Consider the following 142,097-nt stretch of genomic DNA (forward strand, 5'->3'; position numbering starts at 1 on the left):
TATTTATTTTGCGTTTTTGTTTTCGAGGCTTTTTTGGTTAATTTGTTTTGGTGACTGTGGAAATGGATAAAAGCCCCCCATCCAAACAATGACTATTATCAGTGCAGGTAAGAAAAAATAATAATTTTAATTTTTATCATCTGCAATACTGTCTTATTTATTTTACAGTACAGTGCATTGATTATTGCTTTCATTTTATAGATCAATGGTCTCGTTAGATAGTAAAATCCATGTTAAATTGCTGTTTTAGGGGTTTTTTTTTTAAAGTCTGGAATGGATTAATCCATTTTGAATTACTTTCTATGGGAAAGCGCACCTTGGTTTTGGAATGCTTTGGTTTTGGAACAGACTTCCGGAAAGGATTAAGTTTGAGAACCAAGGTACCACTGTACAAATATTCACAAGAAATATCCAGTATGGTGTTTTCTGGATGAAGTTGAGTCCTTTGCTACCTAGGTCCTCCGTTCAGGCTAATTCCTGTTAATGTCATGCATGGTTAGTTGACGTCCATTTGATCTGTCTTTCAGAGATTTATTTTACCAATAAAGGTGTTATTATGCCTTTGATGATAGTTAGTATCATTTATATGAATTGTCTATTGACGGACACATTTAACAAAGGGTGTTTATGTGCTGAACAATCACATATTTTATTTATCCAATAACCACATAATCGATTTTTTTAAAAAAAAGAATATCAAGCTGAAGGACTTCTGTGAGGTGTAAAGACTTAGCAATTTCTGTTTGTGTCCAAAACATACAATTTGTGTCAGATCTGTATTATATTGTGTTACTACTGTTCTTGCAGTGGTCAAATATTGACACTGAGATAATAAAACAAAAAGGGAAAAGGAAAAACAAATATGCTGGTTTCATGTGATTGCTTATGTGTCCTTCTGAATTAGGGCCTCTAAATTAATACCTCATATGTGGCTGGACTGTTTTTGCAGAGTGCTATGTGTCCTGGTAAGGTTTAACTGTTGAAAGTAGAGAGAATGAGTAATAGCCAACTTCTCAATATTCACAATGATGCAAGAGTTTAGGGTTAGGGTTGTATGCCAAGGTTCTTAGAGTGACAAAGTATGACTTCTTGGGTAGCAAATGCCCTCTGATGAGATAATTTCTAATTAATAGCTTTCTTATTGTTGTGAGGCAGCCAGAAAAATGGCCACAACAGCAGGTCGGACGGAAGGCAGGGCAATCCCTCATACATCACCCCGAGTCCAGAAAACAAGGCTGACAGGTGGATTTGCTAGTGTCCGCTATGGTGCACACCCTCTGCTGTGCTCACTTTGCGCAGTTCCTTGCAGAGTAAAGCTCAATGAGTTAAGGGAGGGGTTCAGAAAGCCAACAAGGCTGAGCACCTCAGAACATAGCTGTCAAGCGTCCCTTATTTGGCGGGACAGTCCCTTATCCCAGCGCCATGTCCCGCTGCTGTCCCTTATTGATGATGTCCCTTAAATAAGCTACTGAAGGTAATGGGGCCCTTTCTATGTCCAGCTGTCCTTTGTCAACAGCAAATTGTTGCTATTTTTTGTGTGTTGAATATATGCTATATGGTAATTTATGGACCTAATAGGTATCTAAAGCCATTTGCACACAACAAAATATGTATTTTATCAAAGTAATTGTTGATCCCTTATTTTGGCTCCCGATCTCTTATTTTCGAGGCTGCTGGTCCCTTATTTTCAAATCTGTAAGTTGACAGCTATGCCTCAGAAACACCTCTGCTCACTTTGCAGACCCGGGCTGAGGAGGGCATTCTTTCGCAGAGAGAACAGTTTCAGATAATGTTTCCACACACACCCTCTCCTTCGGGTGCTATACTCGCCAGTCAAAATGGTGTGTAAATATCTCTAATTTCTGCGGCCTGTAAATATCTCTAAATCTAAGGGTGCCGTTTTACATATCAGCATCCTCGACAAATGCTGGAATATTGTACATAAAAATAGCGACAGATCTCCTTCAGGTGCCAGTTGTCCTGAATGATCCCTCACTGCTCTTTTCTGCTACCACTGCTATAAATTTATCTGCTTCCTTTTCAGCTCTGAAGGATTTAAACCTGCCCTGAATCTGATGCAGAGTTTGCTGGAGCAGATTCTTCCCCCATGCCATCTGGTGTGCCTCATTAAATTCCCCACACTGATTTATTACGACTTTTGCATAATCTTGGGAGGTTGTGCTGAAAGGCCTGTTTGAGGCTCCAGTTTAGCAGCCCCGGTTCCTGAGAGTTTCTCTCATTGTGAAGCTGATTAAACGGATAACGGGCACTCTTCCAGGTCTCGGTCCTGGACCCAGGAAGCTTCTTGGGACTCGTGAGCATTCATTTGACTTCCGAGTAGAGGCAGCTGAGCCATCAACTCAGCTCAGAAATAACCCAATCAATTTCCCAAACAAATGGGGACAAGGCTTTGTTGTTGTTTAGTCGTTTAGTCATGTCCGAATCTTCGTGACCCCATGGACCAGAGCACACCAGGCACTCCTGTCTTCCACTGCCTCCCGCAGTTTGGTCAAACTCATGCTGGTAGCTTCAAGAACACTGTCCAACCATCTCGTCCTCTGTCGTCCCCTTCTCCTTCCCAACATCAGGGTCTTTTCCAGGGAGTCTTCTCTTCTCATGAGGTAGCCAAAGTACTGGGGCCTCAGCTTCAGGATCTGTCCTTCCAGTGAGCACTCAGGGCTGATTTCCTTCAGAATGGAAGGAAGGCTTGATCTTCTTGCAGTCCATGGGACTCTCAAGAGTCTCCTCCAGCACCAGAATTCAAAAGCATCAATTCTTTGGCGATCAGGCTTCTTTATGGTCCAGCTCTCACTTCCATACATCACTACTGGGAAAACCATAGCTTTAACTATACGGACCTCTTAGGTAGGGCAACAATTTTTAACCTTGCTTTTTTCATCTCAATAGGACTTGAACAGCACTTATTTAGGAAAGTGTGCCATTGCACATGTGCAGAGTGCCATTGTTTCCTCACTGAAACACAACAGTCACCCTCTGCATGTAAGAGGGCCCAAGAATGATTTTCAGACAAGATTTAATGCCACAACTCTCATCTAAAAAAGTAAGCCATCCCACATGCCATAAGTTTTTGAATTCATGTATTGACACATCCATTGTCAAAGAAACCTATACACACAAAAATGTTTAAAATGTGAGGATAACTCACGTCCCATTTCATGCAGTCCCCACTTGTGCCCTCCATCTTTCCTAACATCAGGGTCTTTTCCAGGGAGTCTTCCTCTTCTCATGAGGTGGCCAAAGTATTGGAGCCTCAGCTTCACGATCTGACCTTCCAGGGAGCACTCAGGGCTGATTTCCTTAAGAATGGATAGGTTTGATCTTCTTGCAGTCCATGGGACTCTCAGGAGTCTCCTCCAGCACCAGAATTTAAAAGCATCAGTTCTTTGGCGATCAGCCTTCTTTATGGTCCAATCAATCAATCAATCAATCAATCAATGTTAGAAAGAGGCAGGATTAGAGATGGACACACAAAGCATTTTTTTAAAAAATTAACACACCTTGCACCCCACTGCCCCATTCTTCTGGCCCAGGGCAGTCCTGCCCTCTGCTTGTCCCCCAGTGCCGGTGTCACATGCAGGACTGATCCTCAATGGTAGCAGCGTCCCCTCCTCCTTGCCCGCTCTCCAGCAGCTGCTGTGAGTGCCCAAGGGAAGAGGCTGGCAGTGGCAGCCATGGATAAACAGGATGTCAGGAGCTCGACCTACACTCAAGTAGGACCCCGGCAGAGACACATGCCCAACTGGCATGTTCTCTCCCTCCTGGTAGATCGTTTGGGAGCTTCAAAAGCTTTCTTCAGCCCAGACATCACAGTGACCGATGCCAACCGACACCGGCACACATAGGGATCCGCAGAGTTTGCGCAGTTCGCGTAACAGACCTCAGCAACTCAGCATTTTGGCTAATCTACTTTATTTACATATTAACACACACGGAGCACTGCAACACGGCTCCCTCTCTCTCTCTAGCATCAGACAGCAAAGAGAAAAAGAACAAAGGACGATAGTCCCACTTCACGGAACACAGTAACACAAACATCCTGTCTCCGTCACTTCCTATTCTGTGGAGTCAAAACATATACCATCATGTCATAGACAACAATCCCATGACTGCAATCATGGAGCAGGAATTCTAACACAGGATGCTCCTTGCAACTGTCACCGCCACCACTGCCATTGCTTAGGACAAGTGCCAGCTCATCCTCTTCCCTGAGCTCATCAGTGGGAGGAAATAGGGACATTCCAAGATCACATCAGAAGCCAAGACGGCTTTTATAATTCTGGGACTGTCCCTGGAAAAACAGGACACTTGGAGGGTATGCCATAGCCGATAGGAACTTAATGGACCACATAAATTAGGAAGATGGCAGACAGGAAGTAGTGAAGGTACCTGGTTTGAGAAACATAAAGATCATGGGGGAATTTGGGAAGAGGCAAGAGCTGGGATGGCAGGCAGAGTTTAAAACTCTGGCCTTAAATGGACACAACCTGTTTGGGAACAGTGTATGCAATCGAGATAAAGATTTGTGGTGAATAAGGGCAGGCAGGGGAAGTAAAGATTTATGGTTTGACAATAGGAGATCTGGTTTGGGAACATTTGCTAATGCCATAATAGTTATGCCAGTTTTATGTTAGTAAAAGTCACTGTTAATAATTTCTAAAATGTTTTGAGGAACATAAAATCTGCAGAAACTTACTTGGCCTAAGAGTTACCTTACACTCAGAGATAAAGGCATTCAAAAGGGCTGGCTGCGATCCTTAGCAGGTTTTCCTGCAAGTAAGTCACAGATGAATTTAATGGATCCTACTTTTCTGAGTGGGACGCGGGTGGCGCTGTGGGTTAAACCACAGAACCTAGGACTTGCCGATCAGAAGGTTGGCGGTTCGAATTCCCGCAATGGGGTGAGCTCCCGTTGCTCGGTCACTGCTCCTGCCAACCTAGCAGTTCGAAAGCATGCCAGTGCAAGTAGATAAATAGGTACCATCCAGCGGGAAGGTAAACGGCATTTCCATGCGCTGCTCTGGTTGCCAGAAGCGACTTAGTCATGCTGGCCACATGACCTGGAAGCTGTACGCCGGCTCCCTCGGCCAATAAAGCGAGATGAGTGCTGCAACCCCAGAGTCGGTCACGACTGGACCTAATGGCCAGGGGTCCCTTTACCTTTACCGAGAAAACGTGCTTTGAACTGCTCTGTTGGGGCGAAGAAGAGGGTCAAAGCTGGGTCTCTCACATTCAAAACAAAAACACAATGCACTGTTATGACTACGCCACACAAATGTCCTCGAGGAAAGCTTTGTTTATTAATATTATTTGGCAAGTTGCATCGGTGGCACATTTTGGGGGCAAGAGTTTATAATCAATTTTAAAGTAATCACTGACAGCAACTTCCAGCAATGGTACACTGAGTTCAGTTGGTTTCTGTTTTTCCACTCCTTGCCATCAAAATGAAAATTGGGGCTGTGAAAGAGAAAACTGAGTGGTCGAGGGGAGAAACTGGTGTTAGATAAAAACTGGTGGCTTCTAGTTTGCATTAGTTGTGGCCAGGACGCATTCCCATGTTCTTTGGCACCATCTTGTGGACTATATCTAAAAGGGCGAAAGCGAAGGAACTTGCAGCTACTAACTAGAATGTGAGCTTCTTTGCAGGGTTAAACCTGAGAATAAAGTGGAGGAAAACTTGTATCCTAGTGCAGCTTAGCAAAAGAGAACTGCCTCACCTTTTGAGCTAGAAAGAGAGGGCTGGAGGTCAAGTCACAAAGATGGCAGCGTCCTGACCCTTTGCAGGATCGCTTCACAAGCCTTGGATATTCCAAAAGACTGACAGAAATATCAGTGCTCGAAGATGGCATTACAAATGTGAGAAAATTGCAGCATAGTCATTTAAGGAATGAAGCATGTTGTGAGCTTAGTTTTCCCAGTAACCCTCCAAAGAACTACATGACACACTAATCTATTATTCCACCTAATCGTACAGTTATACAAAAATAGCCAGACTTGGATTTGTATCAATTCATCTATGTTTAGGATGAGCAGGGGTACAAAACAGAGATGCCCCCTTTCTCCTTCCCATTTGCACTGACTAATTTGATTTGTTGTAACCCAAAAAATTAATGGGACACGTATAGCTCAGCAATCTCACCTGGTGATTTTTTATTTTGCAAATGCCATTGATTACAAATCCGTGTACAGAAATACCAGGTTTACTTACTGTCAGTGGCGTAGCGTGGGGGGTGCCAGGGGTGCCGGCCGCACCGGGCGCAACATCTGGGGGGGGCGCGAGTCCAGAGGGCCCAGCCCCGTCGTGCCCTCGGCCCGCCCCTATTGTCACAGCGGCCGGCCAGCCTCCGCCTGCTCCTACCTTGCCCACACGAGGACTGCGGCAGCGCCCGCCCCCGTGGCCACCTACCCCCGCCTCGCCCATTGGCTTGCCTCCCTCGGCCCCGCCTCTCTCCGATGGCCGCGGGGGTGTCCTGCTCGGCGCCGGCGCCTTTTTTCAGGAGGTAGGGAGGCTGAACGGGGAGGTGGGGTCAGAAGCGGGCAGAGAAGGAGGGGAGTTCGTAGCCAAAAGGGCTGCGCAGGCCGGCTAAGGGCCGGGGAAAGTTTGGAGAGGAGAAACGCACCGTCATGATTTCCCGGTGGAAGCGGCAGGATTAGGGATGGCGAAGCGTAATTACGCATGAATTTCGCTGGGTGAGAGCTTCTGGGATCGATCGGCGGAAATGGGAATCAATTTGAATATGAGAAAGAGAGAGAGAGAGGGACCATCATTCATAGGCATAGATTTGTAGGGTTAGGGGGCGCAAATCCACGGGTTAGGGGGCGCAAATTACTTGCCTTGCCCCGGGTGCTGACAACCCACGCTACGCCGCTGCTTACTGTTATACATAAGCATGGCAAAGTATCAGGCTTTTCAAATTAACTTTCAAAAATTCTGAACTTTTTTGTTTAAACACAACAGCTAACAAAAAATTATAACGCCTCCAAATTAAAACTTGGGGGGACGGACACTTAAATACAAAGGAGGCATTGTTTAAAAGAACCTGGACCATTTGGAAAAGCTAAATATTAAGCCTCTCATAAACATATAAAATGGAAATTAATGAAATGGAAATTATATCCTTTTTCCTTCTCGGGACTCCTTGCAGCCATAAAAATGGTGATCCTATCTAAGCCTATTTGCTTTTGCTTTGCTTTTCTAATTTTACCTCTCATTATTTCCAAAATTCCTTTCTTTTATTTCTTTCCTTTTCTAATTCTACCTCTCATTATTTCCAAAACAGAAATTACAAGCCTGGCAAAAACGTATTCATAATTTTATTCATGGGGGGGGGGGAACCTAGATTATCAAAGCAAGTGTTGTACAATTCCACCAAGACTGGAATCCCAAATATTTAGTTCTGTCATTATGCCCCCTATATTAGGAATATTTCCCCCGTTGTACAATGGCATCGGAACCATGAACTTCCATATCTTATAAATCTGTCTAAATGAAGGGTGGAGGGTGGGAATCCAGACATCTCTTTTTTAAAAATGATTTACTAATTTGGATGAATTGGTCCAAGACTCTATACCTCCGCTGACACCACTGATCCCCATTTTGAGTCATATTTTATTACTTGCAGTGGACCTATATCATTTAAAATATATATTTTTCTATATACATTTTAAGCAAGATAGGAAGTGCAGTGTAAGCGATGGAAGTCAATCAATGAAATTTTATTAATATTTATTAATATTTTCATATTGAGATATTTGTAGAATAATTCTGGAAGAAATTTTTCCAACTTTTCTTATTTTCTCTCTCTATTTTTTCTTTTCTTCTTTTTGCCTCTTTTGTTCTTTTTTATATGTGTGTGCTTATCTGAAATATATATGCTTGTATGTATGTATTTGCAATATTTTGCTTATATTTTGTAATAATTATGTTAAATAAATTAATGAATAATAAAATATATTTTTCTCTCCTAGGGCCACAGCCAAAATCAAATTTCGAAATTAAAGTCTGCTAAAAGAACGCAAACGTTCCTGGTTACAAATATTTCAGGTGCTGCATTTTACCTCAATTCTAGAAATAATTAGTCAGTTCACTAGACTTCCCAGTGCTTTGAAAAGCCTCATTAGACCCTCCAGGGACAATCCCAGATTTACAGAAGCCATCCCAGTTTCTGATTTGATCCCAGAATGTCCCACTTTTCTTTAGGACATCGCTATTTTTGGAGACATGTTGGAGAGTATGAAATTATGTGACCCTCGAGCCAAGCAAATAAGTAACTATACAACCTTTGTAAGACCTACGAAGGCAGCCCTGGATAGGGAAGTTTTAAAAAGATGTTTAATGTTTTATTATGTTTTTATATATGTTGGAAGCCACCCAGAGTGGCTGGGGTATAAATAATAAAATTGTTGTTGTTGTTGTGGAATAGGGCATTCTTATTTTCATCTGAGAAATATTGACTGGATATTAAGCGAAAGGGATGCTATTGGAAATATGCAAAATCCTGGTTAACTCTACATCCCAAACAATTGAAACCTTGTAGGTCACAATATCTGACCAAATAGTCGGACCAAACTGGGGGAGGCAGTGGAAGACAGGAGTACCTGGCGTGCTCTGGTCCATGGGGTCACGAAGAGTCGGACACGACTAAACAACAAAGGTCACAACATTATGATGGAAGATTGGGAAAAATTATGGAAAACTGACTTAAAATTTACAGGTTGTTCCCTATTGAAGGAGAATTACATGAAGATGGTGTACAGATGGTACACAACACCAGTGCAGTTAGGGAAAATGTACAAAACTAGTTCAAATATATGTTGGAAGTGTAAGGAAAAGGAGGGGACATTTTATCATATATGGTGGGATTGTAAGGTAATTTTAAAAATTTGGGAAATGATATACAACGAATTGAAGAAAATGTTCCATTTAACATTTGTTAAAAAACCTGAAGCATTTTTGTTGGGGATTGTAGGGAAAGAACTGCCAAAAAAACTGAAAAACATCTTCATGTATGCGACAACGGCCGCGAGAGTTTTAATAGCACAAGGATGGAAGACTGAAGAAACCCCAACTAAAGAATCAAGGCAAGAAAAATTGATAGACTATGCAGAACTGGCAAAACTGACATACAAGCTACGGGACAAGGATAACTGTGACTTTAAGGATGAATGGGAACCTTTCACAAAGTATTTGAAGACACAACAAAGCGAACTGGACTCCTTGGCTGGTTTTGAATAAGCATTCACAAACGTTTCTATTGATGACAATCAGCTAAATAGTTTGAGGATCTATACAACTGTGTAACATGCAGAAAACAGCTTTTTTAGAGAAATCAAAGACTGGAACTGAGGGAAGTTGGGGGGTGGGGGTGGGTGGGTTCTGTAGGGGGAGGGAGGAAAAATGGGGGGGAAATAAGGATGATACGTTTCTGGATAATATGTTTTGTTTTAATTTTGAATAAAAGTTTTTTTAAAAAAGAAAGAAACCTTAAAGGCACTTTGGGAAAGTGACTTGCAAGCCACACCAGGACCTGAGAATTGGAAGGACGTTTGGAATAAACCCTAACCGGTTTGGGCCCATATAAAATAAATTTATTTGAAATTAACTTCATTTCTGTTCATGACACTGTAAAATTAAGTAGAAGTAACACTAATCTCTTGCCCGGGTGCTGGAGAAATTGTGGCTGAAAGGGGACAGGCACATGAACTAGATGTTGTTGTTGTTTAGTCGTTTAGCCGTGTCCGACTCTTCGTGACCCCATGGACCAGAGCACGCCAGGCACCTCTGTCCTCCACTACCTCCCGCAGTTTGGTCAAACTCATGCTGGTAACCTCGAAAACACTATCCAACCATCTCGTCCTCTGTCGACCCCTTCTCCTTGTGCCCTCCATCTTTCCCAGCATCAGTGTCTTCTCCAGGGAGTCTTCTCTTCTCATGAGGTGGCCAAAGTACTGGAGCCTCAGCTTCACGATCTGTCCTTCCAGTGAGCACTCAGGGCTGATTTCCTTAAGAATGGATGCGTTTGATCTTCTTGCAGTCCATGGGACTCTCAAGAGTCTTCTCCAGCACCATAATTCAAAAGCATCAATTCTTCGGCGATCAGCCTTCTTTATGGTCCAGCTCTCACTTCCATACATCACTACTGGGAAAACCATGGCTTTAACTATACGGAACTAGATATTTGCACATAATGTTAGCCTGCCAGCAACACACACAACACATGTATAAATGTGAGGACACCAGTCAGAAGACAGCACTGGCTCCCCTGACCAGCTGCCTCTGCATACCAGGATGTGGGCAGCTGCGAAGTCAGCATGGTGCTTATGCGCTGGCAAGAGCGTTGGGTTGGCTAGCTAAACACCAGCACATGTACAAATGGCACTGTGGTCTAAGCCACTGATCCTCTTGGGCTTGCCAATCAGAAGGTCGGCGGTTCGAATCCCCACGATGGGGTGAGCTCCCGTTGCTCTGTCCCAGCTCCTGCCAACCTAGCAGTTCGAAAGCACGCCAGTGCAAGTAGATAAACAGGTACCACTGTGGCAGGAAGGTAAGTGGCGTTTCCGTGTGCTGTGGTTTCCATCACGGTGTCCCATTGAGGCAGAAGCGGTATAGTCCTGCTGGCGACATGACCCGGAAAGCTGTATGTGGGCAAACGCCGGCTCCCTTGGCCTGAAAGCTAGATGAGCGCCGCAACCCCATAGTCACCTTTGACTGGACTTAACCGTCCAGGGGTCCTTTACCTTTTTACCTGCTAGTGCTGCATGTGAGTGGGTCAGCAAGCAAGGAAAGTGCATTTAAATGCTGCTATGTGTGTCTGGGTAGAAGGCTTACAGAAGGAAAGCGTTCTTCACCCTACAGAAGAGCAAGCGGCAGGACTGCCCATGTCCTTCAGTGGCAACAGGCAAACCCGCTGCCTCCTCCTTCTCTGCTCTCTTAGCCTATTCTCAGCAGCTTTCTGGCCAAGACAACATGACTCGGCCTTGGCTTTGACTCCACTTCTCGAGCGATATTGCCAAAGGAGCGTCTCCACCCCCATCGTCCAGCCTCGGTTCAGTATACGGCCTCGGTCCAGTATATCTGAAGAACTGTCTCCACCCCCATCGTTCTACACGGACACTGAGGTCCAGCACTGAGGGCCTTCTAGCGGTTCCCTCACTGCGAGAAGTGAGGTTACAGGGAACCAGGCAGAGGGCCTTCTCGGGAGTGGCACCTGCCCCATGGAACACCCTCCCAGCAGATGTCAAGCCAATAAGCAACTATGTTACTTTTAAAAGACAACTTTTTAGGGAAGTTTTTAATGTTTGATGCTGTATTGTTTTTAATATTCGGTTGGAAGCCGCCCAGAGTGGCAAGGGAAACCCAGCCAGATGGGTGGGTATAAATATGAAATTATTATAAATGCCCCTTGCATGGAGGTCCTGCTATTAAGGAGGGAATCAGCGCGCAACCTGAATGTCGCCTTCTTCTCTGCACAATGCAACAACGATGTCTGAGTCCACAACAAAGCAGGTAATCCAGCAAACTCAGTTGCATGGAACTTGCTGGTCACACTAGGAGATGCCACCATGCCGCCCAAATTATTGCTCCACTCAACAATACATCTGTGTAACAAGACATGCGGCAAACAGAGGAACCCGGTTCTGATGCAATTTTGAGAATGGAGTTGCAGACAACCCCAAAATGAGATCTCCGCCAGAAACCGCAGGAAGCAGGGCTGTGTTTTAAGTGGAACGTAACTGCCATCTAGCGGTGACCTGTACGCAACACATAGAATCGTAGATCTGTAGTGCTGGAAGGCTCAATTTAGGCCAACCCCTGCAGTGCAGGATTCACAGCAAAAGAATTCCTGGCCATCCAGCTTCTTTTTTATTTTATTTTCATAATAATCCCACTCTTCCTGGAGACAAGGGAGCAAAGTATTGAGGTCCTCTTCAGATTTATTGCACGGCAGAAGTGTTTCATGCAGGCAGAGACAAGACTAAGAACTTTCCCCCCCCCCTTTAGGTGGCAGGGTAGAAAATATTGGTGTAGGGAGGGGGAATTAAAAGGAATTAAAATAGGGGCGTTAGAGTTTTGGGTTCATAATCCACCTCTGCCTTTTATTCAGGTTTATGCAAAACACTACTAAACCTTGGGTTACATAAATACAATCCTGGTAACAACACACACAACGTAACAGGCTGTTTTTGACTATGTAACTTCTGTTTCAAACACAATTCAACATACAGTATCTCACAAAGTGTTAATTCCATAGACCAGCACATCATGCAAACAGAACATAACAAGAGAAATTAAAGTCCAATGGATGGTCGGGAGATAAAAGTCCATTTGGTTCCTAAATCGGCATATTGGCAATAACCACAATATGGTATGCTTATCTTATGATGTCCCACGTATCGCTGCTTTGAGGATTCTAATATTCCTTGTATGTAGATATCGGATCAGATGAAAAACTTGAAGATACGGCCCGACAAGGATTCCAGGATAATACCTTGTTTCGCCCAACCGGGCTTCATCAGCCGTGCACACTCATATTCTTGTATGATCTACGGAATCACACTTTGTGAGATATTGTATGTTGAATTGTGTTTGAAATAGAAGTTACATAGCCAAAAACAGCCTGTTAGGCTGTGTGTTTTATTCAGGTTTGCCACCTCCATTTAGTAAAGCTCTCCTTTTTAAACAGCGATCAGCTAAACGTTTCCAAGACAGCATTCACAGCCTAACAACGCCCGAGAACATGGTGTTACATTTATTTACGAGGTTTTTGCAGCAGGATCTTTTCACAGGGAAGAGCTCAGGATCAGCACATTTAGGGGGTAGAGAACGGAAGAAAAAAGCCGGATGGGGTGAGCGGGGCCAGCTATCCTTCCCAACATGTTCGAAACACCTGCGTACAGTCACTGATCAAAAAAACCTTGGTCCATAACTGTGTATGATGTCTTTGTTGCATTAAACATTTATTGCTCTCGGAAACATCAGCATCCACCTGGCCTTTAATTTGAATTCAGCCTGATATTTTATTTCCCTTCTCTTCCCTCCCTCTCCCCTTTTATGAAGATTACCTGCTCTGAGACCCCACAGCTGATTCTCCCCCTGGCCTCCTTGCTGGCCCAAGTAGGACCAATTCAGCCAGCTAGCCCTGGGGATTATCTAATGCTTATTACCCCTAAATTGATTTTTGAATTTTATTATTATTCGTGTTTTTATACTGTATTTTATGCTGCTTTTATAATTAAGTGTTTTAAATTTGTTGTTAGCCGCCCTGAGCCCGGTTTGAACCAGGAAGGGCGGGGTATAAATAAAATGTTGTTGTTGTTGTTGTTGTTACATCTTAGTAACCCTCTTCTCGAGACAAGTGTGGTGCTGTGGGTTAAACCACAGAGCCTAGGACTTCCCGATCAGAAGGTCGGCGGTTCGAATCCCCGTGACAGGGTGAGCTCCCGTTGCTCGGTCCCTGCTCCTGCCAACCTAGCAGTTCAAAAGCACGTCAAAGTGCAAGTAGATAAATAGGTACCACTCCGGTGGAAAGGTAAACGGCGTTTCCGTGCGCTGCTCTGGTTCGCCAGAAGCGGCTTAGTCATGCTGGCCACATGACCCAGAAGCTGTACGCTGGCTCCCTCGGCCAATAAAGCGAGATGAGCGGCGCAACCCCAGAGTTGGCCACGACTGGACCTAATGGTCAGGGGTCCCTTTACCTTTAACCCTCCTCTCATTGTTGGGAAGTTTTGACTGCTACACGCGAGTCAAAGAACAGAGCTTCAAGCAACTTCCAATTCACAAAAGTGGGTTGTAAATAGAATACAAAAAATGTTACATAAATTCTATTTTTTTAAAAAAAAAAGAGTTCAGACAAAAGTGCAAAGCAAAATGTCATTTATTTAATTCAAGGACCAGCTTCCTTCTAATATTGCTGAAAATATTACCTCCTGGGGAACATCATTCCAAATTCCCTTCCTAGAAGTTCGTCAAGTGCTTTTTGTCATACATTCCTCTTAACCGCAGAAAGACCAAGGCAGTGGGCAACGACTGGCAATCCAATCCAGCATTGCTTCAGGCTACAAAACCATTTCAATCGGAAAAAGGTAACCGGAAGGTTTTGAGAGAAAGAATCATAGAAGGTGCTATGTGCCAACATTTTCTATGCATGAATGTTCTTATGCCTTCTCGTGCCCTCTGTGTTCCCATGGGAAAAAATGGCACATGGATGGGAAGGTAAACCTGTATTCTCTTAACACCCGGCTGCTAAGATCTCCATGACTGGGCAGCTCTAAGAAAGACTACTTTGGCAATCAGGAATAACCTGGTATGTGTAAACTTCTGGCTCACATGCGGATTATTCCATGCAAAGACAGGCAAGCACAAGTCAAATGGACATTCAGTGGCGACACTGGTGTGTGAACCAACTGTAACTCATACAGAAAGTCGTTTCTACATGAAGTTCAAAGCAACCGACCAAACAAGCAGTTGCAGGTTTTGGATCAATCATGTAAGCCATTTGATTATGTTACTGACTTGCAAGTTAGACTCCTTAGCGAGAGACATTAAATCCTCAACAGGAATCACTACATCCAGGTTACAGCACGGAATGCCGTTCCAAGAATTACTGAGCTGGGGGGGGGGGGGGGAGAGAAACACGAGACATTGGGAGTTGTCCAGATCCAAAGATCTACCACCTCCTAAAGATCTACCATCCGGAGCTAAATGCCCTTATTATCCCCACTTGAAACATTTCCTACACGTTGACAGCATGTACAAGCAGAAACTCACAGACATAGCAATGTTATCTGCTAACATTTCTGCCGGCAAAATAAAAATCCCCTCTTTTGGCGGGCGTCTGTCTCAGTTGTTTTCAATCTGCTCTAGATCTAGACCTTCACAGTCCAGAGGAAAAATGCCTTCTTCGACGCTCTCACAGTCACTGGTCTCCTCTTCACTTTCACACATAGCAGCCTCTTCCTTTTTGCTGAAGCCGGCTTGCTGTGAGCCACGGTGCTTGGTGTCATCCTCCTCTTCCCGGCTGAAATCGGGAGTATTTATGTTCATAAGGTCATTCGAGTCGCATGGAGATGAGACAATGGTCTTCGCTTGTGCCTCGTCATTTTCATCATCCTCATAATCAAGCGAGCAGAGACTTTTTGAATTTCTGAGAGTCTGTAATTAAAAAGCACGCAATTAAAAATCACAGGGGAACCAAGAGGACAAAAACTTTAAAAAAGAATGGGAAAACATTATAATTTATTTAGGAGACCGCCGTAAGCAGATGAAAACATTAGCAGGATTCTAATCTCACTTGTAACGTAAAAAATACTATGGGTGGATATAAAATATAGATTATGAAATAGTATGTAGTTGAAAATGTTGAAAATAGCCACGCTAGCCACGTGACTCGGAAGTGTCTCCGGACAGCGCTGGCCCTCGGCCTCTTGAGTGAGATGGGCGCACAACCCCAGAGTCTGTCAAGACTGGCCCGTACCGGCAGGGGTACCTTTACCTTTTACACTAGGGCAACACTGCCAATCAGCAACACCTAGATCTAGCACAAACTCCCAATTATTATTATTATTTTAAACCACTAGCTACCACTAGCAGTAGTTATTCCTCTGTTTTGAACTGGTGGAAGCTAAGCAGGACCAGCTACAGTTTTAGGGATACCAAGCAGTGCACCCTTATTCCCCCTCCCCATCGCACATGCACACCGACAATGCTTACTGGGTAGCAAGATGGTCCTGCAGCAGCAGTAAAATGGGAAGCAGCAGCCCCAAGGCCTGACATAGCAACCCTCCAGAGGGAAGAGCATTGTCAGAGAGTTAGCATGGCTGCTTTCTGCAGCTGACCAGCAAGCAGTCCTCTCAAAACCAGGCTGCAAAAAGGGAAAAGGTTAGAGCCCCTCACTTCGGCCCACTGCAGTCAGTGGACAGCAGCAGGGGACCCTGCTATGGCCTCAGCAGTTGCCCCCCTGGGTGCTGATCTTGACCCTGCCTTCAAGGCCAATGGAAAACTTTACTCATGAAGGGCTGCAGCTACTGGGATTTACATTTTTGCTGGAGGACACCTTGGAGATTGTATCTGAACCCTGTTAAATGATTAGATACAATGGTTTTTTATGAAAGTTGTTACGCATATGTTTGCATAAACCAACTGGCTTAAGTATGTAATGATGATGATGATGATGATGATAATAATAATAACAACAACAACTCCTCTATTGTTTGTGCCCTGCCTAATAATAATAATAATAATAATCTCTATTATTGGATGCAGTTGGAGGATGGATGGCAGCTAACAGATTGAGGTTGAATCCTGACAAGACAGAAGTACTGTTTTTGGGGGACAGGGGGCGGGCTGGTGTGGAGGACTCCCTGGTCCTGAATGGGGTAACTGTGACCCTGAAGGACCAGGTGCACAGCCTGGGAGTCATTTTGGACTCACAGCTGTCCATGGAGGCACAGGTCCAATCTGTGTCCAGGGCAGCTGTTTACCAGCTCGACCTGGTACGCAGGCTGAGACTCTATCTGCCCGCAAACTGTCTCGCCAGAGTGGTGCATGCTCTGGTTATCTCCCGCTTGGACTACTGCAATGCGCTCTACGTGGGGCTACCTTTGAAGGTGACCCGGAAACTACAACTAATCCAGAATGCGGCAGCTAGACTGGTGACTGGGGGCGGCCGCCGAGACCATATAACACCGGTCTTGAAAGACCTACATTGGCTCCCAGTACGTTTCCGAGCACAATTCAAAGTGTTGGTGCTGACCTTTAAAGCCCTAAACGGCCTCGGTCCAGTATACCTGAAGGAGCGTCTCCTCCCCCATCGTTCTGCCCGGACACTGAGGTCCAGTTCCGAGGGCCTTCTGGGGGTTCCCTCACTGCGAGAAGCCAAGTTACAGGGAACCAGGCAGAGGGCCTTCTCGGTAGTGGCGCCCGCCCTGTGGAACGTCCTCCCATCAGATGTCAAAGCGATAAACAACTACCTGACATTCAGAAGACATCTGAAGGCAGCCCTGTTCAGGGAAGTTTTTAATACGTGACATTTTTGTGTATTTTTCATCTTTGTTGGAAGCCGCCCAGAGTGGCTGGGGAAACCCAGCCAGATGGGCGGGGTACAAATAATAAATTATTATTATTATTATTATTATTATTATTATTATTATTATTTGTGCCCTGCCCATCTGGCTGTGTTTCCCCAGCCACTCTGGGTGGCTTCCAGCAAAATATATATAAAAAAAGTGTCAGACATTAAAAACCTCCCAGAACGGGACTGCCTTCAGATGTCTTCTAAAAGCTGTGTAATTCTTTATCTCCCTGACATCTGATGGGAGGCCGTTCCATGGGGAGGGCGCCACTGCCGAGAGGGCCCTCTGCCCGGTATTGCTTTCAAGTCTCACTTGAAAAATTAAGATTACTACAACAACAGTTTCTCCAACTCACTGGGTAGATAACTTGGATTTTGAGATAATCGCCTGCCACAAAAGCCAATTCAAAGTTTCAGGGAACAAATCCTGCTTTTTCTTTTTTTTTCAACTTTGTGTAATGCCACAGTATTTATCCCCTCCCCAGAAGGTGTAAAAAGGCACTAGATTAACAGAGGAACTAGAGACCTAGCTAAAGAGGACCATCCTATTTGTAGCTGTATAAAGGTAAAGGGACCCCTGACCATTAGGTCCAGTCGTGGCCGACTCTAGGGTTGCGGCACTCATCTCGCTTTATTGGCCAAGGGAGCCGGCATACAGCTTCCGGGTCATGTGGCCAGCATGACTTCTGGCAAACCACAGCAGCGAAAGGAAACGTTGTTTACCTTCCCGCTGGAGTGGTACCTATTTATCTACGTGCACTTTGACGTGCTTTCGAACTGCTGGTTGTCAGGAGCAGGGACCGAGCAACGGGAGCTCACCCTGTCACGGGGATTCGAACCGCCGACCTTCTGATCGGCAAGTCCTAGGCTCTGTGGTTTAACCCACAGCGCCACCTGCGTCCCTTTTACTAGCTGTATAGCATAGGTTTAAATGCAGACAGACAATCTCACCCGAGTCATTTTTAAAAAGTCCAACGAGGGGCGATTCCATCGGACGTCTTCTTCTCGCCTACGCTTGAGTCTGCTTTTCTTCTCGTTGAGGACACAAGGCTGTGAGCGGCATCTCAGTAAACCCTGACGCCGAATGAGCTCTGGCGTGGAAGTGGGAGTGCTGCTGGCTGAAGACAAGTTATTTCCCGTCCCAGTAATATGTTCCTGGGACAGGGAAAGGCGGCGTCTCGGATTAAAGTCGTAAGACCTTCCGGAATTCCAACGAATACTCGAAGTGGAGCTTCCTTCGCTGCAGTCTACAAAGCCACTGCTAGCAGAGGACGGCCTGGGAACAGGTGAAGTGTTGAGGTTGGCGATTTGGATGACATTATTCCAAGAATGCCCACAGTGGGGCAGGCCGGTGCATGCGTTTGGCTTTGAAGCGGTGCTCCCGTGGCTATTGCATCGCTGCAAAGTGGTGCTGCCTCCGCTGTGGCACCGCCTCTTCGACACAGGAGTCCAGATCTTTGAGCTGCCGGGTTTCCACGGCGATCGGCACCGAACCAGCTCATCTGGTTCGGAGAGCGACCTGCAGTGGCGCTTGGTAGGGGGCGTCAGCGGGTGCCTGGACTTCTCGTTCAGACTGAGTTCACTTATCCACCCCGAGACGAGAGACTGGCCCGGCGATTCTTGCTGCCAGTGTAAATCCACACGGGTCGCGCTCGAACTGAAAGGACACAACGGCAAAGAAGAAACGGACTTCTTGTTTGGTTCAGTTCTGGCCCGACAGTCCCCATGGGACGAATTCCAAGGGCCTTCTTCTGCTGAGCAGAAATGGGGGTGAAAAAGAAAGGAAAAAGTTTGCCATCAAGTCAGCAGTATTATTAATTTTATGCCACAAAGCGAGGGGAGGGAGGGAGGGAGAGACGGAGGGAGGGAAAAGGCAAACATTCCCACGAGGTGGCTTCAAAAAGCAAGGTAGCAGAGCTTGTGAAACATAAACCCACTGTTCTATAGCACATCACCTGACTTACACCAGGAGGCATTTCAACTGCATACTATAGTAAAATACTTAATTCTTCTTCTTTTTTTATAATGTTTTTTATTAATTTTAACATGTAAATTATAAAATGTACCACAAAGCTTATCACTTATACAATCTTTTTGGACTTCCATTAGCAGCTCTGATGATCCACCGTTTTAACCACTTCTTAGGCATTTCTTAACTTTATATTGCCTTTACATCTCTTAACAAATCATCCTCCCCCTTCTCCATTTTTACAATACTTCTAATAATACTCCTCACAAAACTTCTTGCAACCCTACAAACGTCGTCTGTTCTTCACAAACACTTTTCAAATAGTCCGTAAATTTACTCCAGTCTTCCGTGAATTTCTGGTCTCGCCGGTTTCGAATCCTTCCTGTTAGTTTATCTAAATACTTAATTCTTCAAAGCAGTTTAAATTTAAGGTTTTATTTCAACATCTCTAGTATTAACGTGTCCAATCTTAAAGTAATTAAAGGTAAAGGGACCCCTGACCATTAGGTCCAGTCATGACCGACTCTGGGGTTGCGGCGCTCATCTCGCTTTATTGGCCAAGGGAGCCGGTATACAGCTTCTGGGTCATGTGGCCAGCATGACTAAGCCGCTTCTGGCGAACCAGAGCAGCGCACGGAAACGCCGTTTACCTTCCCGCCGGAGCGGTACCTATTTATCTACTTGCACTTTGACGCGTTTTCGAACTGCTAGGTTGGCAGGAGCAGGGACCAAACAACGAGAGCTCACCCCGTCATGGGGATTCAAACCGCCGACCTTCTGATTGGCAAGTACGGTAGCTTTAATTTTCATACGATTATGCTGGTATCTACGGTTGTTTTTTCATGGTAATGGGTTCTTTATTTTGAATTGTTGTGTTTCCCTGATGTTTTGCCTGCTATCATGCTATCATGAAGCAATACAACCACATTCACCAAGGCAGCAGCCTCTTCAAACTGTTTCGTTTCTTTCCAAATATAGTCTGGCTTCTTTCTCAGAATGCCTCGCGGTCCATTCATCTCTCACATTCATGAAAATATACATGAAAAACACTGGGTTTCACAAAGTTTAGCGTCTCTATAGAAAGTTGAGAGTATTAGCCCAAAATGCAGCCAACAGCAAGCTTCTGTCTTGAAAATAGGAAAACTAAAGAATTTGGCTGAGAGTCCTGGAATAATAATAATAATAATAATAATAATAATAATAATAATAATTTTATTATTTATACCCTGCCCATCTGGCTGGGTTTCCCCAGCCACTCTGGGCGGCTTTCAACAGAACATTAAAAACAGAATAAAACTTCAAACATTAAAAGCTTCCCTAAACAGGGCTGCCTTCAGATGTCTTCTAAAAGCCAGATAGTTGTTTATTTCTTTGACATCTGATGGGAGGGGGATCCACAGGGAGGGTGCCACCACCGAGAAGGCCCTCTGCCTGGTTCCCTGTAACCTCATTTCTCACAGGGAGGGAACCGCCACAAGGCCCTCAGAGCTGGACCTCAGTGTCCAGGCTGAACGATGGGGATGGAGACACTCCTTCAGGTATACTGAGCCGAGGCCTTCCGCTCCCCTCCAAGCCTGGGAGGCAGGGCATGGATGGACTCCAGCTACAAAGTGAAGGCTGCTGAACGGACACTTGGGCTGTGGTACTGTTTGGGGGATTATGGTGGGGGAAGAGTTGTTGCTGTTGGTTTTTTGTATCTTCACAGTGGTGCCTCGCAAGACGAAATTAATTCGTTCTGTGAGATTTTCATCTTGCGAATTTTTCGTCTTGCGAAGCACGGTTTCGGAAAAGTTTCAAAAATCACCAGTCTTCAAAAACCTCAAAAAAGGCTACCACACCACGTGCTATGAGTTGCTCCTCGAAGTCAAGTCGCAACTGTATTAACGGCTTTAAAAAAGGAAACAAACTTGCAAGACGTTTCCATCTTGCGAAGCAAGCCCATAGGGAAATTCGTCTTGCGAAGCAACTCAAAAAACCAAAAACCCTTTCGTCTTGCGAATTTCCGTCTTGCGAGGCATTCGTCTTGCGAGGTACCACTGTATTTTAGTTTAAAACTCAAATATTTTAGTTTCCTCATATCATTCATATGGAAATTGTTCAGTTTAGTTTTGTATTTTTAATTGTTTAACTTATTGTTTATGACTACTTTTGTTATGTTGTAGCTGTGTATTTTTTTCATGTTGTAAGCTTCCTTGAGCATGGTGTGAAGTATGGAAAAACAGCAGACAAATAAAGTAATGTTTGTGTATGTTAATGAAACACGCAACAAATAGGTAATTAAACAACTAAAAGCAAGTGAGACCGGCTACAAAATGTTGCAGAACAGAAGCTCCTGCTCAGAATATTCCTTCCTCACACCCACCCCAGGTTCTCCCATTTCCCTTTGGTCACCAAGCATTCTGTGCCCAAACAACAGCTTGCTCAATGCTATTTCTTAGTTATATTTAGAACATGATCTCAAAGACAGCCCAAAATCTTAGAACTTACCACTAATTTCAAATGGGAGCAGGCTATGACTTTCATTCTGCTTCTCAGGTGAGTACTGAAATAAGAGAAAGATAAATACTGTACAATTCTCCAAGTGAAGTTGTCAGTTGGTTAGTGGTTGCCTCCATTTTGAAATAAAACAGCAAGCAGCAATGCCTATCAAGGCTAAGCTATATGCATGTATATTTTACTCAGAAGCACGTTCCACTGAGTTCAATAAGGCTTACTCCCAAATATACATACTTAAATACTTATAGTCCTTCCCTCCATACGTCACACTGTTAGAAATCAACCTAAGGCTTTTGAATTGAATATTGTGCTTCACAAATAGACATCTAGACCCCCGATAATAAATATCTGATGCAAAATGATAACCCTGTCAAATCACTTTGTAACTGTGATTAAAACAGATTAAAGCAGAACAAAAAAAACTGTCCACTAAGTCCAACAAGGTCATTTCAATTCAAAAGAGAGCCTCTCAATAAGGGTGAAGTAATTCGAAGAAAGCTGAAAAGCAGGAGTGATAGGACTGTCAAGCGCATTACCGTATTTTTTGCCCCATAGGGTGCACTGGCCCATAAGACGCACCTAGTATTTTGGGGGGGAAATAAAGGGGGGAAATTTATTTTCCCCCCAAGGCGCTAGGCTGGAGCGGGGGAACCCGAGCTTCCCCCGACCCCAGCCCCCAGAACAGGCTGCTCTCCGCAAGCCCCCGGGGCTTCGGGGTGCAGGCAGCGCTGTGCAAGCCGTGGGAGCCCAGGGGGAACTCCCGCGGGCTCCCACGGCTTGCGGAATGGCTTCCTGAAGCCTGCATTTGCCCCATAGGACGCACACACATTTCCCCTTCATTTTTGGAGGGGGAAAAGTGCGTCCTATAGGGCGAAAAATACGGTATTTAGGCAGGTGCAAGGAAATACCAATGTGCAGCAAATTCACACACAGGGATAGAGAGGCCTCCTGGGGGCACCTCCCCCAAATTATGGATTCAAATTCAAGTTCCTTTCAGAAGCATTGCGAGATCTACCCATTTGTGTTCACCTTTGAGGTTTAGGGTTATATTTGGAAAGGTTAAGGGGAATTTGAGCAATCCTTTCTGTACAGCTGGGCGGGGGGACTGAGCCTAGGGCTTGCCGACTGGAAGGTCGGCGGTTCGAGTCCCCGCGACGGTGTGAGCTACCGTTGCTGTGTCCTAGCTCCTGCCAACCTAGCAGTTCAAAAGCACATCAAAGTGCAAGTAGATAAATAGGTACCGCTCTGGCGGGAAGGTAAACGGCGTTTCCGTGTGCTGCTCTGGTTTCACCAGAAGTGGCTTAGTCATGCTGGCCACATGACCCGGAAGCTGTATGCCGTCTCCCTCGGCCAATAAAGCGAGATGAGCGCCGCAACCCCAGAGTCGTTTGTGACTGGACTTAACTGTCAGGGGTCCTTTACCTTTTTAGGTACCTGCTAAAGCAGATCAAGGCATTTTCGAGGTTTATGGCGTTGCCAACTTTTTGGGGAAAACTGCCCAGGGCTCTGTTCAGACCCTGCACCTCTATCATGTAGCATGGCTTTTCTGGAAGGGCAGAGAGGGGGTCCTCTCTTTTGGAGCAACTAAAGCCGATTGCTGCTGCCTCCGTAGTAAAAGGGGGGAAAGCCTTCTCCCAAAGCAATGTGGAGCACCCATCATGAATAAGGGGAAACTGCCATGCCTCCACCTGAATGCAATTCATATGCTTGGGAATATTCCCCCCCCCTAAGATGCGCACACTATGATAATGCACAAGGATATTCTTACCAGATTAATATTGAATGTTTTACATGTCAGGTCATCCAAAGTCTGATTTTGCAGCTTTTCCGTTATTAGCGTTACCATGGTCTCTTGCTGCTTACACTTTTGAGTGCTGGAGGCACAGGCACCTTCTTCCAGTATTAGCCAACCACTTCTGGGTATGGGCACTTCAGAAGTTTTGCCTTCATCTTCTAGATGGGTACAGTTCCTCAGCGCGTTGTGTACATTTCTAAAAAAAACAAGTAACAAATATTTAGCTTAAGCACGATTGGATAACCACATGAAGTTTTCTGCAGCTGCATCAGATATTCAAAGCTCAAGACAAAGATACATTCCAATAGATCTGCATGCTACAAAAAAAATTTTATCTGCTCTAGTAGAACCCAAATCAAATCAGATTAACTGGAAAGGACTCCCATTCAGGGTTGGTCACAGCTTAAGAGCAGAAACACACCTAATGGCTGCCACTAAGGTAGAGCCACACCAGAGCCAGTGTGGTGTAGTGGTTAAGAGCGGTAGTCTCGTAATCTGGGGAACCAGGTTCGCGTCTCCGCAACCTCCGCCTGCAGCTGCTGGGTGACCTTGGGCCAGTCACACTTCTTTGAAGTCTCTCAGCCCCACTCATCTCACAGAGTGTTTGTTGTGGGGGAGGAAGGGAAAGGAGAATGTTAGCCGCTTTGAGACTCCTCAAAAAGGGAGTGAAAGGCGGGATATCAAATCCAAACTCTTCTTCTTCTTCTTCTTCACAAATGGGTCTACTCACAATGATGCGCACAGAAAACTTTCCACTCCTACAGTTTTCTATGGAAAAATATAAACATTTCTAAAAACGATTCATAAAAATTAGTAACTTGATGAATAGATGCAGTACCAAGGCAAACTAGGCCAGGATTGGAGAACTGGATTTGGGCAGCAGGCCAGATCCTTATTTTCCCTAGCACTCCCCATGGACCAAGAGACCCATTGTTTGCCCATGTGGTTTGAAATCAAAGTATGCCAGAAAGCACAAAGTCCTGTGCTTTGCAAGCCCCAGCAATCAGTTGATCATCTTTGTCCAGTGTTTAGCATGCTCACACTTTCAGCAATGCTGTGTCTTTACCTCCCCACACCTGAAAATATAAATATAGTATGAGGTGCCGGGCAGGCGGTCATGTCTTGGCTGAAATGGCCTGGAGGATCAATGTAGGTTTGAGGCTTAAAATTCCACATTTCTGAACTAGGCAGTTTCACAGTTTTAATTAACTTTTCCCAGGCATGCATGTATCTGAAGGAGTGTGCATGCCACACAAAAGCTTATACCCAGAACAAACGTAGTTGGTCTCTAAGGTACTACTGGACATTTTTTTATTTTTCCCCAGGCAACTATCTCTGAGAAGCATGACATTTCTGTCATGCACAACCATTTGGCCATGCTAAAATCAGTAGGTTAATATTTTTCAGATGATTTGAAAACACCCTATTAAACTGCAAACTTTCTCTGAATGAAAAGAGGTAGAAAACAACCCTTCAACCCTCTTCACTCTCATTTTATTTTTATTTCCCCCCCCCTTTTTTTGAAAATAATATTTATTACTTTTCCAACAATTTAAACACTACAAAAAACACACAATACAATACAATACAAAAGCACTACATAACACCAACACATTAAACTAACAAAACAAAACAAAACCAGTTTAAAACACATCAAACAATTTCAATATCTTATCTTTCATTCACTTATTTCAACGACCTCCTCACACCTCCCTTTTTGTATTCCACTTCTGTTAATTGTTTCAGCAATTCCTTTCCATCTTCCTCTGTTTTCTATCCTATAATTATCTTAACACATTCTAACCTTATTTTTTTCCTTTAATATTCTATTAATCTATTTATACTTAATTCCTTATAACATTTCTACTAAAGCCATGTAACTTCATTCCAACATTCTTCTAACATTCATTAATTTTACAATGTTTCAGTAAATAATCTTTAAACTTTTTCCAGTCTTCTTCCACCGACTCTTCTCCCTGGTCTCGGATTCTCATTTTAACACAGTCTCATTTCTCTTGGGAATTTGTGGCCCCTTTTTACCGGGACATCATTGATTGTCATAACTATGACAACTCTGAGAGAAGATATGATAGCCAACAACAAATATCTAAAGAGTTGTCATGTGTAAGATGGAGCAAGTTACCTCCTGCTCTGGAGGGTAGGGCCTGTATCAATGGGTTCAAGTTACAAGAAAGGAGATTCTGACCAAAGAGGAAGAATTTTCTGGCATTAAGAGCTGTTTGACAGTGGATCAGACTCCCATGAGAAATGGTGGACTTTCTTTCCTTGTAGGCTTTTAAGCAAAAGTTGGATGGGCGTCTGGCATGTATGATCTAGCTGAGATTCCTGCATTTCAGGGGGTTGGACTACATAGACTCTACGATTCTATGATGTTGGGAGCTCCTGGAGAAGATGTGATCTAGATTCAAGTTAGAAAATTGCACCAGAATGGCTTCGTATTTCTTATGGAATATGGCACATCTGATAATTTGCACCACTGTTTTCTTACACGGGATCATTAGCTGAAAAGCAATGGTAACTGATAAGCATCTTTTGCCTGCATGTTTTATGATGGATCACATATTACAATTAACTTTTCTCTGAACTCTCACAAGCTGCGCAAGTAAAAAACGGATAAGAGTTCTGTGGAACTGAAGCCGTATCGGTCCAATTGAATATCACCGGACAAATTAAACACTTAAAGGTCTCCAACCATTTGCCTCAGAAATAATAATAACTACTATCATTATCAGGGACGCGGGTGGTGCTGTGGGTAAAACCACAGTGCCTAGGACTTGCTGATCGTATGGTCGGCGGTTCGAATCCCTGCGGCAGGGTGAGCTCCCGTCTTTCAGTCCCAGCTCCTGCCCACCTAGCAGTTCGAAAGCACCCTTAAAGTGCAAGTAGATAAATAGGTACCGCTTTATAGCGGGAAGGTAAACGGCGTTCCCGTGTGCGGCTCTGGCTCGCCAGATGCAGCTTGTCACGCTGGCCACGTGACCCGGAAGTGTCTCCGGACAGCGCTGGCCCCCGGCCTCTTGAGTGAGATGGGCGCACAACCCTAGAGTCTGTCAAGACTGGCCCGTACGGGCAGGGGTACCTTTACCTTTTATAACTATTATCATCACCATTTATAAAAATTTGTATACCACCCTTCCTCCATAGATCTCAGGGTGGCTCACAACATAAAACTGCAATATAAAAAAAAACAAATAAACAATTGTCAGGGTTGCTTCAAGATCCTAGCTCACAGAGGATCACGCTAGCCAACGGTCATTAAGTAAAAGTCTTTATTGAGTTACAGTTTCCATTCTCAAGCTGCTGCGTGCAACCCTACGTCTAGTAGCTAGATCGGCGAAGCTCCGTCTGAATCTCCGCCCCTCGTACACCAACTTAATATCCTAGCCCTGCTCCACCTTTTCCGCCTGACTGTTCTTCTCTGGGTCCCTCTGCCCCCCTGGGTCTCTTCCTTCCGGGATTCTTCGGACGCTGACCCCCCGGACTCTCCTGTCTCCTTGCGCCGGGCTTTAGGACCCGGCTCTCTTTCCGGGCTGCCTACTGCGCCTCCTTCCTGTGCATTTGAACTTGGCGCGCGCGCCCAACCTTCCACCTTCCGTCTAACCGTTTCTTCGCTCCCAGATGGAGGTGTGGCCACCCCTGACTCGTGCCCTCCCTCCTGCTGTGAGCTGCCAGCGCTTGCCCCCTGGCTCCTTTCCTCTTCCCTGCTCTCTGGCGGTGACGCTGGACCCGATCTCCAACTGCTCTCCTCTGATTCCCCTCTGGCTCTATCTCCCTGGGGTGCCCCCCTAAACTCCCCCCTTGCTTTGGCCACTGGTGCTCCTTTCTGTGAATCCTCCGACTCACTGGAGAGACTCGGAGATCTCGGGTCGTCGTCATCGCTCATCCTTTCTTCTGCCTCCTCCCCTTCGCTCTCTGTTTCCTCCCTTGCCCTTGCCTCTGCTCCTGAACCCCTGACATCCATCCCCCCCTCGAAGCCCCCCACTCCCCCTTCCCCTCCTTCCGGTGCTGGAGCTGGGTGCTGCTGCGTCAAGGAGACGAATGTCGGGTACCGTTCGGTTCCCGTAGCGGGCCTCCCTCCGAAGTCTTCCGGTTCTTCCTCCCTTCTCTCGTCGACGACGGTCACCTCTGCTTCCATCTCTGTGCCGCCGTGCTCGAAACCTGGATCGTCCCCGAAAATGTCCATGTCCGTCTCTCCCTCGCTTCCTCCAGGCGGCGTTGCTCGGCCTGGACCTTCTTGCCACTTCCTGCGCCACTGTTCCTCTGGTTTGTCGTCCCACCAATACGAGGGTTCTGAGGCAGATCCCGAGGGCGACCCCTCCGGGGAACGGACGTCTCGTATCGGGTCCTCGTCAGAGTCGAACCCCCGGAACGTGCTGCCCGAAAGCGTGGGTGTGAAAAGCCAGTCGTCGAAAAAGTCTGCTGGCATCGGTCTATGTGGGAAGAGGGCATGAAACTCGTCTTTGAGCAGAGGTTCGTCCAAGGCGTAGTCCGGCACCCAACTGTTCGCACTGGCCGGGGTGCCCTCCCTGGCGAGAAAGTATTCTACCCCTTCTTCCCCCCATCTGGAATCCAAAATCTCTGTGACTTCGTTGATGCGCTCCTTCCGTGCCACTCCTGCGTGCCCTGTTCTGTCTCTGGCCGGACTCTGCGCCGTTCCGGGTTCCTGAAACCTGTGCGGTGCCTTGTAGGGAGTGAGCACCGATCTGTGGAATACCGGATGCATTCTGGAACCCTCCGGAAGCGCCAGCCTGAAGGCCACCGGGTTGACCTGCTCTTCGACTTGATAGGGCCCCAGTTGCTTATGCCCTAGTTTCTTCTTGGCCAACGACCTGGCCGGCACTGCGTGGGCTGCTAACCAGACCCAGTCCCCCACGTGTAGCTCTTCGCCAACCCTTCTGCGTTTGTCCGCTTGTACCTTGTATGCGTGCTTGGCCAGCTCCAGGTGGCGCCTCAGCTGATCGTGGACTTCCTGCAGTTCCGACGCGAACGCATCTGCCGTCTGCGGCTCCCCTTCCCCCAGCCTTTCCAGTCCCGGGAAGGTTCTGGGGTGCCTCCCGTTGTTGGCGAAGAACGGTGTGACCCCCGTGGACACGTGCTTCGTGTTGTTGTAAGCGAACTCGGCGAGCGGCAGGTAATCCACCCACGTCGCAGGCTGTTGATTTGCATAGCACCTCAAGTACTGCTGCATGATGGCATTGACCCGCTCTGCTTGCCCGTTGGTTTGCGGGTGTCTCGCCGACGCCAGGTTGATCTTGACGTTCAGGAAGCCCATCAGCCGCTGCCAGAAATTTGAGATGAACTGCCGCCCCCGGTCGGACAGAATAGACCGTGGCAGACCGTGAACCTTGAACACGTGGTCTATGAACAGTTTGGCGGTTTGTTCCGCCGTGGCCACCTTCGCACACGGAATGAAATGTGCCATCTTGGAGAACAAGTCCACCACCACCAGCACTGCCGTCTTGCCCCTCGAGCTGGGCAGATCCGTGACAAAGTCCAGGGCCACCCTCTCCCAAGGTTCAGCCGGAGTTTGCAGCGGTTCCAACAGTCCGGCCGGCGGTCTAAGCACTGGCTTCGCCCTCTGGCAGGTGTCACACCTCGCCACGTAGTCCGCGACCTCCCTTCTCATTCCAGGCCACCAGAAATCCCTGGCTACTAGTTCCACCGTCTTCTCCTTGCCGAAGTGCCCTGCAGTGGGCGCGTCGTGCAGTTGCTGCAGCACCTTGGCGCGAAGTTCGTCTCCCGGCACGTAGATGGCCCCTTTACGGATGAGCAATCCATCTCTTAGCTGGAAACCGTCGGCCGCTGCTTTGCCCCTTTGCACCTCTGAGATCTTTGCTCGCGCGAAGGAGTCCCCTTGCAACGCTCGTCGCACCGCCTCCAGATCCACGGTTGCCGCGGCGCACGCCCACACTGTTGGTGCGAAGATGTGCATGGCGGCCGCTGGCGTTGCTTCCTCCAGATACTGTGGCTTGCGGGAGAGAGCGTCCGCCATGATGTTGGTGTCCCCCGGGACATACTCTATTCGGAAGTCGAAGTTCGCAAAGAACTCAGCCCAACGTATCTGCCTCTGGTTCAGGAACTGTGCCGTGCGCCAGTGCTCTAGGTTCTTGTGGTCCGTGCAAACCTGCACCGTGTGCTTGGCGCCGATCAGAAAGTGCCTCCACGCCTTGAACGCTGCATGAATGGCCAGCAACTCCCTGTCCCATATGGTGTAGTTCTGCTCGGACTTGCTGAGCTTCCTGGAGTAAAACGCTCCCGGTCGCCCCACCCCCTGCGGGTCTTTCTGCAGCAGGACCGCCCCCACGGCTCTGTCCGAGGCGTCAGTCTCCACCCTCATCGGCTTGCTGGGGTTGACATGAAGCAGCTGCTCTTCCGACGCGAAGAGACGCTTGAGTGCCTGAAAGGACTGTTCCGCCTGCTCTGTCCAAATGAACTTCTTTTTCTTGGAGCTAAGCGTGTCAGTGATGGCCGCCGTCTGCATAGCGAAGCCCTTGATAAACTTGCGATAGAAGTTCGCAAAGCCGACAAACCGTTGGACCTCCTTCCGGTTGCGCGGGCTCTTCCAATCCAACACCGCTCGAACCTTGGCGCTGTCCATGGCGAGCCCCTTGTCAGACAGCTTGTAGCCCAGAAAATCCACCTCCGTCACGTCAAATTGGCACTTCTCCAGCTTGGCGTAGAGCCTATGGTGCTTCAGCCTGTTCAGTACTTCCTTGACGTGTTTGTCATGCTCCTGTTGCGACTCCGAAAAGATCAGGATGTCATCTAAGAAACAGACGCACGTCTTGTAGAGGAGTCCCGCCAACACGTGATGCATGAATGCTTGAAAAACGTGGGAGCCATTTTGCAATCCAAAAGGCATAACTCTATATTCGTAGGTCCCCAGTGGCGTGAACATGGCTGTTTTCCACTCGTCTCCCTCCCGCATGCGAATGAGGTTGTACGCACCTCGCAGATCCAATTTGGTGAACACTCTGCCCTTCCGCACCTTTGCGAGGAGGTCGTCAATTCGGGGCATGGGGAAGTCCGACGGCTTAGTCACACTGTTCAAGATCCTGTAATCCACTACGAGCCTCTTTTGGGGCGTATCCCGCTTCTTAACGAAGAACACCGGGCTGCCTCCCACCGCCTTGGACTCTCGGATGAAACCGCGCTCCAAATTATGATCTATGAACTCCTTGAGTTCTTGCAGCTCGTCCTCTGACATGGAATACAGTCTCCCCTTAGGCAGCGCCGCCCCTGGCAGCAGGTCAATCTTGCAGTCATATGGCCTGTGAGGGGGTAGCCTGTCTGCCTCCTTCTCGCAGAAAACTTCCAAAAATTCTGCGTACTTGTGGGGAATCGCTTGCAGCGTGCCTAGCAGTAGCTGTGACTCCTCTTCCTCTCCTTCCTGCCTGGGCACGATGCAGTGTTCAGCACAAAAGGAAGAGCCGAAGGTCAGCTGCCTCTGGTACCAAGCCAGCGTTGGGCTGTGTTTGTCCAGCCAACTCATGCCCAACACAATGGGCGTGTCCGACAATTGAGTGACGTTAAAGCTGATGACTTCTTGGTGATTCCCAAGTCGCATCACCATCGGTGGCGTCTGCTGCACCACTTGCCCTCCTAGCAGCTCCCTGCCATCCACCGTGACAACCTGCAGGGGCAGTGTGGCCGGCAGCAACTGTATAGCATGCTTGTTGACAAAGTCCTGCCCTATAAAGTCCGCATTGCTGCCTGAGTCAATGGTGATTGGCACGTCCATGGTGATGCCATTGGGCAGCTGGAGCGACGCGGTGAGCCTCACCACTGGTTTGGGCGGGAGGGGGTTCACGGGCTGTAAAATCTCTGGGGACTGCATCATTAATACGTCTGGCTGGGCCCCAGTGCCTCTTCCTCCAGCCAGACAGCGTCGTTTCCCTGCTGTGGTTCTCCTTGCTGCGTTGCTGCAGTCGCCATTGCTGAGGCTGCAGTGAGCTTGTGGAGCCTCTGGGGACACTCTTTCGCCATATGCCCTGGCTCCTCACAGACGTAACACTTCCTGTTCCCTCTAGGAGGCTTCGCTTTCACTGCTGCTGGTGCTAGGGCTCTGGTTGCTGACTGAGCCCTGGCACCTCCAACCTCCATCGGTTCAGCTCCTCCCCCTGGCGGAGGCGTGGATTGCGTACGTGCTGCTTCTCTGGGAAAGAAGGAGGAGCCCCTGGCTGGTTCGCGCCCTCCACGCCCTTCGTCCCTGCTCCACGGACGTCCTTCCAGCCGTACCCCCACTGCCAGCGCCCTCTGCACGACCTCCTGGGTGGTCCGGGGTCTCTCCCCCCTCGCAATCTCATCTTTTACAGAGCTGTTTAGTCCCTCCCAGAAAAGGTCTCTTACAGGGGTCGCATCTCTGTCCCATTCTAGGGCACTGGCCAAGGCGAAAAAGCGGGCATGGTACTGCCGTACGCTGGCCCTTCCCTGCTTCAGTCCATGAATCTGTTGCCGAGCAAGATCCACGTCAATGCTTGATAAAAAACACGCATCCATCGCTTTAATAAAGGCATTCGCATTTTGGAGCGCCGGATCGTTATCCCTCCATAAATTGCGCAGCCATGCTCTGGCATCCCCATGCAAATAAGACATGATGAACCCCACTTTCTCTTGCTCATCTCTAAAATCTTTACTCAGCAGTTGCAGTGCACACAGTACGTCTGCTTTAAAATTGGGATACTGTTGCAGGTTCCCATCGAAGTGAGAGACCAGACCGCCTGTGCGTCTCCCCAACCCAATCCCCTCTGGTTTGGGTGTCTGTTGCCCTTGCTTCGTAAGCACTTCCAACCTGACCTGGAGATCCCTGTAGGCGGCAGCTGCGTCCTCCTCTCTCTTCCTGGATGCGAGAGCCTCGGCATTCAGCTGTGACACTGCTTCTCTGAGTTCCGCTATCTGCTGTTCAGCCGTCATGTCGGCTGCCGTTCGTGAGCTCACTAGTAGGCACCTGCTTCTCTCCTCTCCTCGAGGCTGTAGATGCCCACAATACGAGAGACGGAGCTTACTGTCAGGGTTGCTTCAAGATCCTAGCTCACAGAGGATCACGCTAGCCAACGGTCATTAAGTAAAAGTCTTTATTGAGTTACAGTTTCCATTCTCAAGCTGCTGCGTGCAACCCTACGTCTAGTAGCTAGATCGGCGAAGCTCCGTCTGAATCTCCGCCCCTCGTACACCAACTTAATATCCTAGCCCTGCTCCACCTTTTCCGCCTGACTGTTCTTCTCTGGGTCCCTCTGCCCCCCTGGGTCTCTTCCTTCCGGGATTCTTCGGACGCTGACCCCCCGGACTCTCCTGTCTCCTTGCGCCGGGCTTTAGGACCCGGCTCTCTTTCCGGGCTGCCTACTGCGCCTCCTTCCTGTGCATTTGAACTTGGCGCGCGCGCCCAACCTTCCACCTTCCGTCTAACCGTTTCTTCGCTCCCAGATGGAGGTGTGGCCACCCCTGACTCGTGCCCTCCCTCCTGCTGTGAGCTGCCAGCGCTTGCCCCCTGGCTCCTTTCCTCTTCCCTGCTCTCTGGCGGTGACGCTGGACCCGATCTCCAACTGCTCTCCTCTGATTCCCCTCTGGCTCTATCTCCCTGGGGTGCCCCCCTAAACTCCCCCCTTGCTTTGGCCACTGGTGCTCCTTTCTGTGAATCCTCCGACTCACTGGAGAGACTCGGAGATCTCGGGTCGTCGTCATCGCTCATCCTTTCTTCTGCCTCCTCCCCTTCGCTCTCTGTTTCCTCCCTTGCCCTTGCCTCTGCTCCTGAACCCCTGACAACAATAAACATAACAAAAATGAACCAATAAAAGTATCATTTCCGCTGTTGTTTGGATCAGGCTAAAGCAGTAGTTAGTAAACACACACAATGATGTATAATTTGCCTAAAAGAGATGCCTTCCAGTATAGTTTGAAATATGAAAGAAACCGCTTTTCATTTTTACGGAAGTGTTGCTTTACTTTTTAGATAAGCCATGGGAGGCGGGGACAGGGTCCCTGGACGCTGTTGGACTACAACTCCCATCAATCCTGACTGCCGGCCCTGCTGACTAGGGATGGTGGGAGTTATAGTCCAACAAGATATAGGAACGCGGGGCCCCCCCATACACCTCGACGTTGAGAAAGGCTGCTTTAGATCAACGGGTTTTTGCGAAGTCTCTAACGGGACCCCTGCCCGCAAAGCACCGAATATTATTCCAGGTACCAAAGGCAACCCGTTAAGAGTTTACAGCACGCCTCCCTCACCCCTCACAAACACCAACACCCCCCTCCCCAAGCTCCTCACATTAATAATAATAATAATAATAATAATAATTTCTATTTATACCCCGCCCTCCCCAGCCAAGGCCGGGCTCAGGGCGGATAACAAGCAATAATAAAAAACAAGTTGAATGAATACAACTTAAAAACAAAATTAAAATACAACATTAAAATATTAAAATGTAGCCTCATCGCAGGAGGAGAAAGGAAAAGAAAAAAGAATAACGTTGAATAACATTGGGCGCCCAACCCCCCCAAAAGGCAATTATTTACAACGCTACTAAACCGCGTGCGCGTGTCCTGAGGCGCGGGGCCCGTTCCTCTTCCGGCCCAGCCTCGACGCGTGTCCCCCGTTTCCCACGTTACTTCGGCTCACGCGTCACAAACAAGGAAAGGCGCAGCTTACCCTCTGCGCAAGCGGCGGCAGCAGCCCTCACGGGCCCCGTTATGGGACTCTCGGCGGCGGCCGCTTACGAGCCCCTCACCAGAGCGCAGCTCCAGCCGCCGCCGCCGCCAAGCAGCTGAGTGGAGCTCCGCGTTGACCGAGGAACAAAACACAGCAAGCCCCGCCCCTCGGAGCCGGCCGGCCGCCTCCCATTGGCCGGCTTCTCCGCCGCGCGCTGACCTCTCACCCCGTCGCCTTGAGCGGCGGGAGCCAGGCTCTGGCTCCGCCCACCGCTCGCGACCTGCGGGCAACCGCCGGCCTGCCCCGCCCACTGTGCCCTTCAAAAGCAGGCACTGCGCATGCTCGAGCCAGAGGCGGCGATGCCCGGCCTTTTACAGGTTTTCCTTTCCTTCTCTTTCCCGGATGGAAGAGGGAGGATGGGAGAGAGGGAGGGAGGTGGGAGCCAATTCAGTAAAGTAGATAAAACTGGCTTTTCCACTATCGCAGCCCTTTTCTGTTTAATGTTGTAAACCACCCAAGGATCCTCTGATGAAGGGTGGTATAGAAATTTAATAAATGATAATAGTATTAATTTTGCGGCCCATCTGTACAGCATGAATTGAAAGGGAGCTCAGGGGTCATCTAATTGAAGGTATCCTGTACTACACTGGAAAAGGGATTTTAACTGAAATCTGTCTAGAGCTTATTGCGCACCTTAACTAGCAAATGACACGGGTGGCGCTGTGGGTTAAACCACAGAGCCTAGGACTTGCCAATCAGGTCAGCGGTTCGAATCCCCGTGACGGGGTGAGCTGTTGCTCGGTCCCAGCTCCCTCCAACCTAGCAGTTCGAAAGCACGTCAAAGTGCAAGTAGATAAATAGGTACTGCTCCGGTGGGAAGGTAAACAGCGTTTCCGTGCGCTGCTCTGGTTCGCCAGAAGCGGCTTAGTCATGCTGTCCAAATGACCCGGAAGCTGTACACCAGCTCCCTCGGCCAATAAAGCGAGATGAGCGCCGCAACCCCAGAGTCGGTCACGCCTGGACCTGATGGTCAAGGGTCCCTTTACCTTTAGCCACTTGGAGGTAGTATGCATGAAATGCCAGTTGCTGAGTAATGCCACTCTGCTGAGTGTGCAGAGTGAAGACAGGAGTGCCTGGCGTGCTCTGGTCCATGAGGTCACGAGGTCAGACACGACTAAATAACAGGTGTGCAGAGTGCCATTTCCCCTCACACACTGCTTGCAAGACCAATATTGCCTTATGTTCTGGAAAGTGAAATTAGCTCCTTTCCAACTAGTAAGACAAACATACATACATGGCAAAAGTGAAACAATTTGTGGAATAAAAGCCCTATTGGGTGGCAGATTAAAACAACAAACTGCCTCTCCCAGTTGTTCTGAAACTACATTGAAAGAGGGAAAACAATTTCAAAAAGCCAGGAAAAACTAGAAAACAAACTGATAGGATGGAAGACGGGGTTGGTTTCAGAAGAGATCAGGGGCTTCAAGTCACCCACTTGTGCTTTAAGAACTGGAAAACACTACTTCAATTTTCTCCACTTCCCCTTATCTCTCTTCCCTCAGGGCACCTGCAATTTCTCCTAGCATTTCCACAGCTACATATTGGCCCCCATATCCCCAACAGAGTTCCAGTCAAACAGATTCTACATCAGTTTCCAACAGTAGAATGCTCCCAATACTTTATCACTCTTTAATACATTTATGTCCCATAAATCTCAATTGTATGATGAGGACTTCAATCTTGAGCTGCAATCCTAACAAGGTAGATATGAATGCTACTGAATTCTGTAGAATTTACTTCCAAACTTACATGGATTTTTGGCCTGATTCTGAGTGGTGGCACTTTGTGCACACTGCTGGCACTGAGATCATCAGTTTCCAAGTGGTCTGGCAGCACAGAATTTGATCTTTCATCTCTTTGCATCTTAGTTGCAGAATGTTTTCATGACAGTGTTTGCACCATACACATAAAGATGTACTTGCTTTATTTATGCCTTATCCCATACAAAACAGCAACTGTTTTAGTAAAAAGTCTATAGCTTTACATTATGAAAAAAATAAGTCAACAGTCTTCAAAGTTCTGTTCATTAATTCTTCTTTAAAAGTTAGTGAAGTTCTGCACACAACTATTTACAAGCATAAATTCAGAATAAACTTGAGAGCTGACACCATAAGGTGGACCTGGAAACTGGGTCAAAGCCTTTTATCATAAAGAGCCTGTTCACACTCATTACCTTGTTATTGCACACATGTTGTCAATATCCGAAGAACACAAAGCTTCAAGAGGCATAAAATGCCAATGCCTTGTGCTATCAATAAGTGGTCCTTTGCAATATGAATTATAGGACAGACTGGAGAACTACTACTTGCTGCCTATCATATTCTTTGTCTATGGACAAGAGCCAATAGCTCAGCACCGATGCTGAAGTTCTCCTAATGTGTCAAGTGTTCAAGCTCTTCAAGTGTGTCAACATTGTCTGGGCTGGTTTATCTTCTGAACTATAATTAAACTGTTTATAAAGCTACCTCCTGAGTATACATAAAATTAGGCAATCACTCAATTACATATAACTCAAGTTTTATGCTTTGTATAAAAAAAAAGTAGTCAGGCGAAAACATTGATTGCAATTTCACAGCTGCCATACTCCAGTTCTCCAGACTGTTAGATAAGACAGTTTCAGGTGTATGTGTCCTCTGAGTAAGACATTCCTTTCTCAAAAAGCAGCCAGTAGAATGCATGCTTTACAGTCATAAAGTATGTCAAAACCTAACATGTCTCCAGCTCAAATTCATCTTCCACCAGGTGGTCAATACTTCTCACTTTGGTGGGTGTGCCTGTACAGTTTTCCTAAAACAAATGGAAAACTTGATTAACAAACAAGACAAATAGATAAACTATTATTTATTTATTTGAACAATTCATATACTGCTTAGCTACAATTGTCTCTAAGTGGGGTACGGAAAATCTCACTCCTGGGAATTCACTCTCTGTTGATCATTAGTGCAAAATTTTTCCAAAGTACAGTGGAACCTCGGGTTACGTACCATCCTCCTTATGAACACTTCGAGTAATGAGCTCCACTAACCCGGGAGTAGATGCCCCTAGTTACAAACTTTGCCCCGGGATGTGAGCGGAAGTCGCACGCCAGCAGTGCGGCAGCAGCAGGAAGCCCCATTAGCGAAAGCACACCTCATGTTAAGAACGGTTTCAGCTTAAGAACGGACCTCTGTAAAGAATTGTATCTTCCCTAGGGGATTCAATAGCGCAGAAGGGCAACTAGATGGCTTTAATTTTTCCTAAGTTCTGGATACCTCTACCTCACACCATTATGGTTTTTCTCAGGAAGAAAAAGGCAGATCTGTGAAAATTTAAGACATTTTCCCTTCCTGTCCAACATTCACCCTTTATCTACCACTCACTCACTCAAACCTCATTTTTTTTTGCCATCATTGCATCACACCTTCACTTATAACTTAATTACTAAATTGATTCTCTTTGCTTTGCACTTTTCACAAAAAGCCACAACCTTCAGGTCTTTCGTAAAGAAAATCTCAGCAATTGTAATATTGAATCATTCATGACATCACAGCAGCAGTCAATGGCAATAAGATTTTGAACCACAACCTTTATCTCAGCTTTTGTAAATTTCCTATGACTGTGCGAATCATCCTTTTCCCCCTTTTGTAAATTTTTGTAAATTTCCTATGACTGTGCAAATCATCCTTTCTCCCCTGTAAACCTTTATGTTCTATACTGTAATGTGACACTTCAATTATTCCTCTGAAGACACAGAACAACTTAAAATAATGTCCATGCTATATGGGAATGGAAAAGGAAAACTGATCATCAACTTCCTGTTGTTCGTGAAACCTCTCCCTCTACAATTGCTGAAGCGCTGCAATGCCATAATAGTTAAAATTATTCTAACTTATGGTGGGAGGTCACTCTGAAAAATGTTCATAATGCAACTTTTGTCAGATATGTCGATCTGGTTAAGGAAAATGTATCACCTAGCAAAGCAAGAGCTGTATATGAAAGGCAGAAAAAGTTGGCGGGGTGGGAGGAGAGAAATGACAAATGCAAGTATGTGAGGTGGGTGGGAAAAGTATACAAAAACATACTAAAGGAAGGGGAAACACATTCTGTACCGGGTGGGCTGAGAAAAGAGGAACAGAAGAGGCATGGGAAGGTGGAGAACACAAGGGAAGAAGAGTTTTACAATGCCTATGGAAAAAATAGAGGTGCTATGTACTCTGATGAGGTAGCTTCGGAGACAAAAATAAGCAGGCACTGGGTAGTTCAAGATCAACAAACCCTGCAGTGCATCAGCTGTTGGCAGTCCACTAGTTTTTGGCAAGCAGCTAGTACCTTTCAGACTTTGTTGCAAGATTGGGTTAATCAGTGATCTAGCACCCTAACAGTAATGGATACTGAAGCAGGACTAAGAAAATATTTATTCCAGGCTTCAAAGTACTTACATCATTATCCTGAGAGCTTCCTTGTGACCCAGCAGAATTACTTCCTATAGATTCTGTTTCCATGTCACCAAGATCAACAGGACTACTATGAGGGGAGAAAAGCAATTATCAGTTATTAATTTTTGACAGTTATATATTGCCCAAGCAATGTCTATGAGTGATCAGAACCAAGATTCCAGGCCTATGGGTTCCAAGTTTATACATCTGGCCCCATAGCTGTATTTCAATAGCTATTTAAGCTTGGTAATGGCTGGTTTTTAAAACCTTTAACAGTTCACATTAATTCTGAAGCACTTCTGGGAGTTAAGGCAGTCTTACAGTCACACAGTTATATGTGTATAAATGCTATTGAAAATAAATGTTCTTAAGCTCACCCGTTACGCAGATTATATGCTAAACTTTAGATTATATGCTAAAGCTTTAAAACGAAGTCTAAATAGAATAACTCTCTTAAACCTAGCTATATTAAGGAGAAGATCACTATAACTGAAATTCTTAAGATCTAAACAGACAGTCCCTCATTCTTTTAAGTTATTAGTTTCTATTCACTCTAAAGATGCCTGGTACTTACATTACTTGCATGTCACAACTTCTCTCACCAGGAGGGTCCCAAAAATGAAGTGCAACTTTCCACAGTCTGATTTGTTGGTCCCAGGATCTTCGGCTATACTTCTTAAATTTATTGGGAGTCCTTGGATGAACCCCTGGAACTCGTAGACACCTGGGACAAAAATTAAAAACTGTTTATATGGCATTTTAAACCAATAATAATAATAATAATAATAATAATAATTTATTATTTGTACCCCGCCCATCTGGCTGGGTTTCCCCAGCCACTCTGGGCGGCTTCCAACAAAGATAAAAAAATACACTAAAATGTCACATATTAAAAACTTCCCTGAACAGGGCTGCCTTCAGATGTCTTCTGAATGTCAGGTAGTTGTTTATCGCTTTGACATCTGATGGGAGGGCGTTCCACAGGGCGGGTGCCACTACCGAAAAGGCCCTCTGCCTGGTTCCCTGTAACTTGACCTCTCGTAGTGAGGGAACCGCCAGAAGGCCCTCGGAGCTGGACCTCAGTGTCCGGGCAGAACGATGGGGGTGGAGACGCTCCTTCAGATATACTGGACCAAGGCCGTTTAGGGCTTTAAAGGTCAGCACCAACACTTTGAATTGTGCTCGGAAACTTACTGGGAGCCAATGTAGGTCTTTCAAGACCGGTGTTATATGGTCTCGGCGGCCGCACCCAGTCACCAGTCTAGCTGCCGCATTCTGGATTAGTTGTAGTTTCCGGGTCACCTTCAAAGGTAGCCCCACGTAGAGCGCATTGCAGTAGTCCAAGCGGGAGATAACCAGAGCATGTACCACTCTGGCGAGACAGTCCGCAGGCAGATAGGGTCTCAGCCTACGTACCAGATGGAGCTGGTAAACAGCTGCCCTGGATACAGATTTGACCTGTGCCTCCATGGACAGCTGTGAGTCCAAAATGACTCCCAGGCTGCGCACCTGGTCCTTCAGGGGCACAGTTACCCCATTCAGGACCAGGGAATCCTCCACACCTGCCCGCCTCCTGTCCCCCAAAAACAGTACTTCTGTCTTGTCGGGATTCAACCTCAATCTGTTAGCCGCCATCCATCCTCCAACCGCCTCCAGGCACTCACACAGGACCTTCACCGCCTTCACTGGTTCTGATTTAAAAGAGAGGTAGAGCTGGGTATCATCCGCATACTGATGAACACCCAGCCCAAACCTCCTGATGATCTCTCCCAGTGGCTGCATGTAAATGTTGAAAAGCATGGGGGAGAGGACAGAGCCCTGAGGCACCCCACAAGTGAGGGCCCAGGGGTCTGAACACTCATCCCCCACCACCACTTTCTGAACACGGCCCAGGAGGAAGGAGCGGAACCACTGTATGACAGTGCCCCCAGCTCCCAGCCCCTCAAGACGGTCCAGAAGGATGTTATGGTCGATGGTATCAAACGCCGCTGAGAGATCCAGCAGAACTAGGAAACAGCTCTCACCTTTGTCCCTAGCCCGCCGGAGATCATCAACCAGTGCGACCAAGGCAGTTTCAGTCCCATGATGAGGCCTGAATCCCGACTGGAAGGGATCCAAATGGTCCGCTTCTTCCAGGCGTGCCTGGAGTTGTTCAGCAACCACTCGCTCAATCACCTTGCCCAAGAATGGAAGATTTGAGACTGGGCGATAATTGGCCATCGTGGCCGCATCTAAAGATGGTTTTTTAAGAAGCGGTTTAATAACCGCCTCTTTCAGCGGGTCTGGGAAGGCTCCCTCACGGAGGGAAGCATTCACCACCCCACAAAGCCCATCGCCCAGTCCTTCCCGGCTAGCTTTTATAAGCCAGGATGGGCAAGGATCCAGGAGACAGGTGGTTGGCTTCACTCGTCCAAGCAGCCTGTCCACATCCTCGGAGGTAACAGGTTGGAATTGATCCCACACAACTTGACTAGACAGGACTCTAGCACTCTCCCGCCCCGGCCCTGCTCCCACGGTGGAGTCTACCTCTTCCCGAATCTGAGCGATTTTATCTGCAAAAAACTTTGCAAAATCATTGCAGGAGATCATGAGGCCCATACTGGGCCCAGATGTCGCAGGTGGTTCCGCTAAATTGTGAACCACCTGAAAAAGTCTCCTGCTGCTGTTTTCTGCAGATGCAATAGAGGCGGCGAAGAAGGTCTTCTTCGCCGTCGCTATCGCCACTTGGTAGGCTCGACGTTGAGCTCTAACCTGTGTCCGGTCAGATTCGGAATGGGTTATCCGCCACCGGCGCTCTAGCCGTCTCAACGATTGTTTCATTGCCCTCAGATCCGTGGAGAACCACGGGGCTCTCCGGGCTCCATGCAATCGGAGAGGGCGCTTTGGAGCCAAACAGTCAATAGCCCTGGTTAACTCCACATTCCAGCGGGCCACCAGGGAATCGGCTGAAAGGCCATCAACATGGGATAAAGCATCCCCTACCACTCTCTGGAAACCATTTGGATCCATTAAGTGGCGGGGGCGGACCATCCGAATTGGTCCCACCTCCCTGCAGAGGGGATGGGTCGCGGAGAAGTCCAGTTGCACCAGGAAGTGATCTGACCATGGCACTTCTTTCGTTTCGCTTTTACTTAGTGTCAGATCACCAACATCCATAGAGGTAAACACCAGGTCCAAGGCATGTCCGCGGCTATGGGTTGGGCCAGAGTTATTCAGGGACAGCCCCATGGAGGCCATGCTTTCCACGAAGTCCCGAGCAGCCCCTTGTAAGGTCGTGTCGGCATGGATGTTAAAATCCCCTAGGACAACCAAGCTAGGTGTCTCCAGGAGGACATCCGCCACGACCTGAAGCAGCTCGGGCAGGGAATCCTTGGTGCAGCGGGGAGGTCGGTACACCAGTAGGAATCCTGTACTGCCCCTATTGCCCAACTTCCAGAACATGCACTCGGAAAACTGGGTCTTCCCAATAGGACGCCTGGTGCAAACTAATGACTTCCTAAAAATCACTGCAACCCCCCCTCCCCGCCCACATGACCTGGGTTGCTGTGCGTAAGAGAAACCTGGTGGACAAGCAGCGGCAAGGACAGGCCCATCCGCTTCATCCAACCAAGTCTCTGTCACACATGCCAGGTCAAATCCTCCATCCATGATCAAGTCATGGATGGCAGTGGTCTTATGAATCATTGACCTGGCATTGCACAGCAGCACCTTCAGGTCATGTGGGTATCCCTTGCTGATTCTAGTATCCATCCGGTCAGGACCAGACCCGGAGGCAGGGATAGTCCTCAGACAACGACTAAACCTGCCTCCTCTGTAATGACATGGTCTGGTCTTAGCGTAACTCCTCCTCCTACCCGTGATCACTGAGATCGGTTGTCCCAGTGCATCTTCCCCAAGCAATGCTTTTATTCCAAATGCAAGACCAAGCATTAATTACAGTAATTTTTAATTAATCAAAATCTCACTTCATTAGTGCCATTCTTTCTGCTTACTCTTGCCTTTAGCAATTTAGCAAAACAGTTGCTTAATTTAACACATACAGTGGTGCCTCGCAAGACGAAATTAATTCGTTCCACAAGTTTTTTCTTCTTGCGAGTTTTTCGTCTTGCGATGCACGGTTTCCCATAGGAATGCATTGAAAATCAATTAATGCGTTCCTAGGGAAACCGACTTCAGACCAGGTCCGGGGACAGTCTGTCCCCCGACCTCTTCTGAAGGCTGGGGGGGGGGACAAGGGCTTTTCTTCCCACCCCCAGCATTTTAAAAAACCCCGGGACAGCGGAGGGCTTCTCCGCTGTCCGGGGCGATCTTAAAATGCTGGCTGGCGGCATTTTAAAATCGCCCCGGACAGCGGAGGACTTAAAAGCCCCTGGGAAGGCAGGCAGGGAGGACAAAGACATTTGCCCCCCGCCCTCCTTCAGAAGAGGTCCAGGACCTCTTCTGAAGGCTGGCGGGGGCGAAAGTCTTTGCTCCCCCCCGCCTGCCTTCAAAAGCTGTCCGGCCAAGGCTTCGCGGACCTCTCCGCAAGCAGCGGCAGCGCTGCCGCTGCTTGCGGTGAGTTGCCGGCATGCCGAAGCCTGCGCGCGCTGAGATCCGCGCGCCCAGGCTTCGCGGACCTCTCCTGCCTTCAAAAGCCGTCCGTGATAGCGGGAAGCGCTTCCCTGCTATCCCGGACTGCTTTTAAAATGCTGGCGGTGGGGAGCAAAGCCTTTCGGCCCCCGCCAGCCTTCCTGGACCTCTTCTGAAGGCCGGAGGGGGGGGGGAAGGCTTTGCTCCCCACCGCTAGCATTTAAAAGAGGTCCCCGGAGATTTCCCTATGGGCTTTCGTCTTGCGAAGCAAGCCCATAGGGAAATTCGTTTTGCGAAGCGCCTCCAAAACGGAAAACCCTTTCGTCTAGCGGGTTTTCCGTCTTGCGAGGCGTTCGTCTTGCGGGGTACCACTGTATCTGAATGCTTCAATTTAGAACATTGTCTGCCTGTATACTTCAAAAGACAACTGACCTGTTCAAGTGAGTAATCACAGAACCGCTAAAAATATTCAAAAATCTAACATCAAATTAAAATAAGACTATGGGTGAAAAATAGCTATATTCTTTAACGAAGGCAGTATATTAGAATCAAGCCATACTTTACATTTGCCATAAGTGTCTGCAATGAAACCAGTAGCAAGTTATAAAAGAAAACCCAAATGTTCCTGGTAAACAAGAAAACATACTTTGGAACTTCTCGAATATATCTGTCATATGCCAGTGTGTTCTTCCCATAATTTATTTGTTTCTGTCTCCTCATCAGAACAGCCTCATCCGTCTCAAGTTCCACTGCTGCTGTGGACTCCTTGGAGTCAGAACTGCAAATATAATGTGGATTTTTATTTTTTTAATCTACCTTTTTCATGACAAGTTAACAGCACTATATAAATACTAACGAAACTGTAACAGAATAAAGTATAGGTGTCCCCCGACTTACACAGGGGTTACGTTCCAGGCCCCTACACTCATAAAGTGTAATTACATAAAGTGGGGAGCACCCCACTTTTAAGGAAGGCACACAGGGAGGAGAGACTCAGCCTGGAAATTGCCCAGGGTCTCTGCCCAGCCTGCCTGTCTGCAAGGAACCAGTGCAAGAAGGGCGCCACCAGAACTGGTGCCAGGAGGGGGGTGCAGGCATGCAATGGAGGAGAAGCAGAGAGAAGGCACCTCCCACCCTGCACTGCTGGTTGATCACAGGCAGTAGCCCCGAACAAGGGGAGGCCAAACTATTTATTTAACAGTGGCCAACATAAATGCGGTTGCGCATAAGATGGTGGTGGGATGCTGTACTGAAATGTATCCCCATGGTGAAATGGATGTGTTCCTTTTCAGGGTTTCACTTTGAATTTATCTTTATTGTTGTAAAATAAGTACATTTATGAAGAGAAAACAAACAAACAAACAAACAAACAAAAACGCAAGCAAGCAGGCAAACAATAGAAAAAGCAAACAAAAAACAACAATATAAGAAACAGCAAAATTAATATGACTAACATCATTTATACTCCCAATAATGAAAACAATTATAAAACTTGTAAAGAGAAAAATTAAAAATGACTTCCAGTTAGTCTCACTGTACTTATTGGTTAGCATATACTGCAGTTACATATTTCTTATATAGTTTCTTTTTTCCTCCCTACGAACTTATATTTACACAATACAAGGGTCAGTCTAATTCTGCCAAGAGGTTTCCTTTTATACCATAGTTTTTGAAGTATTTTTTAAATATTTTCCAATCCTTATAGACGATTTGTTTTGTTTGGCATCTTATCCTTCCTGTCACCTTTGCTAGCTGCAGATATTCTACCATTAGGATTTGCCAATCTGCCGTGTTAGGTATTGTTGTATTTTTCCAATTTCTTGCTACTAAAATTCTGGCCGCCGTTATCCCATACATGAATAATGTTCTTTTCGATTTCCCTATTTCTTCTGGCAATATGCTTAACAGAAATATTTCTGGCCTTTTTTAATGTAAATTGAATTTTTTTTTTAAATTCTTCATATGTATTATTCCAAAATACACAGATGTCTGTACACTTCCACCACATATGCAAATAAGACCCAATTTCTCTGTTACATCTCCAACATGTAGATGATCTATTATTATACATTTTAGCAAGTTTTTCTGGAGTTTGGCACCTTTTCAGGGTTTCAGCCAACCTTGAACCTTTTGGCGCTATTGGGGCTTGTACTGGACACCATTTCTGCCCTCCTAAACCCTCCATCCACTCTGCTATGTAGCTTGACCTCAGCCATGCTCTGGTGGTACCCTTTAGATTGGACTACTGTAATGCACTTTACACAAAGGCTGCCTTTGAAGGTGTTTGTAAACCCCAATTAGTTCAAAACACGGTTGCTGGGGCTATGTGTTATGATCATACTAAACCAGTGGCTCCCAATTCTAACTAGACCCCAATCAATATTCTGGGCTCAGTTCAAGGTGTTTGCTTTTAAGTGCTTCTCAGCTTAGGACTGGGGTACCTGAAGGCACCTGGGGTACCTATCTCACATGTGCATGTCTGTACAGTAAAATCTTAAGCAAAGGTCATTATTTTGCCATCCGGGGCAGTGGGTCATCACTTCTCAGTAATGGTTTTCTAGCTTTGTAATGCTCTGTCCTGAGAGGCTTTCTTAGAAATAAGAAAGTTCTCATTTAGGTGCCAGGCAAATACCTTTTTATTTTTATTTTTCTAGCCTTTTATAACTAAAATTGTGTTACATTTGGTTTGAGATTTATGCAACTTCTAGAACGAAAGATTTTAGATGTGTGGGTGTAGTACTTTATTTTGTTATTTTGTAAACCACCTCCAAAGCACGCTGAAGGGTGGAGTAAAAGCACTCACTAGTGAAGGACTGATAATGAGGGCTAAACGGATACATTAAAGAACAGGAAAGCTCTAGCTTTTTCATAGCTAAGCAGAAAAACAGTATAGTTCAAAATAAGCATTTCACCACACCCAACAGATGAGTATTTGACTCTTACCTTCCAGAAGACAGCTTCCTCTCTCTTCCATATTCATTTATCAAGAGTTTTCTTTTGTATCTACAAAATGTACTTTTATTTTAGCACACATTTCCACTATTTTATTATCATAGCCACTCTTATTGCAGTACGAAGATGCAGGACCTTTACCTAAGGCTGCTAACTGCTGAAACGTTAAATCTTGGTAACCTGATATTGAGGCTTATTTAATAAATATTCAGTTGAGTAGGACCCATGAGTTGAGTAGGACCCAACGTTAAATCTTGGTCACCTGATATTGAGGCTTATTTAATAAATACTCAGTTGAGTAGGACCCATTCAATCTCTTCATAATCAGAACAGTTGCTCCAAGTAAAGAAACTGTAAGCTTCTCCCAAAAACCTGTACATCTGACGTCATTACTGCATTCAGCTTTAAGTTAGGTTGCCCTTGTAATAGCTACAGCAGAATCCTTTTCCCAAGCACTTAACAGCATAGGTGCAATTGTTTCCAGTTTAACAATCCCACTCATAACAGTGATTTACCAACTTTAACATTACAATGATACCATGTGGCTCAGAGGTGGCAAATTACTGGCCCACATGCTAGGTGTATCCATGGGAGCCCCCTCACCTCTGTATCATTTAGACTTCAAAAAGCATTTCCCTTTTCTTAATTAAGAAAATTACTACACACGTTAATATCTTTAAAATATTCTTAGAAAACAAGATGTAAATTCTTCAATCATAATTACAATAAATAAATAGCTCTAATTGTTTTATTCAAGCAGACCATAATAATCATTTCCTAATTTATTCTCCCTACTTGAGCTATGCTCCCCAAATGTTAAGCATCCCTCAACAAAGACTACAGATTCACTAAATCTTGCAATAGAAAGCAAGCACTTCAGTGCAGGAGGCCTGGAGATATTACTGCTGGAAAGTTATGGCCCTTCCTTTCCCATGCACAGCAAGAACCCCTTCCCCACCTCCATTCAGGATTGAAAACAGCCTTTTAACTGTTGTGAATATTTTGCAAGCATAAATTCCTGTGCAGGTAAAGAGGTGATCTTTAGGGATATTGTGGTTGGGGAAGATTAACCCTCCCCTCCCTAGCTGCAATGCCCATGAAGATCTAAGACAAGAACAAAAAGCAATCAACTAATAGGTCACTTCCCAGGCTGCTCGCATACCAGTAAACTTATCCAAAATGGGTAGTTTTATCATTACATAATTGTTTTACTATATTTTATCCCACTTTACAGACCAATTATTTTCTCTCAAAGACTTACAATAAAGTTAGATTATAACTTTGTACAATATAACATAATCAATAATTGTTTTTGTTGCCAAATGAAAAAGACCAAAATGTTCTCTTTTTCTGAATATGGGAGTTTTCAATATTATTATTCTCAACTCACTGCTCAGAGGAATAAATCGCAATGCTCCCACATTCAGAGTAAGATCTACTTCTACCATCCAAGTAAGACAGTTAAAATTTGGCCATCTCATCAGTACTAAAACACGTAAACATAATAGGCTGTATGATGACAATTACAAAGTTATTTACTAGAAACTACTTCTCAAAAATTAGATACAGCTTCTCATACTGTCAAAATCAACATCGTGACATAATATATTAATGCTTCAATATATTATTTCACAGTGTTGAATTTGACACTATGAGAAGCTGTTATCATACAGCCTATTACGGTTTTTCAACTGGATTTGCGTAATATAGGCATTCTGGTGGTTTTGATCTCATCAGTAGTAGGCAGCCGCTGAATATTTCTACATCCCAACAAATATTTTTAATGAATTATGCAGCCATACCTTGCCATTTCTTTATTAACATTAGTCCGCATTTCATCTTCTTCAACTGCACTTCCCCAGTCTGAACATCGTGAACGGGGTTTATGGCCTTCTGGTGTTGTGAAACTATAAACCAAATCCCAATAAATATAGAATTGCAGCTTTAAAACAATATTTTTAAAAGTACAATAAAATGTGTCCTGTACCAGTAGGCCCACAAATTAAACAATTCAATTTGAATTTTTGCATTTAACTTCCTCTAAAAGTGTAGTATACACCTAGTATGCTGCAAGTGCATAATCAGTTGTCAAAAATTGCTGCATATCATCTATGCGTTAAAAGTTAACTTGAACTGTGCTTTAAGTTCAGCATACTTCATATACATACCTATCTGGCCTACTGTCTGACAAACTGCATGTATTTTTATCATCAGAATTGGACATGCTTGGATCATGTGTGCTTCTGTGTTTGCCATCTGCTCCACGCTTCCTTCCTTGAGTCCAACGAGCTGGTGGTCTGCGAGGAAGCAATCAGAAAGTGAAACTGTAAACAATTTTGTATATGTAGACTATAAAGTCGCTAGAAAATGCTTGTTGGGGAGGGTTATGGGGTTGTTATTGGGCTGCCATTCTTTTTTTATTTTGATTATGCATTGTGTTTTTATATTGTGATTTTATCCTGTGAACCACATTGAGTCCTGCAGGTATAGCCAGTATACAAATTTAATATATATATTTTAAAAGTACAAAATTGAAATCATAATTGGATTGTTCTACTTATGCCCCTGAGGACTTTACAACTATGTGGATAGAGAGAAGAGGGGGGATAATCTTAAAAAAAACAAAAAAAAACCCCCGCCCTCAGATGACTTGACAAAGTACTGAATGTTAGCGTTTTAACTGCACATCTTAAAACTGCACCCTAGATGTGGAATATTTATTGACAAACATTTAGCACAAAGAGTCTCTCCTGTACCCCCTAGACCAGTGTTCCCCAACCTTGGGCCTCCAGCTGTTTTTGGACTACAATTCCCATCATCCTTGACCACTGGTCTTGCTAGCGAGGGATGATGGGAGTTGTAGTCCAAAAACAGCTGGAGGCCCAAGGTTGGGGAACACTGCCCTAGACCAGCCTTTCTCAACCTTCGGTCCCCAGATGTTCTTAAGACTACAACTCCCATCATCCCTAGCCAGCAGTCACAGATGATGGGAGCTGTAGTCCAACAAGATCCGAGGACTCAAGGTTGAGAAAGCCGGCCTTATTAAGACTGTTTCATGAGCAGAGCTGTTCTCTCCAAGAGTCCCTCCAGTTTAGAGTTTCCTCTATTTCGGAAATAGATGCGTCCCAAAGCGTCCAGTCGATCTGTTGTTCCACGGCCTATTGGAACAGCACACAAGAAAATGAACTCTCAGAACATCGGCAAATATGACAGCAATTCAGGGAAGTTTTTAATCTTTAACGCTGTACTGTTTTTAACACTTGATTGGGAGCGGCCCAGAGTGGCTGGGGAAACTCAGCCAGATGGGCTGAGTAAATTATTATTATTATTATTATTATTTTAGCGATTATAATAAACGATGGCTGAACTATTATCAATAAAAAATAACTTAAAATTATGAAATTGGGGGGGGGGCGTTACTCGCATAAACAAACAAATATTTCTCCTTTCTTCTTGGTTCCCTCATTTGCCTTACCAGGGTCTCCTTCCTTCTCGCTGACCTACTTCACAGAAACCTTAACAGGCAGATTTGGGGAGTGGGGGTGGGGGTGGGAAGGAGTTTCAAGGCCCTCTCGGCCCCCACGGCGCCCTCCCTTCGCCTCGCCGGCTGAGGCACGAAGCCGCGGCCCTCGACACAAAGCGGGGCCTGGGTCGCCTTCAGACCCCTCCCCGACCCCCCCCCCCAATTCCCCTCAGGAGGCGGCAGAGGACACGCACCTACTGTGAGCGCGGCCACCGAGCGGGCTCCGCTGACGCGACGACATGGCTGAGCCGGATAAAAACAGAAAAGAGCCGCTCTTTTCTCCCTCAGCGCCTCGCTCCCGCCGCCTGCCTTCCTTCCCTCCCGCCAAACAAGAAACGACTGCGCTCCCCTCCCTCAAGCGAGCCTCTAAGAGACAGAGAGCGCCTGCGCGAACACCGGCTGGGCGGCTCCTACCATTAGGGGCGCGCGGCGGGGGGGGGGGGTTGTCCTTGTCACGCGGTTTCGCCTTCGCGGAGAGCAAGCCGCTTTGGCCAGATATGCGTGTATGTATGTGATGTGTGTATAACCCAGTTTAGCAAGGGGGAGGGGCAAAAGCGGCAGTCTCGATTCCCCTCCTCTCCCCTCATAGATTAGTTACCCCCCCCTTCAGCGATGAAGGTGGTACGTCCCCCCAAGGGCTGCGCCAATGGGAGCTTCTTCTGAGCTGCCTGCTCCGCCCCGCCCCCGCCCCGCAACAGAAGCGCGCGCTTCCCTTTGTCTGCCGGTTTTGCCTCGCTTTTCAAAGGCTCCGCCCACTCGGCGGGATCAGTTGGCGGGAAGGTCTGAAATGCAAATACACCATAGGCGCCGACTCCATGGGGCTTGAGGGGGCCCGAGCCCCCTCAAAAATTCGTTTGGGGGGGCTCCGCCCCCCCAATAATCTCCGGCGCCCCTCCAGCAGAGCGCCATCGCCGCCCCTCCCCCAGCCCAAAATGCACAGGGAGGGGCGGGCTGCATGCCTCCTGCCCTCCCTCCCGAGCAAAAGCTCCACCCAATTTCCTTTGGAGCTGATTAATAGGCGCAGCACGCTCTCCCCTATTCGCTCACGAGGAGGCGGCGCCACTTTATTTGCATATTCATGAGCTTATTTATTATTCATGAGCTTTCCCGGGCCCCCCCAATATTTTTTATAAGTCCGCGTCCCTGAAATACACAGACATACGACAAATGGCAAAAAGAGGCAATGCCCCTGATAGAGCTAGATTTACGTATAAGCTAAACAAGCTATAGCTTAGGGCCCCACTCTCTTGCCCCCCCCTCTTGCCCCTCTCTTTTGAAGGAAAAACCTGGGTGTACATTTCCAAAATATAAAATACAGTGGTACCTCAAGGTTACATACGCTTCAGGTTACAGACTCCACTAACCCAGAAATATTACCTCGGGTTAAGAACTTTGCTTCAGGATGAGAACAGAAATCATGCTCCAGCGGCGCGGCGGCAGCAGCAGCAGGAGGCCCCATTAGCTAAAGTGGTGCTTCAGGTTAAGAACAGTTTCAGGTTAAGAACAGACCTCCGGAATGAATTAAGTACTTAACCTGAGGTACCACTGTAAAATAAAACCAACATACAGCAACAGTTTTTTGTTTTGTGTTGGGTAGGCTCCGATGATGTACATCTTTTGTTATGTGCAAATGGCTTTAGATACCTATTAGGTCCATAAGTTACCATATTGCATATAGTCAACACAAAAAACAGCCACAATTTGTTGTTGACGAAAGGACAACTGGACATATAAAGGGCCCTTCAGTCGCTTAGGGCCTCATCAAACCTAAATCTGGTCCTGGCCCCTGGCCTGTTTTGTTTGTTTTCTCCAAGTCAGTATTCTGTGCCTACTACTGAGCATAGGTAAAGGTAAAGGGACCCCTGACCATTAAGTCCAGTCGCGGACGACTCTGGGGGTTGCGGGGCTCATCTCACTTTATTGACTGAGGGAGCCGGCGTACAGCTTCCGGGTCATGTGGCCAGCATGACTGAGCCGCTTCTGGCGAACCAGAGCAGCGCACGGAAACGCCGTTTACCTTCCCGCTGGAGCGGTACCTATTTTTCTACTTGCACTTTGACGTGCTTTCGAACTGCTAGGTTGGCAGGAGCAGGGACCGAGCAACGGGAGCTCACCCCGTCGTGGGGATTCGAACCGCTGACCTTCTGACTGGCAAGTCCTAGGCTCAGTGGTTTAACCCACAGAGCCACCCACGTCCCAACTGGGTGCTACTGGAGTTCAAAATGCTCAGGGAAACCTGCCCCTTGTATAATGAGACCACAAGGCACTGCCTTAATATGAGTAACAGATCAGAATTATGTTTCAATTTATGAGACAGTGGCCAAGTGTTCTTGTTTCCTGGAACTGAATGTAAACAGACTTACTGCGGCTTGTTGTATTTTCCCACATCATAGCAGTAGGAAGAATAGTAACTGCATGTCAGCTAGACTAGCCTCAAGGTTAGTAAGGTTAAGAACATATCTTATACATGTGAAAACAAGTTACGGAGGTGGGATAGGGGAAATCCAATCAGCAGGCATTTTAAATAAGTGAAGTTCAATTTCATACATACTAAGGGTAAGTGAACTGTGATCCTTCTCATTTAATAATGGGAGGCCTCTGAAGATCAAGGAAAAGCAAGTGCAGAGATCCCATAAAGATTAATATTGATTTACAAAGTAATATGATTGCATTTTTAAGATGCTAATCTATTTACAATAGTTTGTATCTCGTGCACAATTGGTCTATTTGGTGTCTCATCTGAATCCCAAGCATTAAAAGCTGGGACAGCAACAAACATTAAAAAGTTCTGACCTAAAGATTTTCTGATACATATTCCATGACTAACAGAAATTGTCCCATATTTCCCAGAATCCCAGGCAACTATGGTACTTATACATCTTATTTAATGAATTTAAAAGGGGGAAAGACCATACAACATTTATTCTTGCAAAATCAGATGTTCTATTCCAGGGCAAGTATTTGAGACTTCTGTTTCAAGAGAGAAAGCATCCATGTAATACTAGATTCCTGAAACCTTAACACGTGTACTTTTATACTGCGACTTTTATTCTGATTTCAGGCATAATACAATTGTGATCAGTTCACCAGCCCAGATGAGACTGGTTATGTATTGTTTAATAGGCAAGCCCCCAACCACTACTGAGCAGATGGGCTCCTCCTCCTTCTTCTAATATGCTATGTAGCCAAGAGCTGAACTGATTGGCTGTATTGCTCAAAAAAGTTAAATTGATGATCACCCCATTTTGTGCTACGTATTTCAACCTGAACAGGTCTCGTGAAGATAGTGGCCAGAACTGTTCCCTCCACTGCTAGATTATGTGGGAAGACTATTTCTGGCATCCCACCCCCTCACCCCTGTGTTTCTCCCAACCCTCCAAAGCAGATGGGAGGAGGCAGCGTAATCAATGGAAATTGCCTCTTCCCTGTTCCACTAGTGGAAAGGACAGCTTTGAAGGCCACAGGGTTCCCTAATTCTGCTTCAGTAGAGGTCTGATGCGATTCTAAACTATCACTCAATATTTAATGTAACCAGAGGGAGTAGCCAAAGCTGGTGAAAATAACCATTTTCCGTTGTTTGGTTGCAGCAATTAAAAAACTGAACCAATAGAAAAATAATCAGAAAGACAACAAAGAGAAAGTCCCCATGAACAGAATAATAAAAAGTAAACAGCAGGTGGAGTCATCCACCTTTGAAGTACGTTCAGATTCAAGGAGTGTTCCGGGACCTGTTCATCGTATAACACAAACATCTAAAATGCAGAATTTGGCTCTGCAGGTTGGGCAAGGCACACGGCTTGAAAGCCAGGTTTCTGGGTGCTGCTGGTCTTGCCGGCTGGCAAACCATTTGCCCATGCAAGTCAGGCACCACATGGGACGACAGTAGCATTGTTGGCACTCGCCTTCATTCGGCTCTTGACAATTCTTCAGAAGCTTGACATTTGCAGTAGTTTGCATACACCCAATGCATGGGTCTAGCTCCTGCAGACAGAGAGAGGAAAAAATACGTCACAATATAATTATTAAAAGGTAAAGGTACCCCTGCCCGTACGGGCCAGTCTTGACAGACTCTAGGGTTGTGTGCCCATCTCACTCAAGAGGCTGGGGGCCAGCGCTGTCCGGAGACACTTCCGGGTCACGTGGCCAGCGTGACATCGCTGCTCTGGCAAGCCAGAGCCGCACACGGAAACGCTGTTTACCTTCCCGCCAGTAAGCGGTCCCTATTTATCTACTTGCACCCGGGAGTGCTTTCGAACTGCTAGGTTGGCAGGCGCTGGGACCGAACAACAGGAGCACACCCCATCGCGGGGATTCGAACTGCCAACCTTTCGATTGGCAAGCCCTAGGCGCTGAGGCTTTTACCCACAGTGCCACCCGCGTCCCAGAATATAATTATTATGTTTCATTTAATACATAGTGTCGTCAATGTACATGACACTTGACAGGATGTCATAAGAACACAAAAAGAAAGGGGGGGAGAGAAAGAAACTCATGATCTGCCTGAAGTAACCAACTAATTTTTTCAGTCACTGTTAACACAAATGATTGCCACAAATTTAAACGCCACCTAGTGACATGATTTTGGGGTGTTCTCACCTTAGGCTGTTACTGGGTAAAAGTCATCTGCACCTGGGTTCTGCCACTCATGAGAAAATGTATACGCAAGGTGAATTTTAAATTCATGACATCTAGCTAGCTGCTGTCCATGGAGTTTTCTTGGCAGGGATACTGGAGTGGCTTGCCAGTTCCTGCTCCAGGTGGATCACGTTTGGTCAAAACTCTCCACTATGACCTGTCCATCTTGGATGGCCCTGCTCATAGCTTCTCCGAGTTATTCAAACCCCTTCGCCACGGCAAGGCATTGGGAAAGGAGTACGGCAAGGCTGTATATTGTCTCCCTGCTTATTTAACTTATATGCAGAAATCATCATGCGAAAGGCTGGGCTGGATGAATCCCAAACCGGAATTAAGATTGCCGGAAGAAATATCAACAACCTCAGATATGCAGATGACACAACCTTGATGGCAGAAAGTGAGGAGGAATTAAAGATCTTTTGAATGAGGGTGAAAGAGGAGAGCGCAAAATATGGTTTGAAGCTCAACATCAAAAAAACGAAGATCATGGCCACAGGGCCCATCACCTCCTGGCAAATAGAAGGGGAAGAAATGGAGGCAGTGAGAGATTTTACTTTCTTGGGCTCCATGATCACTGCAGATGGTAACAGCAGCCACAAAATTAAATTTCTTGGGGAAAAAGCAATGACAAACCTAGACAGCATCTTAAAAAGCAGAGACATCACCTTGCCAACAAAGGTCTGTATAGTAAAAGCTATGGTTTTCCCAGTAGTGATGTATGGAAGTGAGAGCTGAACCATAAAGAAGGCTGATCGCCGAGGAATTGATGCATTTGAATTCTGGTGCTGGAGGAGACTCTTGAGAGTCCCATGGACTGCAAGAAGATCAAACCTATCCATTCTGAAGGAAATCAGCCCTGAGTGCTCACTGGAAGGACAGATCGTGAAGCTGGAGGCTCCAATACTTTGGCCACCTCATGAGAAGAGAAGACTCCCTGGAAAAGACCCTGATGTTGGGAAAGATGGAGGGCACAAGGAGAAGGGGGCGACAGAGGACGAGATGGTTGGACAGTGTTCTCGAAGCTACCAGCATGAGTTTGACCAAACTGCGGGAGGCAGTGGAAGACAGGAGTGCCTGGCGTGCTCTGGTCCAACAACAACAACAAAGCTAGCTGTTCCTTTGAAATAGCTGTTATTCTATTTAGCCATGAGTCTTTCTTACCGATCTGTCTACTTAGCCATAAGCTCCCCACCCCCTGAACATTTTCAGTAAAAGTTCTAAAGCTTTTTGACACCCACTGAAGGAGAACTCCTCCCATCAGCTGAATTTCCAGCAAGCGTTTTTCAAAATGACTTTGAAAATATTTTTAATGCCTTATAAACCACAATCCAAGATACATTTCCTTGGAAGTAAATCCCAATGAAGCCGCTTGGACTTACATTTGAGTAAACAGTTGGCTCACGTAGAAGATGCATGATTTTTACAAGCCTAGCTATGCATACAGTGAAGGAAAAAAGTATTTGACCCCCTGCTAAATTTGCCCGTTTGCCCTCTGACGAAGAAATGACCAGTCCATAATTTTAATGGTAGGATTATTGTAGCTGTGAGAGACAGAACAACAACAGGAAAAACCCCAGAAACCCAGAATACATAAGTAAGATTGATGGGCATTATAATGAGTAAAATAAGTATGGGTGGCGCTGTGGGTTAAAGCCTCAGCGCCTAGGACTTGCCGATCGAAAGGTCGGCTGTTCGAATCCCCGCGGCGGGGTGCGCTCCCGTCGTTCGGTTCCAGCGCCTGCCAACCTAGCAGTTCGAAAGCACGTCAAAGTGCAAGTAGATAAATAGGGACCGCTTACCAGCGGGAAGGTAAACGGCGTTCCGTGTGCTGCGCTGGCTCGCCAGATGCAGCTTGTCACGCTGGCCACGTGACCCGGAAGTGTATGCGGACAGCGCTGGCTCCCGGCCTATAGAGTGAGATGAGCGCACAACCCCAGAGTCTGTCAAGACTGGCCCGTACGGGCAGGGGTACCTTTACCTTTACCTTTTACCAGGCTACCTGGTATCTTCACTGTATGTAATGAGCTGAGATTAGAAGCACCTGCTGTAAGGGAGAGGTCTTACCTGTAATCCCAGCTCCTTACAGTACCTGTACAAAAGACACCTGTCGACGGAAGCAATCATTCCAGCAGTACTAGAGCATTACTTTAAAAAGCTAAAGGGAAATACATGGGGGGGGGTTTGCTTGTGGTAACTTTGGAGGAACTATTCTGTCTCCTTTCTGCTTCCAAAACTGCTTCCAAAGCAGGCCTTTGCAACTGAAAACCCTGAACCTCCCTGAACTGTCAATGCCCAAAGAACCAGTCATAACAAAGCACACACATCTAGATAAAGGATTGGATCCAAAAATAAACAAACTGGAAGTTCCTGGAAGGAAATTTTCTACAGTCTCCTCAAAAGCCAATCAGTTCTTTAGATTAATTAGCAATTCGCCAATGGTTAGATAGCAGAACAGTAACTCAGATTTGTTAGGAGACTTGACAGCTGAATCCTGTTTATCAGAGGGGCCTTGAAGATTAAAGCATTCCCACAGACAACCAGATTCTTTGAGTTGTAAATTAACCAGATAACCCATTCACACTGAATCCACCAGGACAGCCAGGTGTCAAGAAGCACAAATCAACTAGAAACCCCCTTTCCTACTGAGAAAGGAGACACCCAATTTACACTTCTGAAGACAAAAATCCAGCAATTAAAGAACCAGATACACTTTCCCAGAGTTCTATAGTGTTTGGCTCTCCCATAATGCTCTCCTTTGGTATGAGTCTAAGTTTTAACTTGCTAAAAGTTCCCAACTTCACTACAGCCTGTTTCAGTCACTCACACAGGGATACTAAAAACTTATAGTAGATGGAATTCAACTGAAGAGTTCTGCTTGGGCTGTGCAGCAGAAATTCCTCTCCTTTCCTTGCACATTCACCAAATAGGTTCTGAGCTTCCCCCAGTCAAATTTAGGGGATACTTGAGAAGAGGGGAGGAATGTTCTGCTGCACAGCAAGAAGTGCTCGTATTAGTGGAACTGTGTAGTTTAATTGGATATTGTCCCCATTGCTGAACTTGCTATATGCAAAATATTGGTTTTTAAATGGCCAAGTGCATGCTTAAGATATACCATATTTTTCGCTCTATAGGATGCACTTTTTCCCCTCCAAAAATGAAGGGGAAATGTGTGTGCGTCCTATGGAGCAAATGCAGGCTCCTTGGCTTCAGCGATAGCAACGCGAAGCCTCCGAAGCGCAGAGGGAGCGCTCCCTCCGCGCTCCGGAGGCTTCGCGTTGCTTTCGCTGAAGCCTGGAGAGCGAGAGGGGTCGGTGCGAGTTCCCACTGCGCTCTGGAGGCTTCAGGTTCCTTTTGCTGAAGCCGGGAGAGCAAAACTCTCCTGGCTTCAGCGGAGAGGGAGAGCTGCGCAGCGCCCCTTCAGCGAAGCGGGAGGAGAAATGGAAGGGGCTCCGTTTCTCCTGCCGCTTCGCTGAAGGGGCGCTGAGCAGAGAGGGGGAGATTTTTTTTTCTTGTTCTCCCCCTCTAAAACAAGGTGCGTCCTATGGTCGGGTGCATCCTATAGAGCGAAAAATACGGTACTTCAGAAGATATGAAGCAGATCCTGTCACCTGAGGCTATTTTTTTTAAAATAACTTTTATTTTGCTTTTAACAGGTACATATAAACAGGTACATATAAATATAGACAACCAACATTACAAAGGAAAATTCCTTAATAGTAATGGGGAAGAAACTACAAAAACTATCAAAGTACATGACACAGAACATAAGCAACTATGGGAAAGATAAAAGAAAAGAAACAAGAAAAAGGAAGATGAGCCAAAGCAGGAAAGCTCATCTTTTGTACACTTCCGTCAAGCTCACAACAGATCATTATTCTTATCAATTAACCTCTTATCAATTAACTCTTATCAATTAACCTGAGGCTATTTATATTCAACAGGGAAGCTGGTATTTGGCAACATACTCTAGGTTTAGTCATAATCTACCAACTTGCCCACTCTCCACCAACTATGAAATAAAGGCAACACGGAAAAATAAGTTATAATCTCCAATCTTGAACCTACCTGATTGCTTGAAACACTGTATGCCTGATTAGTCTCTACCAAAGAGGTAAAGGTTTCCAGAAACAAGTCACTGAGGCTCTGATGTATGACCACATTAGCAGCATTACGGATGGGAGCATGGAGCTTTTCTCTCAGTTCGCCATATTCTGTTGAATTCAGCCTAAGACAGATAGAGTTTCATATCAGCCATTTGCAAGTGTAAAAGAAATTGTACTTTGTATATTATATGTGAGCTTTACAGAAAGGAGACACAGTCTCAAATACCAAGGCTACTTTTATCTCATTTTAATTACAGACTAGGAACAAATCCATACTGATTTTGCAGCATATTATATATAAAAAATCACAACCAAATTTCAACTTTTGTTTTTCAGTGGGTTATTTAAATGTCTTACATGACCGAAAACTCTCACTAGCATCAAATGTGTTTGCATATGACTCACAACGTTTTATGTATTCATTTGTGCATCCTCAAACTGGAGGAAAATGTTTTGTTAATGTCTCCTCCATTGATTTGAAAAGCACTTTTAAAATGACTAGGTTGAACACTGATATCCTGCCATTAAGTGGTTCAAGCTATGCTAGGGAAAACACTCAGGTGTCTAACACTCGGGCAAACGCTCAGGTGTCTAACATAATATACCAGTGTTAAAAGTACAGCATCTGCATTGGTTAAGTTCAAGGTTTTGTGGCTATTTAAAGCCCCAAACAACTTGGGACCAGGATGCTTAGCAAACCCACCTCCCACAAGTACAAACCAAGCCAATCTTTATGATCAGAGGAGATCCTATTGGCTGTTTCACAGCCAACAGATTGTCACTTGATGGAAACAGGCCTTCTTGGCGATAGCACCCATCCTCTGGAATGCCTTCACTTGAGTAACTTGTGAGCAACAGGCAATAGAGACCTTTAAAACCTCATGTTTACCCAAGTTTTCCTGAGCTCTGAATATATTTAATTGAAATAAATTGTACCAAATTATCACATATAGGCAATCTTGCTTTAAAAAAACAGCTCTAACCAAGAGATAGTGGAATATTGTATTGAGATCACATTCCCCTTGACAAAACTAAAAAATAATAATGCCCATTTTACCGGATAGTAAAAGGTTTCACATGAGGATTAATACTGGCAACACGAATCGTGAGGAACTGGGCAGGCATGTTTGAGTCTGGCAAGAGTTCATGCTGTCTGGAGTCCACCACAGTTAGAAAGATGTCTCGCTGCTGCGCAATATGTAGACAGTATGTGGTCACTTTCATGATCCAGGTGTCTGTAACAATTACTCGGGCTCCCGGGGCTCCCGTAGCAAACTTGTCAATCCTCCTGAATTCGATGTTGATAGAGGAAGCCACTGCCCTCCAGCCTGACTGTGGGAGGGCATAATGGGAAAGGGTCTTGACTAATGGGTGGTTATTCCAGCCATTTCGTGACCAGTAATATATCAGGATACCAGCAATGGTTGGGGCAAGAACAGCCAGCAATAAAAAGACTCTCCAGCCTTCTGGAGCCTGATAAAAACTGCAAAGTTGTTTCTCGGGCGCTGCAAAGCACATGCCAGCATAGTAACCTGCAAGGGAGAGAAAAAATACTTTTAGGAGAGAGAGAAAATAACCTGACATACATGTAGGTGTTACTTATGAAATAATGGTTTTCTGTGCAGTCAGTCTGAAACGGGACCCCAAATCCCCATTTTTCCTCCTCCAAGGGAGCATTTCTAAAATGCATTAACTTGAGCTCTTGAGTCAATGTATAAACAGAAATCCAGCTGTATAAACAAGTGCTCAAAGCCCTCCCCTTTATCAGTCCGTGATGGCAATGGATGGCCTTGCCAGTTCCAAGTGGAGCAGGGATGGCACGTCTGGATCTTATCTTACATCCTGACCACAAAGACACACAGACCTTGTCAGGTCTGACAAGAGACCCGGGAACGGCGCCAGGAGTGCTCTTAGAGTTGGTGACCTCCTACCCCAAGATAAGAGCATAGGAACAAAAACAATCTTTTATGGTCAAGAGTACTGGAACAGGAATATCTGTTTATGGTCATGGATGTCAACTTACGTGTATAAGCTGATGTGGTTGGATTCCTGGGGAAGCGGGGAGAGGGTGCCTGGAGGATATATATACTGCATGAAATTTCTCATTTCTTTGGACTTGTTGTGAACTGACCACGCAAGTGCCTTCTGCTATCCGGAGAGCAGAATAAACTCTTTCTCTGAATCAACCTCGGTGTCATTTGACTTCCTTTCTCCCTCCTGGGCGCAACACAGACCCCACCAATATAGTCTAATAAGGCTACACTTAAAACTTCCAACAAGAACCTAACATCTTGACAGTTTACATTTCAGACACTGAACTTCCACATATCCTTCTCTCATTGTAAACGCTCTTCCCCCTGCTGCACTTTCATCCCCGGAAAACTGTGCCCTATCTACACTGTGATAGGGTGGTCAGGGAGGAGACACAGAGAACCCTACTTGAACTTCCCTTCCAACCATCTCTTTTACATGCGTCTCAAAGCAAACAAGCAAAGCAAAACCTTACATGGCAGGCTTAGTTTTTCTACAGGTGTAGAGCGGAGGAGAGAGAGCAGCGAAGGAGAAACAGAAAAAAAGGGAGCAACTGCTTAGGAACTTTTCCCCAGCGCACATGTTCGTGGGGCCCTCTCCCCAGGCCTCTAAAGATAGGGAATGCCTTCGTGAAGGCAAAAACATTCCTCCTTTCCCAGGCCTTTGGCTTGATTCAACCACCTCTGGACTTTCCAATTGTGGAGGGCACTGTTTTTGTTTGTTACTATTTTTATTTCATTTATTGAATTTACATCTATACCAAGAGGTCTCAGGGACGTTCACAGAATGTCCTGCGTTTTTGTGCTTTTAATATTGCAAACCACCCTGTGATCCTGGAGTGAGGGCAGGGCCGGATTTAGGTTTGATGAGGCCCTATGCTACTGAAGGTAATGGGGCCCTTTATATGTCCAGCTGTCCTTTGTCAACAACAAACTGCCACTGTTTTTTGTGTTGAATATATGCTAAATGGTAATTTATGGACCAAATAGGTATATAAAGCCATTTGCACATAACAAAATATGTAATTTATCAAAGTAATGGTTGAACTGAAATACAATTAAGAAGAAGCATATTAATAGTTCTAGTTACAGGTAGGTAGCCGTGTTGGTCTGCTGTAGTCAAAACAAAATAAAAAAATTGTTTCGACTACGGCAGACCAACACGGGTCTACCTGTAACTAGAACTATGTAAGGCACCACATTGGCATCTGAAGAAGTGTGCATGCACACGAAAGCTCATGCCAGTAACAAACTTAGTTGGTCTGTAAGGTGCTTCTTAAGGGACACGGGTGGCGCTGTGGGTTAAACCACAGAGCCTAGGACTTGCCGATCAGGTCGGCGGTTCAAATCCCCGTGACGGGGTGAGCTCCCGTTGCTCGGTCCCTGCTCCTGCCAACCCAGCAGTTCGAAAGCACGTCAAAGTGCAAGTAGATAAATAGGTACCGCTCCGGCGGGAAGGCAAACGGCGTTTCCGTGCGCTGCTCTGGTTCGCCAGAAGTGGCTTAGTCATGCTGGCCACATGACCCGGAAGCTGTACGCCGGCTCCCTCGGCCAATAAAGCGAGATGAGCGCCGCAACCCCAGAGTCGGCCACGACTGGACCTAATGGTCAGGGGTCCCTTTACCTTTAAGGTGCTACTGGAAGGATTTTTTTTATATTAATAGTGAAATACAATTTTTTTCCTTTAAACTTTTTTAGGGGCCCCCAAGAGAGTGGGACCCTAAGCTATAGCTTGTGTGGCTTATACCCTGGCACTGGACCGTGAGGGGCAGTATAGAAAGATGATGATAATGATAATGATAATAATAATAACGATCCAAAGAAATAAATAATAATAATAGTCCAAAGAAATAAATAATAATAATAATAGTCCAAAGAAATAAATAATAATAATAGTCCAAAGAAATTAATAATAATAATAATAATAATAATAATAATAATAATAATAATAATAATAATAATAATAATAATACAAAGAAATAAATAATAAGAATAAAATTTTAGGGGCCCCCAAGAGAGTGGGGTGCTAAGCTATAGCTTGTGTGGCTTATACCCTGGCACTGGAGCGTAAGGGGCAGTATAGAAAGATGATGATGATGATGATGATAATAATAATAATAATAATCCAAAGAAATAAATAATAAGAATAAAATTTTAGGGGCCCCCAAGAGAGTGGGGTGCTAAGCTATAGCTTGTGTGGCTTATACCCTGGCACTGGAGCGTAAGGGGCAGTATAGAAAGATGATGATGATGATGATAATAATAATAATAATCCAAAGAAATAAATAATAAGAATAAAATTTTAGGGGCCCCCAAGAGAATGGGGTGCTAAGCTATAGCTTGTGTGGCTTATACCCTGGCACTGGACCGTAAGGGGCAGAATAGAAAGATGATGATAAGAATAATAGTAATCCAAATAAATAAATAATAATAATAATCCAGAGAAATAAATAATAATATCCATAAAAATTAATAATAATAATCCAAATAAATAAATAATAATAATAATAATCCAAATAAATAAGTAAATGGCAGGGCAAATGGTGAGGGGCCCGCCCTTCCCCTCCTCCCCCCGCAGCCCCCGCTCACGCACCGAGGGGCAGGAGGGCGTGGGCCAGGAGAGTGGCGGCGCCGCGCCGGAGGTGGTACTGGACGAAGGCCGCGTCCTCGCTGCCCAGCCAGCCGCCCAGCAGGTTCTGCACCGTCAGCCCGGCCAGGTGGAACTCGTTGGGCGGGAAGACGAAGCAGACGGCCAGCACCACGTAGGCCAGGCTGAAGGTGGCGGCGGGGCTCTCCATGCGGGCGGCGGGCGGGCGGGCAAGGCCGCTGGAGGCGGCGAAGGCCCGGTCCGAGCTCCAGGCCGGGCTTCTCCCCGCGCGCGGGGCACTCTGGGAAGTGTAGTCCAGGGGGCAGCGCTCAGCCCGCCTCTGTCGGAGCGGAGCTGCAAAGGACTCTCTGCCCGCGGGGAAAGCGTCCGAGGGTCCCAGGGACGGGCACTCGAAGCACGGAGGGGCAGGAGCCCCCAGAACCAGGGCCGGATTTCCTTATGAGCTAAGCAAGCTATAGCTTAGGGGAACCCAAAGAAAATTAAAGGGGGGGGGATCTGGATGTACACTTCCAAAATATAAGATAAAATGCAAATAAAATAAAACCTACATGCAGCAACAGTGTTTTGGGTTGTGTAGCCTGCTCCCTAAAATATCACTGGTTTGCTCATTTCTATACATAGGGTGCCTACATTCTGCATGGACTGGTTAATGTTAGTAAAGCTATTGATAATTATTAGTAGTTTGTACCATATATTTACACCTATTGCTATTTCATGTTTCTAGAGACTAAATTATGAGTCTTTGTAAATTGTGTTTCTAAAGGGACTTTTGTTATTGCCAAATGCCAATGTGTTTGCATTATTGAGTTTGTTATGAATAAAAAAATCATTTTAAGTTTGAGCTTCATAATTATTTCACTATTAATATACTTCTTCTTAATTGCATTTCACTATTAATATACTTCTTCTTAACTGCATTTCAGTTCAACCATTACTTTGATAAAATACATCTTTTGTTATGTGCAAATGGCTTTAGATACCTATTAGGTCCATCAATTCCCATATAGCATATTTCTAGTTACAGGTAAGCAGCCGTGTTGGTCTGCCCTAGTCGAAACAAAATAAAAAGGAAGGAATTTTAAAATTTTGCTTCGACGTTTAGCCTATGTTCAACACACAAAACAGCGGCGATTTGCTGTTGACAAAGGACAGCTGGACATATAAAGCACCTTATTCCCTGCACTTAGCTTAGGAAATTGCACAGCAGGCGGTTGTGCGCATGCGTTAATAATATTAGGCAAGCTCCGCCTCCCCCGCCCTCTGGGCTCGCTTTGCATGCCGGCCGCCGCCGCCGCCTCTCCTGGTTGGCCGGCGGCAGGTCACGTGGCCTCTGACGCAACGCGGCAGTGAGCTTTTTTATTGGCGGAGGCGGGCCGACGCTGAAAATTTGAACGCGGCGGCGGCGGTTCCCTCAGTTGGCGAATAGGCTTCTCTCGGGTCGGCGGCTGTGCTTTGGAAGGGAGGCAGGTGAGCGGAGTCGGGCGACGGTTTCTCCCTCAGGGAAGGCCGCGGAGGGGGGGTTGGGGGGCGGGAAAGCCCCCCCTCGGTCTCCTCCCCCCCGGTCTCCTCCCCCCCGCTTGTTTTTGGTAGGAGGCTTCGGCCCCGGTCCAGGCCCTCAGCGGAAGGAGGGAGGGCCGTGAGGAACGGGAAAGCGGCTGGAGGGGGTCGCGCGCCCCCCCCCAAAGGAGGAGGAACCTTCCCTCGCATACCTGTCTGCCTTGGTCCGTCTTGGGCTATTAGGCCTTAGTGTCGTCCCGTTCTTATTCCCTGCATCTTTTACCTCAAGGTGGCTTACAGAGAAAAGGAAGGCAGCTAAAACCGGGGGAGGGGAAGGGGCGGGCGGCATCTCTCTTTTAAACCAGTTAAACATTAATACTAAGAATATGTGCAAAAAATATACTGTACAGATAATTGCAATAAGAAAGGTCATGCTATAGTAATGATAATGATTTATACCCCACCCAGTGCCAGATTTACATAGAAGCTAAACAAGCTATAGCTTAGGGCCCCACTCTCTTGCCCCCCCCCCCAAAAAAAATATGGATGTACACTTCCAAAATATAAGATAAGTTAACTGTTGTTGTTGTTGTTTTTATTCCCTGCATTTTTACCTCAAGGTGGCTTACAGAGAAAAGGAAAGCAGCTAAAAACGGGTGGGGGCGGTATCTCTCTCTTTTTAACCAGTTAAACATTAATACTAAGAATATGTGCAAAAAATATACTGTACAGATAATTGCAATGAGAACGGCCATGCTATAGTAATGATGATAATGATTTATACCCCACCCAGTGCCGGATTTACATAGAAGCTAAACAAGCTATAGCTTAGGGCCCCACTCTCTTGCCCCCCCAAAAAAAATAAATAAATAAAGGGGGGGAATTGGATGTACATTTCCAAAATATAAGTTAAGCAATTACTATGATAAAATACATGTTTTGTTTAGTTACCTATTAGGTCCATAAATTACTACAGTGGTACCTTGGGGTACATATGCTTCAGGTTACAGACTCCGCTAACCCAGAAATAGTACCTCGGGTTAAGAACTTTGCTTCAGGATGAGAACAGAAATTGTGTGGCGGCACAGCAGCGGGAGGCTCCATTAGCTAAAGTGGTGCTTCAGGTTAAGAACAGTTTCAGGTTAAGAACGGACCTCCGGAACGAATTAAGTACTTAACCCGAGGTACCACTGTATATAGCATATATTCAGCACAAAAAACAGTGACAATTGGTTGTTGACAAAGGAAAGCTGGACATAGAAAGGGCCCCATTACCTTCAGTAGCTATGGGCCTCATCAAACCTAAATCCGGCCCTGACCCCACCCATGTGGCTGGGCTTCCCCAGGCACTCTGGGCAGCTCCCAATAGAATATTAAAAACTTGATCAATACATCAAACATTAAAAGCTTCCCTAAACAGTGCTGGCTTCAGATGTCTTCTAAAAGTCAGATAGTTGTTTTATTTCCTTAACATCTGAAGGGATGTTCCACAGGGCTGGAGCCACACCCCAGAAAGCCCTCTGCCTGGTTCCCTGTAACCTCACTTCTAGTAGTGAGGGAACCGCCAGAAGGCCCTCGGAGCTGGACCTCAGTGTTCGGGCTGAACAGGGGTAGAGACGCTCCTTCAGGTATACTAGGCAGAGGCCATTTAGGGCTTTAAAGGTCAGCACCAACACTTTGACTTGTGCTCGGTAATGTACTGGGAGCCGGTGCTCTTTCATTAAAAGCAGTCTGTTCCCAAAAGCCTGTTGGAACAAGGTGGCCTTCCCTTGAATATGCCGGCAGAAGAACAACAAGGAGGGAGCCAGTTTAGCTTCTGGGATGGCGTTTGAAAGCCATGGGGAGGCTAAGTGCCCTTTCAAACCACCACTTTCTTTTTTGTTCTTGTACGCCCACAGTGACTCCCTTGAAATGCTCCTGATCCCAGGAGCTAAGTTTCCTCTACTACAATTTGTAATCCCAAAACACTGTACTGTAACTGGCTATTAGTTGGTTAACTTACTTTTATTTTTACAGAGGGGGACGCCAGGATGTTCCTTTTTTTTTGTTTATTCACTTGTAAGGGATATCTATACATGTCCTTGATTTTTTTAAGAAAAGCCCTCATACCCACAGTCTCAAAACACCCTAAACTTACAGCCACAGCACCAAGTGAGAACATCCTACATTTGAAGAGATGCTCAATCTTGTTTTTGCAGTATTGCTTTTGCAGCACAGCTTATACTTCATTGTGGCTTAGAATAGTGTTAATGGTAACCTGAGCGACACTGAATTTTGTTTACAAGAGCTCTACACTTTAGAGAACGGATGAGAAACTGGATTTCTGAGTACTTGCAGGACTACAACTCCCATCATCCCTGTCCATAGGAGTTGAGTCCAATAACTTGGAGAGCCACAGGGTTTGACATTGAGACCACAGGTTTCCTCCTAGAAGTATCCAGTTGCATTAAAACAACATTGTCAGCCTGGCTATGGTTGTTGACACCTTTGCTTTCATTTCTAGAATGAGTCTGCATACCTTAAGTGGAGATAACGGTAGCAACGACATAGCTGCTGAAAGCTGTGCCATACTTTTCACATCTCCAGAAGTTGTAGGCAGACCTTCTATTCTTCGCCCATCACAGAAAGAAAATGTGCCACCAAAGGGGATGGTGAAGCCTATGAAGGTATGTCTGCTGTTACTGTCCAGCATAATTTTCTGTGTTAAAGGCCTGGTTCAACGGGTTTCTTTGGTGACAAATACCGTATTTTTCGCTCTATTGGACGCAGTTTTCCCCCTCCCAAAATTGAGGGGAAATGTGTGTGCGTCCTATGGAGCGAATGCAGGCTTGTGCCATAGCTGCGCGTAACCGCTCCAGCAGGGAGAGGCTGCGTGGGGCTAAAGAGGAAGCCAAAACAGCAAGCGGGATCCATCCCGCTCGCTGCCTCGACTTGTTCCATAGCTGCGTGCAACCCCTCCGGCAAGGAGAGGCTGCACGGGGCTATGGCTTCTTTAGTCCCACACAGCCTCTCCCGGGAGGGAGAGGCTGCACGGGGCTAAAGGGGAAGCCAAAACAGCGAGCGGGATCCATCCTGCTCGCTGCCTTGGCTTGTGCCATAGCCGCGCGCAACCCCTCCGGCAGGGAGAGGTTGTGCGCAGCCTGTACGCTGCTCTTTGGGGCTGGGGCGGGAAAGACTTTTTTTCTTGATTTCCCCCCCTAAAAACTGGGTGCGCCCTATGGTCCGGTGTGCCCTATGGTGCGAAAAATACGGTACTTGTTTCACCAAGTGCACTGACAACAGCGAGCTGACCCTTCAAGGGTCATGGACCAGCAGCAAGTGTAATGTATACACTGGCAATGGTCTTCATTGTAGGTATGTGTAACATGGAACCATGGAGATGCATTACATGGTCCAAGCGTTTGATATTCAGGTCTCACTTTATTATGGGATAACTATAGCGGACAGACTTTGTAACTCATACGCAGAATTTCCCCAACGGTTACCACCATGCCTGTTGGGCGGTTGTGTTCCTTTATAGTGATGGGAATGTGAGGGAGGACTTATTATAGAACTCCTTTGAAATGTACCCATCACTGTAAAGGAACACAGGATCTCTGTTGCTTAGTACTTGTATTAGTACTAGCTCTGTTTAGTTTTTAATACTTCTAGTTGCTTAATATCTGTTCTTTATTAATCATATTTATGGGCATCTTTATTGATTCCTTGAGGGCCTCCTTAGTGGAAAGGAAGGGTATCAATGCCCATGGATGTGCATGCATGTGTGCTCTCAGGGTTTTTTGTGTGTGTGTGTGTGTGTGTGTGCTTGCTCAAGTGATCTGTGTGACTTTCTCTTCCAAGGTAACTTTTCATACTCCTATGCGGGATTCTCAGACTCACAGAATCCTAAGTCCAGATAAAAGGAAGATTCCTGAAACACCTGTTATAGGAGGTGACTGCACAGACATCCCAGAGGATTTTGTCTTGTCTGCGTCCAGTGCTGTGTGAGTAAATCAGATCCTCTTGATGTATTTTTAAAAAATTAAAACTAGAAAAGGTTGTATGATGGCCCCTGTTCTCTAGAATACTCTCTTGCAGCTGTCTTTTCTGATTCATTGAGAGAGGTGACTGACTTTTTCTTCCTAGAAGCTGACAATTGAGATTTTACGGGAAGTGTTCCTTTTGGTCCTTCAAAGCTAAGAGCAGCAGCATTGACTTAAGTGCTAGAACAGATTGTTGCACCAGCCCATGATTTCTGAAGGAGTCTTCCATTTGGTGACATTTGGGGGCATTAGAAATATTGAGTGGATATGTGAAGAGTGGCCTAAGTCTGCAGAAGTCATTCTCCAGGGTGTCATCTACAAGGTGGCAGTGAGTAGTGTCTAGTCCCACACTTAATTTAGGTGCAAGATACTGTTGATGGTGTAAACCTATGCCTATAATAGCCCAAACAAAATCGCCCACCACAAGTCATATACCTACATAACCCAGGATGTGTAGATGTCATACACTTAGACTTTGTGTATGCTACTGACAAGTGCATGGTTCCACACCAATAATTGCCAAAATATGTACAAACTGACTCCTGAGTGCGTGATTCAGAGCGTTGTGGGCGTGCACACCTCCATTCCTTATTTAGAGATAGTTTGTCTAATTTTGGCTTGGGCTCATACTTGGCAGTGCATTGTGCCCAGAGAATGTATTGGGGCACTTACTTGTAAATCTGGATGCAGCATTTGGGGCAGCACAAAGCCTTCTTTTAGGGTGCACATACAGTGTCCTGCAACCAAATGAAGCATTGGGCAGGACACTACTAAATGCCTTCTCATAGAAGACTCTCTTCTGGAGGTGTGGATATAGCATTTGAGGTGGCCAAAAGCTTGTTTTGGGGTATACATTTCCAGTTCCACATTGAATACAATGTAGAAGACAAACACTGAAAAACCTAAGTTTGACATAAATTTTCCAGTTTTGTGCCAAACAGAAGTGGATAGTAAATGCCCTGTTCGTAAGCATTGGGCTGCACCTAACAAAAGCCTCTTTTCCTGTGTGCCAAATGCGGCTCTTTTATTTTAATTATTCTTCAAAGGCCGTATTAACTAGCTAGTGATGGGTCTACCTTTCAACAGGAGTCAACAAACAGTTACCCTAGATGCTGATATTGCAAGTGAGAAGATAGAGGTGGAAGGAAAGGTAAATCCTGATTCTTCAGATGATGTAATGTCAGCAAAAAGCAAAGGAGCAAATATCCCTGACTTGCCTACTGACGACTTTGTGAAAATATCGTCTTTGGCAGTGTTTGCTGCAGCTGAGAAACAAGATGACGGTTCTCTTGATGCAGTTTGCCTGCCTCAGACTGCTACGGAGAACAATCCATCTGATGAGGAAACAGGTTGCAAAACCCCATCGGCAAACAATGGTGTGACAAAGCAATTTCTAAGCTCTGATTTGGCAACAGTTTCTAACGGAGTCTGCAAAACTGAGCCGTTGTCCATATCCCACATACAAAATTCTCCCTCGCAACACGTGCAAGGATCCTGTAGCTCCGAGAATGCCAGTTGCGGTGAAATAAAACCTTTTCAGACTGAGGAATCGGAGTGGCAAAATTCCACAGCAGTGAACAGCATCTTGCCGGAGTGTGAGGGGGAGGTTCACGTAACAAAACCTGAGTTCATAAAACTGGAACCAGGCATGCTTGAAAAGGCAACTAATAAGGTATCCCCAAGGAAACCAGGCAAGGGTGCTGAAATGAAGGCTCCTTCTGGGAAACCAGCTTCAACTCACAAAGTGCTGGAGGAAGCTGAAGAGAGAACCAACACTGCAACAGAGAGTTCTGTCCACGAAGCATCTTGTAGCCTGGACTGCAATAAATTTGATGATCCTGACTTCAATCCATTAGGAGGTGTTTCAAAAATGCAAAATTCCCTAGAGTGTCCTATGCCCAAAACTAAAACAGCAGATACCCAGGAGGATAGTATTTTGTCCAAAATACTTCAAGCACAGTTGCACAATCAACCGGATGACTTTGGAGCTGCAGAACTATTAAGTGAGAAATTGTAAGTATTTTAACACTAAATCTGGAGCAAATCCTGGGCTTGGGAAATGAAGTAGTACAAATTGAAAAAGCTTGCAACTTTATATCAATCCCAAAAACTAGCAAGTTAGAGAACCCAAGACACGTAGGGGAAGAAAACAGCACACATTGGAACTATTCAGGCTTCTCTTATCATTTCATGCTACTCAGTTCTGTGTAGTAGAACTAGCTATAAACTGTTTAATAACATGCTTAAGGAAGACAGTGTTCACAAACAGTCTTGTTCTTCTCCAAGGACCTTAAGGTGGTGTGGTTAACATGTCACCCCCACAACTCTGTGAGGTATGCTAGACTGAGAGGCAGTGGCTGCCCCAAGGTCACCCAGTGTGTTTCAAGGCCAAGTGGGGATTTGAACCCTGGTGTTCCAGGTCTTAGTCTGACACTAGCGATTATCCCGCACATCAAAAGACAGGTTCTTGCTAAAAATGGTGGTATTTTAAATATAGTACTATTGCATCTTGCATGGGCGTTGTGTTCTGTGGGTGGCATGTGTATATACAAAACTTATATACTGTAACTACCCCCTTGGAACTGTCCCCACGACCATCCTTACCTTTCAAGGAAGGCAGAGAGCTTTTAAAATCTACATCTTGCTTACTGGGCTCTGGGATGCTCCCATGTGATTTGCAGGACCATTTGAATGCCTGCAAGAGCATCCCAGAACCCGGTGTGCAAGGCAGAGAGCTTAAAAGCTCTTTCAGTGATGGGGAAAACCCAGGGGCACAAGAGGAGCTTTTAAGCTCTCTACCCTGCATGTGATTGATTTGTGGGATTGGGGTGCAAATAATAACCTGGCTGCCTTTCTGCTGTGCAAGATTGAAATTGTGCAAGTTATACTGTTTGTGCACAAAATTGAATTATAAAGTTATGGAAGGTACAGTGGTACCTCAGGTTACATACGCTTCAGGTTACAGACTCCGCTAACCCAGAAATAGTACCTCGGGTTAAGAACTTTGCTTCAGAATGAGAACAGAAATCATGCGGTGGCAGCAGGAGGCCCCATTAGCTAAAGTGGTGTTTCAGGTTAAGAACAGTTTTGGGTTAAGAGCGGAGCTCCAGTACGAATTAAGTTCTTAACCCGAGGTACCACTGTAATTTATTTATAAAGCACGTTGAACCAAGCTTTGTTAGCTGTCAGGTTCCATAACATATGCTGTCTTGTTCCCTATAGGAAAGAGAATGATGAGCAGATTATAGCTGAAGATCAAGCTGTGGCTGAAGCAGAAACTCCAGCTGAACAGTCAGTGGATTTGATGGTATGATATGGCCCTGTGTACATTGTTATACTCAAAGCTGTGCATACTTGCCAAAATGGAAAACAAAACTGCACAAGCATTCAGTTTCAAAGCTGAATTCTGTCACCTGCATAGGCAAGTTTTGCATATGCTTGTGGTGGTTTTGAATCACCCATGCTTGTCATGGTGAGTGAGAGGCACTATGCAGAGCAGGAAAGCCTATCTCAGTCTTGGTCGTTTGAAGTAAACACAAACATACTTCTGAGATTTCAACAGATGTACTACTTGGCCAATTTATTTTATTTAACAGATGTAAATACCACTTGATTGTAGTAAAACCTCTTAAGTGGTTTTAAAATAAACTTTGAAGTCTATGAAGCCTTACTGGCTAGAAATCCTGCCCTCTTTCTGGAAAGCTGAGATGCTCAGAATTCTGCACAGAGTACCACATTCTGTACTTTTGGAATAATAAATGGTTCCTCTTGTTCTTAACGGAGTATTGCATTTCCAAACAACAACAAAACCCCACCCTCTCCACTTCCCTCATTCAGATTCCAAAAGTAAAATTATTTGCTCTAGAAGGCATTAAAGTTATGTTAGTTTTATGCATTCTGTATGACTTCATGGAAAACGGAGCTTTGGCTATGTCTGTAATAACAATGCTGTCTACTTGGAAGTATGTTCCATTGATTCCAGTGGGTCTAATTCCCAGGTAAATGGGTATAGGGTTGTAGTCACAGTCAGCAACAAAGTACTTTTAAGGTTCTCCTAGGCAAATATTTGCCTTGCAAAATAGAATAATCCTGCTGCTACTGAGGTCTGTAGGTCATTTGTTTCATTTGATGCAGTGATATAATGGTGGTCACCATAAAGGTAAAGGTACCCCTGCCCGTACAGGCCAGTCTTGCCAGACTCTAGGGTTGTGCGCTCATCTCACTCTAAAGGCCGGGAGCCAGCGCTGTCCGCAGACACTTCCAGGTCACGGGGCCAGCGTGACAAGCTGCATCTGGCGAGCCAGCGCAGCACATGGAACGCCATTTACCTTCCCGCCAGTAAGCGGTCCCTATTTATCTACTTGCACCCGGGGGTGCTTTCGAACTGCTAGGTTGGCAGGTGCTGGGACTGAGCAACGGGAGTGCACCCCACCACGGGGATTTGAACCGCTGACCATGCGATCGGCAAGTCCTAGGCGCTGAGGTTTTACCCACAGCGCCACCCGTGGTCACCATACTGCTATAGTAAAGTTTTTTATTAATATTAGTTCATTCACCTTTTATAAGAAGACGTGGTATTTGAATAATAAATCCACGATCTTAAAGACCTTGTAATCAAGTTCCAGAATTCAAGGGAAAGCAATAATATTGCTAATATAACGACCTTGGGGAAGAAAAACACTTTTTAATGTAACACTACTTACATACAAAAACGCAGCCGTCTGCAATGGCAAAATGACTTTTTAAAATGTGTTTATTGATTTTTGAGAACCTGGTCCTCTGCCCCAAGCTACTCAGTAAAGTGAAGAGGAGCAATTGCCCTACTGTGCGATTTATTTCATCTCTCCACTTTAAGGAATATTTTCATTAAACTTTGCTTCTTAGGGTAACTTGTCTTTAAATGGAGAGTTGCCTGGAGATGGCTTTTTGCTCCAGCCTTCTTGCGAAAGGCCAGCAACAGTAATGCATGAAAACAACCAGGTTGCAGATACAGAAAACGAAGAGTTCCGATCACCCTCAGAAGGTAAGAGTAGTTGGAACTATGGACCTTTTAGGCCCTTCTAATTATTGTGCATTTTTTTCTAGTTATACCTAATTTTGTTTCCCATGCTTGGGCAATTGCATAGAGCACAAACAAACTGACATCATAAGTACAAATTACAGTGGTGCCTCGCAAGACGAAAAGAATCCGTTCCGCGATTCTCTTCGTCTAGCGGTTTTTTCGTCTTGCGAAGCAACCCTATTAGCGGCTAAGCGGATTAGCACTGTTAGCGGCTTAGCGGCTATTAAAAGATTAGCAGCTATTAAAGGATTAGCGGCTAAGCTGCTAAGACTATTAGCGGCTTAGGAAAAGGGGGAAAGCGGGGGGGGACGGGACCACAAGACTAGCAAGACGTTTCGTCTTGCGAAGCAAGCCCATAGGGAAAATCGTCTTGCGAAGCAACTCAGAAACGGAAAACCCTTTCGTCTAGTGGGTTTTCCGTCTTGCGAGGCATTCGTCTTGCAGGGCACCACTGTACCAAATTTATTATAAAGATTTTGAGTGTCACCTAGCCCAATGCAGGAATCTCAGCTAGATGACAGGTGGCCACCCAGCCTCTCCTTAAAAACCTCAAAGAAAGGGGAGTCCACCATCTTCCACTGTTGAACAGCTTTTACCTGATGTTCAATAGGAATATCCTTATAATCCATTGGTTTGCATCCTAACTTCTAGGACAGGAGAAAACAAGCTTGCTCCATCTTCCATGTGTCAGCCCTTTAGATATTTGAAGATGGCTATCATATCTTCTCCTCCTATGAAGACTGCTTTGTAGGCGTTTGTCTTAAGGATCCGCCCCCCCAAAAAAATCAGTGTGCAAATATTTGTCGATAAAGCACTATTGTGGCTATGTCTTCATGCGCTACCCTGATTGGAGGACAGACTACTGTCATTCTCAAAGTTCTGCAAAGCACTTGCCGCACGCCTAGTATAGCTTTTTATTCATTTATATATAGCTTAATTCTAAAAATAATAAACTTCTAAATAGTTGGGAACCTGTAGCCTGCCAGATGCTGACAACTGACCACAGGCTCCCTATCCCTCATCTAGCCACATGTGACTCCAAAAGTGTTCAGAATAATGTTAGATCTGAACCTTTGACGAATTATCTGTTCCTTCATGATTAAATCGTAAGTTAAATGAATTTAAATGAAAAGTAGAAAGAGGTGAACTGTGCCTAGTAACTCCCACAAGGTGCACAGGCTACTACAAATTGCAGGAAGGTGTGCTTGCACTTCTCAAGTTAAATGAATTTAAATGAAAAGTAGAAAGAGCTGAACTGTGCCTAGCAACACCCACAAGGTGCACACGCTACTACAAATTGCAGGAAGGTGTGCTTGCACTTCTCATCTCCAGAAAGAACGATCTTATCTTTGCCCATGCTACTTCTAGTTTCAATAACATAAAAACCATTGCTTTCTGCATTTGCTTAGTTCTAGGACTCAATATTGAAGTGGACTATCTGGAACAATTTGGAAGGGCCTCAGTAAGTAACCATTATGTGAACTGATTTTAAGATTTTTACAGCATTGAGCTTACTATACTAGAACAGTCTATAAAAGAGAGTTAAAGGTATTTCAAGCAGAGGAGACTTTGGCTGGAATAGATACTCCTAAGGATCTGAAGGCAATTGCAGAGGAGAGCTCTAAACGTCTACCTACCAATATAAACTCAGTGTTATGTATATTTTCTCATTTACACAAGAGCTAAACTTGCTCTGTGGCAAAACAATGCCCTGTCTCCATTCTCTTCCAGTTAAACTACCATATTTTTCTCCCTATAGGACACACTTTTCGCCCTCCAAAAATGAAGGGGAAATGTGTGTGCATCCTATGGGGCGAATGCAGGCTTTCATTGAAGCCTGGAGAGCGAGAGGGGTTGGTGCGCACTGACCCCTCTCGCTCTCCAGGCTTCAGGAAGCTATCCGCAAGCCGTGGGAGCCCGGCGTGAAGTCGCGCAGCTCTCCTACGGCTTGCGGAGAGCTGCCTGCATCCTGAAGCCTGGGGCACGCTGAGTTCAGCGTGCCCCAAGCTTCGAGTTTCACACAGCTCTCCGCAAGCCGTAGGAGAGCTACGCAACTTTGGGCAGATATCCGCAAGCGCGACTTCCCTCCGGGCTCCCTAGGCTTGCAGATAGCAGCCTGTTCTGGGGTCGGGGGAAGCTCGGGCTTCCCACGCCTTGGGGGGAAATAAATTTTTCCCCTTTATTTCCCACCCAAAAAAACTAGGTGCGCCCTATGGGGCGAAAAATACGGTATATGCTGCTTATATCACAAAACAGATATAGAAGAATCTACTTTTATTGGGTTGTTTTAGAGTTGTATCAAAACTTCCTTGGTTGTGAGATGCTCTTTAATACAACTTGGAAGATCTGTACCCCAAACAATCACATCTTTGGCTGACTGACTTGTGCCTGTACGTCGCTTACTTACAAATTCCTTCCCCATAGTTTAAAGAATCTGTCTTGAGGAAGCAATCTCTGTACTTGAAATTTGATCCACTGCTCAGTGAAAGCCCTAAGAAAAGTGCTCCTGGTGCTAATGAACATGCAGTTCGAAATGGGTAAGCATTCAATTTTTAGTGCTCTTCAATTTTGGAGCCTATTTAGAATTGTTTCAGTATTTTTTCTTATTTTAAATTAGACCATCTAGAGAAACGGCAGTCAATGAAATAAAAACATCTAAACCTGAAGAAAAGTCATTGGGACTAGACCTTCTGGGAGCTTCAACAAATCTGGTAAGTGCCATCTAAATATCTCTAGTAGTTTGCAGATACAGGTGGTTTGTAATTTTTTTAAAAAAGATCAACACATTGGCCCAGTTCAGAAATAGTATGAAATCATGGTTTCCTGTTGTGTGAATGAGCCATGGTGAACCTCAGGCTTGCATGCTGGAAGAGGTCAGAAGCATTACATTTTAAACTCAAATGAACCAACTACGGTTTTTTAAAACATTTAACAGTTTAGACATCAAGGGAACTATGGTTTGTCTGATGCAGCTTGATGCATCTTAGAGTATCTGTTAGCACAAAAATGCATTATAAAAGTACCACATGTAAATGTGTTTTCAAATTCTTGTCACAGGCCAGAGGTTCTCCAGATATTCCAACCACTAAGGATATTTCATTTTTGCCTTCTGCGCTGCCTACTGGGGCTATTGTGGAAGTGTTGAAATACACTGAGCAAGACATGGATACAGCTATCGAAAGGGTTAAACTTGAGAAGGACGCGGTTATCAAAAAGCTTACTTCCGAGGTGAGAACATGGGAAGGAATATTTGAGTTGATACTATTTAGAAAGATACTGTTTAGAATGGCTTTTGATTTCCTGCTGACCAACTTTTGATTTCCTGCTGACCGGTAACATTTGCCCACTTTGCAAGACTTTTCTGCAGATTTTCTTTACCAATGGGAGTTTTCAAACTGATTTTTGGAACACTAATCAAATTAGTTCCATCTAATGCTCCTGATCAATATAAACCACCAGTGTCATTTATTTTTGCTTTTTTCCTTGGGTGATTATAAATAAATGGCTTCCTCTTGGGTGATTATAAATAAATGGCTTCCTCAAATGCCCATACAAAAGAGAGTAAGCTTGCTTAACAAATGCTACAGTTGTCCTTAAGGTAGAATGAGGTCTAGCCAAGGACTTTTCTGGATGTTGCTTTGATTCTAGCCCAGATCTAAAGTGACATCCATTACTGTTACGCTCTCATTTTCGGGACCTTGTGGTTTCAGGTACAAGAAAAGGAGATGGAAGCTTTGGAATGGGAAAGGAAGCATCACAAGATCTATTTGGAAAATAAAGAAATGGGGTAGGTGTACAACTGGGATACAGAAGCATGTTCTGTGGTTGCTATCTCACAGGACTTAAATACCACCAAATATATAGACCCATTTCAACTGGTATCTGACTCTGTTTTGGAACTGGAGCTTCCTCTTCCTTCCTGGTACGCAACAAGCGCTGGTTCCTTGGGCAGGGTCTGATACCTGTTGGACTGACTGAGATGATTGTTCTGCCCAAGGTGCCTCTGCCGTTGCTGCCTCCTCACCTTTGCCATGGCTGCTATTCCTCCTAACTTCCTTCACCTCAGCTGTTGAACTGTTTTGGCTCTGCTGATGCTGCAAAAGTGCCGGGCATGCCTTGGGCTCCCCGTGAGCCTCACTCTGAGAAATGGCTGGGGCCCTTCCTTGGAGCAAGACATTCTGGGCAACGTGGCCTAGGAGGGGTCCTGTGCATAGCTGTCAACTTGCAGATTTGGAAATAAGGGACCAGCAGCCAAAATAACGGATTTTGCTATTGTAAAGAGTTACATACATTGGTAGGATTGACAGGTGCTGTCAATCTGGCATGGGGCGGTTGTGGCACCGCCATTCTTCATTGTTTTTAATACTTGATGGGGAGCCGCCCAGAGTGGCTGGGGAAACTCAGCCAGATGGGCGGGGTATAAATAATAAATTATTATTATTATTACCACCCCTCCCCATACCCTCCTCTTCCTCCTCCCTCAGGCCGTCTCCTCAGCTGCCGCCACCGCTGCCGCCTCTGGGCTCGCGGGCAGCGTGGGCGAGAGTCTCTCCCTCCCCTCTGTCTTAGGTGGGGAAGGGCCAATGGAATTCCTCGCACCAGGACGACGGCGCCAGCGTGCTCTCTCACAGCGGAGGATCCCAAGCTGCTGCTTCCCTCCTGAGCCGGGCGAGCATGAAACCCGGGAAATTTAAGGGACATCATCAATAAGGGACAGCAGCGGGACACGGTGCTGGGATAAGGGAGTTTCCCGCCAAATAAGGGACGGTTGACAGCTATGGTCCTGTGCTCCTGAAGCTTTGCTAATTATTAAAGTAACTTTGAGTCAGGTCATTGGTCCATCTCACTCAGGATCTTCTGCACTGATTGGCAACTACTTTCCAGGGTTTCAGGCGGGCCATGTTTCATTATTGCCAAGGGAAACACCTGTTTTGGTCTAGCTCCTCCATGAGTTGCCTAACTTTATTAGGACCATTTTTGTTAGGAGGGGCAAATTATTTTTATTTGCGGCTTATCTCAAAAGGAGAGGGAACTGTCACCACTACAGTGGAGATAAAAAAAATGTAATTAAAAACAGCAACAGACAAATAGGAAGAGTCACCCTGTGCAAGATGACCTTTCTTCAAGTAGAAGAGCATTCATGGGAAGCTTAGTGTTCTGGGTCATTAGAGCCAGGAACTGGAACTACGGCAAAGTCCTATAATCTTTCTTGCTATACATATTAAAATAAGCTCTTTCTCTCTTTTAGAACAATTGTTGCGGAGTTTGAAGTTACCGTAGCACAAGTGATGGGTAAGTACAAATTACAAAAGCATGAAGACGGGGGCGGGGGTGCTTTGTACTGAATCATACCGCTGTTGTATCTGGCCAGAACTATATGCTGACTACCAGCAGCTTTCAAAGGCTCCCAGCCAGATGTGAGGAGTTGTTGTTGTTGATTTGTTTTTGTTTGTTTGTTTTGAGGCCTGGTACAACCGAGGGATTCAACTTTCGAAACTTGGTGTGCAAAGCTTGTGCTCTACCATTGTGTATTCCTGCTCCAAAGATGTGTTTGAGAGTCTCCAGCTCCATTCTTGCCAAACTTTTCAAAGACTAGGAAAGCACATGAATTGAGAATCACAGAAGTATGGGACAGCAGCAGAGATTCGAGATTACTTGATATTGGCTTAGCCCAGTCTTTCTCAAACATTGTCCCCCAGATGTACAGCTTCCATCATCCCTAGCTATCAAGACCAGTCAGGGATGAAGGAAGTTGTAGTCCAACAACATTGGGGGGGGGGGGCATGTTTGAGAGAGGCTGGCTTAGCCCATCAACTTAATTTGGAAGAAATTGACTGTCGGTCTTTGGTGTGTGTGTGTGTGTGTATACCAAAGTGTTGTTTCCAAGACAAATTCATAAATAAAATATAGTATGCAATCATCCACATGACATCAAAAACAAACTAGGAAAAAAATTTATGTTAGAGATTAAGCCTCACATCCACAGGGAATAGTTCAATCTAAGTGTTAAGATAATTGCTCCATAGTGGCTGCTTCTATTAATGAACTTGGACAGGGTGGGGAATCTGACCCTCCAGATGTTGCTTCCATTAGCCCTAGCCAGCATGGCAAATGGTCAGGGATAATGGGGACTGGAGTCCAGGAACATGTGGTTCTCCCACTCTTCTAAGGGACAGCATTAATTTGTATATTTCATTATTATAGGCTAATTGTCCTCTTAAGACACTGAAAACTAGTGAGGCCAAGCTGCTGACAGAAGCCAGTTTTATATGCATTATTAGAATATGAACTTAAGAGGAAGCTGTTCAAACAATGCAGGGTTTCTGAAACTTGGGTCTCCAGCTATTTTTGGACTACAATTCCCATCACCCCTTATCACTGGTCTTGCTAGCTCAGGATGATGGGAGTTGTAGTTCAAAAAGGAGCTGGAGACCTGAGTTTCAGAAACCCTGTTCTATTTTGTTGCACATTGTGTCCTAAATTCTGCACCATGGAATTTATATCTGACATTTCTGAATATCTGCAGAGTTTCTTGAGGTTTCTTGAAAACTGCCTCTCCTAAGACATGGGGGTAATGGGGCGCTTCTGCACAAAGATCTCTGGACTGTTGTCTATTTTGGATCCTAGAGAGCAAGCAGTGCATTTCATTTGTATCTATCTGTTTCTCTAGAGAATTCCCAGAAAGAAAAGGAGCTTGCCCAGAAAGAACTGCAGAAAGTACTGGATGAAAAACGGCAGATTAGCTCTGATCTGAATTCGGTGGAAAAATCATTGTCTGAGCTCTTCAAACGATTTGAAAAGCAGAAGGAGGCAATAGAAGGATATCAGAAAGTGAGCATTTCTAACTCTGCCAGCCACTTATGTTTCTTGTTTCTTTAAGCACGGGTCTCCTGTAGCCTTATGAGGCTTTGCCCTCGGGTGGGAAAAATATTGCGCCCGGGAAAGGGAGATGGGAGTCAACAGACACTCAAGAAATAGTTTCGGAGAAAAAGCTTTATTTTCTACCATCCATGAACTGGTAGAAGGAGCAAGTGTGATAACTCACAAAAAGCATGCACGAAGTTCACAGTCATGTGCACAAACATATATACCCCTTCCAGTTCCCTCCCCCTTTCTCCTTCTCCTTCCAGAGTCCTGCCCATGAGTTCTTCTGAGCATGAACAGAAAGCTGTATTGGGACTATTGGACTCTTAGCACCCTTCCCAGGAAGGGGGGGGTGAGAGCCAAGGGGTCGAGGAGCCCTGGTGGTTCAGCATGTCCAAGATCTTGCAACTAGAATGAGATAAAAGTCAGTTCTCAGGCCTGAGTATTCTTGGCATTGACAGAGTCTATTCATTAGCCTTTAAAAGTAACATTTTGCCTATGCACAGCATCTTGTGAGAAGAGCAGAGAAAAGCTGTTTTGGATTTTTAGAAGACAAAAGGAATTTTGGACAGTTTTGAGGCCTGGTGTGATTATTGAAGCCTGGGGTGATTTCACAGACAGGATTTGGGTATCCTGTCCCTTCACTCCCACTGTGGCGTTCATACAGAGCCCCCGGTCGTTTCACGGACTATTGACCTGTACACCACTGCTTTATTCTTCCGCTGCCACCAACCAGGTTTCTTCTGGTGAAATACTGAGTCTCTGTCAGGATGTAAAGTCAACAACGAAGATTAAAGTTTATTGAAGAACAAACAAGTTTTAAATATGTTCAGAACGGTTTCTCAAATGCAAGCCCTTAACTAGATGTGGCGCTATCTCACTGTCACACTCTTCTCTCTCAGTTCTATCCCTGTCTCTCACTCCATCTGTCACAACCGCTATGTTCGACTTTCACTGGCTCTGACTCCTATCTCCCAATGGTAAAACTCCTGGGCTGAGCCTCAAAACCAGGTAGGCTCTGCCTCTGAGCTTTCTCATTGGTCAATCTACATTAACCATTTCCATCCCCCTGTACAAACATAATCACAAGGAGTGGGTAAACGCCGCACCCACCTTTGCAACTCTTAAACCTGCAAAGCCAATTTGTATCCCTGATAATAACACATTACATTTCAACACGTGTGTAACAATTATAACTGTGCAGGCATGCTATTTTGAGATCCTGTTATGAAGACTGCACTGTATTTTAATTACCGGGGTGGGGGGGACTTGGCAAGCCTGACGTCTTTGGTTGAAAATAAATTCATTTACTACTACGAACAGCAAAATAATTGCAGAGTCAAATGTAAAGCAGCAGTCTCCAACCTTTTTTGGACCAGGGCTGGATGGGGGGATAGCATAAGAAAACTGGAGATACAGTGGTACCTAGGGTTAAGTACTTAATTCTTTCCGGTGGTCCGTACTTAACCTGAAACTGTTCTTAACCTGAAGCACCACTTTAGCTAATGGGGCCTCCTGCTGCCGCCGCACCGCCGGAGCACGATTTCTGTTCTCATCCTGAAGCAAAGTTCTTAACCTGAAGCACTATTTCTGGGTTAGCGGAGTCTGTAACCTGAAGCGTATGTAACCCGAGGTACCACTGTACTGCAGTCATCGCTGCTTTCCCAATCCCAGGCAACCTCATGTTTGACATGGGAAGTTGCTTATGTCCTGCTGGTCGTAATTGTGGGGATCATACAAAATCAATCTCTCTTCTCCTTCTCTCTCACTCTCTCTCTCACACACACACACACACGCTGTCTAATACAGAGCATTTCTCAGCACCAGGAAAAATATACAAGGTGGCCACTATTTAGTTAGTTAGTTTACTGCTCTTCATCCATAGCTTTTTCTTACACCAATACAGCAAAAGCTGCACCTGCATTTCTCCCTCTCTTGTGCAGATGATGCGTACGGACCCCACAGCAAACCCCCCCCCCAACACAACTCTCCCTCTCCGCCCAAGTGCACTTTCCTTAATCACACACAGAGCATATTTTAGCAAAACCCTCTATGGATGAAGGGCTGCTATTCTACCCACACCCCCATACAACCCCTCCCAAACTATTCTTTAAAAAAACCAGAAAAACACACAAGGACACCCGCAGGTGCTACATTGCCAACCCCTCCTTTAAAGGACCATACATCAGTAATGCTAGATGAGCTTCATTGGTGCCAAATGTAGTATTTGCTGAGATGTTGGTTCTGGACAGGAAACTAAAGAAACGGTATGGAAGGTTCTCTGTTATCCCAAATGTCTCAAAGTGTTATTACTTGATATAGCACAGGGGGCACACATGCATTCAACCTGTTTTCTTCTGAATACAAACAGAATAGCTTTCTATATTTCAATGCACTTGTAGAGGGTTTAACAGAATTTTGCTGAATGTGTAATTTGTGGTGTTGGTGTAGAGTGATTCTACTTTTTGACAGATCAAGATTTGGGCTTGCCCTCGCAATTATTTTTAAGAGGTCCTCTCCCCTCTGAAATGGCCTGGGTTTTTTTTTCTTCTTCTTCTAGAATGAAGAGGCTCTGAAAAAATGTGTTGAGGATTACAATACAAGACTTAAGAAGGAGGAACAGAAATATCAAGCATTGAAGGCCCACGCAGAAGAAAAGCTATGCCGGTGAGTAATGAGGTGTTGGGATCCAGCCGTCCTTCAGATTGCAGTGCATTTAAGTAACGCGCCCGTGTTATCTAAGAAGCTAATACGCCTGAATGCCTTTTTGACAGGGCAAATGAAGAGATTGCCCAAGTACGAAGCAAAGCCAAAGCCGAAGAGGCAGCGCTCCAAGCCAGTTTGCGCAAAGAACAGATGAGAGCCCAGTCTCTAGAGAGCAGCCTTGAGCAAAAGGTCAGTCTTAAATTCTCATTGGAGCTTGGGACTGTTAGTGGTGGTTCAAGCAGAGGAGTGGAGGGGCCGCCTTCCAAAGGTTTTGCCGCTTTGCAAATTAAATCCATACCTGCAAAACACATCTGAAATCTGTATTATATGAAAATCTGCTGGACCCAAATTGCATGTCATCCAGGCTACTCATTAGCTCCAGCTGAGATCTCTGAAATGAAACAAGAATGCTGTGATTTGTGTATTCCAGACACAAGCACCTCTCAGGCTTCTCCTTCAGCTTTCATTTTGCTACTTAAAAATGAGGCCCACTGTGCAAACTACAGTGGTACCTCGGGTTACATACACTTCAGGTTACAGACTCCGCTAACCCACAAATGGTGCTTCAGGATAAGAACAGAAATTGTCGGTGGAAGAAGATTGGAAGAAATTTAAAGACTACTTACAGAAATATTGTAAAATCAATGAATGTTAGAATGATGTTGGAAGAAAAGTTATGTGGTTTTTAGCTATAATGCTATAAGGAGTATGAAAAAATTGGACTATTAATAGACAAAAATCTAATAGTACATTATTTTAAGATTAAAGATTAGGATAAGTAAAGAGGGGAAGGATTTGCTGAACTAACAAATTAAATTGGAATACAAAAAGGGAGGTTTGAGGAGGTCCGGGAATCAAGCAAATGAAAGAATGTGATGGAATGATGGAATTGTTTTTTTATTTGTATTTTTTCTTTTTTCTTTTTGTAAAACCTTAATAAATATCTTTTTTTAAAAAAAAGGATAAGAACAGAAATTGTGCTCCGGCGGCGTGGCAGCAGCAGGAGGCCCCATTAGCTAAAGTGGTGCTTCAGGTTAGGAACAGTTTCAGGTTAAGTACGGACCTCCGGAACGAATTAAGTACTTAACCCGAGGTACCACTATATTCTAGTCTGTAAAAATATGGGTGACTTTTCTGAATATTTGTGCAACTCCTACAGTCTCTGATATGTCTCCTTCTCTTTTCACAGACAAAGGAAAACAACGAACTCACAAAAATCTGTGAAGACTTGATTTCTAGGATGGTGCAAAAATGAGCGACATTGTTGCATAGCACAATTCCTGTTTTATTTCTAATTTCACAAGTCTGTGCTTTGAATAGTTTAATTACAAAAAATAACTACTAACTTACTTGCACTGATTTGTCTATTAATGTTGGTTTTTATGAGATACAAAAAAACAACTGAATGCCCATGCCTGTATTTTTGTATGTAAATAAAGCTTTTTGTGCACTTTGAGGTTTTGGTTTGGTTTTTAACTCTCCTGTAAGTCGTCAAATGACAAGTGCCCTGCAGATTGCTTTCCTCTTACTCAGACTACAATTTGTTTCTCTTGCTACTTGGTAGATCTAGACAGCCTTGAGTCTCCAAAGGTGTTGCTTCCTGTGTGAAAGGAAATTGCAAGATTCCCCCCCCCCCCTTCATGGAAAACTAAATGAGCACCCTCTTGTTGACGCCACTTGCTGACTGGAGAATAGCAGTGGCTCTGAGTGATTTGTGAAAGCAGAGTGTGTTGAAGGGCCATTCTGCAGTGTGTTCCGCTTGTACAACTCCATGGAAATAATATGGGCTGGGAACTCTTTCAGAACTAACCTTATATACCGTATTTATTGCTTCATAGGACGCATCTTGTTTTAGAGGGGAGGAGAACAAGAAAAAAAAATTCTCCCCCTCTCTGCCCAGCGCCCCTTCAGCGAAGCGGCAGGAGGCGCTGCGCAGAGAGGGGGAAAATTACCCCCCCCCCGCTTGGTTTCCCCCTCTAAAACAAGGTGCCGTTCAAGGTGCGTTCAGGCGCACCGACCCCTCTCGCTCTCCAGGCTTCAGGAAAAGAAATCAGCCCTCGACAACTTAACCGGCAGAATAAGATTTTTTTGAAAAAAATCCCTAAGCCCCGGGGTCACAATTTTATCAAAAATCTGACTTTCGGCCATTCACTCAAGAATGGTGCCAAACGGTTGCAAATGCTCCCCTGAGAGGTTTGGCGGTCCAAACAGAAGGCTTTCTATCTCAGGAAAAGAAATCAGCCCTCGACAACTTAACCGGCAGAAAAAATTTCTTTTGAAAAAATCCCTAAGCCCCGGGGTCACAATTTCATCAAAAATCTGACTTTCGGCCATTCACTCAAAAATGGTGCCAAACGGTTGCAAATGCTCCCCTGAGAGGTTTGGCGGTCGAAACAAAGCTTTTTATCTCAGGAAAAGAAATCAGCCCTCGACAACTTAACCGGTATAAAAAGATTTTTTTGAAAAAATCCCTAAGGCCCGGGGTCACAATTTCATCAAAAATCTGACTTTCGGCCATTCAAAAATGGTGCCAAACGGTTGCAAATGCTCCCCTGAGAGGTTTGGCGGTCGAAACAGAAGGCTTTTTATCTCAGGAAAAGAAATCAGCCCTCGACAACTTAACCGGCAGAAAAAAATTCTTTTGAAAAAATCCCTAAGCCCCGGGGTCACAATTTCATCAAAAATCTGACTTTCGGCCATTCACTCAAAAATGGTGCCAAACGGTTGCAAATGCTCCCCTGAGACGTTTGGCGGTCGAAACAGAAGGCTTTTTATCTCAGAAAAAGAAATCAGCCCTCGACAACTTAACCGGCAGAAAAAGATTTTTTTGAAAAAATCCCTAAGCCCAGGGGTCACAATTTCATCAAAAATCTGACTTTCGGCCATTCACTCAAAAATGGTGCCAAACAGTTGCAAATGCTCCCCTGAGAGGTTTGGCGGTCGAAACACAAGGCTTCTTATCACAGGAAAATAAATCAGCACTCGACAACTTAACGGGCAGAAAAAGATTCTTTTGAAAAAAATCCCTAAGCCCCGGGGTCACAATTTCATCAGAACTCTGACTTTCGGCCATTCACTCAAAAATGGTGCCAGACGGTTCCAAATGCTCCCCTGAGAGGTTTGGCGGTCGAAACAGAAGGCTTTTTATCTCAGGAAAAGAAATCAACCCTCGACAACTTAACTGGCAGAAAAAGATTTTTTTGAAAAAATCCCTAAGCCCCGGGGTCACAATTTTATCAAAAATCTGACTTTCGGCCATTCACTCAAGAATGGTGCCAAACGGTTGCAAATGCTCCCCTGAGAGGTTTGGCGGTCCAAACAGAAGGCTTTCTATCTCAGGAAAAGAAATCAGCCCTCAACAACTTAACCGGCAGAAAAAAATTCTTTTGAAAAAATCCCTAAGCCCCGGGGTCACAATTTCATCAAAAATCTGACTTTCGGCCATTCACTCCAAAATGGTGCGAAACGGTTGCAAATGCTCCCCTGAGAGGTTTGGCGGTCGAAACAGAAGCCTTTGTATCACAGGAAAAGAAATCAGCCCTCAACAACTTAACGGGCAGAAAAAGATTTTTTTGAAAAAATCCCTAAGCCCCGGGGTCACAATTTCATCAAAAATCTGACTTTCGGCCATTCACTCCAAATTGGTGCCAAACAGTTGCAAATGCTCCCCTGAGACGTTTGGCGGTAGAAACAGAAGGCCTTTTATCTCTGGAAAAGAAATAAGCCCTTGACAACTTAACCGGCAGAAAAAGATTTTTTTGAAAAAATCCCTAAGCCCCGAGGTAACAATTTTATCAAAAATCTGACTTTCGGCCATTCACTCAAAAATGCGGCCAAACGGGTGCAAATGCTCCCCTGAGAGGTTTGGCGGTCCAAACAAAAGGCTTCTTATCACAGGAAAAGAAATCAGCACTCGACAACTTAACGGGCAGAAAAAAATTCTTTTGAAAAAATCCCTAAGCCCCGGGGTCACAATTTCATCAAAAATCTGACTTTCGGCCATTCACTCAAAAATGGTGCCAAACGGTTGCAAATGCTCCCCTGAGAGGTTTGGCGGTCGAAACAGAAGGCTTTTTATCTCAGGAAAAGAAATCAACCCTTGACAACTTAACCGGCAGAAAAAGATTTTTTTGAAAAAATCCCTAAGCCCCGGGGTCACAATTTTATCAAAAATCTGACTTTCGGCCATTCACTCAAGAATGGTGCCAAACGGTTGCAAATGCTCCCCTGAGAGGTTTGGCGGTCCAAACAGAAGGCTTTCTATCTCAGGAAAAGAAATCAGCCCTTGACAACTTAACGGGCAGAAAAAAAATTCTTTTGAAAAAATCCCTAAGCCCCGGGGTCACAATTTCATCAAAAATCTGACTTTCGGCCATTCACTCAAAAATGGTGCCAAACGGTTGCAAATGCTCCCCTGAGACGTTTGGCGGTCGAAACAGAAGGCTTTTTATCTCAGGAAAAGAAATCAGCCCTCGACAACTTAACTGGCAGAAAAAGATTTTTTTGAAAAAATCCCTAAGCCCAGGGGTCACAATTTCATCAAAAATCTGACTTTCGGCCATTCACTCAAAAATGGTGCCAAACGGTTGCAAATGCTCCCCTGAGAGGTTTGGCGGTCGAAACAAAGCTTTTTATCTCAGGAAAAGAAATCAGCCCTCGACAACTTAACCGGTATAAAAAGATTTTTTTGAAAAAATCCCTAAGGCCCGGGGTCACAATTTCATCAAAAATCTGACTTTCGGCCATTCAAAAATGGTGCCAAACGGTTGCAAATGCTCCCCTGAGAGGTTTGGCGGTCGAAACAGAAGGCTTTTTATCTCAGGAAAAGAAATCAGCCCTCGACAACTTAACCGGCAGAAAAAAATTCTTTTGAAAAAATCCCTAAGCCCCGGGGTCACAATTTCATCAAAAATCTGACTTTCGGCCATTCACTCAAAAATGGTGCCAAACGGTTGCAAATGCTCCCCTGAGAGGTTTGGCGGTCGAAACAAAGCTTTTTATCTCAGGAAAAGAAATCAGCCCTCGACAACTTAACCGGTATAAAAAGATTTTTTTGAAAAAATCCCTAAGGCCCGGGGTCACAATTTCATCAAAAATCTGACTTTCGGCCATTCAAAAATGGTGCCAAACGGTTGCAAATGCTCCCCTGAGAGGTTTGGCGGTCGAAACAGAAGGCTTTTTATCTCAGGAAAAGAAATCAGCCCTCGACAACTTAACCGGCAGAAAAAAATTCTTTTGAAAAAATCCCTAAGCCCCGGGGTCACAATTTCATCAAAAATCTGACTTTCGGCCATTCACTCAAAAATGGTGCCAAACGGTTGCAAATGCTCCCCTGAGACGTTTGGCGGTCGAAACAGAAGGCTTTTTATCTCAGAAAAAGAAATCAGCCCTCGACAACTTAACCGGCAGAAAAAGATTTTTTTGAAAAAATCCCTAAGCCCAGGGGTCACAATTTCATCAAAAATCTGACTTTCGGCCATTCACTCAAAAATGGTGCCAAACGGTTGCAAATGCTCCCCTGAGACGTTTGGCGGTCGAAACAGAAGGCTTTTTATCTCAGGAAAAGAAATTAGCCCTCGACAACTTAACTGGCAGAAAAAGATTTTTTTGAAAAAATCCCTAAGCCCAGGGGTCACAATTTCATCAAAAATCTGACTTTCGGCCATTCACTCAAAAATGGTGCCAAACAGTTGCAAATGCTCCCCTGAGAGGTTTGGCGGTCGAAACACAAGGCTTCTTATCACAGGAAAATAAATCAGCACTCGACAACTTAACGGGCAGAAAAAGATTCTTTTGAAAAAAATCCCTAAGCCCCGGGGTCACAATTTCATCAGAACTCTGACTTTCGGCCATTCACTCAAAAATGGTGCCAGACGGTTCCAAATGCTCCCCTGAGAGGTTTGGCGGTCGAAACAGAAGGCTTTTTATCTCAGGAAAAGAAATCAACCCTCGACAACTTAACTGGCAGAAAAAGATTTTTTTGAAAAAATCCCTAAGCCCCGGGGTCACAATTTTATCAAAAATCTGACTTTCGGCCATTCACTCAAGAATGGTGCCAAACGGTTGCAAATGCTCCCCTGAGAGGTTTGGCGGTCCAAACAGAAGGCTTTCTATCTCAGGAAAAGAAATCAGCCCTCAACAACTTAACCGGCAGAAAAAAATTCTTTTGAAAAAATCCCTAAGCCCCGGGGTCACAATTTCATCAAAAATCTGACTTTCGGCCATTCACTCCAAAATGGTGCGAAACGGTTGCAAATGCTCCCCTGAGAGGTTTGGCGGTCGAAACAGAAGCCTTTGTATCACAGGAAAAGAAATCAGCCCTCAACAACTTAACGGGCAGAAAAAGATTTTTTTGAAAAAATCCCTAAGCCCCGGGGTCACAATTTCATCAAAAATCTGACTTTCGGCCATTCACTCCAAATTGGTGCCAAACAGTTGCAAATGCTCCCCTGAGACGTTTGGCGGTAGAAACAGAAGGCCTTTTATCTCTGGAAAAGAAATAAGCCCTTGACAACTTAACCGGCAGAAAAAGATTTTTTTGAAAAAATCCCTAAGCCCCGAGGTAACAATTTTATCAAAAATCTGACTTTCGGCCATTCACTCAAAAATGCGGCCAAACGGGTGCAAATGCTCCCCTGAGAGGTTTGGCGGTCCAAACAAAAGGCTTCTTATCACAGGAAAAGAAATCAGCACTCGACAACTTAACGGGCAGAAAAAAATTCTTTTGAAAAAATCCCTAAGCCCCGGGGTCACAATTTCATCAAAAATCTGACTTTCGGCCATTCACTCAAAAATGGTGCCAAACGGTTGCAAATGCTCCCCTGAGAGGTTTGGCGGTCGAAACAGAAGGCTTTTTATCTCAGGAAAAGAAATCAACCCTTGACAACTTAACCGGCAGAAAAAGATTTTTTTGAAAAAATCCCTAAGCCCCGGGGTCACAATTTTATCAAAAATCTGACTTTCGGCCATTCACTCAAGAATGGTGCCAAACGGTTGCAAATGCTCCCCTGAGAGGTTTGGCGGTCCAAACAGAAGGCTTTCTATCTCAGGAAAAGAAATCAGCCCTTGACAACTTAACGGGCAGAAAAAAAATTCTTTTGAAAAAATCCCTAAGCCCCGGGGTCACAATTTCATCAAAAATCTGACTTTCGGCCATTCACTCAAAAATGGTGCCAAACGGTTGCAAATGCTCCCCTGAGACGTTTGGCGGTCGAAACAGAAGGCTTTTTATCTCAGGAAAAGAAATCAGCCCTCGACAACTTAACTGGCAGAAAAAGATTTTTTTGAAAAAATCCCTAAGCCCAGGGGTCACAATTTCATCAAAAATCTGACTTTCGGCCATTCACTCAAAAATGGTGCCAAACAGTTGCAAATGCTCCCCTGAGAGGTTTGGCGGTCGAAACACAAGGCTTCTTATCACAGGAAAAGAAATCAGCACTCGACAACTTAACGGGCAGAAAAAGATTCTTTTGAAAAAAATCCCTAAGCCCCGGGGTCACAATTTCATCAAAAATCTGACTTTCGGCCATTCACTCCAAAATGGTGCGAAACGGTTGCAAATGCTCCCCTGAGAGGTTTGGCGGTCGAAACAGAAGCCTTTGTATCACAGGAAAAGAAATCAGCCCTTGACAACTTAACCGGCAGAAAAAGATTTTTTTGAAAAAATCCCTAAGCCCCGGGGTCACAATTTCATCAAAAATCTGACTTTCGGCCATTCACTCAAAAATGGTGCCAAACGGTTACAAATGCTCCCCTGAGAGGTTTGGCAGTCGAAACAGAAGCCTTTGTATCACAGGAAAAGTAATCAGCCCTCGACAACTTAACGGGCAGAAAAATATTTTTTTGAAAAAATCCCTAAGCCCCGGGGTCATAATTTCATCAAAAATCTGACTTTCGGCCATTCAATAAAAAATGCGGCCAAACCGGTGCAAATGCTCCCCGGAGAGGTTTGGCGGTCGAAACAGAAGGCTTTTTATCTCAGGAAAAGAAATCAACCCTCGAAAACTTAACCGGCAGAAAAAGATTTTTTTTGAAAAAATCCCTAAGCCCCGGGATCACAATTTCATCAAAAATCTGACTATCGGCCATTCACTCTAAAATGGTGCCAAACGGTTGCAAATGCTCCCCTGAGAGGTTTGTTGGTCGAAACAGAAGCCTTTGTATCACAGGAAATGAAATCAGCCCTCAACAACTTAACGGGCAGAAAAAGATTTTTTTTGAAAAAAATCCCTAAGCCCCGGGGTCACAATTTCATCAAAAATCTGACTTTCGGCCATTGACTCAAAAATGCTGCCAAACGGTTGCAAATGCTCCCCTGAGAGGTTTGGCGGTCGAAACCGAAGGCTGTTTATCACAGGAAAAGAAATCAGCTCTCGAAAACTTAACCGGCAGAAAAATCTGACTTTCGGCCATTCACTCAAAAATACTGCCAAACGGTTGCAAATGCTCCCCTGAGAGGTTTGGCGGTCGAAACAGAAGGCTTTTTATCTCAGGAAAAGAAATCAGCCCTCGAGAACTTAACAGGCAGAAAAATATTTTTTTGAAAAAATCCCTTAGCCCCGGGGTCACAATTTCATCAAAAATCTGACTTTCGGCCATTCACTCCAAAATGGTGCCAAACGGTTGCAAATGCTCCCCTGAGAGGTTTGGCGGTCGAAACAGAAGCCTTTGTATCACAGGAAAAGAAATCAGCTCTCGAAAACTTAACAGGCAGAAAAATATTTTTTTGAAAAAATCCCTAAGCCCCGGGGTCACAATTTCATCAAAAATCTGACTTTCGGCCATTCACTCAAAATTGCGGCCAAAGGGGTGCAAATGCTCCCCTGAGAGGTTTGGCGGTTGAAACCGAAGGCTTTTTATCTCAGGGAAAGAAATCAATCCTCGACAACTTAACTGGCAGAAAAAGATTTTTTTGAAAAAATTCCTAAGGCCCGGGGTCACAATTTCATCAAAAATCTGACTTTCGGCCATTCACTCAAAAATGCTGCCAAATGGTTGCAAATGCTCCCCTGAGAGGTTTGGCGGTCGAAACAGAAGGCTTCTTATCTCAGGAAAAGAAATCAGCCCTCAACAACTTAACCGGCAGAAAAAGATTTTTTTGAAAAAATCCCTAAGCCCCGGGGTCACAATTTCATCAAAAATCTGACTTTCGGCCATTCACTCAAAAATGCTGCCAAACGGTTGCAAAAGCTCCCCTGAGAGGTTTGGCGGTCGAAACAGAAGGCTTTTTATCTCAGGAAAAGAAATCAGCCCTCGACAACTTAACCGGCAGAAAAAGATTTTTTTGAAAAAATCCCTAAGCCCCGGGGTCACAATTTCATAAAAAATCTGACTTTCGGCCATTCACTCAAAAATGCGGCCAAACGGGTGCAAATGCTCCCCTGAGAGGTTTGGCGGTCGAAACAGAAGGCTTTGTATCACAGGAAAAGAAATCAGCCCTCGAAAACTTAACAGGCAGAAAAATATTTTTTTGAAAAAATCCCTAAGCCCCGGGGTCACAATTTCATCAAAAATCTGACTTTCGGCCATTCAATCAAAAATGCGGCCAAACGGGTGCAAATGCTCCCCTAAGTGGTTTGGCGATCGAAACAGAAGGCTTTTTATCACAGGAAAAGAAATCAGCCCTCGACAACTTAAAGGCAGGAAAAAGATTTTTTTAAAAAAATCCCTAACCCGGGGTCACAATTTCATCAAAAATCTGACTTTCGGCCATTCACTCAAAAATGCGGCCAAACGGGTGCAAATGCTCCCCTGAGAGGTTTGGCGGTTGAAACAGAAGGCTTTTTATCTCAGGAAAAGAAATCAGCCCTCGACAACTTAACGGGTAGAAAAAGATTTTTTTGAAAAAATCCCTAAGCCCCGGGGTCACAATTTCATCAAAAATCTGACTTTCGGCCATTCACTCAAAAATGGTGCCAAACGGTTACAAATGCTCCCCTGAGAGGTTTGGCAGTCGAAACAGAAGCCTTTGTATCACAGGAAAAGTAATCAGCCCTCGACAACTTAACGGGCAGAAAAAGATTTTTTTGAAAAAATCCCTAAGCCCCGGGGTCACAATTTCATCAAAAATCTGACTATCGGCCATTCACTCAAAAATGCTGCCAAACGGTTGCAAAAGCTCCCCTGAGAGGTTTGGCGGTCGAAACCGAAGGCTTTTTATCACAGGAAAAGAAATCGGCCCTCGAAAACTTAACCGGCAGAAAAATCTGACTTTCGGCCATTCACTCAAAAATACTGCCAAACGGTTGCAAATGCTCCCCTGAGAGGTTTGGCGGTCGAAACAGAAGGCTTTTTATCTCAGGAAAAGAAATCAGCCCTCTAAAACTTAACAGGCAGAAAAATATTTTTTTGAAAAAATCCCTAAGCCCCGGGGTCACAATTTCATCAAAAATCTGACTTTCGGCCATTCACTCAAAAATGCTGCCAAACGGTTGCAAATGCTCCCCTGAGAGGTTTGGCGGTCGAAACAGAAGCCTTTGTATCACAGGAAATGAAATCAGCCCTCGAAAACTTAACAGGCAGAAAAATATTTTTTTGAAAAAATCCCTAAGCCCCGGGGTCATAATTTCATCAAAAATCTGACTTTCGGCCATTCAATAAAAAATGCGGCCAAACCGGTGCAAATGCTCCCCGCAGAGGTTTGGCGGTCGAAACAGAAGGCTTTTTATCTCAGGAAAAGAAATCAACCCTCGACAACTTAACGGGCAGAAAAAGATTTTTTTAAAAAAATCCCTAAGCCCCGGGGTCACAATTTCATAAAAAATCTGACTTTTGGCCATTCACTCAAAAATGCGGCCAAATGGGTGCAAATGCTCCCCTGAGAGGTTTGACGGTCGAAACAGAAGGCTTTGTATCACAGGAAAAGAAATCAGCTCTCGAAAACTTAACCAGCAGAAAAAGATTTTTTTGAAAAAATCCCTAAGCCCCAGGGTCACAATTTCATAAAAAATCTGACTTTCGGCCATTCACTCCAAATTGGTGCCAAACGGTTGCAAATGCTCCCCTGAGAGGTTTGGCGGTCGAAACAGAAGCCTTTGTATCACAGGAAAAGAAATCAGCCCTCGACAACTTAACGGGCAGAAAAAGAATTTTTTGAAAAAATCCCTAAGCCCCGGGGTCACAATTTCATAAAAAATCTGACTTTCGGCCATTCACTCCAAATTGGTGCCAAACGGTTGCAAATGCTCCCCTGAGAGGTTTGGTGGTCGAAACAGAAGCCTTTGTATCACAGGAAAAGAAATCAGCCCTCAACAACTTAACGGGCAGAAAAAGATTTTTTTGAAAAACTCCCTAAGCCCTGGGGCACAATTTCATCAAAAATCTGACTTTCGGCCATTCACTCAAAAATGCGACCAAACGGTTGCAAATGCTCCCCTGAGAGGTTTGGCGGTCGAAACAGAAGGCTTTTCATCTTAGGAAAAGAAATCAGCCCTCGACAATAGAACGGGCAGAAAAAGATTTTTTTTGAAAAAATCCCTAAGCCCCGGGGTCACAATTTCATAAAAAATCTGACTTTCGGCCATTCACTCCAAATTGGTGCCAAACGGTTGCAAATGCTCCCCTGAGAGGTTTGGCGGTCGAAACAGAAGCCTTTGTATCACAGGAAAAGAAATCAGCCCTCGACAACTTAACGGGCAGAAAAAGATTTTTTTGAAAAAATCCCTAAGCCCCGGGGTCACAATTTCATCAAAAATCTGACTTTCGGCCATTCACTCAAAAATGCGGCCAAACGGTTGCAAATGCTCCCCTGAGAGGTTTGGCGGTCGAAACAGAAGGCTTTTTATCACAGGAAAAGAAATCAGCCCTCGAAAACTTAACCGGCAGAAAAATCAGACTTTCGGACATTCACTCAAAAATGCTGCCAAACGGTTGCAAATGCTCCCCTGAGAGGTTTGGCGGTCGAAACAGAAGCCTTTGTATCACAGGAAAAGAAATAAGCCCTCGAAAACTTAACGGGCAGAAAAAGATTTTTTTGAAAAAATCCCTAAGCCCCGGGGTCACAATTTCAAAAAAAATCTGACTTTCGGCCATTCACTCAAAAATGCTGCCAAACGGTTGCAAATGCTCCCCTGAGAGGTTTGGCGGTCGAAACAGAAGGCTTTTTATCACAGGAAAAGAAATCAGCCCTCGACAACTTAACGGGCAGAAAAAGATTTTTTTTAAAAAATCCCTAAGCCCCGGGGTCACAATTTCATCAAAAATCTGACTTTCGGCCATTCACTCAAAAATGCGGCCAAACGGTTGCAAATGCTCCCCTGAGAGGTTTGGCGGTCGAAACAGAAGGCTTTTTATCACAGGAAAAGAAATCAGCCCTCGAAAACTTAACCGGCAGAAAAATCTGACTTTCGGACATTCACTCAAAAATGCTGCCAAACGGTTGCAAATGCTCCCCTAAGAGGTTTGGCGGTCGAAACAGAAGCCTTTGTATCACAGGAAAAGAAATAAGCCCTCGAAAACTTAACGGGCAGAAAAAGATTTTTTTGAAAAAATCCCTAAGCCCCGGGGTCACGAATTCATCAAAAATCTGACTTTCAGCCATTCACTCAAAAATGCTGCCAAACGGTTGCAAATGCTACCCTGAGAGGTTTGGCGGTCGAAACAGAAGGCTTTTCATCTTAGGAAAAGAAATCAGCCCTCGACAACTTAACGGGCAGAAAAAGATTTTTTTGAAAAAATCCCTAAGCCATGGGGTCACAATTTCAAAAAAAATCTGACTTTCGGCCATTCACTCAAAAATGCTGCCAAACGTTTGCAAATGCTCCCCTGAAAGGTTTGGCGGTCGAAACAGAAGGCTTTTTATCTCAGGAAAAGAAATCAGCCCTCGACAACTTAACGGGCAGAAAAAGATTTTTTTGAAAAAATCCCTAAGCCCCGGGGTCACAATTTCATCAAAAATCTGACTTTCGGCCATTCACTCAAAAATGCGGACAAACGGGTGCAAATGCTCCCCTGAGAGGTTTGGCGGTCGAAACAGAAGGCTTTTTATCACAGGAAAAGAAATCAGCCCTCGACAACTTAACGGGCAGAAAAAGATTTTTTTAAAAAAATCCCTAAGCCCCGGGGTCACAATTTCAAAAAAAATCTGACTTTCGGCCATTCACTCAAAAATGCTGCCAAACGGTTGCAAATGCTCCCCTGAGAGGTTTGGCGGTCGAAACAGAAGGCTTTTTATCTCAGGAAAAGAAATCAGCCCTCGACAACTTAACGGGCAGAAAACGATTTTTTTGAAAAAATCCCTAAGCCCCGGGGTCACAATTTCATCAAAAATCTGACTTTCGGCCATTCACTCAAAAATGGTGCCAAACGGTTGCAAATGCTCCCCTGAGAGGTTTGGCGTTCGAAACAGAAGCCTTTGTATCACAGGAAAAGAAATCAGCCCTCGACAACTTAACGGGCAGAAAAAGAATTTTTTGAAAAAATCCCTAAGCCCCGGGGTCACAATTTCATAAAAAATCTGACTTTCGGCCATTCACTCCAAATTGGTTCCAAACGGTTGCAATTGCTCCCCTGAGAGGTTTGGTGGTCGAAACAGAAGCCTTTGTATCACAGGAAAAGAAATCAGCCCTCAAAAACTTAACGGGCAGAAAAAGATTTTTTTGAAAAACTCCCTAAGCCCTGGGGCACAATTTCATCAAAAATCTGACTTTCGGCCATTCACTCAAAAATGCGACCAAACGGTTGCAAATGCTCCCCTGAGAGGTTTGGCGGTCGAAACAGAAGGCTTTTCATCTTAGGAAAAGAAATCAGCCCTCGACAACAGAACGGGCAGAAAAAGATTTTTTTTGAAAAAATCCCTAAGCCCCGGGGTCACAATTTCATAAAAAATCTGACTTTCGGCCATTCACTCCAAATTGGTGCCAAACGGTTGCAAATGCTCCCCTGAGAGGTTTGGTGGTCGAAACAGAAGCCTTTGTATCACAGGAAAAGAAATCAGCCCTCGACAACTTAACGGGCAGAAAAAGATTTTTTTGAAAAAATCCCTAAGCCCCGGGGTCACAATTTCATCAAAAATCTGACTTTCGGCCATTCACTCAAAAATGCGGCCAAACGGTTGCAAATGCTCCCCTGAGAGGTTTGGCGGTCGAAACAGAAGGCTTTTTATCACAGGAAAAGAAATCAGCCCTCGAAAACTTAACCGGCAGAAAAATCTGACTTTCGGACATTCACTCAAAAATGCTGCCAAACGGTTGCAAATGCTCCCCTGAGAGGTTTGGCGGTCGAAACAGAAGCCTTTGTATCACAGGAAAAGAAATAAGCCCTCGAAAACTTAACGGGCAGAAAAAGATTTTTTTGAAAAAATCCCTAAGCCCCGGGGTCACAATTTCATCAAAAATCTGACTTTCAGCCATTCACTCAAAAATGCTGCCAAACGGTTGCAAATGCTACCCTGAGAGGTTTGGCGGTCGAAACAGAAGGCTTTTCATCTTAGGAAAAGAAATCAGCCCTCGACAACTTAACGGGCAGAAAAAGATTTTTTTGAAAAAATCCCTAAGCCCCGGGGTCACAATTTCAAAAAAAATCTGACTTTCGGCCATTCACTCAAAAATGCTGCCAAACGGTTGCAAATGCTCCCCTGAGAGGTTTGGCGGTCGAAACAGAAGGCTTTTTATCTCAGGAAAAGAAATCAGCCCTCGACAACTTAACGGGCAGAAAAAGATTTTTTTGAAAAAATCCCTAAGCCCCGGGGTCACAATTTCATCAAAAATCTGACTTTCGGCCATTCACTCAAAAATGGTGCCAAACGGTTGCAAATGCTCCCCTGAGAGGTTTGGCGGTCGAAACAGAAGCCTTTGTATCACAGGAAAAGAAATCAGCCCTCGACAACTTAACGGGCAGAAAAAGAATTTTTTGAAAAAATCCCTAAGCCCCGGGGTCACAATTTCATAAAAAATCTGACTTTCGGCCATTCACTCCAAATTGGTGCCAAACGATTGCAAATGCTCCCCTGAGAGGTTTGGTGGTCGAAACAGAAGCCTTTGTATCACAGGAAAAGAAATCAGCCCTCAACAACTTAACGGGCAGAAAAAGATTTTTTTGAAAAAATCCCTAAGCCCTGGGGTCACAATTTCATCAAAAATCTGAGTTTCGGCCATTCACTCAAAAATGCGACCAAACGGTTGCAAATGCTCCCCTGAGAGGTTTGGTGGTCGAAACAGAAGGCTTTTCATCTTAGGAAAAGAAATCAGCCCTCGACAACAGAGCGGGCAGAAAAAGATTTTTTTGAAAAAATCCCTAAGCCCCGGGGTCACAATTTCATAAAAAATCTGACTTTCGGCCATTCACTCCAAATTGGTGCCAAACGGTTGCAAATGCTCCCCTGAGAGGTTTGGTGGTCGAAACAGAAGCCTTTGTATCACAGGAAAAGAAATCAGCCCTCGACAACTTAACGGGCAGAAAAAGATTTTTTTGAAAAAATCCCTAAGCCCCGGGGTCACAATTTCATCAAAAATCTGACTTTCAGCCATTCACTCAAAAATGCTGCCAAACGGTTGCAAATGCTACCCTGAGAGGTTTGGCGGTCGAAACAGAAGGCTTTTCATCTTAGGAAAAGAAATCAGCCCTCGACAACTTAACCGGCAGAAAAAGATTTTTTTGAAAAAATCCCTAAGCCCCGGGGTCACAATTTCAAAAAAAATCTGACTTTCGGCCATTCACTCAAAAATGCTGCCAAACGGTTGCAAATGCTCCCCTGAGAGGTTTGGCGGTCGAAACAGAAGGCTTTTTATCTCAGGAAAAGAAATCAGCCCTCGACAACTTAACGGGCAGAAAAAGATTTTTTTGAAAAAATCCCTAAGCCCCGGGGTCACAATTTCAATAAAAATCTGACTTTCGGCCATTCACTCAAAAATGGTGCCAAACGGTTGCAAATGCTCCCCTGAGAGGTTTGGCGGTCGAAACAGAAGCCTTTGTATCACAGGAAAAGAAATCAGCCCTCGACAACTTAACGGGCAGAAAAAGAATTTTTTGAAAAAATCCCTAAGCCCCGGGGTCACAATTTCATAAAAAATCTGACTTTCGGCCATTCACTCCAAATTGGTGCCAAACGATTGCAAATGCTCCCCTGAGAGGTTTGGTGGTCGAAACAGAAGCCTTTGTATCACAGGAAAAGAAATCAGCCCTCAACAACTTAACGGGCAGAAAAAGATTTTTTTGAAAAAATCCCTAAGCCCTGGGGTCACAATTTCATCAAAAATCTGACTTTCGGCCATTCACTCAAAAATGCGACCAAACGGTTGCAAATGCTCCCCTGAGAGGTTTGGTGGTCGAAACAGAAGGCTTTTCATCTTAGGAAAAGAAATCAGCCCTCGACAACAGAGCGGGCAGAAAAAGATTTTTTTGAAAAAATCCCTAAGCCCCGGGGTCACAATTTCATAAAAAATCTGACTTTCGGCCATTCACTCCAAATTGGTGCCAAACGGTTGCAAATGCTCCCCTGAGAGGTTTGGTGGTCGAAACAGAAGCCTTTGTATCACAGGAAAAGAAATCAGCCCTCGACAACTTAACGGGCAGAAAAAGATTTTTTTGAAAAAATCCCTAAGCCCCGGGGTCACAATTTCATCAAAAATCTGACTTTCAGCCATTCACTCAAAAATGCTGCCAAACGGTTGCAAATGCTACCCTGAGAGGTTTGGCGGTCGAATCAGAAGGCTTTTCATCTTAGGAAAAGAAATCAGCCCTCGACAACTTAACGGGCAGAAAAAGATTTTTTTGAAAAAATCCCTAAGCCATGGGGTCACAATTTCAAAAAAAATCTGACTTTCGGCCATTCACTCAAAAATGCTGCCAAACGTTTGCAAATGCTCCCCTGAGAGGTTTGGCGGTCGAAACAGAAGGCTTTTTATCTCAGGAAAAGAAATCAGCCCTCGACAACTTAACGGGCAGAAAAAGATTTTTTTGAAAAAATCCCTAAGCCCCGGGGTCACAATTTCATCAAAAATCTGACTTTCGGCCATTCACTCAAAAATGCTGCCAAACGGTTGCAAATGCTACCCTGAGAGGTTTGGCGGTCGAAACAGAAGGCTTTTCATCTTAGGAAAAGAAATCAGCCCTCGACAACTTAACGGGCAGAAAAAGATTTTTTTGAAAAAATCCCTAAACCCCGGGGTCACAATTTCAAAAAAAATCTGACTTTCGGCCCTTCACTCAAAACTGCTGCCAAACGGTTGCAAATGCTCCCCTGAGAGGTTTGGCGGTCGAAACAGAAGGCTTTTTATCTCAGGAAAAGAAATCAGCCCTCGACAACTTAACGGGCAGAAAAAGATTTTTTTGAAAAAATCCCTAAGCCCCGGGGTCACAATTTCATCAAAAATCTGACTTTTGGCCATTCACTCAAAAATGGTGCCAAACGTTTGCAAATGCTCCCCTGAGAGGTTTGGCGGTCGAAACAGAAGCCTTTGTATCACAGGAAAAGAAATCAGCCCTCGAAAATTTAACAGGCAGAAAAATATTTTTTTCAAAAAAACCCTAAACCCCGGGGTCACAATTTCATAAAAATCTGACTTTCGTTCAATCAAAAATGCGGACAAACGGGTGCAAATGCTCCCCTGAGAAGTTTGGCGGTCGAAACAGAAGGCTTTTTATCACAGGAAAAGAAATCAGCCCTCGACAACTTAATGGGCAGAAAAAGATTTTTTTAAAAAAATCCCTAAGCCCCGGGTCACAATTTCAAAAAAAATCTGACTTTCGGCCATTCACTCAAAAATGCTGCCAAACGGTTGCAAATGCTCCCCTGAGAGGTTTAGCGGTCGAAACAGAAGGCTTTTTATCTCAGGAAAAGAAATCAGCCCTCGACAACTTAACGGGCAGAAAACGATTTTTTTGAAAAAATCCCTAAGCCCCGGGGTCACAATTTCATCAAAAATCTGACTTTCGGCCATTCACTCAAAAATGGTGCCAAACGGTTGCAAATGCTCCCCTGAGAGGTTTGGCGGTCGAAACAGAAGGCTTTTTATCTCAGGAAAAGAAATCAGCCCTCGACAACTTAACGGGCAGAAAAAGATTTTTTTGAAAAAATCCCTAAGCCCCGGGGTCACAATTTCAATAAAAATCTGACTTTCGGCCATTCACTCAAAAATGGTGCCAAACGGTTGCAAATGCTCCCCTGAGAGGTTTGGCGGTCGAAACAGAAGCCTTTGTATCACAGGAAAAGAAATCAGCCCTCGACAACTTAACGGGCAGAAAAAGAATTTTTTGAAAAAATCCCTAAGCCCCGGGGTCACAATTTCATAAAAAATCTGACTTTCGGCCATTCACTCCAAATTGGTGCCAAACGATTGCAAATGCTCCCCTGAGAGGTTTGGTGGTCGAAACAGAAGCCTTTGTATCACAGGAAAAGAAATCAGCCCTCAACAACTTAACGGGCAGAAAAAGATTTTTTTGAAAAAATCCCTAAGCCCTGGGGTCACAATTTCATCAAAAATCTGACTTTCGGCCATTCACTCAAAAATGCGACCAAACGGTTGCAAATGCTCCCCTGAGAGGTGTGGTGGTCGAAACAGAAGGCTTTTCATCTTAGGAAAAGAAATCAGCCCTCGACAACAGAGCGGGCAGAAAAAGATTTTTTTGAAAAAATCCCTAAGCCCCGGGGTCACAATTTCATAAAAAATCTGACTTTCGGCCATTCACTCCAAATTGGTGCCAAACGGTTGCAAATGCTCCCCTGAGAGGTTTGGTGGTCGAAACAGAAGCCTTTGTATCACAGGAAAAGAAATCAGCCCTCGACAACTTAACGGGCAGAAAAAGATTTTTTTGAAAAAATCCCTAAGCCCCGGGGTCACAATTTCATCAAAAATCTGACTTTCAGCCATTCACTCAAAAATGCTGCCAAACGGTTGCAAATGCTACCCTGAGAGGTTTGGCGGTCGAAACAGAAGGCTTTTCATCTTAGGAAAAGAAATCAGCCCTCGACAACTTAACGGGCAGAAAAAGATTTTTTTGAAAAAATCCCTAAGCCATGGGGTCACAATTTCAAAAAAAATCTGACTTTCGGCCATTCACTCAAAAATGCTGCCAAACGTTTGCAAATGCTCCCCTGAGAGGTTTGGCGGTCGAAACAGAAGGCTTTTTATCTCAGGAAAAGAAATCAGCCCTCGACAACTTAACGGGCAGAAAAAGATTTTTTTGAAAAAATCCCTAAGCCCCGGGGTCACAATTTCATCAAAAATCTGACTTTCGGCCATTCACTCAAAAATGCTGCCAAACGGTTGCAAATGCTACCCTGAGAGGTTTGGCGGTCGAAACAGAAGGCTTTTCATCTTAGGAAAAGAAATCAGCCCTCGACAACTTAACGGGCAGAAAAAGATTTTTTTGAAAAAATCCCTAAACCCCGGGGTCACAATTTCAAAAAAAATCTGACTTTCGGCCCTTCACTCAAAACTGCTGCCAAACGGTTGCAAATGCTCCCCTGAGAGGTTTGGCGGTCGAAACAGAAGGCTTTTTATCTCAGGAAAAGAAATCAGCCCTCGACAACTTAACGGGCAGAAAAAGATTTTTTTGAAAAAATCCCTAAGCCCCGGGGTCACAATTTCATCAAAAATCTGACTTTTGGCCATTCACTCAAAAATGGTGCCAAACGTTTGCAAATGCTCCCCTGAGAGGTTTGGCGGTCGAAACAGAAGCCTTTGTATCACAGGAAAAGAAATCAGCCCTCGAAAATTTAACAGGCAGAAAAATATTTTTTTCAAAAAAACCCTAAACCCCGGGGTCACAATTTCATAAAAATCTGACTTTCGTTCAATCAAAAATGCGGACAAACGGGTGCAAATGCTCCCCTGAGAGGTTTGGCGGTCGAAACAGAAGGCTTTTTATCACAGGAAAAGAAATCAGCCCTCGACAACTTAATGGGCAGAAAAAGATTTTTTTAAAAAAATCCCTAAGCCCCGGGGTCACAATTTCAAAAAAAATCTGACTTTCGGCCATTCACTCAAAAATGCTGCCAAACGGTTGCAAATGCTCCCCTGAGAGGTTTAGCGGTCGAAACAGAAGGCTTTTTATCTCAGGAAAAGAAATCAGCCCTCGACAACTTAACGGGCAGAAAACGATTTTTTTGAAAAAATCCCTAAGCCCCGGGGTCACAATTTCATCAAAAATCTGACTTTCGGCCATTCACTCAAAAATGGTGCCAAACGGTTGCAAATGCTCCTCTGAGAGGTTTGGCGGTCGAAACAGAAGCCTTTGTATCACAGGAAAAGAAATCAGCCCTCGACAACTTAACGGGCAGAAAAAGAATTTTTTGAAAAAATCCCTAAGCCCCGGGGTCACAATTTCATAAAAAATCTGACTTTCGGCCATTCACTCCAAATTGGTGCCAAACGGTTGCAAATGCTCCCCTGAGAGGTTTGGTGGTCGAAACAGAAGCCTTTGTATCACAGGAAAAGAAATCAGCCCTCAACAACTTAACGGGCAGAAAAAGATTTTTTTGAAAAACTCCCTAAGCCCTGGGGCACAATTTCATCAAAAATCTGACTTTCGGCCATTCACTCAAAAATGCGACCAAACGGTTGCAAATGCTCCCCTGAGAGGTTTGGCGGTCGAAACAGAAGGCTTTTCATCTTAGGAAAAGAAATCAGCCCTCGACAACAGAACGGGCAGAAAAAGATTTTTTTTGAAAAAATCCCTAAGCCCCGGGGTCACAATTTCATAAAAAATCTGACTTTCGGCCATTCACTCCAAATTGGTGCCAAACGGTTGCAAATGCTCCCCTGAGAGGTTTGGTGGTCGAAACAGAAGCCTTTGTATCACAGGAAAAGAAATCAGCCCTCGACAACTTAACGGGCAGAAAAAGATTTTTTTGAAAAAATCCCTAAGCCTCGGGGTCACAATTTCATCAAAAATCTGACTTTCGGCCATTCACTCAAAAATGCGGCCAAACGGTTGCAAATGCTCCCCTGAGAGGTTTGGCGGTCGAAACAGAAGGCTTTTTATCACAGGAAAAGAAATCAGCCCTCGAAAACTTAACCGGCAGAAAAATCTGACTTTCGGACATTCACACAAAAATGCTGCCAAACGGTTGCAAATGCTCCCCTGAGAGGTTTGGCGGTCGAAACAGAAGCCTTTGTATCACAGGAAAAGAAATAAGCCCTCGAAAACTTAACGGGCAGAAAAAGATTTTTTTGAAAAAATCCCTAAGCCCCGGGGTCACAATTTCATCAAAAATCTGACTTTCAGCCATTCACTCAAAAATGCTGCCAAACGGTTGCAAATGCTACCCTGAGAGGTTTGGCGGTCGAAACAGAAGGCTTTTCATCTTAGGAAAAGAAATCAGCCCTCGACAACTTAACGGGCAGAAAAAGATTTTTTTGAAAAAATCCCTAAGCCCCGGGGTCACAATTTCATAAAAAATCTGACTTTCGGCCATTCACTCCAAATTGGTGCCAAACGGTTGCAAATGCTCCCCTGAGAGGTTTGGTGGTCGAAACAGAAGCCTTTGTATCACAGGAAAAGAAATCAGCCCTCGACAACTTAACGGGCAGAAAAAGATTTTTTTGAAAAAATCCCTAAGCCCCGGGGTCACAATTTCATCAAAAATCTGACTTTCAGCCATTCACTCAAAAATGCTGCCAAACGGTTGCAAATGCTACCCTGAGAGGTTTGGCGGTCGAAACAGAAGGCTTTTCATCTTAGGAAAAGAAATCAGCCCTCGACAACTTAACGGGCAGAAAAAGATTTTTTTGAAAAAATCCCTAAGCCATGGGGTCACAATTTCAAAAAAAATCTGACTTTCGGCCATTCACTCAAAAATGCTGCCAAACGTTTGCAAATGCTCCCCTGAGAGGTTTGGCGGTCGAAACAGAAGGCTTTTTATCTCAGGAAAAGAAATCAGCCCTCGACAACTTAACGGGCAGAAAAAGATTTTTTTGAAAAAATCCCTAAGCCCCGGGGTCACAATTTCATCAAAAATCTGACTTTCGGCCATTCACTCAAAAATGCTGCCAAACGGTTGCAAATGCTACCCTGAGAGGTTTGGCGGTCGAAACAGAAGGCTTTTCATCTTAGGAAAAGAAATCAGCCCTCGACAACTTAACGGGCAGAAAAAGATTTTTTTGAAAAAATCCCTAAACCCCGGGGTCACAATTTCAAAAAAAATCTGACTTTCGGCCATTCACTCAAAAATGCTGCCAAACGGTTGCAAATGCTCCCCTGAGAGGTTTGGCGGTCGAAACAGAAGGCTTTTTATCTCAGGAAAAGAAATCAGCCCTCGACAACTTAACGGGCAGAAAAAGATTTTTTTGAAAAAATCCCTAAGCCCCGGGGTCACAATTTCATCAAAAATCTGACTTTCGGCCATTCACTCAAAAATGGTGCCAAACGTTTGCAAATGCTCCCCTGAGAGGTTTGGCGGTCGAAACAGAAGCCTTTGTATCACAGGAAAAGAAATCAGCCCTCGAAAATTTAACAGGCAGAAAAATATTTTTTTCAAAAAAACCCTAAACCCCGGGGTCACAATTTCATAAAAATCTGACTTTCGTTCAATAAAAAAGGGGGACAAACGGGTGCAAATGCTCCCCTGAGAGGTTTGGCGGTCGAAACAGAAGGCTTTTTATCACAGGAAAAGAAATCAGCCCTCGACAACTTAACGGGCAGAAAAAGATTTTTTTAAAAAAATCCCTAAGCCCCGGGGTCACAATTTCAAAAAAAATCTGACTTTCGGCCATTCACTCAAAAATGCTGCCAAACGGTTGCAAATGCTCCCCTGACAGGTTTGGCGGTCGAAACAGAAGGCTTTTTATCTCAGGAAAAGAAATCAGCCCTCGACAACTTAACGGGCAGAAAACGATTTTTTTGAAAAAATCCCTAAGCCCCGGGGTCACAATTTCATCAAAAATCTGACTTTCGGCCATTCACTCAAAAATGGTGCCAAACGGTTGCAAATGCTCCCCTGAGAGGTTTGGCGGTCGAAACAGAAGCCTTTGTATCACAGGAAAAGAAATCAGCCCTCGACAACTTAACGGGCCGAAAAAGATTTTTTTGAAAAAATCCCTAAGCCCCGGGGTCACAATTTCATCGAAAATCTGACTTTCGGCCATTCACTCCAAATTGGTGCCAAACGGTTGCAAATGCTCCCCTGAGAGGTTTGGTGGTCGAAACAGAAGCCTTTGTATCACAGGAAAAGAAATCAGCCCTCAACAACTTAACGGGCAGAAAAAGATTTTTTTGAAAAACTCCCTAAGCCCTGGGGCACAATTTCATCAAAAATCTGACTTTCGGCCATTCACTCAAAAATGCGACCAAACGGTTGCAAATGCTCTCCTGAGAGGTTTGGCGGTCGAAACAGAAGGCTTTTCATCTTAGGAAAAGAAATCAGCCCTCGACAACAGAACGGGCAGAAAAAGATTTTTTTTGAAAAAATCCCTAAGCCCCGGGGTCACAATTTCATAAAAAATCTGACTTTCGGCCATTCACTCCAAATTGGTGCCAAACGGTTGCAAATGCTCCCCTGAGAGGTTTGGTGGTCGAAACAGAAGCCTTTGTATCACAGGAAAAGAAATCAGCCCTCGACAACTTAACGGGCAGAAAAAGATTTTTTTGAAAAAATCCCTAAGCCTCGGGGTCACAATTTCATCAAAAATCTGACTTTCGGCCATTCACTCAAAAATGCGGCCAAACGGTTGCAAATGCTCCCCTGAGAGGTTTGGCGGTCGAAACAGAAGGCTTTTTATCACAGGAAAAGAAATCAGCCCTCGAAAACTTAACCGGCAGAAAAATCTGACTTTCGGACATTCACACAAAAATGCTGCCAAACGGTTGCAAATGCTCCCCTGAGAGGTTTGGCGGTCGAAACAGAAGCCTTTGTATCACAGGAAAAGAAATAAGCCCTCGAAAACTTAACGGGCAGAAAAAGATTTTTTTGAAAAAATCCCTAAGCCCCGGGGTCACAATTTCATCAAAAATCTGACTTTCAGCCATTCACTCAAAAATGCTGCCAAACGGTTGCAAATGCTACCCTGAGAGGTTTGGCGGTCGAAACAGAAGGCTTTTCATCTTAGGAAAAGAAATCAGCCCTCGACAACTTAACGGGCAGAAAAAGATTTTTTTGAAAAAATCCCTAAGCCCCGGGGTCACAATTTCATCAAAAATCTGACTTTCGGCCATTCACTCAAAAATGGTGCCAAACGGTTGCAAATGCTCCCCTGAGAGGTTTGGCGGTCGAAACAGAAGCCTTTGTATCACAGGAAAAGAAATCAGCCCTCGACAACTTAACGGGCAGAAAAAGAATTTTTTGAAAAAATCCCTAAGCCCCGGGGTCACAATTTCATAAAAAATCTGACTTTCGGCCATTCACTCCAAATTGGTGCCAAACGGTTGCAAATGCTCCCCTGAGAGGTTTGGTGGTCGAAACAGAAGCCTTTGTATCACAGGAAAAGAAATCAGCCCTCAACAACTTAACGGGCAGAAAAAGATTTTTTTGAAAAAATCCCTAAGCCCTGGGGTCACAATTTCATCAAAAATCTGACTTTCGGCCATTCACTCAAAAATGCGACCAAACGGTTGCAAATGCTCCCCTGAGAGGTTTGGTGGTCGAAACAGAAGGCTTTTCATCTTAGGAAAAGAAATCAGCCCTCGACAACAGAGCGGGCAGAAAAAGATTTTTTTGAAAAAATCCCTAAGCCCCGGGGTCACAATTTCATAAAAAATCTGACTTTCGGCCATTCACTCCAAATTGGTGCCAAACGGTTGCAAATGCTCCCCTGAGAGGTTTGGTGGTCGAAACAGAAGCCTTTGTATCACAGGAAAAGAAATCAGCCCTCGACAACTTAACGGGCAGAAAAAGATTTTTTTGAAAAAATCCCTAAGCCCCGGGGTCACAATTTCATCAAAAATCTGACTTTCAGCCATTCACTCAAAAATGCTGCCAAACGGTTGCAAATGCTACCCTGAGAGGTTTGGCGGTCGAAACAGAAGGCTTTTCATCTTAGGAAAAAAAATCAGCCCTCGACAACTTAACGGGCAGAAAAAGATTTTTTTGAAAAAATCCCTAAGCCATGGGGTCACAATTTCAAAAAAAATCTGACTTTCGGCCATTCACTCAAAAATGCTGCCAAACGTTTGCAAATGCTCCCCTGAGAGGTTTGGCGGTCGAAACAGAAGGCTTTTTATCTCAGGAAAAGAAATCAGCCCTCGACAACTTAACGGGCAGAAAAAGATTTTTTTGAAAAAATCCCTAAGCCCCGGGGTCACAATTTCATCAAAAATCTGACTTTCGGCCATTCACTCAAAAATGCTGCCAAACGGTTGCAAATGCTACCCTGAGAGGTTTGGCGGTCGAAACAGAAGGCTTTTCATCTTAGGAAAAGAAATCAGCCCTCGACAACTTAACGGGCAGAAAAAGATTTTTTTGAAAAAATCCCTAAACCCCGGGGTCACAATTTCAAAAAAAATCTGACTTTCGGCCATTCACTCAAAAATGCTGCCAAACGGTTGCAAATGCTCCCCTGAGAGGTTTGGCGGTCGAAACAGAAGGCTTTTTATCTCAGGAAAAGAAATCAGCCCTCGACAACTTAACGGGCAGAAAAAGATTTTTTTGAAAAAATCCCTAAGCCCCGGGGTCACAATTTCATCAAAAATCTGACTTTCGGCCATTCACTCAAAAATGGTGCCAAACGTTTGCAAATGCTCCCCTGAGAGGTTTGGCGGTCGAAACAGAAGCCTTTGTATCACAGGAAAAGAAATCAGCCCTCGAAAATTTAACAGGCAGAAAAATATTTTTTTCAAAAAAACCCTAAACCCCGGGGTCACAATTTCATAAAAATCTGACTTTCGTTCAATAAAAAAGGGGGACAAACGGGTGCAAATGCTCCCCTGAGAGGTTTGGCGGTCGAAACAGAAGGCTTTTTATCACAGGAAAAGAAATCAGCCCTCGACAACTTAACGGGCAGAAAAAGATTTTTTTAAAAAAATCCCTAAGCCCCGGGGTCACAATTTCAAAAAAAATCTGACTTTCGGCCATTCACTCAAAAATGCTGCCAAACGGTTGCAAATGCTCCCCTGACAGGTTTGGCGGTCGAAACAGAAGGCTTTTTATCTCAGGAAAAGAAATCAGCCCTCGACAACTTAACGGGCAGAAAACGATTTTTTTGAAAAAATCCCTAAGCCCCGGGGTCACAATTTCATCAAAAATCTGACTTTCGGCCATTCACTCAAAAATGGTGCCAAACGGTTGCAAATGCTCCCCTGAGAGGTTTGGCGGTCGAAACAGAAGCCTTTGTATCACAGGAAAAGAAATCAGCCCTCGACAACTTAACGGGCAGAAAAAGAATTTTTTGAAAAAATCCGTAAGCCCCGGGGTCACAATTTCATAAAAAATCTGACTTTCGGCCATTCACTCAAAAATGCGACCAAACGGTTGCAAATGCTCCCCTGAGAGGTTTGGCGGTCGAAACAGAAGGCTTTTCATCTTAGGAAAAGAAATCAGCCCTCGACAACAGAACGGGCAGAAAAATCTGACTTTCGGACATTCACTCAAAAATGCTGCCAAACGGTTGCAAATGCTCCCCTGAGAGGTTTGGCGGTCGAAACAGAAGCCTTTGTATCACAGGAAAAGAAATAAGCCCTCGAAAACTTAACGGGCAGAAAAAGATTTTTTTGAAAAAATCCCTAAGCCCCGGGGTCACAATTTCATCAAAAATCTGACTTTCAGCCATTCACTCAAAAATGCTGCCAAACGGTTGCAAATGCTACCCTGAGAGGTTTGGCGGTCGAAACAGAAGGCTTTTCATCTTAGGAAAAGAAATCAGCCCTCGACAACTTAACGGGCAGAAAAAGATTTTTTTGAAAAAATCCCTAAGCCCCGGGGTCACAGTTTCAAAAAAAATCTGACTTTCGGCCATTCACTCAAAAATGCTGCCAAACGGTTGCAAATGCTCCCCTGAGAGGTTTGGCGGTCGAAACAGAAGGCTTTTTATCTCAGGAAAAGAAATCAGCCCTCGACAACTTAACGGGCAGAAAAAGATTTTTTTGAAAAAATCCCTAAGCCCCGGGGTCACAATTTCATCAAAAATCTGACTTTCGGCCATTCACTCAAAAATGGTGCCAAACGTTTGCAAATGCTCCCCTGAGAGGTTTGGCGGTCGAAACAGAAGCCTTTGTATCACAGGAAAAGAAATCAGCCCTCGACAACTTAACGGGCAGAAAAAGAATTTTTTGAAAAAATCCCTAAGCCCCGGGGTCACAATTTCATAAAAAATCTGACTTTCGGCCATTCACTCCAAATTGGTGCCAAACGGTTGCAAATGCTCCCCTGAGAGGTTTGGTGGTCGAAACAGAAGCCTTTGTATCACAGGAAAAGAAATCAGCCCTCAACAACTTAACGGGCAGAAAAAGATTTTTTTGAAAAAATCCCTAAGCCCTGGGGTCACAATTTCATCAAAAATCTGACTTTCGGCCATTCACTCAAAAATGCGACCAAACGGTTGCAAATGCTCCCCTGAGAGGTTTGGTGGTCGAAACAGAAGGCTTTTCATCTTAGGAAAAGAAATCAGCCCTCGACAACAGAGCGGGCAGAAAAAGATTTTTTTGAAAAAATCCCTAAGCCCCGGGGTCACAATTTCATAAAAAATCTGACTTTCGGCCATTCACTCCAAATTGGTGCCAAACGGTTGCAAATGCTCCCCTGAGAGGTTTGGTGGTCGAAACAGAAGCCTTTGTATCACAGGAAAAGAAATCAGCCCTCGACAACTTAACGGGCAGAAAAAGATTTTTTTGAAAAAATCCCTAAGCCCCGGGGTTACAATTTCATCAAAAATCTGACTTTCGGCCATTCAGTCAAAAATGCGGCCAAACGGGTGCAAATGCTCCCCTGAGAGGTTTGGCGGTCGAAACAGAAGGCTTTTTATCACAGGAAAAGAAATCAGCCCTCGAAAACTTAACGGGCAGAAAAAGATTTTTTTGAAAAAATCCCTAAGCCCCGGGGTCACAGTTTCAAAAAAAATCTGACTTTCGGCCATTCACTCAAAAATGCTGCCAAACGGTTGCAAATGCTCCCCTGAGAGGTTTGGCGGTCGAAACAGAAGCCTTTTTATCTCAGGAAAAGAAATCAGCCCTCGACAACTTAACGGGCAGAAAAAGATTTTTTTGAAAAAATCCCTAAGCCCCGGGGTCACAATTTCATCAAAAATCTGACTTTCGGCCATTCACTCAAAAATGGTGCCAAACGTTTGCAAATGCTCCCCTGAGAGGTTTGGCGGTCGAAACAGAAGCCTTTGTATCACAGGAAAAGAAATCAGCCCTCGACAACTTAACGGGCAGAAAAAGAATTTTTTGAAAAAATCCCTAAGCCCCGGGGTCACAATTTCATAAAAAATCTGACTTTCGGCCATTCACTCCAAATTGGTGCCAAACAGTTGCAAATGCTCCCCTGAGAGGTTTGGTGGTCGAAACAGAAGCCTTTGTATCACAGGAAAAGAAATCAGCCCTCAACAACTTAACGGGCAGAAAAAGATTTTTTTGAAAAAATCCCTAAGCCCTGGGGTCACAATTTCATCAAAAATCTGACTTTCGGCCATTCACTCAAAAATGCGACCAAACGGTTGCAAATGCTCCCCTGAGAGGTTTGGTGGTCGAAACAGAAGGCTTTTCATCTTAGGAAAAGAAATCAGCCCTCGACAACAGAGCGGGCAGAAAAAGATTTTTTTGAAAAAATCCCTAAGCCCCGGGGTCACAATTTCATAAAAAATCTGACTTTCGGCCATTCACTCCAAATTGGTGCCAAACGGTTGCAAATGCTCCCCTGAGAGGTTTGGTGGTCGAAACAGAAGCCTTTGTATCACAGGAAAAGAAATCAGCCCTCGACAACTTAACGGGCAGAAAAAGATTTTTTTGAAAAAATCCCTAAGCCCCGGGGTTACAATTTCATCAAAAATCTGACTTTCGGCCATTCAGTCAAAAATGCGGCCAAACGGGTGCAAATGCTCCCCTGAGAGGTTTGGCGGTCGAAACAGAAGGCTTTTTATCACAGGAAAAGAAATCAGCCCTCGAAAACTTAACCGGCAGAAAAATCTGACTTTCGGACATTCACTCAAAAATGCTGCCAAACGGTTGCAAATGCTCCCCTGAGAGGTTTGGCGGTCGAAACAGAAGGCTTTTTATCTCAGGAAAAGAAATCAGTCCTCGAAAACTTAACGGGCAGAAAAAGATTTTTTTGAAAAAATCCCTAAGCCCCGGGGTCACAATTTCATCAAAAATCTGACTTTCGGCCATTCACTCAAAAATGGTGCCAAACGGTTGCAAATGCTCCCCTGAGAGGTTTGGCGGTCGAAACAGAAGCCTTTGTATCACAGGAAAAGAAATCAGCCCTCGACAACTTAACGGGCAGAAAAAGAATTTTTTGAAAAAATCCCTAAGCCCCGGGGTCACAATTTCATAAAAAATCTGACTTTCGGCCATTCACTCCAAATTGGTGCCAAACGGTTGCAAATGCTCCCCTGAGAGGTTTGGTGGTCGAAACAGAAGGCTTTTTATCTCAGGAAAATAAATCAACCCTCGAAAATTTAACCGGCAGAAAAAGATTTTTTTGAAAAAATCCCTAAGCCCCGGGGTCACAATTTCATCAAAAATCTGACTATCGGCCATTCACTCAAAACTGCGGCCAAACGGGTGCAAATGCTCCCCTGAGAGGTTTGGCGGTCGAAACAGAAGCCTTTGTATCACAGGAAAAGAAATCAGCCCTCAACAACTTAACGGGCAGAAAAAGATTTTTTTGAAAAAATCCCTAAGCCCCGGGGTCACAATTTCATCAAAAATCTGACTTTCGGCCATTCACTCAAAAATGCGGCCAAACGGTTGCACATGCTCCCCTGAGAGGTTTGGCAGTCGAAACAGAAGGCTTTTTATCACAGGAAAAGAAATCAGCCCTCGAAAACTTAACCGGCAGAAAAATCTGACTTTCGGCCATTCACTCAAAAATGCTGCCAAACGGTTGCAAATGCTCCCCTGAGAGGTTTGGCGGTCGAAACAGAAGGCTTTTTATCTCAGGAAAAGAAATTAGCCCTCGAAAACTTAACAGGCAGAAAAATATTTTTTTGAAAAAATCCCTAAGCCCCGGGGTCACAATTTCATCAAAAATCTGACTTTCGGCCATTCACTCCAAAATGGTGCCAAACGGTTGCAAATGCTCCCCTGAGAGGTTTGGCGGTCGAAACAGAAGCCTTTTTATCACAGGAAAAGAAATCAGCCCTCGAAAACTTAACCGGCAGAAAAAGATTTTTTTGAAAAAATCCCTAAGCCCTGGGGTCACAATTTCATCAAAAATCTGACTTTCGGCCATTCACTCAAAAATGCGGCCAAACGGGTGCAAATGCTCCCCTGAGAGGTTTGGCGGTTGAAACAGAAGGCTTTTTATCTCAGGAAAAGAAATCAACCCTCAACAACTTAACGGGCAGAAAAATATTTTTTTGAAAAAATCCCTAAGCCCCAGGGTCACAATTTCATCAAAAATCTGACTTTCGTTCAATCAAAGATGCGGCCAAACGGGTGCAAATGCTCCCCTGAGAGGTTTGGCGGTCGAAACAGAAGGCTTTTTATCACAGGAAAAGAAATCAGCCCTCGACAACTTAACGGGCCGAAAAAGATTTCTTTGAAAAAATCCCTAAGCCCCGGGGTCACAATTTCATCGAAAATATGACTTTCGGCCATTCACTCCAAAATGGTGCCAAACGGTTGCAAATGCTCCCCTGAGATGTTTGGCGGTCGAAACAGAAGCCTTTGTATCACAGGAAAAGAAATCAGCCCTCGAAAACTTAACCGGCAGAAAAAGATTTTTTTGAAAAAATCCCTAAGCCCCGGGGTCACAATTTCATCAAAAATCTGACTTTCGGCCATTCACTCAAAAATGCGGCCAAACGGGTGCAAATGCTCCCCTGAGAGGTTTGGCGGTCGAAACAGAAGGCTTTTTATCACAGGAAAAGAAATCAGCCCTCGACAACTTAACGGGCCGAAAAAGATTTTTTTGAAAAAATCCCTAAGCCCCGGGGTCACAATTTCATCAAAAATCTGACTTTCGGCCATTCACTCAAAAATGCGGCCAAACGGGTGCAAATGCTCCCCTGAGAGGTTTGGCGGTCGAAACAGAAGGCTTTTTATCACAGGAAAAGAAATCAGCCCTCGACAACTTAACGGGCCGAAAAAGATTTTTTTGAAAAAATCCCTAAGCCCCGGGGTCACAATTTCATAAAAAATCTGACTTTCGGCCATTCACTCAAAAATGCTGCCAAACGGGTGCAAATGCTCCCCTGAGAGGTTTGGCGGTCGAAACAGAAGGCTTTTTATCACAGGAAAAGAAATCAGCCCTCGAAAACTTAACCGGCAGAAAAAAGATTTTTTTGAAAAAATCCCTAAGCCCCGGGGTCACAATTTCATCAGAAATCTGACTTTCGGCCATTCACTCAAAAATGCGGCCAAACGGTTGCAAATGCTCCCCTGAGAGGTTTGGCGGTCGAAACAGAAGGCTTTTTATCACAGGAAAAGAAATCAGCCCTCGACAACTTAACGGGCCGAAAAAGATTTTTTTGAAAAAATCCCTAAGCCCCGGGGTCACAATTTCATAAAAAATCTGACTTTCGGCCATTCACTCAAAAATGCTGCCAAACGGGTGCAAATGCTCCCCTGAGAGGTTTGGCGCTCGGAACAGAAGGCTTTTTATCACAGGAAAAGAAATCAGCCCTCGAAAACTTAACCGGCAGAAAAAAGATTTTTTTGAAAAAATCCCTAAGCCCCGGGGTCACAATTTCATCAAAAATCTGACTTTCGGCCATTCACTCCAAAATTGTGCTAAACGGTTGCAAATGCTCCCCTGAGAGGTTTGGCGGTTGAAACAGAAGGCTTTTTATCTCAGGAAAAGAAATCAACCCTCGACAACTTAACGGGCAGAAAAATATTTTTTTGAAAAAATCCCTAAGCCCCGGGGTCACAATTTCATCAAAAATCTGACTTTCGGCCATTCACTCAAAAATGCTGCCAAACGGTTGCAAATGCTCCCCTGAGAGGTTTGGCGGTCGAAACAGAAGCCTTTGTATCACAGGAAAAGAAATCAGCCCTCGACAACTTAACGGGCCGAAAAAGATTTTTTTGAAAAAATCCCTAAGCCCCGGGGTCACAATTTCATCAAAAATCTGACTTTCGGCCATTCACTCCAAAATGGTGCCAAACGGTTGCAAATGCTCCCCTGAGAGGTTTGGCGGTCGAAACAGAAGGCTTTTTATCACAGGAAAAGAAATCAGCCCTCGAAAACTTAACCGGCAGAAAAAGATTTTTTTGAAAAAATCCCTAAGCCCTGGGGTCACAATTTTATCAAAAATCTGACTTTCGGCCATTCACTCAAAAATGCGGCCAAACGGGTGCAAATGCTCCCCTGAGAGGTTTGGCGGTTGAAACAGAAGGCTTTTTATCTCAGGAAAAGAAATCAACCCTCAACAACTTAACGGGCAGAAAAATATTTTTTTGAAAAAATCCCTAAGCCCCAGGGTCACAATTTCATCAAAAATCTGACTTTCGTTCAATCAAAAATGCGGCCAAACGGGTGCAAATGCTCCCCTGAGAGGTTTGGCGGTCGAAACAGAAGGCTTTTTATCACAGGAAAAGAAATCAGCCCTCGAAAACTTAACCGGCAGAAAAAAGATTTTTTTGAAAAAATCCCTAAGCCCCGGGGTCACAATTTCATCAGAAATCTGACTTTCGGCCATTCACTCAAAAATGCGGCCAAACGGGTGCAAATGCTCCCCTGAGAGGTTTGGCGGTCGAAACAGAAGGCTTTTTATCACAGGAAAAGAAATCAGCCCTCGACAACTTAACGGGCCGAAAAAGATTTTTTTGAAAAAATCCCTAAGCCCCTGGGTCACAATTTCATAAAAAATCTGACTTTCGGCCATTCACTCAAAAATGCTGCCAAACGGGTGCAAATGCTCCCCTGAGAGGTTTGGCGGTCGGAACAGAAGGCTTTTTATCACAGGAAAAGAAATCAGCCCTCGAAAACTTAACCGGCAGAAAAAAGATTTTTTTGAAAAAATCCCTAAGCCCCGGGGTCACAATTTCATCAGAAATCTGACTTTCGGCCATTCACTCAAAAATGCGGCCAAACGGGTGCAAATGCTCCCCTGAGAGGTTTGGCGGTTGAAACAGAAGGCTTTTTATCTCAGGAAAAGAAATCAACCCTCGACAACTTAACGGGCAGAAAAATATTTTTTTGAAAAAATCCCTAAGCCCCGGGGTCACAATTTCATCAAAAATCTGACTTTCGGCCATTCACTCAAAAATGCTGCCAAAAGGTTGAAAATGCTCCCCTGAGAGGTTTGGCGGTCGAAACAGAAGCCTTTGTATCACAGGAAAAGAAATCAGCCCTTGAAAATTTAACAGGCAGAAAAATATTTTTTTCAAAAAAACCCTAAACCCCGGGGTCACAATTTCATAAAAAATCTGACTTTCGTTCAATCAAAAATGCGGCCAAACGGGTGCAAATGCTCCCCTGAGAGGTTTGGCGGTCGAAACAGAAGGCTTTTTATCACAGGAAAAGAAATCAGCCCTCGACAACTTAACGGGCAGAAAAAGATTTTTTTAAAAAAATCCCTAAGCCCCGGGGTCACAATTTCAAAAAAAATCTGACTTTCGGCCATTCACTCAAAAATGCTGCCAAACGGTTGCAAATGCTCCCCTGAGAGGTTTGGCGGTCGAAACAGAAGGCTTTTTATCTCAGGAAAAGAAATCAGCCCTCGACAACTTAACGGGCAGAAAAAGATTTTTTTGAAAAAATCCCTAAGCCCCGGGGTCACAATTTCATAAAAAATCTAAATTTTGGCCATTCACTCCAAATTGGTGCCAAACGGTTGCAAATGCTCCCCTGAAAGGTTTGGTGGTCGAAACAGAAGCCTTTGTATCACAGGAAAAGAAATCAGCCCTCAACAACTTAACGAGCAGAAAAAGATTTTTTTGAAAAAATCCCTAAGCCCTGGGGTCACAATTTCATCAAAAATCTGACTTTCGGCCATTCACTCAAAAATGCGACCAAACGGTTGCAAATGCTCCCCTGAGAGGTTTGGCGGTCGAAACAGAAGGCTTTTCATCTTAGGAAAAGAAATCAGCCCTCGACAACAGAACGGGCAGAAAAAGATTTTTTTTGAAAAAATCCCTAAGCCCCGGGGTCACAATTTCATAAAAAATCTGACTTTCGGCCATTCACTCCAAATTGGTGCCAAACGGTTGCAAATGCTCCCCTGAGAGGTTTGGTGGTCGAAACAGAAGCCTTTGTATCACAGGAAAAGAAATCAGCCCTCGACAACTTAACGGGCAGAAAAAGATTTTTTTGAAAAAATCCCTAAGCCTCGGGGTCACAATTTCATCAAAAATCTGACTTTCGGCCATTCACTCAAAAATGCTGCCAAACGGTTGCAAATGCTACACTGAGAGGTTTGGCGGTCAAAACAGAAGGCTTTTCATCTTAGGAAAAGAAATCAGCCCTCGACAACTTAACGGGCAGAAAAAGATTTTTTTGAAAAAATCTCTAAGCCCCGGGGTCACAATTTCAAAAAAAATCTGACTTTCGGCCATTCACTCAAAAATGCTGCCAAACGGTTGCAAATGCTCCCCTGAGAGGTTTGGCGGTCGAAACAGAAGGCTTTTTATCTCAGGAAAAGAAATCAGCCCTCGAAAACTTAACCGGCAGAAAAAAGATTTTTTTGAAAAAATCCCTAAGCCCCGGGGTCACAATTTCATAAAAAATCTGACTTTCGGCCATTCACTCAAAAATGCTGCCAAACGGTTGCAAATGCTCCCCTGAGAGGTTTGGCGGTCGAAACAGAAGCCTTTGTATCACAGGAAAAGAAATCAGCCCTCGAAAATTTAACAGGCAGAAAAATATTTTTTTCAAAAAAACCCTAAACCCCGGGGTCACAATTTCATAAAAAATCTGACTTTCGTTCAATCAAAAATGCGGCCAAACGGGTGCAAATGCTCCCCTGAGAGGTTTGGCGGTCGAAACAGAAGGCTTTTTATCACAGGAAAAGAAATCAGCCCTCGACAACTTAACGGGCAGAAAAAGATTTTTTTAAAAAAATCCCTAAGCCCCGGGGTCACAATTTCAAAAAAAATCTGACTTTCGGCCATTCACTCAAAAATGCTGCCAAACGGTTGCAAATGCTCCCCTGAGAGGTTTGGCGGTCGAAACAGAAGCCTTTGTATCACAGGAAAAGAAATCAGCCCTCGACAACTTAACGGGCAGAAAAAGAATTTTTTGAAAAAATCCCTAAGCCCCGGGGTCACAATTTCATAAAAAATCTGACTTTCGGCCATTCACTCCAAATTGGTGCCAAACGGTTGCAAATGCTCCCCTGAGAGGTTTGGTGGTCGAAACAGAAGCCTTTGTATCACAGGAAAAGAAATCAGCCCTCAACAACTTAATGGGCAGAAAAAGATTTTTTTGAAAAAATCCCTAAGCCCTGGGGTCACAATTTCATCAAAAATCTGACTTTCGGCCATTCACTCAAAAATGCGACCAAACGGTTGCAAATGCTCCCCTGAGAGGTTTGGTGGTCGAAACAGAAGGCTTTCATCTTAGGAAAAGAAATCAGCCCTCGACAACAGAGCGGGCAGAAAAAGATTTTTTTGAAAAAATCCCTAAGCCCCGGGGTCACAATTTCATAAAAAATCTGACTTTCGGCCATTCACTCCAAATTGGTGCCAAACGGTTGCAAATGCTCCCCTGAGAGGTTTGGTGGTCGAAACAGAAGCCTTTGTATCACAGGAAAAGAAATCAGCCCTCGACAACTTAACGGGCAGAAAAAGATTTTTTTGAAAAAATCCCTAAGCCCCGGGGTCACAATTTCATCAAAAATCTGACTTTCGGCCATTCACTCAAAAATGCGGCCAAACGGTTGCAAATGCTCCCCTGAGAGGTTTGGCGGTCGAAACAGAAGGCTTTTTATCACAGGAAAAGAAATCAGCCCTGGAAACTTAACCGGCCGAAAAATCTGACTTTCGGACATTCACTCAAAAATGCTGCCAAACGGTTGCAAATGCTCCCCTGAGAGGTTTGGCGGTCGAAACAGAAGGCTTTTTATCTCAGGAAAAGAAATCAGTCCTCGAAAACTTAACGGGCAGAAAAAGATTTTTTTGAAAAAATCCCTAAGCCCCGGGGTCACAATTTCATCAAAAATCTGACATTCGGCCATTCACTCAAAAATGGTGCCAAACGGTTGCAAATGCTCCCCTGAGAGGTTTGGCGGTCGAAATAGAAGCCTTTGTATCACAGGAAAAGAAATCAGCCCTCGACAACTTAACGGGCAGAAAAAGAATTTTTTGAAAAAATCCCTAAGCCCCGGGGTCACAATTTCATAAAAAATCTGACTTTCGGCCATTCACTCCAAATTGGTGCCAAACGGTTGCAAATGCTCCCCTGAGAGGTTTGGTGGTCGAAACAGAAGCCTTTGTATCACAGGATACAAAGCCCTCAACAACTTAACGGGCAGAAAAAGATTTTTTTGAAAAAATCCCTAAGCCCTGGGGTCACAATTTCATCAAAAATCTGACTTTCGGCCATTCACTCAAAAATGCGGCCAAACGGTTGCAAATGCTCCCCTGAGAGGTTTGGCGGTCGAAACAGAAAGCTTTTTATCACAGGAAAAGAAATCAGCCCTCGAAAACTTAACCGGCAGAAAAATCTGACTTTCGGACATTCACTCAAAAATGCTGCCAAACGGTTGCAAATGCTCCCCTGAGAGGTTTGGGGGTCGAAACAGAAGCCTTTGTATCACAGGAAAAGAAATCAGCCCTCGAAAATTTAACCGGCAGAAAAAGATTTTTTTTGAAAAAATCCCTAAGCCCCGGGGTCACAATTTCATAAAAAATCTGACTTTCGGCCATTCACTCAAAAATGCTGCCAAACGGTTGCAAATGCTCCCCTGAGAGGTTTGGCGGTCGAAACAGAAGGCTTTTTATCTCAGGAAAAGAAATCAGCCCTCGACAACTTAACGGGCAGAAAAAGATTTTTTTGAAAAAATCCCTAAGCCCCGGGGTCACAATTTCATAAAAAATCTGACTTTCGGCCATTCACTCCAAATTGGTGCCAAACGGTTGCAAATGCTCCCCTGAGAGGTTTGGTGGTCGAAACAGAAGCCTTTGTATCACAGGAAAAGAAATCAGCCCTCGACAACTTAACGGGCAGAAAAAGATTTTTTTGAAAAAATCCCTAAGCCCCGGGGTCACAATTTCATCAAAAATCTGACTTTCGGCCATTCACTCAAAAATGCGGCCAAACGGTTGCAAATGCTCCCCTGAGAGGTTTGGCGGTCGAAACAGAAGGCTTTTTATCACAGGAAAAGAAATCAGCCCTGGAAACTTAACCGGCCGAAAAATCTGACTTTCGGACATTCACTCAAAAATGCTGCCAAACGGTTGCAAATGCTCCCCTGAGAGGTTTGGCGGTCGAAACAGAAGGCTTTTTATCTCAGGAAAAGAAATCAGTCCTCGAAAACTTAACGGGCAGAAAAAGATTTTTTTGAAAAAATCCCTAAGCCCCGGGGTCACAATTTCATCAAAAATCTGACATTCGGCCATTCACTCAAAAATGGTGCCAAACGGTTGCAAATGCTCCCCTGAGAGGTTTGGCGGTCGAAATAGAAGCCTTTGTATCACAGGAAAAGAAATCAGCCCTCGACAACTTAACGGGCAGAAAAAGAATTTTTTGAAAAAATCCCTAAGCCCCGGGGTCACAATTTCATAAAAAATCTGACTTTCGGCCATTCACTCCAAATTGGTGCCAAACGGTTGCAAATGCTCCCCTGAGAGGTTTGGTGGTCGAAACAGAAGCCTTTGTATCACAGGATACAAAGCCCTCAACAACTTAACGGGCAGAAAAAGATTTTTTTGAAAAAATCCCTAAGCCCTGGGGTCACAATTTCATCAAAAATCTGACTTTCGGCCATTCACTCAAAAATGCGGCCAAACGGTTGCAAATGCTCCCCTGAGAGGTTTGGCGGTCGAAACAGAAAGCTTTTTATCACAGGAAAAGAAATCAGCCCTCGAAAACTTAACCGGCAGAAAAATCTGACTTTCGGACATTCACTCAAAAATGCTGCCAAACGGTTGCAAATGCTCCCCTGAGAGGTTTGGGGGTCGAAACAGAAGCCTTTGTATCACAGGAAAAGAAATCAGCCCTCGAAAATTTAACCGGCAGAAAAAGATTTTTTTTGAAAAAATCCCTAAGCCCCGGGGTCACAATTTCATAAAAAATCTGACTTTCGGCCATTCACTCAAAAATGCTGCCAAACGGTTGCAAATGCTCCCCTGAGAGGTTTGGCGGTCGAAACAGAAGGCTTTTTATCTCAGGAAAAGAAATCAGCCCTCGACAACTTAACGGGCAGAAAAAGATTTTTTTGAAAAAATCCCTAAGCCCCGGGGTCACAATTTCATCAAAAATCTGACTATCGGCCATTCACTCAAAACTGCGGCCAAACGGGTGCAAATGCTCCCCTGAGAGGTTTGGCGGTCGAAACAGAAGCCTTTGTATCACAGGAAAAGAAATCAGCCCTCAACAACTTAACGGGCAGAAAAAGATTTTTTAGAAAAAATCCCTAAGCCCCGGGGTCACAATTTCATCAAAAATCTGACTTTCGGCCATTCACTCAAAAATGCGGCCAAACGGTTGCACATGCTCCCCTGAGAGGTTTGGCGGTCGAAACAGAAGGCTTTTTATCACAGGAAAAGAAATCAGCCCTCGAAAACTTAACCGGCAGAAAAATCTGACTTTCGGCCATTCACTCAAAAATGCTGCCAAACGGTTGCAAATGCTCCCCTGAGAGGTTTGGCGGTCGAAACAGAAGCCTTTGTATCACAGGAAAAGAAATCAGCCCTCGACAACTTAACGGGCCGAAAAAGATTTTTTTGAAAAAATCCCTAAGCCCCGGGGTCACAATTTCATCAAAAATCTGACTTTCGGCCATTCACTCCAAAATGGTGCCAAACGGTTGCAAATGCTCCCCTGAGAGGTTTGGCGGTCGAAACAGAAGCCTTTGTATCACAGGAAAAGAAATCAGCCCTCGAAAACTTAACCGGCAGAAAAAGATTTTTTTGAAAAAATCCCTAAGCCCTGGGGTCACAATTTCATCAAAAATCTGACTTTCGGCCATTCACTCAAAAATGCGGCCAAACGGGTGCAAATGCTCCCCTGAGAGGTTTGGCGGTTGAAACAGAAGGCTTTTTATCTCAGGAAAAGAAATCAACCCTCAACAACTTAACGGGCAGAAAAATATTTTTTTGAAAAAATCCCTAAGCCCCAGGGTCACAATTTCATCAAAAATCTGACTTTCGTTCAATCAAAAATGCGGCCAAACGGGTGCAAATGCTCCCCTGAGAGGTTTGGCGGTCGAAACAGAAGGCTTTTTATCACAGGAAAAGAAATCAGCCCTCGACAACTTAACGGGCCGAAAAAGATTTTTTTGAAAAAATCCCTAAGCCCCGGGGTCACAATTTCATCGAAAATATGACTTTCGGCCATTCACTCCAAAATGGTGCCAAACGGTTGCAAATGCTCCCCTGAGATGTTTGGCGGTCGAAACAGAAGCCTTTGTATCACAGGAAAAGAAATCAGCCCTCGACAACTTAACGGGCCGAAAAAGATTTTTTTGAAAAAATCCCTAAGCCCCGGGGTCACAATTTCATAAAAAATCTGACTTTCGGCCATTCACTCAAAAATGCTTCCAAACGGGTGTAAATGCTCCCCTGAGAGGTTTGGCGGTCGAAACAGAAGGCTTTTTATCACAGGAAAAGAAATCAGCCCTCGAAAACTTAACCGGCAGAAAAAAGATTTTTTTGAAAAAATCCCTAAGCCCCGGGGTCACAATTTCATCAGAAATCTGACTTTCGGCCATTCACTCAAAAATGCGGCCAAACGGGTGCAAATGCTCCCCTGAGAGGTTTGGCGGTCGAAACAGAAGGCTTTTTATCACAGGAAAAGAAATCAGCCCTCGACAACTTAACGGGCCGAAAAAGATTTTTTTGAAAAAATCCCTAAGCCCCGGGGTCACAATTTCATAAAAAATCTGACTTTCGGCCATTCACTCAAAAATGCTGCCAAACGGGTGCAAATGCTCCCCTGAGAGGTTTGGCGGTCGGAACAGAAGGCTTTTTATCACAGGAAAAGAAATCAGCCCTCGAAAACTTAACCGGCAGAAAAAAGATTTTTTTGAAAAAATCCCTAAGCCCCGGGGTCACAATTTCATCAGAAATCTGACTTTCGGCCATTCACTCAAAAATGCGACCAAACGGTTGCAAATGCTCCCCTGAGAGGTTTGGCGGTCGAAACAGAAGGCTTTTCATCTTAGGAAAAGAAATCAGCCCTCGACAACAGAACGGGCAGAAAAAGATTTTTTTTGAAAAAATCCCTAAGCCCCGGGGTCACAATTTCATAAAAAATCTGACTTTCGGCCATTCACTCCAAATTGGTGCCAAACGGTTGCAAATGCTCCCCTGAGAGGTTTGGTGGTCGAAACAGAAGCCTTTGTATCACAGGAAAAGAAATCAGCCCTCGACAACTTAACGGGCAGAAAAAGATTTTTTTGAAAAAATCCCTAAGCCTCGGGGTCACAATTTCATCAAAAATCTGACTTTCGGCCATTCACTCAAAAATGCGGCCAAACGGTTGCAAATGCTCCCCTGAGAGGTTTGGCGGTCGAAACAGAAGGCTTTTTATCACAGGAAAAGAAATCAGCCCTCGAAAACTTAACCGGCAGAAAAATCTGACTTTCGGACATTCACTCAAAAATGCTGCCAAACGGTTGCAAATGCTCCCCTGAGAGGTTTGGCGGTCGAAACAGAAGCCTTTGTATCACAGGAAAAGAAATAAGCCCTCGAAAACTTAACGGGCAGAAAAAGATTTTTTTGAAAAAATCCCTAAGCCCCGGGGTCACAATTTCATCAAAAATCTGACTTTCAGCCATTCACTCAAAAATGCTGCCAAACGGTTGCAAATGCTACCCTGAGAGGTTTGGCGGTCGAAACAGAAGGCTTTTCATCTTAGGAAAAGAAATCAGCCCTCGACAACTTAACGGGCAGAAAAAGATTTTTTTGAAAAAATCCCTAAGCCCCGGGGTCACAATTTCAAAAAAAATCTGACTTTCGGCCATTCACTCAAAAATGCTGCCAAACGGTTGCAAATGCTCCCCTGAGAGGTTTGGCGGTCGAAACAGAAGGCTTTTTATCTCAGGAAAAGAAATCAGCCCTCGAAAACTTAACCGGCAGAAAAAAGATTTTTTTGAAAAAATCCCTAAGCCCCGGGGTCACAATTTCATCAGAAATCTGACTTTCGGCCATTCACTCAAAAATGCGGCCAAACGGGTGCAAATGCTCCCCTGAGAGGTTTGGCGGTTGAAACAGAAGGCTTTTTATCTCAGGAAAAGAAATCAACCCTCGACAACTTAACGGGCAGAAAAATATTTTTTTGAAAAAATCCCTAAGCCCCGGGGTCACAATTTCATCAAAAATCTGACTTTCGGCCATTCACTCAAAAATGCTGCCAAACGGTTGCAAATGCTCCCCTGAGAGGTTTGGCGGTCGAAACAGAAGCCTTTGTATCACAGGAAAAGAAATCAGCCCTCGAAAATTTAACAGGCAGAAAAATATTTTTTTCAAAAAAACCCTAAACCCCGGGGTCACAATTTCATAAAAAATCTGACTTTCGTTCAATCAAAAATGCGGCCAAACGGGTGCAAATGCTCCCCTGAGAGGTTTGGCGGTCGAAACAGAAGGCTTTTTATCACAGGAAAAGAAATCAGCCCTCGACAACTTAACGGGCAGAAAAAGATTTTTTTTAAAAAATCCCTAAGCCCCGGGGTCACAATTTCAAAAAAAATCTGACTTTCGGCCATTCACTCAAAAATGCTGCCAAACGGTTGCAAATGCTCCCCTGAGAGGTTTGGCGGTCGAAACAGAAGCCTTTGTATCACAGGAAAAGAAATCAGCCCTCGACAACTTAACGGGCAGAAAAAGAATTTTTTGAAAAAATCCCTAAGCCCCGGGGTCACAATTTCATAAAAAATCTGACTTTCGGCCATTCACTCCAAATTGGTGCCAAACGGTTGCAAATGCTCCCCTGAGAGGTTTGGTGGTCGAAACAGAAGCCTTTGTATCACAGGAAAAGAAATCAGCCCTCAACAACTTAATGGGCAGAAAAAGATTTTTTTGAAAAAATCCCTAAGCCCTGGGGTCACAATTTCATCAAAAATCTGACATTCGGCCATTCACTCAAAAATGCGACCAAACGGTTGCAAATGCTCCCCTGAGAGGTTTGGTGGTCGAAACAGAAGGCTTTTCATCTTAGGAAAAGAAATCAGCCCTCGACAACAGAGCGGGCAGAAAAAGATTTTTTTGAAAAAATCCCTAAGCCCCGGGGTCACAATTTCATAAAAAATCTGACTTTCGGCCATTCACTCCAAATTGGTGCCAAACGGTTGCAAATGCTCCCCTGAGAGGCTTGGTGGTCGAAACAGAAGCCTTTGTATCACAGGAAAAGAAATCAGCCCTCGACAACTTAACGGGCAGAAAAAGATTTTTTTGAAAAAATCCCTAAGCCCCGGGGTCACAATTTCATCAAAAATCTGACTTTCGGCCATTCACTCAAAAATGCGGCCAAACGGTTGCAAATGCTCCCCTGAGAGGTTTGGCGGTCGAAACAGAAGGCTTTTTATCACAGGAAAAGAAATCAGCCCTCGAAAACTTAACCGGCAGAAAAATCTGACTTTCGGACATTCACTCAAAAATGCTGCCAAATGGTTGCAAATGCTCCCCTGAGAGGTTTGGCGGTCGAAACAGAAGGCTTTTTATCTCAGGAAAAGAAATCAGTCCTCGAAAACTTAACGGGCAGAAAAAGATTTTTTTGAAAAAATCCCTAAGCCCCGGGGTCACAATTTCATCAAAAATCTGACTTTCGGCCATTCACTCAAAAATGGTGCCAAACGGTTGCAAATGCTCCCCTGAGAGGTTTGGCGGTCGAAATAGAAGCCTTTGTATCACAGGAAAATAAATCAGCCCTCGACAACTTAACAGGCAGAAAAAGAATTTTTTGCAAAAATCCCTAAGCCCCGGGGTCACAATTTCATAAAAAATCTGACTTTCGGCCATTCACTCCAAATTGGTGCCAAACGGTTGCAAATGCTCCCCTGAGAGGTTTGGTGGTCGAAACAGAAGCCTTTGTATCACAGGAAAAGAAATCAGCCCTCAACAACTTAACGGGCAGAAAAAGATTTTTTTGAAAAAATCCCTAAGCCCTGGGGTCACAATTTCATCAAAAATCTGACTTTCGGCCATTCACTCAAAAATGCGGCCAAACGGTTGCAAATGCTCCCCTGAGAGGTTTGGCGGTCGAAACAGAAGGCTTTTTATCACAGGAAAAGAAATCAGCCCTCGAAAACTTAACCGGCAGAAAAATCTGACTTTCGGACATTCACTCAAAAATGCTGCCAAACGGTTGCAAATGCTCCCCTGAGAGGTTTGGCGGTCGAAACAGAAGGCTTTTTATCTCAGCAAAAGAAATCAGCCCTCGAAAACTTAACAGGCAGAAAAATATTTTTTTGAAAAAATCCCTAAGCCCCGGGGTCACAATTTCATCAAAAATCTGACTTTCGGCCATTCACTCCAAAATGGTGCCAAACGGTTGCAAATGCTCCCCTGAGAGGTTTGGCGGTCGAAACAGAAGCCTTTGTATCACAAGAAAAGAAATCAGCCCTCGAAAACTTAACCGGCAGAAAAAGATTTTTTTTGAAAAAATCCCTAAGCCCCGGAGTCACAATTTCATCAAAAATCTGACTTTCGGCCATTCACTCAAAAATGGTGCCAAACGGTTGCAAATGCTCTCCTGAGAGGTTTGGCGGTCGAAACAGAAGCCTTTGTATCACAGGAAAAGAAATCAGCCCTCGACAACTCAACGGGCAGAAAAAGATTTTTTTGAAAAAATCCCTAAGCCCCGGAGTCACAATTTCATCAAAAATCTGACTTTCGGCCATTCACTCAAAAATGGTGCCAAACGGTTGCAAATGCTCTCCTGAGAGGTTTGGCGGTCGAAACAGAAGCCTTTGTATCACAGGAAAAGAAATCAGCCCTCGAAAATTTAACCGGCAGAAAAAGATTTTTTTTGAAAAAATCCCTAAGCCCTGGGGTCACAATTTCATCAAAAATCTGACTTTCGGCCATTCACTCAAAAATGCGACCAAACGGTTGCAAATGCTCCCCTGAGAGGTTTGGTGGTCGAAACAGAAGCCTTTGTATCACAAGAAAAGAAATCAGCCCTCGACAACAGAGCGGGCAGAAAAAGATTTTTTTGAAAAAATCCCTAAGCCCCGGGGTCACAATTTCATAAAAAATCTGACTTTCGGCCATTCACTCCAAATTGGTGCCAAACGGTTGCAAATGCTCCCCTGAGAGGTTTGGCGGTCGAAACAGAAGGCTTTTTATCACAGGAAAAGAAATCAGCCCTCGAAAACTTAACCGGCAGAAAAATCTGACTTTCGGACATTCACTCAAAAATGGTGCCAAACGGTTGCAAATGCTCTCCTGAGAGGTTTGGCGGTCGAAACAGAAGCCTTTGTATCACAGGAAAAGAAATCAGCCCTCGACAACTCAACGGGCAGAAAAAGATTTTTTTGAAAAAATCCCTAAGCCCCGGAGTCACAATTTCATCAAAAATCTGACTTTCGGCCATTCACTAAAAAATGGTGCCAAACGGTTGCAAATGCTCTCCTGAGAGGTTTGGCGGTCAAAACAGAAGCCTTTGTATCACAGGAAAAGAAATCAGCCCTCGAAAATTTAACCGGCAGAAAAAGATTTTTTTTGAAAAAATCCCTAAGCCCTGGGGTCACAATTTCATCAAAAATCTGACTTTCGGCCATTCACTGAAAAATGCGACCAAACGGTTGCAAATGCTCCCCTGAGAGGTTTGGTGGTCGAAACAGAAGGCTTTTCATCTTAGGAAAAGAAATCAGCCCTCGACAACAGAGCGGGCAGAAAAAGATTTTTTTGAAAAAATCCCTAAGCCCCGGGGTCACAATTTCATAAAAAATCTGACTTTCGGCCATTCACTCCAAATTGGTGCCAAACGGTTGCAAATGCTCCCCTGAGAGGTTTGGTGGTCGAAACAGAAGCCTTTGTATCACAGGAAAAGAAATCAGCCCTCGACAACTTAACGGGCAGAAAAAGATTTTTTTGAAAAAATCCCTAAGCCCCGGGGTCACAATTTCATCAAAAATCTGACTTTCGGCCATTCACTCAAAAATGCGGCCAAACGGTTGCAAATGCTCCCCTGAGAGGTTTGGCGGTCGAAACAGAAGGCTTTTTATCACAGGAAAAGAAATCAGCCCTCGAAAACTTAACCGGCAGAAAAATCTGACTTTCGGACATTCACTCAAAAATGCTGCCAAACGGTTGCAAATGCTCCCCTGAGAGGTTTGGCGGTCGAAACAGAAGGCTTTTTATCTCAGGAAAAGAAATCAGTCCTCGAAAACTTAACGGGCAGAAAAAGATTTTTTTGAAAAAATCCCTAAGCCCCGGGGTCACAATTTCATCAAAAATCTGACTTTCGGCCATTCACTCAAAAATGGTGCCAAACGGTTGCAAATGCTCCCCTGAGAGGTTTGGCGGTCGAAATAGAAGCCTTTGTATCACAGGAAAAGAAATCAGCCCTCGACAACTTAACGGGCAGAAAAAGAATTTTTTGAAAAAATCCCTAAGCCCCGGGGTCACAATTTCATAAAAAATCTGACTTTCGGCCATTCACTCCAAATTGGTGCCAAACGGTTGCAAATGCTCCCCTGAGAGGTTTGGTGGTCGAAACAGAAGCCTTTGTATCACAGGAAAAGAAATCAGCCCTCAAAAACTTAACGGGCAGAAAAAGATTTTTTTGAAAAAATCCCTAAGCCCTGGGGTCACAATTTCATCAAAAATCTGACTTTCGGCCATTCACTCAAAAATGCGGCCAAACGGTTGCAAATGCTCCCCTGAGAGGTTTGGCGGTCGAAACAGAAGCCTTTGTATCACAAGAAAAGAAATCAGCCCTCGAAAACTTAACCGGCAGAAAAAGATTTTTTTTGAAAAAATCCCTAAGCCCCGGAGTCACAATTTCATCAAAAATCTGACTTTCGGCCATTCACTCAAAAATGGTGCCAAACGGTTGCAAATGCTCTCCTGAGAGGTTTGGCGGTCGAAACAGAAGCCTTTGTATCACAGGAAAAGAAATCAGCCCTCGACAACTCAACGGGCAGAAAAAGATTTTTTTGAAAAAATCCCTAAGCCCCGGAGTCACAATTTCATCAAAAATCTGACTTTCGGCCATTCACTCAAAAATGGTGCCAAACGGTTGCAAATGCTCTCCTGAGAGGTTTGGCGGTCGAAACAGAAGCCTTTGTATCACAGGAAAAGAAATCAGCCCTCGAAAATTTAACCGGCAGAAAAAGATTTTTTTTGAAAAAATCCCTAAGCCCCGGGGTCACAATTTCATCAAAAATCTGCCTTTCGGCCATTCACTCAAAAATGCGGCCAAACGGTTGCAAATGCTCCCCTGAGGGGTTTGGCGGTCGAAACAGAAGGCTTTTCATCTTAGGAAAAGAAATCAGCCCTCGACAACTTAACCGGCAGAAAAAGATTTTTTTGAAAAAATCCCTAAGCCCCGGGGTCACAATTTCATAAAAAATCTGACTTTCGGCCATTCACTCAAAAATGCTGCCAAACGGTTGCAAATGCTCCCCTGAGAGGTTTGGCGGTCGAAACAGAAGGCTTTTTATCTCAGGAAAAGAAATCAGCCCTCGACAACTTAACGGGCAGAAAAAGATTTTTTTGAAAAAATCCCTAAGCCCCGGGGTCACAATTTCATCAAAAATCTAACTTTCGGCCATTCACTCAAAAATGGTGCCAAACGGTTGTAAATGCTCCCCTGAGAGGTTTGGCGGTCGAAACAGAAGCCTTTGTATCACAGGAAAAGAAATCAGCCCTCGACAACTTAACGGGCAGAAAAAGAATTTTTTGAAAAAATCCCTAAGCCACGGGGTCACAATTTCATAAAAAATCTGACTTTCGGCCATTCACTCAAAAATGCGACCAAACGGTTGCAAATGCTCCCCTGAGAGGTTTGGCGGTCGAAACAGAAGGCTTTTTATCTCAGGAAAATAAATCAACCCTCGAAAACTTAACCGGCAGAAAAAGATTTTTTTGAAAAAATCCCTAAGCCCCGGGGTCACAATTTCATCAAAAATCTGACTATCGGCCATTCACTCAAAACTGCGGCCAAACGGGTGCAAATGCTCCCCTGAGAGGTTTGGCGGTCGAAACAGAAGCCTTTGTATCACAGGAAAAGAAATCAGCCCTCAACAACTTAACGGGCAGAAAAAGATTTTTTAGAAAAAATCCCTAAGCCCCGGGGTCACAATTTCATCAAAAATCTGACTTTCGGCCATTCACTCAAAAATGCGGCCAAACGGTTGCACATGCTCCCCTGAGAGGTTTGGCGGTCGAAACAGAAGGCTTTTTTTCACAGGAAAAGAAATCAGCCCTCGAAAACTTAACCGGCAGAAAAATCTGACTTTCGGCCATTCACTCAAAAATGCTGCCAAACGGTTGCAAATGCTCCGCTGAGAGGTTTGGCGGTCGAAACAGAAGGCTTTTTATCACAGGAAAAGAAATCAGCCCTCGAAAACTTAACCGGCAGAAAAAGATTTTTTTGAAAAAATCCCTAAGCCCTGGGGTCACAATTTCATCAAAAATCTGACTTTCGGCCATTCACTCAAAAATGCGGCCAAACGGGTGCAAATGCTCCCCTGAGAGGTTTGGCGGTTGAAACAGAAGGCTTTTTATCTCAGGAAAAGAAATCAACCCTCAACAACTTAACGGGCAGAAAAATATTTTTTTGAAAAAATCCCTAAGCCCCAGGGTCACAATTTCATCAAAAATCTGACTTTCGTTCAATCAAAAATGCGGCCAAACGGGTGCAAATGCTCCCCTGAGAGGTTTGGCGGTCGAAACAGAAGGCTTTTTATCACAGGAAAAGAAATCAGCCCTCGACAACTTAACGGGCCGAAAAAGATTTTTTTGAAAAAATCCCTAAGCCCCGGGGTCACAATTTCATCGAAAATATGACTTTCGGCCATTCACTCCAAAATGGTGCCAAACGGTTTCAAATGCTCCCCTGAGATGTTTGGCGGTCGAAACAGAAGCCTTTGTATCACAGGAAAAGAAATCAGCCCTCGACAACTTAACGGGCCGAAAAAGATTTTTTTGAAAAAATCCCTAAGCCCCGGGGTCACAATTTCATAAAAAATCTGACTTTCGGCCATTCACTCAAAAATGCTGCCAAACGGGTGCAAATGCTCCCCTGAGAGGTTTGGCGGTCGAAACAGAAGGCTTTTTATCACAGGAAAAGAAATCAGCCCTCGAAAACTTAACCGGCAGAAAAAAGATTTTTTTGAAAAAATCCCTAAGCCCCTGGGTCACAATTTCATCAGAAATCTGACTTTCGGCCATTCACTCAAAAATGCGGCCAAAGGGGTGCAAATGCTCCCCTGAGAGGTTTGGCGGTCGAAACAGAAGGCTTTTTATCACAGGAAAAGAAATCAGCCCTCGACAACTTAACGGGCCGAAAAAGATTTTTTTGAAAAAATCCCTAAGCCCCGGGGTCACAATTTCATAAAAAATCTGACTTTCGGCCATTCACTCAAAAATGCTGCCAAACGGGTGCAAATGCTCCCCTGAGAGGTTTGGCGGTCGGAACAGAAGGCTTTTTATCACAGGAAAAGAAATCAGCCCTCGAAAACTTAACCGGCAGAAAAAAGATTTTTTTGAAAAAATCCCTAAGCCCCGGGGTCACAATTTCATCAGAAATCTGACTTTCGGCCATTCACTCAAAAATGCGGCCAAACGGGTGCAAATGCTCCCCTGAGAGGTTTGGCGGTTGAAACAGAAGGCTTTTTATCTCAGGAAAAGAAATCAACCCTCGACAACTTAACGGGCAGAAAAATATTTTTTTGAAAAAATCCCTAAGCCCCGGGGTCACAATTTCATCAAAAATCTGACTTTCGGCCATTCACTCAAAAATGCTGCCAAAAGGTTGCAAATGCTCCCCTGAGAGGTTTGGCGGTCGAAACAGAAGCCTTTGTATCACAGGAAAAGAAATCAGCCCTCGAAAATTTAACAGGCAGAAAAATATTTTTTTCAAAAAAACCCTAAACCCCGGGGTCACAATTTCATAAAAAATCTGACTTTCGTTCAATCAAAAATGCGGCCAAACGGGTGCAAATGCTCCCCTGAGAGGTTTGGCGGTCGAAACAGAAGGCTTTTTATCACAGGAAAAGAAATCAGCCCTCGACAACTTAACGGGCAGAAAAAGATTTTTTTAAAAAAATCCCTAAGCCCCGGGGTCACAATTTCAAAAAAAATCTGACTTTCGGCCATTCACTCAAAAATGCTGCCAAACGGTTGCAAATGCTCCCCTGAGAGATTTGGCGGTCGAAACAGAAGGCTTTTTATCTCAGGAAAAGAAATCAGCCCTCGACAACTTAACGGGCAGAAAAAGATTTTTTTGAAAAAATCCCTAAGCCCCGGGGTCACAATTTCATAAAAAATCTAAATTTTGGCCATTCACTCCAAATTGGTGCCAAACGGTTGCAAATGCTCCCCTGAAAGGTTTGGTGGTCGAAACAGAAGCCTTTGTATCACAGGAAAAGAAATCAGCCCTCAACAACTTAACGAGCAGAAAAAGATTTTTTTGAAAAAATCTCTAAGCCCTGGGGTCACAATTTCATCAAAAATCTGACTTTCGGCCATTCACTCAAAAATGCGACCAAACGGTTGCAAATGCTCCCCTGAGAGGTTTGGCGGTCGAAACAGAAGGCTTTTCATCTTAGGAAAAGAAATCAGCCCTCGACAACAGAACGGGCAGAAAAAGATTTTTTTTGAAAAAATCCCTAAGCCCCGGGGTCACAATTTCATAAAAAATCTGACTTTCGGCCATTCACTCCAAATTGGTGCCAAACGGTTGCAAATGCTCCCCTGAGAGGTTTGGTGGTCGAAACAGAAGCCTTTGTATCACAGGAAAAGAAATCAGCCCTCGACAACTTAACGGGCAGAAAAAGATTTTTTTGAAAAAATCCCTAAGCCTCGGGGTCACAATTTCATCAAAAATCTGACTTTCGGCCATTCACTCAAAAATGCGGCCAAACGGTTGCAAATGCTCCCCTGAGAGGTTTGGCGGTCGAAACAGAAGGCTTTTTATCACAGGAAAAGAAATCAGCCATCGAAAACTTAACCGGCAGAAAAATCTGACTTTCGGACATTCACTCAAAAATGCTGCCAAACGGTTGCAAATGCTCCCCTGAGAGGTTTGGCGGTCGAAACAGAAGCCTTTGTATCACAGGAAAAGAAATAAGCCCTCGAAAACTTAACGGGCAGAAAAAGATTTTTTTGAAAAAATCCCTAAGCCCCGGGGTCACAATTTCATCAAAAATCTGACTTTCAGCCATTCACTCAAAAATGCTGCCAAACGGTTGCAAATGCTACCCTGAGAGGTTTGGCGGTCGAAACAGAAGGCTTTTCATCTTAGGAAAAGAAATCAGCCCTCGACAACTTAACGGGCAGAAAAAGATTTTTTTGAAAAAATCCCTAAGCCCCGGGGTCACAATTTCAAAAAAAATCTGACTTTCGGCCATTCACTCAAAAATGCTGCCAAACGGTTGCAAATGCTCCCCTGAGAGGTTTGGCGGTCGAAACAGAAGGCTTTTTATCTTAGGAAAAGAAATCAGCCCTCGAAAACTTAACCGGCAGAAAAAAGATTTTTTTGAAAAAATCCCTAAGCCCCGGGGTCACAATTTCATCAGAAATCTGACTTTCGGCCATTCACTCAAAAATGCGGCCAAACGGGTGCAAATGCTCCCCTGAGAGGTTTGGCGGTTGAAACAGAAGGCTTTTTATCTCAGGAAAAGAAATCAACCCTCGAAAACTTAACGGGCAGAAAAATATTTTTTTGAAAAAATCCCTAAGCCCCGGGGTCACAATTTCATCAAAAATCTGACTTTCGGCCATTCACTCAAAAATGCTGCCAAACGGTTGCAAATGCTCCCCTGAGAGGTTTGGCGGTCGAAACAGAAGCCTTTGTATCACAGGAAAAGAAATCAGCCCTCGAAAATTTAACAGGCAGAAAAATATTTTTTTCAAAAAAACCCTAAACCCCGGGGTCACAATTTCATAAAAAATCGGACTTTCGTTCAATCAAAAATGCGGCCAAACGGGTGCAAATGCTCCCCTGAGAGGTTTGGCGGTCGAAACAGAAGGCTTTTTATCACAGGAAAAGAAATCAGCCCTCGACAACTTAACGGGCAGAAAAAGATTTTTTTAAAAAAATCACTAAGCCCCGGGGTCACAATTTCAAAAAAAATCTGACTTTCGGCCATTCACTCAAAAATGCTGCCAAACGGTTGCAAATGCTCCCCTGAGAGGTTTGGCGGTCGAAACAGAAGCCTTTGTATCACAGGAAAAGAAATCAGCCCTCGACAACTTAACGGGCAGAAAAAGAATTTTTTGAAAAAATCCCTAAGCCCCGGGGTCACAATTTCATAAAAAATCTGACTTTCGGCCATTCACTCCAAATTGGTGCCAAACGGTTGCAAATGCTCCCCTGAGAGGTTTGGTGGTCGAAACAGAAGCCTTTGTATCACAGGAAAAGAAATCAGCCCTCAACAACTTAATGGGCAGAAAAAGATTTTTTTGAAAAAATCCCTAAGCCCTGGGGTCACAATTTCATCAAAAATCTGACTTTCGGCCATTCACTCAAAAATGCGACCAAACGGTTGCAAATGCTCCCCTGAGAGGTTTGGTGGTCGAAACAGAAGGCTTTTCATCTTAGGAAAAGAAATCAGCCCTCGACAACAGAGCGGGCAGAAAAAGATTTTTTTGAAAAAATCCCTAAGCCCCGGGGTCACAATTTCATCAAAAATCTGACTTTCGGCCATTCACTCAAAAATGGTGCCAAACGGTTGCAAATGCTCCCCTGAGAGGTTTGGCGGTCGAAATAGAAGCCTTTGTATCACAGGAAAAGAAATCAGCCCTCGACAACTTAACGGGCAGAAAAAGAATTTTTTGAAAAAATCCCTAAGCCCCGGGGTCACAATTTCATAAAAAATCTGACTTTCAGCCATTCACTCCAAATTGGTGCCAAACGGTTGCAAATGCTCCCCTGAGAGGTTTGGTGGTCGAAACAGAAGCCTTTGTATCACAGGAAAAGAAATCAGCCCTCAACAACTTAACGGGCAGAAAAAGATTTTTTTGAAAAAATCCCTAAGCCCTGGGGTCACAATTTCATCAAAAATCTGACTTTCGGCCATTCACTCAAAAATGCGGCCAAACGGTTGCAAATGCTCCCCTGAGAGGTTTGGCGGTCGAAACAGAAGGCTTTTTATCACAGGAAAAGAAATCAGCCCTCGAAAACTTAACCGGCAGAAAAATCTGACTTTCGGACATTCACTCAAAAATGCTGCCAAACGGTTGCAAATGCTCCCCTGAGAGGTTTGGCGGTCGAAACAGAAGGCTTTTCAGCTTAGGAAAAGAAATCAGCCCTCGACAACTTAACCGGCAGAAAAAGATTTTTTTGAAAAAATCCCTAAGCCCCGGGGTCACAATTTCATAAAAAATCTGACTTTCGGCCATTCACTCAAAAATGCTGCCAAACGGTTGCAAATGCTCCCCTGAGAGGTTTGGCGGTCGAAACAGAAGGCTTTTTATCTCAGGAAAAGAAATCAGCCCTCGACAACTTAACGGGCAGAAAAAGATTTTTTTGAAAAAATCCCTAAGCCCCGGGGTCACAATTTCATCAAAAATCTAACTTTCGGCCATTCACTCAAAAATGGTGCCAAACGGTTGTAAATGCTCCCCTGAGAGGTTTGGCGGTCGAAACAGAAGCCTTTGTATCACAGGAAAAGAAATCAGCCCTCGACAACTTAACGGGCAGAAAAAGAATTTTTTGAAAAAATCCCTAAGCCCCGGGGTCACAATTTCATAAAAAATCTGACTTTCGGCCATTCACTCAAAAATGCGACCAAACGGTTGCAAATGCTCCCCTGAGAGGTTTGGCGGTCGAAACAGAAGGCTTTTTATCTCAGGAAAATAAATCAACCCTCGAAAACTTAACCGGCAGAAAAAGATTTTTTTGAAAAAATCCCTAAGCCCCGGGGTCACAATTTCATCAAAAATCTGACTATCGGCCATTCACTCAAAACTGCGGCCAAACGGGTGCAAATGCTCCCCTGAGAGGTTTGGCGGTCGAAACAGAAGCCTTTGTATCACAGGAAAAGAAATCAGCCCTCAACAACTTAACGGGCAGAAAAAGATTTTTTAGAAAAAATCCCTAAGCCCCGGGGTCACAATTTCATCAAAAATCTGACTTTCGGCCATTCACTCAAAAATGCGGCCAAACGGTTGCACATGCTCCCCTGAGAGGTTTGGCGGTCGAAACAGAAGGCTTTTTATCACAGGAAAAGAAATCAGCCCTCGAAAACTTAACCGGCAGAAAAATCTGACTTTCGGCCATTCACTCAAAAATGCTGCCAAACGGTTGCAAATGCTCCCCTGAGAGGTTTGGCGGTCGAAACAGAAGGCTTTTTTTCTCAGGAAAAGAAATCAGCCCTCGAAAACTTAACGGGCAGAAAAATATTTTTTTGAAAAAATCCCTAAGCCCCGGGGTCACAATTTCATCAAAAATCTGACTTTCGGCCATTCACTCCAAAATGGTGCCAAACGGTTGCAAATGCTCCCCTGAGAGGTTTGGCGGTCGAAACAGAAGCCTTTGTATCACAAGAAAAGAAATCGGCCCTCGAAAACTTAACCGGCAGAAAAAGATTTTTTTTGAAAAAATCCCTAAGCCCCAGGGTCACAATTTCATCAAAAATCTGACTTTCGGCCATTCACTCAAAAATGCGGCCAAATGGGTGCAAATGCTCCCCTGAGAGGTTTGGCGGTCGAAACAGAAGGCTTTTTATCACAGGAAAAGAAATCAGCCCTCGAAAACTTAACCGGCAGAAAAAGATTTTTTTAAAAAAATCCCTAAGCCCCGGGGTCACAATTTCATCAAAAATCTGACTTTCGGCCATTCACTCAAAAATGCGGCCAAACGGTTGCAAATGCTCCCCTGAGAGGTTTGGCGGTTGAAACCGAAGCCTTTGTATCACAGGAAAAGAAATCAGCCCTCAACAACTTGACGGGCAGAAAAAGATTTTTTTGAAAAAATCCGTAAGCCCCGGGGTCACAATTTCATCAAAAATCTGACTTTCGGCCATTCACTCACAAATGCTGCCAAACGGTTGCAAATGCTCCCCTGAGAGGTTTGGCGGTCAAAACAGAAGGCTTTTTATCTCAGGAAAAGAAATCAGCCCCCGAAAACTTAACCGGCAGAAAAAGATTTTTTTGAAAAAATCCCTAAGCCCTGGGGTCACAATTTCATCAAAAATCTGACTTTCGGCCATTCACTCCAAAATGGTGCCAAACGGTTGTAAATGCTCCCCTGAGAGGTTTGGCGGTCGAAACAGAAGCCTTTGTATCACAGGAAAAGAAATCAGCCCTCGACAACTTAACGGGCAGAAAAAGAATTTTTTGAAAAAATCCCTAAGCCCCGGGGTCACAATTTCATAAAAAATCTGACTTTCGGCCATTCACTCAAAAATGCGACCAAATGGTTGCAAATGCTCCCCTGAGAGGTTTGGCGGTCGAAACAGAAGGCTTTGTATCACAGGAAAAGAAATCAGCCCTCGACAACTTAACGGGCAGAAAAAGATTTTTTTGAAAAAATCCCTAAGCCCCGGGGTCACAATTTCATCAAAAATCTGACTATCGGCCATTCACTCAAAACTGCGGCCAAACGGGTGCAAATGCTCCCCTGAGAGGTTTGGCGGTCGAAACAGAAGCCTTTGTATCACAGGAAAAGAAATCAGCCCTCAACAACTTAACGGGCAGAAAAAGATTTTTTAGAAAAAATCCCTAAGCCCCGGGGTCACAATTTCATCAAAAATCTGACTTTCGGCCATTCACTCAAAAATGCGGCCAAACGGTTGCACATGCTCCCCTGAGAGGTTTGGCGGTCGAAACAGAGGGCTTTTTATCACAGGAAAAGAAATCAGCCCTCGAAAACTTAACCGGCAGAAAAATCTGACTTTCGGCCATTCACTCAAAAATGCTGCCAAACGGTTGCAAATGCTCCCCTGAGAGGTTTGGCGGTCAAAACAGAAGGCTTTTTATCTCAGGAAAAGAAATCAGCCCCCGAAAACTTAACCGGCAGAAAAAGATTTTTTTGAAAAAATCCCTAAGCCCTGGGGTCACAATTTCATCAAAAATCTGACTTTCGGCCATTCACTCCAAAATGGTGCCAAACGGTTGTAAATGCTCCCCTGAGAGGTTTGGCGGTCGAAACAGAAGCCTTTGTATCACAGGAAAAGAAATCAGCCCTCGACAACTTAACGGGCAGAAAAAGAATTTTTTGAAAAAATCCCTAAGCCCCGGGGTCAGAATTTCATAAAAAATCTGACTTTCGGCCATTCACTCAAAAATGCTGCCAAACGGTTGCAAATGCTCCCCTGAGAGGTTTGGCGGTCAAAACAGAAGGCTTTTTATCTCAGGAAAAGAAATCAGCCCCCGAAAACTTAACCGGCAGAAAAAGATTTTTTTGAAAAAATCCCTAAGCCCTGGGGTCACAATTTCATCAAAAATCTGACTTTCGGCCATTCACTCCAAAATGGTGCCAAACGGTTGTAAATGCTCCCCTGAGAGGTTTGGCGGTCGAAACAGAAGCCTTTGTATCACAGGAAAAGAAATCAGCCCTCGACAACTTAACGGGCAGAAAAAGAATTTTTTGAAAAAATCCCTAAGCCCCGGGGTCACAATTTCATAAAAAATCTGACTTTCGGCCATTCACTCAAAAATGCGACCAAATGGTTGCAAATGCTCCCCTGAGAGGTTTGGCGGTCGAAACAGAAGGCTTTGTATCACAGGAAAAGAAATCAGCCCTCGACAACTTAACGGGCAGAAAAAGATTTTTTTGAAAAAATCCCTAAGCCCCGGGGTCACAATTTCATCAAAAATCTGACTATCGGCCATTCACTCAAAACTGCGGCCAAACGGGTGCAAATGCTCCCCTGAGAGGTTTGGCGGTCGAAACAGAAGCCTTTGTATCACAGGAAAAGAAATCAGCCCTCAACAACTTAACGGGCAGAAAAAGATTTTTTAGAAAAAATCCCTAAGCCCCGGGGTCACAATTTCATCAAAAATCTGACTTTCGGCCATTCACTCAAAAATGCGGCCAAACGGTTGCACATGCTCCCCTGAGAGGTTTGGCGGTCGAAACAGAGGGCTTTTTATCACAGGAAAAGAAATCAGCCCTCGAAAACTTAACCGGCAGAAAAATCTGACTTTCGGCCATTCACTCAAAAATGCTGCCAAACGGTTGCAAATGCTCCCCTGAGAGGTTTGGCGGTCGAAACAGAAGGCTTTTTTTCTCAGGAAAAGAAATCAGCCCTCGAAAACTTAACGGGCAGAAAAATATTTTTTTGAAAAAATCCCTAAGCCCCGGGGTCACAATTTCATCAAAAATCTGACTTTCGGCCATTCACTCCAAAATGGTGCCAAACGGTTGCAAATGCTCCCCTGAGAGGTTTGGCGGTCGAAACAGAAGCCTTTGTATCACAAGAAAAGAAATTGGCCCTCGAAAACTTAACCGGCAGAAAAAGATTTTTTTTGAAAAAATCCCTAAGCCCCAGGGTCACAATTTCATCAAAAATCTGACTTTCGGCCATTCACTCAAAAATGCGGCCAAATGGGTGCAAATGCTCCCCTGAGAGGTTTGGCGGTCGAAACAGAAGGCTTTTTATCACAGGAAAAGAAATCAGCCCTCGAAAACTTAACCGGCAGAAAAAGATTTTTTTAAAAAAATCCCTAAGCCCCGGGGTCACAATTTCATCAAAAATCTGACTTTCGGCCATTCACTCAAAAATGCGGCCAAACGGGTGCAAATGCTCCCCTGAGAGGTTTGGCGGTCGAAACAGAAGGCTTTTTATCACAGGAAAAGAAATCAGCCCTCGAAAACTTAACGGGCAGAAAAAGATTTCTTTGAAAAAATCCCTAAGCCCCGGGGTCACAATTTCATCAAAAATCTGACTTTCGGCCATTCACTCAAAAATGCGGCCAAACGGGTGCAAATGCTCCCCTGAAAGGTTTGGCGGTTGAAACAGAAGGCTTTTTATCTCAGGAAAAGAAATCAACCCTTGACAACTTAACCGGCAGAAAAAGATTTTTTTGAAAAAATCCCTAAGCCCCGGGGTCACAATTTCATAAAAAATCTGACTTTCGGCCATTCACTCAAAAATGCGGCCAAACGGTTGCAAATGCTCCCCTGAGAGGTTTGGCGGTTGAAACCGAAGCCTTTGTATCACAGGAAAAGAAATCAGCCCTCAACAACTTGACGGGCAGAAAAAGATTTTTTTGAAAAAATCCGTAAGCCCCGGGGTCACAATTTCATCAAAAATCTGACTTTCGGTCATTCACTCACAAATGCTGCCAAACGGTTGCAAATGCTCCCCTGAGAGGTTTGGCGGTCAAAACAGAAGGCTTTTTATCTCAGGAAAAGAAATCAGCCCCCGAAAACTTAACCGGCAGAAAAAGATTTTTTTGAAAAAATCCCTAAGCCCTGGGGTCACAATTTCATCAAAAATCTGACTTTCGGCCATTCACTCCAAAATCGTGCCAAACAGTTGCAAATGCTCCCCTGAGAGGTTTGGCGGTCGAAACCGAAGCCTTTGTATCACAGGAAAAGAAATCAGCCCTCGACAACTTAACCGGCAGAAAAAGATTTTTTTGAAAAAATCCCTAAGCCCCGGGGTCACAATTTCATAAAAAATCTGACTTTCGGCCATTCTCTCTAAATTGGTGCCAAACGGTTGCAAATGCTCCCCTGAGAGGTTTGGTGGTCGAAACAGAAGCCTTTGTATCACAGGAAAAGAAATCAGCCCTCGACAACTTAACGGGCAGAAAAAGATTTTTTTGAAAAAATCCCTAAGCCCCGGAGTCACAATTTCATCAAAAATCTGACTTTCGGCCATTCACTCAAAAATGGTGCCAAACGTTTGCAAATGCTCTCCTGAGAGGTTTGGCGGTCGAAACAGAAGCCTTTGTATCACAGGATAAGAAATCAGCCCTCGAAAATTTAACCGGCAGAAAAAGATTTTTTTTGAAAAAATCCCTAAGCCCCGGGGTCACAATTTCATCAAAAATCTGAATTTCGGCCATTCACTCAACAATGCGGCCAAACGGGTGCAAATGCTCCCCTGAGAGGTTTGGCGGTCGAAACAGAAGGCTTTTCATCTTAGGAAAAGAAATCAGCCCTCGACAACTTAACCGGCAGAAAAAGATTTTTTTGAAAAAATCCCTAAGCCCCGGGGTCACAATTTCATAAAAAATCTGACTTTCGGCCATTCACTCCAAAATGGTGCCAAACGGTTGCAAATGCTCCCCTGAGAGGTTTGGCGGTTGAAACAGAAGCCTTTGTATCACAGGAAAAGAAATCAGCCCTCGACAACTTAACGGGCAGAATAAGATTTCTTTGAAAAAATCTCTAAGCCCCGGGGTCACAATTTCATCAAAAATCTGACTTTCGGCCATTCACTCAAAAATGCTGTCAAACGGTTGCAAATGCTCCCCTGAGAGGTTTGGCGGTCGAAACAGAAGGCTTTTCATCTTAGGAAAAGAAATCAGCCCTCGCCAACTTAACGGGCAGAAAAAGATTTTTTTGAAAAAATCCCTAAGCCCCGGCGTCACAATTTCATAAAAAATCTGACTTTCGGCCATTCACTCAAAAATGTTGCCAAACGGTTGCAAATAAGCCCCTGAGAGGTTTGGCGGTTGAAACAGAAGGCTTTTTATCTCAGGAAAAGAAATCAGCCCTCGACAACTTAACCGGCAGAAAAAGATTTTTTTGAAAAAATCCTTAAGCCCCGGGGTCAGAATTTCATCAAAAACCTGACTTTCGGCCATTCACTCAAAAATGCGGCCAAACGGG

General features: G+C 44.6%; 4 protein-coding genes across 8 annotated transcripts; 1 reads left to right on the forward strand and 3 right to left on the reverse strand.

Annotated features, from left to right (window-relative positions):
* Positions 1–13,874: 13,874 nt before the first annotated feature.
* On the reverse strand, positions 13,875–34,166 carry FAM53A (family with sequence similarity 53 member A). 2 transcript variants are annotated; one of them, XM_028728840.2, is made up of 5 exons: positions 34,017–34,166; positions 23,321–23,543; positions 21,544–21,598; positions 18,039–18,838; positions 13,875–15,169 (listed from the first exon to the last, which is right to left on the reverse strand). In XM_028728840.2, exons 2-5 carry the CDS (start codon positions 23,396–23,398, stop codon positions 14,858–14,860), a joined length of 1,245 nt encoding a protein of 414 aa, XP_028584673.2. In that variant the 5' UTR covers positions 23,399–23,543; positions 34,017–34,166; the 3' UTR covers positions 13,875–14,857. The 2 variants fall into 2 exon arrangements, with proteins under 2 accessions (XP_028584673.2, XP_028584672.2); XM_028728839.2 differs by having other exon boundaries at positions 18,039–18,841; positions 34,017–34,165.
* A 1,817-nt stretch (positions 34,167–35,983) lies between these two features.
* Positions 35,984–49,897, reverse strand: SLBP (stem-loop histone mRNA binding protein). Of its 2 annotated transcripts, none has more exons than XM_028728841.2 (8): positions 49,730–49,897; positions 48,181–48,309; positions 47,815–47,919; positions 46,004–46,063; positions 43,707–43,838; positions 39,066–39,215; positions 38,495–38,579; positions 35,984–36,863 (listed from the first exon to the last, which is right to left on the reverse strand). In XM_028728841.2, exons 1-8 carry the CDS (start codon positions 49,774–49,776, stop codon positions 36,783–36,785), a joined length of 789 nt encoding a protein of 262 aa, XP_028584674.1. In that variant the 5' UTR covers positions 49,777–49,897; the 3' UTR covers positions 35,984–36,782. The 2 variants fall into 2 exon arrangements, with proteins under 2 accessions (XP_028584674.1, XP_028584675.1); XM_028728842.2 differs by lacking the exon at positions 49,730–49,897 and adding an exon at positions 49,488–49,577.
* Positions 49,898–52,086: 2,189 nt separating this feature from the next.
* Positions 52,087–63,174, reverse strand: TMEM129 (transmembrane protein 129, E3 ubiquitin ligase). The gene is made up of 4 exons (XM_028728843.2): positions 62,897–63,174; positions 59,331–59,805; positions 58,236–58,395; positions 52,087–53,516 (listed from the first exon to the last, which is right to left on the reverse strand). The coding sequence occupies exons 1-4, from the start codon at positions 63,099–63,101 to the stop codon at positions 53,268–53,270; spliced, it is 1,089 nt and encodes a 362-aa protein (XP_028584676.1). The 5' UTR covers positions 63,102–63,174; the 3' UTR covers positions 52,087–53,267.
* Positions 63,175–64,263: 1,089 nt separating this feature from the next.
* TACC3 (transforming acidic coiled-coil containing protein 3) lies at positions 64,264–84,518 on the forward strand. 3 transcript variants are annotated; one of them, XM_028728845.2, is made up of 16 exons: positions 64,264–64,378; positions 66,912–67,074; positions 68,249–68,391; positions 69,517–70,443; positions 71,653–71,737; positions 73,315–73,453; positions 74,902–74,954; positions 75,917–76,029; positions 76,110–76,203; positions 76,550–76,720; positions 77,203–77,279; positions 78,741–78,784; positions 80,163–80,323; positions 82,917–83,023; positions 83,131–83,251; positions 84,252–84,518. In XM_028728845.2, exons 2-16 carry the CDS (start codon positions 66,913–66,915, stop codon positions 84,315–84,317), a joined length of 2,463 nt encoding a protein of 820 aa, XP_028584678.2. In that variant the 5' UTR covers positions 64,264–64,378; position 66,912; the 3' UTR covers positions 84,318–84,518. The 3 variants fall into 3 exon arrangements, with proteins under 3 accessions (XP_028584678.2, XP_028584680.2, XP_028584679.2); XM_028728846.2 differs by having other exon boundaries at positions 64,284–64,374; XM_028728847.2 differs by lacking the exon at positions 69,517–70,443.
* The last annotated feature ends 57,579 nt before the right edge of the window (positions 84,519–142,097 follow it).

Source organism: Podarcis muralis, chromosome 6 (genome assembly GCF_964188315.1).
Source record: "Podarcis muralis chromosome 6, rPodMur119.hap1.1, whole genome shotgun sequence".
NCBI lineage: Eukaryota > Metazoa > Chordata > Lepidosauria > Squamata > Lacertidae > Podarcis > Podarcis muralis.

Coding starts and splice junctions, on each gene's coding strand:
- FAM53A (XM_028728839.2), bottom strand. CDS start 23,398: ATGGTAACGCTAATAACGGAAAAGCTGCAAAATCAGACTTTGGATGAC. Junction 21,599..23,320: donor AAACATTCAATATTAATCTG/GTAAGAATATCC, acceptor CTCTTATTTCAG/TACTCACCTGAGAAGCAGAA. Junction 18,842..21,543: donor GCTCCCATTTGAAATTAGTG/GTAAGTTCTAAG, acceptor ATTTCTGCTCAG/CAGAAGAAGGCCCTTGGAAT.
- TACC3 (XM_028728845.2), top strand. CDS start 66,913: ATGAGTCTGCATACCTTAAGTGGAGATAACGGTAGCAACGACATAGCT. Junction 68,392..69,516: donor TTGTCTGCGTCCAGTGCTGT/GTGAGTAAATCA, acceptor ACCTTTCAACAG/GAGTCAACAAACAGTTACCC. Junction 78,785..80,162: donor TACCGTAGCACAAGTGATGG/GTAAGTACAAAT, acceptor CTGTTTCTCTAG/AGAATTCCCAGAAAGAAAAG.
- TMEM129 (XM_028728843.2), bottom strand. CDS start 63,101: ATGGAGAGCCCCGCCGCCACCTTCAGCCTGGCCTACGTGGTGCTGGCC. Junction 59,806..62,896: donor CCACGCCCTCCTGCCCCTCG/GTGCGTGAGCGG, acceptor TCTCCCTTGCAG/GTTACTATGCTGGCATGTGC. Junction 58,396..59,330: donor GTGAAACCTTTTACTATCCG/GTAAAATGGGCA, acceptor TATCTGTCTTAG/GCTGAATTCAACAGAATATG.
- SLBP (XM_028728841.2), bottom strand. CDS start 49,776: ATGTCGTCGCGTCAGCGGAGCCCGCTCGGTGGCCGCGCTCACAGTAG. Junction 39,216..43,706: donor TATATTCGAGAAGTTCCAAA/GTATGTTTTCTT, acceptor TTTTTGTCCCAG/GTGTCTACGAGTTCCAGGGG. Junction 36,864..38,494: donor GAAGCTCTCAGGATAATGAT/GTAAGTACTTTG, acceptor CATTTGTTTTAG/GAAAACTGTACAGGCACACC.